The 143,460-nt window shown below is 41.8% G+C and overlaps 5 protein-coding genes and 1 non-coding gene across 7 annotated transcripts; 3 read left to right on the forward strand and 3 right to left on the reverse strand.

Annotated features, from left to right (window-relative positions):
• Nucleotides 1-240: 240 nt before the first annotated feature.
• On the reverse strand, nucleotides 241-19,584 carry MASTL (microtubule associated serine/threonine kinase like). Of its 2 annotated transcripts, XM_054814670.1 has the most exons (13): nucleotides 19,393-19,573; nucleotides 17,180-17,317; nucleotides 15,614-15,753; nucleotides 14,737-14,825; nucleotides 13,326-13,432; nucleotides 12,837-12,966; nucleotides 12,098-12,270; nucleotides 9,659-10,900; nucleotides 7,601-7,739; nucleotides 6,160-6,174; nucleotides 4,481-4,594; nucleotides 4,283-4,384; nucleotides 241-3,639 (listed from the first exon to the last, which is right to left on the reverse strand). In XM_054814670.1, the coding sequence occupies exons 2-13, from the start codon at nucleotides 17,312-17,314 to the stop codon at nucleotides 3,482-3,484; spliced, it is 2,544 nt and encodes an 847-aa protein (XP_054670645.1). In that variant the 5' UTR covers nucleotides 17,315-17,317; nucleotides 19,393-19,573; the 3' UTR covers nucleotides 241-3,481. The 2 variants fall into 2 exon arrangements, with proteins under 2 accessions (XP_054670645.1, XP_054670644.1); XM_054814669.1 differs by lacking the exon at nucleotides 6,160-6,174 and having other exon boundaries at nucleotides 19,393-19,584.
• Nucleotides 19,585-23,030: 3,446 nt separating this feature from the next.
• YME1L1 (YME1 like 1 ATPase) lies at nucleotides 23,031-46,576 on the forward strand. The gene is made up of 19 exons (XM_054815214.1): nucleotides 23,031-23,309; nucleotides 26,070-26,201; nucleotides 28,730-28,892; nucleotides 30,278-30,376; nucleotides 32,716-32,825; nucleotides 33,975-34,125; nucleotides 34,218-34,325; nucleotides 35,135-35,217; nucleotides 36,066-36,156; nucleotides 37,749-37,901; nucleotides 39,247-39,379; nucleotides 39,692-39,754; nucleotides 40,284-40,396; nucleotides 40,767-40,922; nucleotides 41,628-41,779; nucleotides 42,479-42,605; nucleotides 42,705-42,778; nucleotides 43,418-43,504; nucleotides 44,660-46,576. The coding sequence occupies exons 1-19, from the start codon at nucleotides 23,280-23,282 to the stop codon at nucleotides 44,801-44,803; spliced, it is 2,169 nt and encodes a 722-aa protein (XP_054671189.1). The 5' UTR covers nucleotides 23,031-23,279; the 3' UTR covers nucleotides 44,804-46,576.
• Nucleotides 46,577-48,609: 2,033 nt separating this feature from the next.
• On the forward strand, nucleotides 48,610-51,277 carry LOC129202405 (proteasome subunit alpha type-3-like). The gene is made up of 2 exons (XM_054815062.1): nucleotides 48,610-48,973; nucleotides 51,258-51,277. Exons 1-2 carry the CDS (start codon nucleotides 48,643-48,645, stop codon nucleotides 51,275-51,277), a joined length of 351 nt encoding a protein of 116 aa, XP_054671037.1. The 5' UTR covers nucleotides 48,610-48,642.
• Nucleotides 51,278-52,529: 1,252 nt separating this feature from the next.
• On the reverse strand, nucleotides 52,530-59,401 carry LOC129203381 (patched domain-containing protein 3). Its single transcript, XM_054817786.1, has 4 exons — nucleotides 58,252-59,401; nucleotides 57,810-57,931; nucleotides 55,858-56,003; nucleotides 52,530-54,246 (listed from the first exon to the last, which is right to left on the reverse strand). The coding sequence occupies exons 1-4, from the start codon at nucleotides 58,984-58,986 to the stop codon at nucleotides 52,646-52,648; spliced, it is 2,604 nt and encodes an 867-aa protein (XP_054673761.1). The 5' UTR covers nucleotides 58,987-59,401; the 3' UTR covers nucleotides 52,530-52,645.
• Nucleotides 59,402-66,140: 6,739 nt separating this feature from the next.
• Nucleotides 66,141-66,213, reverse strand: TRNAK-CUU (transfer RNA lysine (anticodon CUU)). Its single transcript has one exon. It is a non-coding gene; the product is annotated as a tRNA-Lys (tRNA).
• A 16,769-nt stretch (nucleotides 66,214-82,982) lies between these two features.
• On the forward strand, nucleotides 82,983-94,571 carry LOC129203672 (phthioceranic/hydroxyphthioceranic acid synthase-like). The gene is made up of 6 exons (XM_054818492.1): nucleotides 82,983-83,058; nucleotides 84,363-84,516; nucleotides 86,289-86,449; nucleotides 87,700-87,903; nucleotides 88,007-88,188; nucleotides 88,483-94,571. The coding sequence occupies exons 1-6, from the start codon at nucleotides 82,998-83,000 to the stop codon at nucleotides 94,039-94,041; spliced, it is 6,321 nt and encodes a 2,106-aa protein (XP_054674467.1). The 5' UTR covers nucleotides 82,983-82,997; the 3' UTR covers nucleotides 94,042-94,571.
• Nucleotides 94,572-143,460: the final 48,889 nt, after the last annotated feature.

Here is a 143,460-nt window from a genome sequence, read left to right on the forward strand (position 1 = left end):
TGGTACAGCACTGGAAACATGGAGACCCAGCTCAAAATTGTGCTTTTGAAGCAAGTATCCAGCTACTTTCCTGCAGTGAATCATATTTCATCTGAAAAACATAGGTTCGCTCTACATGAAACCAGATGGAAGACATTCCACCTACTCATAGTGTTCAGCTGAAGGAACGAGAACAGAGCCGGGTGTAAGAGTGTATGTCTATGCGCACGCATGGGGGCAGCTGTTCTCCTGCTCCAGTCCTGCAGCAGCACAGTAAGTGCTCCTGTCTGACTCACTGTAGTTACCAGAGCAGCAGGTTCCCAGCAGGCATCACAGACTATCTAAGGACTCCATGCTCTCCTGCCATTACATGCACAAGTATAGCTTGTAATCAAGGTTGCAGGAGGGTAAAGGGCACACAAACCTGTATTAGAAACTATTGGGAATTTCCCTATGTATAAGCACTGTCTTTGAGGTAGGGGGATACAGTCCACCTCCCAATGCCCCTGCAGCATCACAAGTATGAGACGCTTTAAAGACAATAAAATGCAGAAGCAAGCAATAGCAAGACTGCAGTGTTTTATTTTATCTATTTAGACAAAAGTGTGCAAAGTAAATTTTTTGAGAACATAGAGGAAAAGAATGCATTTTACTTTAAGAGTAACCATAGGTGAAACCTGATCATGCTGAAACTGGAAGCTCAAGACAACACAGCAGCATTTCAGCGTCTTGGCCTCTAAACATTGTGCAGCCTATAGGTGAACCTAACTAACAGCAAGTTATTGGTAGTTAGAGTTGTCCAGGACTGCTGCTTCTGGATGAAAAAGCATGACAGTTGCTGATCTCTACAGTTTTTAGCACACATCTGGCCAGCTAATAGCAGATGAACTGTCTCCAAAGGTAACCTGGAAATTACAGAGTTTATATGTAGGTTATGCACATAAAGAAAGTTTAGGCCTTCAAAAACCACAAGATAACAGCTAGAGCACTTCCCAAGTGGTATTTTACAGCTTCCAAGAACCAGAAACTTGTGCCTGCTTACACAAATAGTTGCAGTTGATTACTAATGAGAAGAAGCTTTAAATCTTTCAGCTACTACATTACAGCTTTTTGTACTTTTCCCTATCATATTTCAAGTCAAGCAGTAAGTAGGGAAAAACACAATGGGATTAAGGGTTGACGAGGAATTCCATGTTGAAAAATAAAGCTAGGATTCACCTTTTTAACCAAAACACACAAAACCCCCCAAAAAACCCCACAACAAACAAAACCATGCCACAGATCCCAACAATCAACACGTTAAACCCTGTTGGCTATGATCAGCATAAATGCAAGATTCTTAAGAGAAGAGGGTACTGCAGGTCTTCAGTGGTAACTGCAGAATTTAACAGTTCTGGGCAGCAGTGTAGTGATAACTGTTTACATTGAACATTCCGATTTGCCAGTTGCCCTGTTTATTGTTCTATAGAATTATTTCAGAGAGTTAGAGGTTATCTTTAAAGTGTTATACCACTGTATTTTTTTTCTGTCTTGAGGGGAATGTGTTCTACTGCAAAAACAGGAACAGGTTGTAAACATTTGTAAAGTACTGAAGACAAAGAGCTGTTGTGGTGTTCAGTTTACATTATTTCCTAACATGTTTTTAGAGTATTTTCCTAGAGTATTTTTAGAGATTCATTCTTCTAAGATTAGTTTTCTTAAACCAGATTACTAGAAATGGAAGAATAAATTGCATAAAATACCAGTGATTACTTAATTTAAGATATTCTTCCTCCAGTTTATCTATTCTAACTATACACAGGAAAAATGCTGAAGAACTCAGTATATTCAGAGAATGTCATCTAAGGATACTGCTTCAGTGATGTATTACATTTGATTGATTGCACCTTTTTCACATAACATCAGTTTCAGAAAACTTCTAAACTGTTGAATTATATTGAAATTAAAGTCCTTCACAAAGGGAGCGAGAGTCACTATGTTCTGCACCTTGCCAAGACTGTTTCACTCTGACAAATCCCAGCTCTAGGTGTGGTAACTCATTCTGAGCCGTTAAGTGTTAGCTCTCTTGATCCTCCTAGGAAACTTCCTTTTTCTCCTCCGTTCCTTTCCAAGGGGAAACCCGAGGGGACAGCAGGAAGCCTAGCAGACACTGTTTGCTCAGAATTCCATCAATAAATCTTCTTTTCCAGGCAGCAGGGCAATGAAGGGACAACTCACTCCCCCTGCAAGAAGGGTCAGTTCATGTCACTTGAAAGTCACTTGGCAAAAATGGCTAGCAAAATGCTCGGCTTCTAGCATTGAGGCCAGTGGCTGGCACCACCACCTAGCACAAGTGATGTTTCAGGTTTGTATTTAGATAAAGTCTTCAGTAAGCTAAGAAATATACCAATACAAGAAAAATATGGAAGATAATTTAAACAGAATAACCTACAAATGAATCTAAGACCTAGCAGATGCACGTTTTGTGTTGCATTTAAAAATTGATTTAACATACTTCCCCCAATTAGGATTTATAATACTGAATATACACTTGTAACTTAAGATCTAGTAAAATCTAAGATCTGGGTGTGAGTTTAGAGAACACACTGTTAATTTGCAATCTGTTATAGTCTTTAATACATAGCAGCTTCAGTATGAATAATACTTCACTTAGCTAACACTCGGGTGATTTTTTGTTTTCTATCATCTGATATGGATGAGTACAAAACACACATATACTCAGCATTTTCTATTTAAAACAAATAATTGCTAAAATGTATGCTGCTCAGTCCATCTTCCTACAGTGTCAGTGGTTACAATGCAACAGTTTAAACAGACTTGCCCCAAGTATCCCTTCCCTACCCCTATTTGTGCAGGAAAGGATAACAATTAGTTGAACTGCTGTCAGCCTCACATGCTGCATCTAGTAGCATTAACTGTGAACAACACTGTCTTTTAACCCTTCTCGGGCTAAGGGAGAAACAGCAGTAAGATGTTGCAATGTTGCGTTAAGATTTCCATTTTCCACCTTGAATAAAACCATCAGTTTTGCACAGTGGATACATATTCAAACTGGTCAGAAAGGACTACTCCCAAACAAGACTGCTGTTACACTGAGCCACCAATAGGTAAATTATAATTAGATACAATTAGCATGCATTTATGTCCTTTCCCTGTTATGTTTAACTGGGAAATAACTTCACACCTCCTAAGTGGAGTTACTCATTGCTATTAAAAAAAGCCCCATTGTTGCCAAGTGTTATTGGCTTCAAGAAATACAACGCTCTGGCCTCTTAGTAAGGTGCAGTACATGAGATAAAAAGTAGCATGAAGGCACTTGATACCAGCTAAGTTTCATACAGTAGTTTTGCTTTAGAATAAAGGATACAATAATAAAAACAAACAGACTGATAACTTAAAATACACTCTAAATTTAGCAAGGAAATTTAGATAAGACCAAACTAGTGTTCTTGGACAACCTGTAAGTGTGCAAAAACATGGAGAAAGTTCACTTATCTTGATGCTATAAGCTAAATCCAGACACAGTCAGGTGCTGAGCGTTATTCCTAGCTTCAAAGTAACAAGTATCAGTTTCATCATCTGGCTGAGGTATGAATGGCATAGTTTGATTCTGCAGATTATCCCAGTCCACACCATGAAAGAGAGGGTGATGTTTCAGTTCTGAAATAGAAGGTCATACAAGCATTATAAGTTTTATTTTGTCCAAGCCCCTTGGTCACTTTACTCCCTGGATGCATAGCTGTCAGTAGATTTGCTCTATTTTGCTGTTTTGGAAATTCACAGAAGTGCAAATTGCAGTTGGGTTTTGATTACCACTAACGTGAGTGGGACTGAATGACTGTCATGCCAGCTGTCTGTCATCCCCTAGCTGGAGAGTGTGCTACACAGCACACACTGCATCAGAGGTGCCCTACAGTCACTTCTCACGATGGGGCACCACAGACATTTTAAACATCACTTCAAAGTCTGTTTCTAATTTTGCTAAAGTTCTGTGCCAAGCAGACACGCAGGAGTTGCTCCCACCCTTCTCCACTCCAAGCCACCTGCCTTTTGCTAGCTCATGGAGCAGTCCTCCTCTGCTACACTCCATAGCAAAACAGCATTAAAGCAAAAGTTCAATAAAAACCAGCCCACCCCACCCCTGAAATTTCCTCATTCAAAAGGGCAAAGTCCCACAAGAAATACAGAAAATACCACAACTTGTTAAGTGTTCTGGCACTATACAATGGAACCTAAATAGGCATTAAAGTTTATTAGTCTAAGGTTCAGAAGGAAAAGAACCCAAGAGAATTTTAATACTAACCCTTCAGTCCAGCTCTCTTAGTACTGTCAATTGTTAGAAGAATATCTATTGCATTTTGGGCATTGTCAGACAGCTTTTCGTCACCCTCAGGCCAGGGAATATCTACAAAGATGCAGATGAGTCATTAACTCAAACCATAAAACAAACATTGGAAATACATACTTTTCCCCCCCTGCCCTGATTACTGAAACAGATTACCTCTTTTCAAAATATTTTGGAAGACTTGTGTTGGTGTTTCATCATTAAAAGGTGGAATTCCAGTTAGAAACTCAAACAGACAAACTCCAAGGGCCCACCAGTCCACAGCAGAACCTGGTAAGAAAAATCCAGGTCATTACACTAACACAAATGATATTTGTAAAGATGTGAAGATTAGCCATGGCAGAAATTGTAGAGTGTTTAAATCCTGCAAAATTTCTTGGAAATGAAGAAAGAGAAAATAAGTTGTACTTAATAATCATGCAGAAGACTACAAATACATTAAAGGACTTTTTAAAGTCAGTCTGCTCCTTAATTCATTATAGATAATACCAGGGTTTACTGATAAAAGGGGGCTCTTAAGAACAATCTAATTATTAACTCCCATCACAGAGAAACCAGGAGCTGACTTCTCCAGGAGATTGTTTTGTGGTAAGAAACTGTTGTCTTTAACAACTGCTCTAGAGCCTGGATGAGTGCTCCGTGTTGTAATCCGTATCTTTTCTCTCGGTTCTTTGAGAAGACTCCAAGGGTTCAAACTATTGAACTTAATTTTCATTTGTCTAAATTTCTGTAAAAATATTGAAGACCACTTGCAGAGATGAGCCAGCACACAAGAAGCTGGAATTACTTTCTATTACACCACAGTTGATTAGGGCAATGCGTAGGTACTAGCTATCTCTCCTTTGCTATTAAATAATTTTGGTTTTCCATGTTCCAGGGTGTGCGTTTTTCTGCCAAACCCATCTTATTAACCTACTTAAAAACAAGCAGGCAGAGCAATCCCAGACACCACTGCATGCATTCTAAGCTTTCTGCATCTTTAAGCCATGCCCACTCCACTGTATAAAGAATAGATGCCACACTTGCTGCAAAAAAAAAAAAATCTTGAAAAGACAGCCCGTGTAATTTTTCAGGGGTTTTTTGGCATATAAAAAAATTAAAACAAACGCTTTGAGCCATTTCAAAAGGACTATTGACAAAGTTTAGAAATGCTGAAAACCGAAGTGTTTGACTAGTAATCTAATACACTTTTAGCAACTTTTAACAGCAGTAAGAGTGCCCCACCAAGCTAAGCATATCAAAGCAGTGATATCACATCCACTGTTGCTAGAGGTACTTGGATGTTCAGATAAAATATTCCCAGCTTCAGTCAAAGTCTAATAAGATCACAACTCTGAACAACATAGTAACACAGGTTTTAACAGCAATTTTTCCCCACCCAAAGTTTAACTAAAGATTAGATTAACTCCTACCATATCCCTCCTAAATTATGTCTGCCAATATTTGAAGCAAGAAACAGAAATACCAGGTCTGGAGCATCTGAGCCTTCTTCACCCATACACAAAGTAAATCAGGCTGATTGCGTAAAGTGAAAGGAAGCGAGGAGAAAAAGTGTCTCTGGTTTCTTTCCTATTACACGATGTCTTTAACAATGCTGACTTGACTCCTGAAGTATGGGCTTACACGAGAGATTTCTGACAGCCTAGTCACACTGATGCTGATGTTTCCTGAATCTTCTGTAGAAGCATCACACATTCTAATGTGGAGTGCATATTGGACATATCTTTCTATATAGAAAGACCCAAACAATTTTCTTGGAAATTGTGATCTAGTTATACTTTGACTGTTCAGTTATGCTGAACACTCCATTTCTGCACAGTATATAGCAAACTCACCAGAGATCAGAGTCCCTGTGTATGAAAAGACAATGAAGCAAGAACATTACAATTATTGCAAAAAACCTAACAAATACAAACATCAAGAATGATTCTCTGAAGACATGGGAATGCAGATTTTTTTTTTAAGGTAGTAACTCAACAATAAAGGAAGACGGCAATGTTAAATCTAAGTTAGAAATAGAGATAAAATATTTTTGTAACCCAATTATAGTTTAGGAATTTACAAGCAAGTCAACACCACCAGAAATATTTAGTGATGGAAAATTGAGTTCCAAAGCCAGAAAACACTGGCTTCACCAAAGGTAATGGGAGATTTGTTGTTTCCTGACATAAAGCCAAGACTCTTTGCAAGTTATCACTGAAGTCCTGAAAACACTCGATAATTGCACAGAAATGACCTCACAACCAAGTTTTACGTTGGAAATGTACTCAACGCTACTTAGACAAACTGTTATCCAGTTTTAATGCCTGCCAAATAATCAGGATTCCTAAATGGAAGTACAAAACAGCTACATATGTTGAGTGATTTTAGTCATTACAGTTAAATTGTTAAATCTCTTCATGCAGTTTTAGTTAATGTCTACTGGCTGCATACAGCAGAATTTTATTGTTCCACAGTTTAGTCATCACTATTCCTCAATGAAGATCTCAATTTTCCTAAGACTATTAGCGCTGCAAAATAAAAGTATATTTTTGCGGTGGAAATAAAATGTAATTATAAATACAATGAATGTATCAAGGATATATTGCATTTAATTTTTGTTAATGGTTCTTGCAAGTTAGCAGGAAAATATTTCAGACATTTTGTTGATCTCAGTGGAGCTCAGGATTTGAGCCAAAGAAATGTATGTACTTCAAAGTTGTGTTATTTTATTACAGTATTTTGAAAAAAACAAAACAAAACTGATGGCTACTACTGTCCACTTATATGGAAGACACTGCCAGAAATCTTAAGTGTTTCATGAGGTCACTTAACTGATTTGAATGCAACTTTGTAAAGTTATCTGGATGCACATAACACTTTGATATCAATAAACATGGAATGCACTCTAAGAATAATTGGAGGCTTAATCCTTTCACACTAAATTTCACTAAGTCCTCCCTGCCCCACCCTAAAGAATCCTTAAGGACACTCAGGATGACCAAGCTGATTGCTAAACCACATTCAAGTCTCAGGCTGCTTAAGCACAGCTTCCAATGCATGAGATTAGCAGCAGGCAGGACTATACTAGACAGTCAAAACTGCCAGTCTTGTGAGAAAAGTAAATGGAAGGAACGGCTGAAGGAAACACAGCCATCCACGTTGGCAAAAGCTAAGCACTAGCTATTTTTAAAGAACTCACTGTTGCATTACTTGAAGGGTTTAGAGTTCCGGAGACATTTAGAAGTGTAAATATGTCAACTTTCAAGCATTTACAAACTCCACGGTTTGTCTTACCATGAGGTTTTGTCAAAAGCAGCTCAGGTGCCAGGTAGTCCGGGGTCCCTAGGATGCGTTCACCTTCTGCTGGGGCAGCTCCTCTTCTTACACTCTTTGGAGTTCTATATGGCGTGCCAGCATCTCCCTGATGAGGGGTCTTAAAAGATGAAACAATATTTCAGATGTCAAACAAAACCAGCTGAGAAACTCCCATCTCCAGGTTTAGTAATGGGTTTAACAGTTGATACTTAAGTTCAAGTCAAGAACATGTCAAAAAAGTGTACATTCCCTGAAAATGTATGTGTGAAGTGTGCTTCTATTTCTTATCTCAACCATCTTGAAGCATAAAAAGTTATTAGATATCTACTCTTTAACAAACTTTTCCTTAAGTTCTTCCTCCAGTGTCAAATCCATGTCTCCAAAAAAAACCCAAACCAACCTATCTTAAACTCCTCTTTCAAAATCAAATCTGAAGATAACCTACTAAATAGAATGTCAAAATAGCCTTCAATTTTAGCACTGAGTTCTTAACATATGCTTGCTTTTCATTGGCCAATATGTCAAATACTTATAAAATAAAAAGGAGAATCCTGAGTTTTCTCACATATTGCATACTGGATGTACTCAAAATATGTGAAATAAGCCTTTATTGTTTAACCTGTATCCTATGGGTTGCATAATGCCTGCAGATGAAGTTCTGCTCAAGTTAGGCTTAGTGACTCTTTACAGCTATACAAACCTTCTGAAAGTAATTTGGGACATTATTTGTAGATGAAATATGCAGGCTTGCAAAGAGATCAATAAATTCCCACAGCCAATAGGCTGACTACAATGAAGTATTTCCTGTTATGACCTGGAGATTCTACTGAATTATCTTGCAGAGTCTCATTCTTTATTTTTCGATATAACCTTAAATCCCATGTATCTGGTATGATTTTGTTTCCAACTTCATCCTCAGTGCAGCAGAGATCAAGTCATTATGACTATGCCATAAAGGCTACAGAACCCACTATTAAAACAGAAAACAGGTAATCAGGTCACAATGATGTGACTTTAAAAAGAATTACAAAAGTATATAAAAAGGTGTTCTCCTGTTCAAATCTCAGATATATAATGCCATCAGCCATTTATTTCTCAGGAGCTGAAGCACATACTACTCTAACTCCATTTCAGCTGAATGCAAGCTAAGTTTCATAGTCAATTAAAATTTTATGCAGATGAAACACAAGCTAGTAATTCAAAGACATCAGGAAAAAAAGGCTTTCCCAAAAATATCACTTTGGATGTCCCCTTTTTGTACACTAAATTATTCAACACACTATCAGTTCTGTCAGAAAGCTTTAAATCCTACAATTAGAACCTAAGTAACTGGATGAAGGTCTTGCAGAGCTATGTCAAAATGAAACAGGAAACACTAATTGAAAAGTATACTTTTACTTTTCCCACATTGGGGCTCTAATATACTTTAGGACAATAAAATTTTTAGTTACTAACAGAAGGATTAAAAAGGTCAAATCGAAAACGTCATAACCTGCAAGGAGCTATTACTGTTTACATCAATCTTTGTAATAGGCTTGTAATGGGTACTTGACAGTACGCATTACACCATCACTTTCACCAGGATAAAAAAAAAAAAAAAAAAAGCAGGCACAATAGCAGTTACTAGCACCTGAACAGCATTTACAGACTGTCTTGGGAAGGACACAGGATTAAAAAAGTCAAAGACTTCCCATTACATCAGGAAACCTGTAATTACTCACAGGAAGTACCACACTGCACTAAAAGTAGGATGAGACAAAATAGCACCAGTTCACCGTAACAGCAAAGAATTTTTCAGAGCAGTGGACAGACAACACATGTTGAGCCAGAGGCAAACCAGTGGCATACAGTTGTTGCTAAGCTCTTACAGAAATTTAATTTTGGCCACACAAGTGTAGTAAGTGAAAGCCCGTCAGCAAAGGTCACTCTGACAGACTACCTCAAACTACTTCAATTTTCCCTAAATTAACAACTGAAATACTTTCAGATCACTAATGTCTAATGCACACACAAAGTTTCTACATATCTCCTACATACCTGATAGACCCTATGTGGTCCTCCTTTCTGTAATGGAGTAATAGCTGTTGGGTAAGAGCCACTACAAGCAGGTGAAAGTTCCATTATATCTAAGGAAGCCATGCTACATGGCTCAGATACATTTGATATATTAATTGGACTATTATAACTTCGAAAAACAACAGCATTTTTTTTAAAGAGATTCAGTGCTTCCGTCATCTTCTCTGAAGGAGAAGATGCTGTGTCAAGGTAAGTTTCTTTCATGTGTTTTTGGTCATCATCCTTTACATGTAACAGCTTGCAGTCCTGGGCAGTATGTGCTTCCTCTCTGTTTTGTGAGACACCTCGGGACTCTGGTGATGTTATTAGCATGCCTTCTGGTTTTGCTTCCTCAAAGGAGAGGTCTTTAACACTTTTGTCCAAATCTAGAAGCTGCTTTTCTAAATGGCTTTCTGTAGCAGACGTTTCAGGAAATAAGTCAGAATCTGCACTGAGGATTCCTAAAGGTTTTTCATCATCAGTGCCTAAAAAACTTGAGTTCATATATTCCTTTTTATCATCCTTTTCATAGTCTGCATCCAGATCATGCATAAGGTTTTTGGCTATAATTGGAGTAAGTGATTTTTCTACTGTTTGCTGGTTACCAATAAAACTCTTAACTTCTTCCTTGCTTTTGCATGTGTCACATAGGGATCCATCATCACAAAGCATTAAGGATTGAATTTCTGTTGTCAAACCTGTCTTTCTGTTTGCTGGAAATTCTGAGATCTGACAGCCACGTTTATATTCTGCATTTGTTTTTTTAACATAGTTAAGTTCCTGACAAGGACTAGTGTCAACTAATTCAAAGCTTCTTTTTACACCTGGCTTTTCAAAAATTTCTTCCTCTTTGATAGGCTTGACAGGTTCATTCTGCCCTGAAGGTGACTTTTGTTGATTGGAAGTTTCTGCTGTTTCATTAGTCCTATCTCTTTTATTTACAAAGACTTCTTCTTCCCAAATCTTATTTTCAGAAAGACATTTTCTGACTATGCCTTTCGCATCAAGTGTGGTCACAGGAGTATCTGTTATATCAGAATGTTCACTTCCCAACTTCTGCCTACTGCCAGAATCATTGCTGTTGATGGGAGAAATGGCAGATTCCAGTTCTTTTTTCTTTAAAATTTTAATACCATTGCTATTCAGCAATTCTACATTTGAAAGGAGATCTGATCCACTGTTACTTGTTTTGCTTGTTGTAGAACATAGTTCATCTTCACTTTGCTGCAAATGAGCACATGAAGTTTTGAGTATCAAGAAAAATAAGGTTATAGCATTATAGAAGCATGTCCTTTAAAATACCGTATTTCTACTTCCATACACAACTGCAAATTGGCAAGCATTATTTATTCTTTATAACCACTAGTAGTGACAAAGGTGACGTAATACATTCAAAAAATTTAAAACTCAATTAGGGATAATTTGATCATTTGACTTTAAGAACATAAAATAAGATTGCTGGAATACAATAGAAAATGCAGTATTTTTAAATTTTAAGGATTTTTAAATTCCTAAGGATGAAGAAATCTAGCAATTAAAGTTGTATTTATGACTTTATGTTAAGAAGTTAAGCTACAGAAGTTCCCTGTTTCAAAGAAACCCCAAACCAAAGAACCCCATCATACAACCCTGTGACATATTATACTTCAGAGATGACAAAAAAATCTGATATTACTACTATTTTGGCAATACAATACTAAAAAACAAGGCCTTGGGAAATGGACAGAAAACAAAGAATTGTAAATTGTTTGAAACATAAGTTTTTGTGCGTGATCTAAAAGGGAATTGTGGCAAGGGACTAAATAGCACAGCAGCATTTTCTTTTAGGTCTATATTTGTACAGAATTTCATTAACAGTTTAAAATAGGAGAAAGTATTTTGTATCAGCTATAATCACTGGTGTTAGGTTAGTTGATACAAAACCCTTCAGTAATAAAAACTGAAAAATTTTAAGGTTTGTAACAGCTTGTAGAAGTTTGAGGTGTATTTTATTTATTATTTTTCCCAAATTCTGCCTTTTACAGAAATTCTTTTTTCTGTATGCTGAGCTAATAAGTTATAGTGATAAGGTCAGCTTCCAAAGAGCCAGTGCTCCCAGCATTGACCACTTTGTGAATAGGGGTAAACCAGTACCATCCAGTAGAGGCCTTCTCTTTCACTCCTTTGCTGCAGGCTAAATAGCATTTGCTTTTCCTCTCATGTTGCACAGAACTACTGTTTGTGTGAAGAAAAATAATACTAGTTTGATCCAAAATTCCTACTCAGCAAGGATTACAAACCCTGTTTCTTCTCCTGTAGGAAGGCTTCTCTATGCTTGAAATAACCGGGGTAAGTAGGTAGAGGAGATGTGCAACAGTGCATATACAAGTTACAAGTACAAACTAATTTTAATTTATAGTGGGAAGATGAAACAGTCCTGACCTCTACATCTTTCTCCCACCTGGGGCTGCTGTAGCATTCTGATTCCATACTGGACAGGTATGTGTGTGACTGACTACTGACACTGGAGGTACCAAACCTTTTTCTTGACTGAAGCAGAGTAGGAGTTAAACTTCTCACTGGCATCACAGGAGTTAACTGAGAAGTATCAAGATCTTGAGAGGAAAAAAAAATAATTCAAACATAGATAAAAAAACATATATTAACCAGCTTCACACTATGTCAAGTTTTCACAAAGGCAGTTATAGAAAGCTATGTGTGACATCATAATTTCTCTTGTCATCTTTCCTGCATAGTCAATTCACTCATTTTTTGAAGTAGGGACTTGCCTAGAATTTAAAAGCAATATGAACATTAGCACCATAATAGCCTTCTTTCTCATTTCAGGTTAGAAATGAGCAGCAAGATAAAACAATTTAAATGAAAGCACACATTGCTATATTAAATCATTTTCAGTGAACGTATGCCAAGAACTGATGCTATTTCTGTAAAATCTTAGCCACTGAATTTAAAATAACCTTTTATGTCATCTTTTTTTTTTTTTTTTCAAATGCACAAGTAGTGTAGGTGAAAACATGTCAGACCTTAAGAACTGGAGGAATAGTAGCAAGACACTGATAGAAGCACACCTTTTATCAAGTGGGCCCAAGCTACTCACCAAATTAAAAGACCACAGCCTTACAGCAAAAGTATTACTCAGAACAAGGCTTGGTATACTCACATGTTTTGAATAATTTAGTTGAAAGAGGGGTATTTTCCTTTTGGACCATAGGTAAGGGAGAAAACACTTCATGCAGACTGTCAGATGATGGACTTGAATTGCACCCTGGCATTTTCATTCCGGCAGTATACTATCAAGCAGGAGGAAGCATGGTTAAAAGTTAATGGAGCCTGAACAAAATATCTAGGATTGAAAGCATAGCTTCATACATTCTTTATTACATTTGCATTGGAGCTTAGCCATGCCCATTTACCAAGTTTTCTGAAGCACAACTGATAGCCAGCAATTTGACCATAGTCCAAGGTAATCACTTCAGAACTTCACGGTACTGGAAACATGTAATAAGTCATTCTACCAGCTGGCAGAAGAGGTGCAAAAAATAGCCTTACCACTTCTATTATTACATTTAGTATTTAGTATTATTTATTATTACAAATAGTAAATAAACTAAAAGAATGAAGTATTTCAAAGACACTGAAAATTACTTACAAAGCCCAGAGAACTGATGAGAGACAACAATTGTCCTGGAGTACGCGAGTAATCTTGTTTTGGCTTTGCCATTGATGGTGTAGTAAGGATATCTATCATATTTATCTCTACAGACAGACAAAAAATATGAAGTAGGTCAGGTTTTCCTTTTGCTATTAAATAAACAAAATTACAGGCACATGCTTAAGTTTTATCAAGAGGGAAAAAAGTTTAGTCACATACTGAACAAATATACAGACGCAGCCACCAAACCCAAGTGAAGACATACCCATACATTCTTAATCAACACAAGCTGTTTCTTTATGTACATCCATCAAATTACAGTTTATAAATACAGAAACTGTAGAAGTTCAATTTCTTTTCTGACATACTATGTTGTAAGTGTTATGCTTTCTAACTTGATACCAGCTTTGGTTTTTAGGAAGCAATTCCAGCCTGTGGGCTAAGATGGTAAATTTGATTCAAAGTCTACCTTCCCTTGCAAAAACATCTCAAAAGAGCTACAGATTTTTCATAGGTGAAAATTTAACCTTCAATGCCATTTTTTTTTTTTTTGCTCATTAGAGATAAGTAGGCTTACAGCTTACATATCATATTCAACTAGACATAATAATCTGTCCCATTAGAACTTATCTGTTAAAGCAGTATGTTACGTATGTTATCAGAAACTCCATAGACAACTCTGATTTTCTACATTCCTTTAATTATACAAAAAGGATGTACCTGCCAGCAGCTGTCTCAAACTAAACTGGTGCTGTGCAGTATTAGTTTGGCTGATATGATGAATGTATTGAAGGTGCAAACTAGTTCAGGAACTGGCTAGTCACCTCAAAAGCTGCAGCCTATAGTCAAATGACTGTCTGGCACAGGCAAATTAGCTGTATCCTCTGCTACTTGAAAACAGTACATTCATATGCTAAAGTGCTCATTTATAATATTCTGTTAGGGGCTCATCACCTCCCCCCTGTTCCTCACATTAATATCTGGAAGGTCCCAGTTCAGGTTGGAAATTAATATATACAAGGACAGAGAAACATGAACTGAAGGACAGAAATAGCCAGAGAAGCACCAAGAAAAAGCCAGAATTATTCATTCACCCTTTGAATTCTCTTAGTGGACTTCAGACAACTTTGAAATTCATGCCCCTCAAGAGAAATGGCTCTAAATCATATTTCATACACCCTTGTCCCAAAGAATAAGTGTTTTAGCTTCTGAAGTGCAATGCATAGAGCAGACTCTTTACTAGAACACACCTTACCAGTTCTTGCCTACTAGGAATCAGGTATTAGTGCAACATTTGGGCTTATTTAATTGAAAGCCTCTACAGGGATGTAAAGCATTAAATAATATGGGAACATGACAAACAAAAAAAACATTCTAATGCAACCAGAGACATACAGACAACTCTTACCTCTGTTCAGAGTAACTCTGGAAAGCCCAAAGTCTGTCAACTTTATATGGCCCTGATTAGAAATGAGCATATTGTCTGGCTTCAGATCCCTGAAGACATGAATATAGTTGACGTCAGCAAAAAGACAACTGAGCAATATTAAGAAAATTAACTGACCAAAACACTCAATAAAAAGCATTGTTTATAGCTGTTTCTCAATAACATATCTTAGCCAGCAGAGGATTCCAATTGGAGGAATACCCCAAAGCAATTAAACTCATCTAGCACTAAATATCATACAAATGTTTCAGGCCTTGTAAAACCACCATGTATGTCACAAGAGCGGCACATTTTGTGTTTCAGCAGGTTTTAACAAGTGTTCTTCATGAGTACTACCATCACAACATTTACCAATATGTAGCTCCTATGCGTGACAAGCAAGCCGCTAGTAAGTTTTCACATGTTCTCTGTAGCACTACTGAATGCAGCAAAGAACTCTCACTACAGGGGGAACATTAATGTAGTCAACATCCCTTTGTCCTACAGTTACATGCTTGCAGTATCCAGAGGGTTCCTGAACTACCAGTCATTTAAATGCCACAGGGAAAGGGGAGCTAGAAGGCAGTATAGTTGCTAACACATCACTGTACTGGGAGAGAGCACGCAAGCAAGGGAAAGCAATGTGTATTTGTCTGCTTAACATATATATACATGGATTTTATTTTAGGTGTTGTTTCATGATGTTGCTGCAGTGTACACATGCAAAGAGAGATTCCAGAAGGTCTAGCAAATGAGGAAGCTGTTACTATGAAATGGGCATTGGTTGTATGTTTGAGTGAAAAAATAAAAACCCAAACTACCAAATACTTAATTGTAAGAAAAAAAAAGTAGGTTTTACCTGTGGATTATCCCATGCCTGTGAAGATAGTCAAGAGCCAATGCTGCTTCAGAAATATACTTAACAGCCATTTCTTCATCAAAATATCCATAAATATGGAGAAGAGATTTGACATCGCCACCAATAAGGTACTCCATCACCTGCCATTCAAGTGTTTTAAATTTAACATTTTAAAAACATCTTTCAAGTTTGCAAGTAAAATATAAAATAGCTTTCACCCCTAGAAAATATAATTTCAAAAGCATTGTTTCCCACATTATACTTTTCACTTGGATAAAACAATTAAAGCTTCAGATGAAAGAAGAAATAAAGCATTTTATTTTAATAGACCATTTACTTATTTTATATTATTTGCCTAGCCTACTTTCTGTAGTCAGCTCTCAAATAACTACTGTAGTTAGCTTTTTTAATTAACTTCTGGAAGATTTCTATATTATAGAAAATAAATTGCAAAGCACTTCTGTGAAACTCAAGGACTGAAGCCAAAGACACTTGCTCAAGACAAATCAAAATATCAGTGATCTCAATGATTTTGTTTGGCAAGTGTTTATACACAATATTAATTTCAGAGCTGAGCCTTGTGAAATAAGTGCAAATTTCTAGAAACACATACAGTGAGAGCTACTGTGCATTTAAGACATGAAAAAGTGTTTCAAAAAATACACACATCCACAAAAATTATGCAAACCCACAGATTACTATGGGTCATGTCATATTCAAGATAGAAGTCAGTGGAGTTTCAGAAACTCGCTCTTCAGTGAAAGAACAAATTTATGAGGTTTTGATCAAGAAATCTCACCAATACTTAGATTCCAATATACAATACTACTCCACATATATGGCTCTAGCATCTCCTTTACAAATCCTTCATCCTGAACTCCTCTACTCCACATAGTAGTTAACAGAGATTCCAGGAAAAGAAGCCTTTGTTTGCACTCAAAATGCATTGTAGAAGTGCATAGCAACCTCTCCTCAGAATTTAATCAAGCTGTTCACTGTGTGTGCTTACAGCAAGCCAGACAAATTACACCAGATCCTTTGTAGACAGTCTTAATCCATGCCTACCTTTATGAGGGGGAAGTATATAAAACCATATTCAAGTCCTACTGTATTCCACATTGCTCCATGTGGACGAGCACTTAGTTTTGCCACTCAGTTATCCTCTTGTCATCTAAGCCAATTACCACAATGAATTTTGAGCACAGGCAACAAGTAAAATGGATTTCCTTTAAGTGAGCCACAGGGTATCTTTCAGTCACTTGGATTCCGCTTGAACAGAATGGTTTCTTGCTTTGTTTTCCCTAAGGTTTCTACACATATTCCTAAAACAGATTAGCTATTAGAAAACATTCTCCTGTGCAAAGAGGAAACACAGGTGGAAAGATCTCAAAAGGTACCAGGGAAAGAGAAGTATTTCACTTGTTCAACCATTCTGAGAAAGAAGAAAGTAAAAATGACTAAGGAACACTTGCTCACTACCATAAAAATATGCTTTCAGACACGAATATAGTTCTGTACTCCATTTTCAATGCTATCATAAAACACCACAGTTATTTATATACTCACTAAATAGATGTTATTAGCTGACTGAAGTGAGTAGTATAAGTGCACAATGAAAGGACTTTTACTGAGAGCCAGTGCATCCCTCTCTGCCTGGACCTGGTGAACCATGTTTTTGTTGATCATGTCTGCCTTTTTCATCACCTGAAAAACAAAACAAAATCAAGTAGATAAACATTATTTTCTTTGCTCAACTCGCAGTTCTTCAGTCAATTCATTTATCTCTATACTCCAAACTTACTCACTTACATGTAAAACAGAGCTATAACTTCATATACAGACAGAATTTTAAATCACAGGTTATTAGAGAACATTTTCATTGCTCTCCTAATTCAGTCCTGAATGGAAATCACACAACCAATATTTACCACAGTTGCACACACTGGAAAATGAGTGTTTAGTCTGTATCTGAAATTAAGCTGCCCTGAGTTAATCCTCTTATCCACAGTACACAACTCAGAACCAGGAAGAAGTGTTCAATGCTTGGATATACACTTGCTGACCAAGTCTTTCCATCTCTTCAGAGGCTGAGATATATGGCCTGGGGATTGAAAATAGAGTACAGCAGTAAGGCATCCCATCTAGGTATCCTCAAATGCAAGACTGCAACTATTCCAGCCTCTAATTCTTAACTTTGCAGAGAAAGCAAGTACATTTCTGATTAATTTAAAATTTATAATCAAGTCACCCAGCAAATATTTGTTTCTTTGGGAAGAGGCCTCAAAGGCATGCAACTCACAATAAAGAAGTAACAAGCTTAACTGTGAATTATGCTCTAATTCCTGTATTGAATGACTCCACTATAAGTTGATGTCCACTCAATAGTAATCTTGAATAGAAGATGCGTAATAGGTAGGTATTTAGGCAAGCATTGCACACGCACTGGAAGTTCACCCACTTTCAACAGCTTTGGTCTGGCATGTATGGTGATATTAAAGCAAGTTTAATTTATCCATTCTCTATGCAACACAACTGTAAAGAGTTGAGTCTACAGCTACCACCACCACTCAATAACAGAATTTGATAACACATAAAAATGCCAAGACATAAAAAGTATAATTTGATACCTTCTATTTAGGTGTTGACCTTAACTGTAAAAAATATTTAGCATATGTTAGATTCAGTAGCTTGAATAATCTGTAAGTCTCATTGCAATAGGGATAAAGGATTTACACAGAAGCTTTTAGGTCACAATACTTTGAATAAAGTTGTGTAAGATACTAAAATAAGGCAACTGAACCACTCTATATGCAGCACCTAAACTGTAGAAAATTAGTTTCCCCAGCTACCATCACTATTATCACAGCTGATACAGAAAAATTTGAAGACTTACACAGAATGCATAGAACTACACACTTAATAAGTGCTGACCTTAAGTGTACTAATTTTTAGCACGTTACATGCTGTAGCTGTGAACAATCCATAAACTTCACTGCAATAAAGAATTTACACAAAAGCTTTCACCTCAAGTGCTTATATTAAAATCATGTAAATAGACATATATAGCTCTGAACAGCAACCTCTATGTCACATGACTGTTTTTACATTTCCTTTTCTTTGTGTACTATGCAGCTGGTTACAATCCTTTTAATTGCAAAGTCAAGCTTGCACAAACCCTTGGTAAAGTTTTTACTACTAACAAGCCCAGGTTTTAATCCTTTGTGTATCAACATAGAAAATGCAACAGTTGTGCGGTTTTTTTTAAATGCGTACTCAGCAAAAGTCCTTTTTGTAATTTGCTCTCTTTATACATCTCAGAGGCAGCCTTTTCATTCACGAACAAATGTGAGAATGCCCTCCTAGTGGCACCACAGCTGAACACATTCAGTTATAACAAGTATTTACAGGCAAGAGGCAAACAGCACCCTGACACTTTTGGTGTAGTTTCTTTGACATTTAAGGTATTTCTAAAAGCATCATATGCCTCCTAACCAAAGCCTCCAGACGAACAGGAACGTGAGGAGAAAGCCAAACGCAGCCATGCTGACAACACACCTCCCAGGCCCCAGGCTTCTGCCAGAAGTGCGGCAGCTCCCCAAAAGCCCGAGAGCCAGAAGGCAGAGGGGCTCACGCCGGGGCAGGCCTCAGCGGGGCGCCTCTTTCCCCTCGGGACGTCCCTTTCCCACACAGGGTTAAAGGAAAGCGGAGGGCGGCAGCAGGCAGCGAGAGGGCCCCGAGGGCCGCAGGGGGGCGGGGAGGCGCCCCTCACAGCCCCTCACCTTCACGGCATAGAGCCTGCCCGCCTTGCGGCCCAGGTACACCTTCCCGAAGGCACCGCGGCTGATGGGCTTCACGATGGTGAACTCCTCGATGGAGGGGGGCCGGGGAACCTCGATGCGCCTCGGGCCGGTAGCGGCGACATCGCCCCTCTCCTCCAGCCGCACCTCGGCCGCCAGCTCCACCGTCCCCATGTCGCGCCTCAGCCCTGGCGCCCCGCGCCGATTCAAAGCAGCGCCCGCCCCGCCCCGTGGTGTCACCGGCCAACGGGCGGAGAAGGGCGGTGCTCTCGCGAGACCCCTCGCGCGCCGACCGTTGCGGCCATACGGAAGCGCCTGTAACGGCGGCGCGTCTTCTCGCGCGGGTGGCCGCCCAGGGCCCTGCCGCTGCGGGCTGCCCCCCACCCCCCGCCTTCGCATCCCGGCAACGCTCGGGCACTTCATGTGCTTTCTACCGAGCGCGCCCGCCGCCGCCGTTAGAGACGCCATCGCTGCCGTTCTGCGCAGGCCTCTACGTGGCGGTGGTTGCCGTGATGCCCGGCCTCCGGTCTCACCCGTGCTGTGCTGCTCTGGGTAGTATCTAGTGCAGGAGTTAAATATTGTCGTAGGCAAGCTGAATAAAGCTGGTTGCAGTGTTACCTGCGAGGTTACCGAGTGTTGCTGTAGTGCAAGTATTTCTAATAGGCTCTTGTCACTATCTCTGGCTAAACCGTATTGCCTCATTACAGCCTTCCCAGCTTCATCAGAAGGATTCCTTAAAAAAGATTGCCTCCTTCTTTTCTTTGTATATTCCAATTAAAACCCACAGTATTCATTCTGCTGTGTGTTGGGTTTGGGGTTTTTTTAGAATATTAATCATGATTGTCAAAGCTGTTGATCTGACTAATAACTACTCTGTTGTCTAGGTTTCTAATTTGGCAGTAGGTTGTTACTTTCTATGAGCAGGTAGACTGTCCTCATTTCTGTGGGATGCTTGAAGGTGTAGGAATTCAATGGACCTCGGTCTGAGACATTAAGGAACTGGAAGGTAGTAATTACTTAGAAAGAAACCACTGATTTTGGTCCCATGTAATAATTTTCTCACATGCTTCACGCACATTTTCTCACACCGGCATACTCACAAGCTCCAAGAGTTGTGTGTCCAAATGGTGTAGCCAGGATGGCTTGTGCGTGAGAACGCTACCTAGCCAGTCCTTACTACTGCTGTTGAGCCCTTACTGTCTCTTGGCGTCCTCTGGATTGGTGGTGACAAACTGCTTTCTGGACAGGTCTTTTATGATCAGGAGTAAGAATAATGTGATCTGTGGCTTCCCTCCGATTCTTGATTACTTCAGCCTCCGTTAATCTTAGGCAGGGTTGCTCCCCGTTTTGTTTCCTTAATTTGGGTATCTCCGTGGCTCCATTCTGCCCTCCTGTTGTGACAGCAGGGATGGGTGGCATTCGCAGCATGCTCTGACCTTGTTGCCATCCTCCTGTTCCCAGAGCACAGGAATTATCTGTGATGGCGCCTTATTGGAGCGCAGGCCTTCTGCTTTCAGTTTACGCAGCAGAGTCATCGGTGTTTACCAGTGTTACTGCTCCCAATTGTGCTCCTGGTCATTCTTTTAACCCCTGCCTTAGTGCCTTTATGTTGCTTTCACATATACATTGCTGTTCATAATTAACTCACACCAATCTTAATTGTTCTGTTGCAGTCCCTATGTCAGCAAAGAGCTATCTCTATAGAGGTCAGTGCAGAACTCTGGGTCTCAATGCAGCCTCATCAAGCCCTTGTTTTACTTTAAGATACATCCATCACATAATATGATACTGCACAGGGAGGCCTTGCTTGTACTTGTGAAGGAGTGCTGCTATCCCACAGATCCCAGCAATAGATGCAATTTAATGTGCAATTGTAGAAAACATAATGTTGTAAATTAGCTTTCTATAGCAGTATTAAACACCACTTATCACTGGCTGTATTTGTCATTTAACTCTGCAGCATTAGTTTAGCTATGTCTTGTCAGCAGCGATTTCAGCAGAGAAGCCCAGCCGAGAGCACGAGGGTTTGCTCCTTTTGGTGGCATCACACGCCGACATCAGGTTATGCCAGCTGTGAAATTCTGCCGCCACCAGCATGTATTCCACTACAGCTTGAGCTCACCTGAGAGAGGACCTATGCATTCCCTCCCTTCCCTCGAGGCAGCACCAGCCATTATACAGCTGTGTGGAAAACTGCTTCATGGGGTGGATCCAGGTAAATGTTCGTCCCCTTTTAGTTTTTTTTTTTAATTATTTTTGCTTTTGGGTGAGCTTTCTGCCAAATCAGCTAGCTGAGCCACGAGACTGTGATCATGAGAGTGGTAGTGGAAAACAGGAGATGTGCGTGAAGGCAGGTGAGGCAGCACTGTGGGTGCGCTGATCCAAATCAGTAAGTTGCTGTGGATGGCAGTTTCAGCAAGGAAAGGAAGAACAGTGGTCAGGAGAAAGAAAATGATAATAAAACCCCAAAATAATTGGAGAGCACATGGAAAAAAATAGCACAAGGCAAAGAAAAAGGATGAGTATCAAAGATGAAATTCTGCATATGTAGATGCCTGTGCCCATAATGTCTTAATTTAGATTACATTTTAACTGAATGTGTATATAACACATATAACAAATAACAGTATTTAGGTTATTGATACGTATTTTAATTTCTACAAGTTTTTTGTCTACATGTAGTATACTCTAACTCCCTGCAAAATACTTTCAGTACTTCAGGAAGGCATCTTGAATAGCGATTGTAAGGGATGTGACATAAATGACACAAATTCTTGCAAATTTGTTCCATGTGCAGTGGTTACGCCAACGTTGATCCTCTTGCCACTACACTGCGGAGCTGGCAGCTGCTCTGCACTTGCAGCGGCAGCTCCCTGGGCACGGCTTGGTCTGCGCACAGTGTGACTGCCCTGTTTCCAACTCAAATACCGCCCCCACACACACACTGGAAGTCTTCGTCTGAGCAGGGTCCTGGTATTCCGGGGTTTAGGGGAAGCCCTCGGCCTCAAAGCACCCTCTGCTTCTGCACGGGTGACAAAAGGAAGACAGGGCCGAGCACGCCCTGCGGCCCCGCTGCCCTCCCCGGCCGGCTCAGCTGACAGAGCGTAGGCCACGCTGGCGGCCTGGCTCACTCCTCACCGCGTGTCACGAATCCGTCCCTTCCTGGTACTTGGGAGACGAGCCGCGCTCTGGCCGCTCCCTGGAGGTGATGACCCTCGGACAGGGGCAGGCCTGGCAAAGCCCCCGCGGGGCCCTGCCTGCTTCTCGCCCTGGGCATCCCCGGGGCCTGGCTACTCCCGCTCCCCTTCTCCTGCTCTTCTGCCAGCCTCGTTGCTTTCTGTGCTGGCGGTCCCCGCCGCCTTGCCCGCCCCGGCCATGTCCCGGCCCCGGCCATGTCCCGGCCTCGGCCCCGTCCCGGCCTCGGCCCCAGCCGCACGGCTCCCCGAGGCAGCGGCCGGCTCCCCCTGCAGACGGGCCTGCTCGGGAGGATGGTTTGTCCCTCACCCCCCTCTTCCTGTAGCTGATGGTCTGATCCCGCACGCGTCGTTGCCGGGACATGGGGGTTACTAAGCGGCCTGGTTGTGAGGCGGTGGCTGCGCGGGGGGAGGGGAGAGAGAGGAGGGAGAGGTGACCCGGAAGCTCTACCATCTCCAGCCGCTTCCGGGATAGCCTCGGGCCTGGTCACTGCCGGCCGTAGGGCGCGGCCATTTTCCCGAGGAGCGGAGCCGTGGGGATCTTCTGCTGGCGGCGGCGGCGGCTACCACAGCGACTGAGCGGCGGAGGCTGACGGGCGGGCACGGCTTCTACGTCTGGGCTGGGAAGCGGAAGAGGCGCCTGTGGTCGCCGCCGCCGCCGTCCCCGCAGGGAGGATGTTTTCCTTCTCTACCGTGCAGCCTCAGGTGAGGGGGCTCGCGGAGCACGCCGGCGGCGGCCCCGGCCCGTTGCGGTGCGCATTTCGCTGCGCTTGGGGATCTTTCTCCACTAGGCTGCGGCCGGGGGCTCATTTCGGGGCCGGGTGGAAGCGCTAGGGAGGCCCGGGTGTTGCGGGCCTCGGGTGGTGGAGCCGAGATCCGGCTGCCACGTTTTTGGGGCGTTGGAGAGCGTCGACCGGGCGTGAGCGAACGAGGTGGTGGGGATGACGACGATGCATCGCGGGGGGCTGCCGGCTCGGCGGCACCGAGTGTCGCGGCGGGGAGAGGAGCGGGTGGGGCTCCAGCGGCCGAGGCTTCTTACCTGGGGGAGAAGTACGTTAATGGGGGAGAGAGGAAGGTACGGTAAAAGCCTGTAAAATCTGAAATGAAGAAGTTATCTGGAGGTGTCGCTTTTTAGTATCTCTTTTTGCAGTAGAAGCAAGGAGGGGTGGTGTTACTATAGCTAAACTGTGCTGTTAATTGTCACGGGTTGCTGTGTAAACCAAAAATAAATGACTTAGAAATCGAAAGAGTTAGTGGAGGAAAAGTCCCTCAAGTATCTGTTACGTAGAACAGTCTGGATGCGATTGCGAAGGCATTTCTTATTAGGGAGTGAGTGTGATGGGACTAGTGGGTTTTACAGACTTTGGACCAGTAGTTTTATTTTTATGTTTTGTGTTAGGGGGGGTTAGTTTGTGACAGTCTTATTCCACAATGGGATTTACTTGTTCTTTCCAGATGTGGATAATGTGTTAATTGCTTTTGTTAGTGGAACTTGAGGTGATATTTTTAGGAATGTGTCAATCCACCTTTTCATAGTGGGAAATGCAAGAGGAAAGCTTGGTTAGTAGTCGGGATGCTGGCTTTGATCTCTGGAGGCTTTATGGCTTTACCACAAACTCCCAGAGTTTAATAATAACTTTGTACAATTAATTCTGAGGCAGTTTTCATGTCTCACAGCATTGCCTTTCTTGATCTGTCTAGTCAACACAGAGATGGAAGTTCTTGTGGAAGGACATTCATAGGCAGAGGCTTAATCAGGTATCGTTCCAACAGCAAGAGTTGCACCCTGACTCTCTTCCCTAGTGATGTGTAATGAGACTGAGGCATGTTGGAATTACTTGTACTGAACATTAACAACAGACATAGTTATGTGCTAGAGGAGGAGCCCTGATATGTGCTGCACCTGGGCTTCTGTACTGATTCATGAGGTGGTGCCACTGAACTAGCCAAGTGCTGCTGAACTGCAGAATTGACTGTCGTATGTGTATGTGCTTTGTATAGGTTAGTTTGATACTTAGGGATGTTGCTAAAGTGGGGGCCTAAGGAAGAAAACATAAAGGAAACTTTTGGGAATAATTTGAAACATCTGTTTTCCCTGCATTATACAAGCTATAAAAGTATTCCTTTATAGATGAAAGTAGGTGTTGTTTGGAAAATAATACAGGAGTCAATAGTGCTTAAGAATGGTGATCTCTGAATTAGTAAGTTGTTGATAAATCCTTGTGATTCAGTGCTAGTCAAAAACAGCCAGTGAGCTTTCTGTTCAAGTTGGTTCAACAGTAACCAGCTTGATAAGATCTGTTGCTTAGATATCTGTCCAGGGATAATCTAGAATTTACAGTGTTATAATATTTCATATTAAAGTCTGCAATTAAGGCCTACCACTAAATAGATAGAGTACCTCATTTACCGTTCTTTTTCTGTTTATGTTGTTTAAAGAACATTACTTCTCTTCTGTGGCTGTGCTGTGAAGTCTTATCAGAATGGTGATCTTGGTGTCTGCCAAGACACAACTAAGATAAGTTCAGGATTATTTTAATTGAACACCTCTTCCACAGAAGAGAAAGTTCCTGAATGAGAGTAACAGGTTTTAAACATTGTGAGAGATGGTGTCAACTTCCAGACTTTTCAATGTAGACATTGTTAGCTATTGGTTTTCCTCTCCTTTTCCTCCCACTATTGATTGTGTTTCCTTATTTGTGTCTTTTATTGCTATGTGGGGAAAAACATCTGTTTGGCATGTAAGTTAATTGTCTGTGATGGTGGCTTGGTGACTACAAGGGAAAAACATTGTTTCACCAAGTTTTGTATTTTATTTGCATGAAATGATTGTTAAATTTGTAATATTTGTCAGAAGACAGTCACAATCCTTATTGTTCTGCCATCTGGTTGTAACAGCACATATCTAACACAGTCAACAAGTGATACATTAAAAAAAAGAAAAAAATTGAAAAAATACTGCAAAGGAAGTATTAAGTGTAGTAGCAATTTTGTTTCCCTGCTGTTTCAGCTGAGAACAATCTGTAAGTTGTCTGTCATCATTTTTTTAGCTAAACATTGTCTTAAGTACGAATTGAGGGCAGTCTTTCCATCTCCTAAGTGCTGATGATCTGTACCTACTTCTGTACTTGCAAATCTAACGATTATTTTCTTTAAGCCATGCTTATGTTTGAAAACTAGGAAATGCAGCCTCTTTTTTTTTTTTAATTCTTCCAAGCTTTGTGAGCTTCTAATCTGTCATGCATACTTACCTTTATTTAAAGAAAAAAGAAAGTTTATCAGCTAACACTGTGGTTTTGAAGGTAAGTTCGTGTGGTTTATTACGAAGTCCTCACTTAAAAGGCAATGTACAAGATACGCAATTATAAGTCAGGATTTGGAATGGAGATATGTTTAAATAGTTTAAACAAACTTAAGTTGTTATCTGTTTGTGGTTTGTTTTTTTTTCTCTCTCTCTCTCTCCAGGCTACTGTTCCTCTGAGTCACCTTATCAATGCCTTTCATTCACCAAAAAGCTCCACTAAGACTGCCAGCACAGCATCCATACAGCCTGCCCAGAGAGACACCTCCCCAGACCATGATCCTCAGAAGAGTGAGGTACAAAAACCCTTTGGAAAAAGTGGTGGTTTGTTTTTAACGGAATTAAACTGATACTATTCAGATTTAAGTGAATTTAATATTTGATTCATTTTATAAAATAATGTAGTGCAACTAAATGAAACAGAATGTTAACATATCGAATGTAACTTTTTGACAGAACTTAAGTAATTCAGTGCTTTGGCAGTAAGGATTCTATGAAAATACAGTATTTCATTAATAAGGAAAAAAGCTAGTATTTGTCTTTGTAGTCATTCACAAATGAGAACGGAATTTATTTTCACTTTCAACTTAATGTTTCTTGCTCTAAAGTAACAATAACTTTTCTGTTAATAAAGCCCTTATTGTCTTTTCACTCTCTGAGTTCTAGCAAAGTTTGCTTCATTATTGCTTGTGAGAAAACAAGCTGTAACTTGAATTATGTTGAGGGGTTTTGAGAGATTAAATAGCATATTTGCATGTTCTTATTTTTCTATTAAAATATCTTTCATTATCACCAGGTATTTTTTCTTCTTCACATTGAAAATCAAAATACAGAAAGTGCAAAGTAGTATCAGATCTTGCCACTTCTTTCAACTTCTTACAAGTCTTATAACTAAGAAAATGTTTGAGAGGAAATACACAGTCTCTCACTAATTGCAGAACTTTGGAAATCAGCATGGATTGTATTAATCCATGGATTGTGATTCCATTGTTGGGGTTTTTTTTGTGATTCTGTATTTGCTTCTGGTGATAAAAATTTATTTCAGTGGGAGACCCGAATTATTTAATGAAACTAAAAGTGTATTTCTTTTATTCAGGTCTATATTTGTCTTTCTACTCAGCAAGAGAATCAGATCTCCTTTAAATACGGAGGGTGTTTTCACATTTAATATTTTCACTGTAATTAATCATATACCTGTTTGCTTCCTCCTAGCATGATAAAAGTATAAAAATGATAATTTAAAAAGTCTTAATTGAATTCTTTTAAAAGTTCTTAAAGCAAGTTGATTAGACTATAATAAACCTAAGCTTAAATAAAGGTTAAGCTCAAATTTAAAATCAGCAAATATTGACATAGTACATGCTATTCTACTATTGAATAAAATCAACCTATTAGAATGGCAAAAAAAAAAAAAATCATTACTTGAGAATGTGAAGCCTTGATGCTACGAAGTTGAATCTGTATTTGGAAGTAGTAACCATTTCTGAAGGGTCACAGAAAATGTTACATTTTTTAAATTATTTGAATCTTCTACTTAGCATTTCAGTAATTTTCCAAGTAATTAAGCTGAAGTAGGAAGGCTAGATCTCCTCCTTTAAACCATGTGTAAAAGTCCAGTAATGTTTAAAAATGTATTTGTACTTATTTTGAATATAAGTAGACCAGAAGCAATCTACCCTAGCCTTTAAAACAGAACACTTTATAGTTTAAAATGGATTTCTTAAGTAAACAGACTTTGACTATGGAGGTATTCTGGATGCATCTAGAAATCTGTTGTAAAAATGCTTGTTTTGACATCTTATTAAAGTATTTTTCATGTATGTCTTTATTAAAATGTAGTTTCACCTTGAAAGTAGATCAACATGAAGTTTACATAAACAATTTAGGAAAACCAAAAATATCCATAATGTTTTAACAATCAACAATTAAGTATCTGTGCAAATACATTTAGAATAGCTTGTCACTTTTACTTCTCAGTTAAGAAAATATTACTGCAGAAGCAATATTGAGAGGCTGATAGATACTTTAAAGAGTCCAAACCAATACATATTTTTAAAACATATTCTCCTATAGAAAGATTTTTTTCCTATCTGTAAAATACTGGATTAAAATTACTTTGATCAAGGTTACTTCTTTAACTCAAGTATATGTGCCTTACCTCCTTGGTTTTTTTCATAGTTTCTTTGCTTTGTAGGAAACCCCAGATCCTAGTACTTACCCTTTTCCCTATGGAAACTTGCCTTTCATTATGTGTCTACCCAGCTCATGGCTTTTTAAGATTTTAACTTTGGGTATAGTTTCTAAATATCCAGTCTTTGTGCTGCTGCTAAATCTGTGCTATCTGCAAAAATGCTAGAAAAAAAAAAAAGAGGTTGGAGGGATTTTGCTGTTTGCTCACTTGGATGAAATATAATGGCCGGATATTGCTGTACATCTTTCCCCCCCTCACACTCTCCATTTGCTCTATCATAAAGAGTACAAAGAGTTGGAAAACCATTCCCCCCGCCCCCAGGCTGCTTCAGTCAGGGAGCAGGAAGGTGTTAAAAAGACTGAATTGGGAAGAAAATATGCTTGTCATAAATGTACTGTGACAATGAATATATCAATGTATGCAAATGGAAAAGTTATTCTGCATTGACAGTAGCAACTATTCTTTCTTTAATCATGTCCTTTAATGTATTTATCTTTATTTAGAAAAACTTTATTTGTCTGAACTCTAAAATATAGATGCTATACCGAGCCAAAAAGTTAACTAAACTATTCTTAATTTTTTTCCCCTAAGGTAATCTTAAGTAAATTTTGAACCTTTATTTCTATTTTGCAGTCTGTACTTAATTTAAGAGATCTGGGACTGTCTGATTTGAAAGCTAACCAGTTCAAAGAATTGGTGAACAGATTGCTTCCTGGCTACTGTGCAGAAAACAAAGTCTCTTCGCAGTGGCATACATCGTACATCTCTGCCGAGTCCTTCTTTGAAAATAAGCATGGTATGTTTCAGAGTGAAGTGCTAATGAGAACTGGTGATAGTTAGATTATAAAGGTGAACACAGTTATTTAATCTCTTGTGCTGTAGATAACGCGTAGTTTAAAAAAATCTTTAATGAAAAGAATATTAATGTATTTTTTATTGTATACAGGTTGTCTCTGGTGCTTTTGAATCTTGGGAATTTTAGAAAATTCAACCCAGAATTTGGAATTATTTCTTCAAATTCAGATTTGAAGTTGGCTGTTATTAAACTTGTCTGAACTCAACTGTAGTACAAGTGCATTGTTTCTTCATGATGAGCCTGAGCTATACATTTTTTCACCGGTTCGTTTCACCAAATAGAAGAAATCAGATTTTTGCTAACTTAAAACTTGTAACAGTAATAAACATCTCCAGTTTACATTAAGTTATTCCGGTTTTGCTTGAAGCAACATTACACAAGGACATGAATTATAAAGGAACTCAGGGTGGCAAACTGTTAATGATCCTTGTAGAGTATTTCATTATTGAAATAAGCCAAGAGTAGTTCCTTACAGTTAAAGATGTTTTGTTGGGATTAGTCTTAAATACAGGAAGCAAGGCCATTGTAGATGCTCAAGAACATGTTAGAAAAAGAAGCATATAGCCACATTCATGATACTGCCTATATACTATTGCAGTTGGGAGAAAGAACATAAGAATAATATCCTAGGGTGCTATTAGAGGAAAGGTATTAAATTGCATTGTGATGTAAGAGAAAAAAAATTAGCCCGGGGTAGTTTCCTGAATGTGAAGAAAGTTGCAAATGCTTCAAAGCTTTGATAGGTTAACATGCAAGCTCACCAGACTGGTTGTTTCATTCACAGTTGAAAAGGCAAGGTTTATTTCTTCTTGTTTCTGTATTGCATGAGGCCTGTATCATTAGGTAGACTTAGTATAGTTTAAAGTGTTTTCATACTTTATACGTAGTCTGGTTTAAAATACCTATGAGCATTCTGTTCTTTAAAGCCTTTGAAACTGAATGATTGGTTGAGTGCTGGTCCTTCAGCTTCATGGAAAATCTTTGGATTCCTGTCCAGTCTAGATAACTTTATTCAGCTCGGTACAGATGTGCAGAGTTTTCCCTCCTAGATACGGTTGCAAATTCAAGATTCTGGGTACCAATTATTTTTGGAAGTTCTAATTAGAAAAAAATCTGGTATATTGCAAAGTGCCTGACATATGTTAATGCAAAGAAGTTAATCATCTATGTTCTGGTAATGGTTAATTTGTTTAATTACAGATGCCTGAAGGACTGTAGTAAAATACAATTAATATTTAAGAAAGAAAAAAGAACTTACATGAGAAGTAATGTTTAGTTGTCATTTAATATAGAGTGTATTTACACTTTGCTGTATGTTTTTACAGGTTTTGTGGATGTTTTCAGTGCTTTACGCTCATCTTGTTTGTACAGACAGCATCCTAATCCCCTCCAAAATTTCTGTTCAGAAGTTCGGTGTTGGCCAGGTATGAAAAATAAACTACGCTGTTTTTAATCTCTGTAATATCTTTTTAGTCTGAGAAAGTATTTTTACTTTTATCTTAGAGGCATCACTCGGGAAACACCGGTAAACTTTCAAGATGAACTTTATATTGAAGTTAATGAATCACAAAATTATTTTTGCACTTCAGTAGAATCACAGAATATCCTGAGTTGGAAGGGACCCATAAGGATCATCAAGTCCAACTCCTGGCTCCACACAGGACCAGCCCAATCAGAGCATATGACTGAGAGCGTTATCCAGATGCTTCTTGAACTCAGTCAAGCTCGGTGCTGTGACCACTTCCCTGGGGAGCCTGTTCCAGTGCCCAACCACCCTCTCAGTGAAGAACCTTTTCCTGATAGCTAACCTAAACTTCCCCTGTCGCAGCTTCATTCCGTTCCCTTGGGTTCTATCACTGGTCACCAGAGGAAAGAGATCAGTGCCTGCCCCTTCGCTCCCCCTCGTGAGGAAATTGTAGGCTGCGATGAGGTCTCCCCTCAGTCTCCTCTTCTCTAGGCTGAACAAACCAAGGGACTTCAGCCTCTTCTCATATGTCTTCCCCTCTAGACCCTTCACCATCTTTGTTGCCCTCCTTTGGACACTCTCCAATAGTTTTATGTCCTTTTTGTACTGTGGCGCCCAAAACTGCACACAGTATTCGAGGTGAGGCCACACCAGCGCAGCGTAGAGTGGGATAATCACTTCCCTAGACCGGCTAGTAATGCCGTGCTTGATGCACACCAGGATACGGTTGGCCTTTCTGGCAGCCTGGGCATACTGGTGACTCATGTTCAACTTGCTGTCGACCAAGACCCCCAAGTCCCATTCAGTAGTATGTTTCCATAATTGTTAGTAAACATGGTGTAACTATAGAATCTTGTTCAAAGATGTCAGTATTTGTGGATTGTATTCTTAAACAATGATAGATGAGCTGACTACTTTTGAATCAATAAATATGTTGAATTCATCCAGATGAACTTTCTAAGGTGTTGGGTGACTGGTTTAAACTATCTCTGGATGTGTGATGGGTAATAAGAAGGCTGCATTAGCAAGAGCGTAACCAGGAGCTCAGGGAATTCAGGTATTGTCCTCTAATCGGTTCTTCTGATGCTATATCTGGATGCTGTGTCTGGTTTTGTGTCCCATGGTTAAGTGAGAGATGCTGACAAAATGGAGATAGGTGAGTGATGGGCCACAAGGAACGGTGCAGATTTTTGACTTTTTAATCTATGGGGGAAGCTGAAGGATCTGAGGTTTTAAAGTTAGCAGAAGAGAAGACGAGGAGTGATGTAATTGCTATTGGATGCATATTAGTTACCCTTCTCTTGTACACCTCAAAGAAGAGGCAACAATTACAAATAAAAGCAAAGGAGATTCCTGTTGGAAAACTTTCACAATGAGAATGGCCAAGTTCTGAAACACTGTCTGGAGAGGTTGTGTTATCTTAATCCTTGGAGATTTTCAAAACTGAGCTGGATGAGGTCCAGAGCTACCTGATCTGATACTGAAGTTAGACCTTTTTTGAGCAGGGATTTGACTAGATCACCTCCAGAAGTTCCTTTTATCTGGTGCTATTCTATGATAACAGAAGGCTTAGTTAAAACTATATAATTGACCAGTATTGGTGATTATTTTAAAACATAGTAGTGAAAGATGATAAATATTCTTTGCTTCTGTGATTTATGTGATAAAATCTCCATCGTAAGGTTTCTTATGTGATAGAAGATGACGTATAGTGCTATAAGCTCACTGTGTTTACATAGTCTCATTTCTTTTGTCAGTTTCTAACTTAACAGCACATCTCAGATCTCTTCAGGGCACCTTATCAGCTGAGCTTTTAGAGAGAGCTTATCTTTGAGCAGTAACCTTCATTCCCATCCTTCTAGACTAGCTTCCAAATTTTCATGTTAGTCAACCTGCCTGGATTTAATTCAGCTATAGGTCTCTTCTGTTCCCTGAGATAGTGGTAGGGTTGGCCAATTATCTATAATACACAACGTGAACTCTTGATTATTTTAACAAAAAAATTATCCACTTACATTACTAAAACTTATTGGTTTATTTATCCAGTTTATTACTATTAGATCCAGAAGTGTCTTCCATGCAGTTTTCTGGGTTTTTTTACTTTTTTCTGTCAGGCATCTTAAACAGATTGCTGTTTGCAATTCTCTTCGCTTTCTACTGTGGATATGTTGGGAAGATTATATTCAGTGTATTCACGATAGTCTTTTTCATATAATGGTTTCTGAAATTTCTTAGGCTGGTTTTTTAATAGTGGTAGTAACAGTTTTTAACTTTTTTCTTTATTATTACTACTTTAAGTTTACATACAATCACGGAACTTTAAGACTTTGAGATCAAGAGCAAGACGTCTGCAGTCAACCTCTGAACAATTCACAGAAACAAAAAGTTCACTTTCTTCACTTTTGAAGGTAAATATGAGTAACCTTATGAAGTTGTTTGGAACTTATTCAGACCATCTTTTTTTCTTAAATGAACCTTCACAATTTATCAAGGGTGTTTTGTTTCATTAGTGTGAAAAATATTCTTAATTCTAAAACATGAGCTAATGACAACATACTGGTTTTCTTACTAATACACAGTTTTGCTTCCTATATCATCAATATAAAGAGTATTTTAATTTTTTAGGATAGTAGTTTCAGAGCATGAAAATGATTTTGGACTCTAGAAATGAAATTCTTCATATTCTGTTTTTGTGGCTTTGTTAAAATAGCTTGGAGTCAAATGAAGTATTCATTTAAACAGAAATACAGCTAGTTTAACGTACAAGATGATACATTGTTTTCAAGCAGTTCAGCATGTGATTGATGTTTTAAGAATACTTGTGGATAGTATATTTTTAAGATACAAAAATTTTAAACTTGGTATTTTTATGAGTTACAAACTCACTTAAATACTTCTAATTCAGCAAATAACTATCCAGGCTTGGAGTAGCAAAGCACTTAACAAAACCAAGTGAACATAGGCACTCTTTGCTTCTAATTGGTTGTACAGAAGTCAGGCTAATTAAAGCATTTGATCTTATTGTGTGTGTAAATTAGCTTTGAACTTTCCCCTTCTAGGCATATGTGGTTTATTTCATCTGTGGACTAGGTATACCGTGGATAAAGATAAACCAGAGCTAGCTCCATGCAGTGCTGCTCTTAAATTTGGTGGGACATGTTAGATGTATTTGATCAAGCTCTATCAAAACTATACTTACAAAGATATTTTGCATTTGGAAATTATTTCAGATTGATTCCATGAAGCAAAAACCTTAAGCTAATAACTCCCACTGAATCCAGTGTACAAAGCTAGCTGTGTACAAATCTGCCTTAGGCTGCGTTTTCTCTTTGGAACTGGGGTCCAGGAGGGCTCTGAACCTGACCTCTTCAGCACAGATCAGGGTGCTCCATTGTGATTCCACACTCAAGCTACTGCCCTGTGTCATCTAACACGTAGCACCTGAATTATATGTGCTTTTATTTTACTTTTTTCTCCTCACCCATGCTAGCCAGATAGTAAGTTAACTATGTATCAAAACTTAGTGTATACTAACACTGCTTTGGAAATTGTTTTAGGGCTTTATCCTGAGAAAGCGAAGAATTGATGTTGAAAACTTAGAGACGCTAATGAAAACAAAAAACATCCCAGAGGCACACCAGGATGCTTTTAAAACTGGTTTTGCAGAAGGCTTTTTGAAAGCACAGGTATTCCTCCAAAAAACACTTGGTAAGTTGTTTTAGTTCATGTATCTTGTCTTTGCATTCAGAAAGTAGTTTATTTCAGCCCATACTAAAACTTTTTTTTGTTTTCTTTTACAGATTCCTTAAGAAGATCACGTTTGCTTTCTTTTTTTCTCTTCGTTCTTTGTTTTTATCTTGCTATATATTCATCATTTTTACCTGGGAAAGGTTCCTTTTCTGATGCTGGTTAGTTAAGTTTTTTCCACACTGTTTCACTTTGTTTTTTCCAGCAGGCTTAGCACAAATTAAATGTGTTTTGACATTATGATTGTTTTAGGATAACGTTTCAATGTACTAATGAAAGAGAAGAGTTACATACTGCTTTTGGCTACAGGCTTTCGGACAATAGTTTGACAAAATGTTTATGGAGACAAAGAAGTTGTCTGTTAGTATAATTATTTTAATTCTTTTGATGAAACAATTACATGGAACCAAGCAGAGTAGTAGTCAGATTGTTCACCAGTTATGTGTTTGTCTTTGAATTTACATGAAGTGTTATCTAGACCAGCAGTAGGTAAAATGGTTTGATTTTTATTTGTAATCACAGCTTAGTTTATAGCAACTAGGTACTTGCATGGCCAAATTGTCATCTTCAGAAATCCACTGGAAATAGTGGAATGATGAAAGGCTGAGCTAATGTAAATGGAGAATTTTAACTTCATGCTAAGTTGTCACCTGGCTCTCAAGAAGGTTAGGGTATGTGCAGAAACACTGAGGGAGAACTTCCGGCTTTGTGTACATGTTTTTGGATGCAGGGCCTTCTGTCCTACAAATGACTAAGAAGCACTTACATCACTGAATTAATTGCAAATATTGTAAAGATTATTTTTTACATCTTATTCTTGCTGGACACTTGTAAATGGAAACATGCCCTTTTAAAAGGGCAGGTGTAAAGTTAGTGGCACAATAGTGTGCATTCAAGTGCAAAGTTTAGTCTTGGATTGAAATGACTTAATTTGTAAATTTGTTGTTCATCATCTGCTGTTTGCTGTTAGTACGCTTTCGAACATCGAGTATCTTTGATGCAGCAGTTGATCCAATCCAGCTGAAAAATGTCACCTTTGAACATGTGAAAGGGGTAAGTTCAAAAGTAAAGTGTATGTGCGTTCTTGCTTAACTAATCATTGTGAGCCTGAAAAATGTCTTACTCTGTTCGAGATTTCTTTGTATGAACTGAAGCCTTATGTATATATTGACCACTCAAAGACCAAGGAGGGTTTTAACTACTCTTATTCTATTTTATCTTTGTGGCATTTCATACCTTATAAAAGGTGTACTCTTGACTTGTTGAATCACGTTTTAAAGGCTAGAATAGCAAAAGGCAGGCAATAAGTATCCATGCTAATCTATTTTTTGCAAAAGTTGACCAATACAGGAAGACAGTAATGCCATTTGATCATTACTGTCTTGGTACCATCTCTTTCAGATATCTGATATTAGGATAGGAGATACGGAGATTCCCAGGAAGAAGTGGGCATGTTCCTGCTGATGGGATAGCTTTATTTTTTCTTTTCAGCTGTTCTTTGGCTATCAGTGGCAAAATGAGGATCTCCCCTTCTCCTTCCTCTTAGATAAATAGATAGAATTAATCCTTTTTAACTAATTAGACTACTATCTTTAGAATTTTTTATTCTCTACTTATCTTGTTGGTCAGATCTGGTCTTGAACTGTTCGGTTATTCCTTCAGTATTATTAACTTTAGTGTTTACTGATTCCTATGAACAGTTCTAAGAAATAGGTTGAATTAAACTCATGGACACTTGGTATCCACACAAATTCTGTAGTACACTTTTATCTCCTCTTTCTGTTGTTTATTTTTGATCAGTACACAATTATAGACTTAGTCTGTAATACAAAACTCACAAGAAAAGATGCAGTATTTCATAAATGCTTAGTTACATTTTGTGTCATGAATTTAACATGTAGGTTGAAGAAGCTAAACAGGAATTGCAAGAAGTTGTGGAATTCCTGAAAAACCCACATAAATTTACTGTACTAGGAGGTAAACTTCCAAAAGGTAAGAATCATCGCTCAGCAGAAGTGAAAATCATATGTAGCCGTGGCTGTCTTTGTAGCTTTGTTCTAGTCTGAATGACTAATTTACAGTCTAGCTTCTGAATGTTTTTTCCTTTAATTAGGGAATCAAAAAAGTATATAACTAAAATGGGCCTAAATACTACTGTTTTATTTAGTTTGTATCAGGGAAAAATAGTGAAATAATGATAAACATGGGTAGGGGATTTTCTTGTTTGTTTAAAATATTTCAGGAACAAATGGCTCTTCAGAGAGAGCTGCGAAAGCTGTTTTATTAAAGGATACCCTTAAATGAGGTTTTAAATTGATCATTACTGCCTACACCTCCCAGAAAACTTGAGATCTCTGAGATAGTCAGATAGAAGAAGCAAAGATGTCTGGGTACATCTTACATTCAGCAGAAGTTCAGTGATAACATTAGGGGTAATAAGCTATGACAGTGCAAAGCAGTGGACTGTAGATTCCAGGCAAAAAGCCTTTCAAAAATCAAACCTGTGTTTATGATTGTTAGCAGCTTTATTTACGGAGTTAAGAATCGATATTTCTTTTGAAGTCCCAGGTAAACCATTTAGAGATGATGCACTGAACTACAAAATTCTTTTACTTTATCACTGAACATAACATAATATTAAAAAAAATATTTACTGATAAAGTTATGTATACTTGGTGTTTGAGTAGAACTTTTATGTAGCCCAGAGGTTTTTAGGTCTGGCTTCCCCCCCCCTTTAATTGTCTCTCTAAGCATATCTTTTTTTTTAAAGTTAATAGCTTCCTGTCACCAAATTTTTTAATTGTGTTGTACCTTTTCTCACCTGAGAAAGACATGTAACATAAGTTTAGTCTTGAAAACTTACCCAAGGTAATGCAAAACAGAACCTGTATTTTGCAAATGAATATGTTGGGGTTAGACAAAACTTACTGTGCCTTCTTTAGTTATTAAACTAATGTACAGTAGTTTTTTTATCTTGAAAGGCAGAGGGTTTTTATGTAACTGAACTTCTTTTAAAAGAAGGCCTTTATTTCATCCGTAGGGCTTTCAGCACCTTTAGTGCTTGCTAGCTGTTTTCAACAGTTTAGAAACAAATGTTTTCATTTAAAAGGATGATTAAGCTTGATCATAGTAGAAGGCCAAGCGAATCTGAAATAGGTCAACATGGTTAAGTCTGTTTCCTGTTAGTGCTCTACACTGTTTGAAGTCAATTACTTGGAATGATTTAATTTTTAAAAAAAGTTCCACTTTCAGAGACAGCTAGGAAACTGTCAGTTTGAAGATGACACTGTCAGGGATTCAGCTGCTAAACTCAACAGTAATTTTGTAGAATACTTCAGGCTTATGCTTCTGTTTGATAGACTCAAAAGTCTTTGTTTAAATATGGATCAAAGTGTATCTAGAGCTGTTCTAGGAAGCTTCTTCAGACTGCAAATAATGAGCAGTATCTGAAATGGGCTGTTAACAACTTTTTGAAGCCAAATGTAAATTATTTCTTCTAATGATGGAAGAAACAGTACCTGTATAATAAGACTGTGTGGGTTTGGTGGTTTTGTTGTTGTTTGGTTTCTTGCTTGTCTTTTTAGGTATCCTGTTAGTTGGACCGCCTGGTACGGGTAAAACTCTTCTTGCACGGGCTGTAGCTGGTGAAGCTGATGTTCCGTTTTATTACGCATCTGGATCAGAGTTTGATGAGATGTTTGTTGGTGTAGGAGCTAGTCGCATCCGAAGCCTATTCAGTAAGTTAAGTTTGTGGTTTTGAAATCTTTTCATGTGCGAGATTAAGTATTCAGTGTTGTTTACAAGGCTTGATTAGGTACAGTTCTGGTTACTGCAAAGTAGTACTGTATGAGGCTAATAAATAAAACTTTAATTTTGTAGCTAAGTCTCAGAATTCTGTGAGCATCAATTAACTGTAGAATCTTGGTAGCTGTCAGGCGATATTATAGCAAAAATCATAACTGATGTTACAACACTCCCAGAGAGAATAGAAATAATTTAATTAGAAATGTAATGTCCTATAAACTAAATGGATTATTTTTAAATTGTAATTTACTTCTGTCATACATAAAGTATTGTAAATTTGAACTAAATTGTAAAATTAAAATAAAACATAGTGTTAACCTTCTCAATTACCTCCCTCATATTTTTATATTTTTCTAAATCTGCATTAGAGCTTTATGGCATCACAGTGTAGCACTAAGTTGAGATTTTCTTTCTTTCACCCATCAACAGGCCCAGAGTAAAGGGCCTTTTAAAATTATGTTTAGATTGATAACTTTCACAGAAAAGGCTTTCTATTTTCAGTATGCAAAAAAAATATTATCAGGAGGAGGGGGGAAGTCCAACTTCTCTCTTAAATGGAAGATTGATAGCATCAGGCATATATGATGTAGGAAGTAGTTTGCATTTGTAGAAGAAATGTGACTTGCTTCACATGGAAGGGATGCAAAATGTAACCTTGTTACATATTGTACCTTAAAATGTGCATTTCTTTCTGTTGACCACAGAAGTTTAGGTGACTGACTTGTACGTTAATATCAATGTTATAGCTATGTCTAGCTGGGTGAGAAGACTTGCATGCTGGTATGCATGTACCAGTTGATGGTCTTAATGTTTATTATTGCATTTTTATTTTGTGGTTTTAATACCTGTCAACTTGAGGGTGAGGTCTTCACTGTTAAAAATAAGCAGGCTCTATTAAAATAAATTAGTGTTTAGACTCATCACGTTTCATATTGTTTTTAATAGGTTGATGTTCTCCACCCCAAGCCTATGAAATAAACTGTTGTAGGGAGTTGATACAAAATACAATAATTTTCTTAGTCTGTTTTACTAGTAATTTCTTGTAGCATGATAAGAATAAGCTGATGTGGAGATGAAGAACCTTGCTTCTCTTTGTATCACTTCATTTCAAAAACATATTCCTTTTTTTTTAGGCTAAAATCAAGACAGTTCTGGCAATGTCTCATAGAACACTTTATAATCCAAGAGTAATAGAAACAGTAGAATCCTAAATTACATGATATGCTGTCTGTTCCTTTGTGTGGTTGAAGTGTCCTTCTGCTATTTTTCTTTTGTCAGGGGAAGCAAAAGCAAATGCACCATGTGTTATATTTATTGATGAGTTGGACTCTGTTGGTGGGAAGAGAATTGAATCTCCAATGCATCCCTATTCAAGACAGACCATTAATCAACTTCTTGCTGAAATGGATGGGTAAATATATGGATTCTGAGGGCACAGAAGGTGCTTGACTGACTGGTATTTTGAATATTTGGGTGAATTTGTCTTCCTTTGACAGCTTTGATGTTTTTTGTAATTTTTTCATAATGCTTTTAAGGATATAAAATTAAGATGTTTTTATGACCACTTAAACGTGGTCATTCTTGGATCACATGTTGTGGTTTGATAGCGTGTTTTTGACTGGCCAGTTGAGGTCATCTGAAATAAGAAATAGAAGTAGTTATTGACAAAAAAAAGGTGTAAATTCTGTCTTTAAAAAAAAATCTTATGCTTTTTTCCATACAGCTTTAAACCCAATGAAGGTGTTGTTATTATTGGTGCAACAAACTTCCCTGAAGCATTAGATAAGTGAGTATAATGTGTTGATCACTTTTACAGAGTGTGTATTAAGAAACAAACAAAAAAATGCCCTGCAACAACAATGAAGTTGCTTATTATAATCTTTGAGTATTTACAGTGTTATAGCTGGGGTTTTTCCCCTCTTACAGATGTGTCTTGACCAGTTTTGGCATTTAAAAGGTTGTTGAGTTAAATATGGAGAAATAAGTAACATGCTTCTAAGCATCTAAAATTTCTGGAAGTTTTTCTACTTAAATTGATCGGCTGTATTCTTTCTTCACAAGGCAAAATTTTCAAATGCAACCCCCCCCCCCTTTTAAATGGTAATAAACACTTTTCATCCATCTTTTTACAGATGGATAAGAAAAATGTATTCTTTGCATCTGTGCACCAGACGTAGTCTATATCAAAAGACATAGATGCATAAAGACATCTGTCTCTTAGAAATATCAGATGGATTTTTGTTCGTTATATACATTAGTAACAGTTTACTGGAGCAGTTTTTTAAGTCAATGTATTAAATTGTCTTTTCCCTTAGTGCTTTAATACGTCCTGGTCGCTTTGATATGCAAGTTACTGTTCCCAAGCCTGATGTAAGAGGTCGTACAGAAATTCTGAAGTGGTACCTTAATAAAATAAAGTATGATCCATGTAAGTAAATACTTTACTGTAATATCTTTTTGTGTAACAGTTTTTATGCTGGATCAGTCCACTCATGTGTTAATCCTTTATTTCATCAGCAATTGTGGTTTTACTCTGTGTCTCAGTAAAGAACACAAAAATTGTCTAATACGTAGCGTTACGATAGCTTTATGAGGTGGTGTTTCTTTCTAGTCCCCAATAGTCTTAAGAGTTAGGTTTCATTTCTTTTAAAGCCGAAAATTTTTTTTTTAATGCATTATTTTTAATAGAACATGATTCTAGGTTATAATTCGGTCATTTCTTGGTATTTATTTGTGATACAAACTTTTTCAGGAGCAATGTGGACCCTAATGACAAGTTTGTTTGGTTTTCCCCACAGCTGTTGATCCGGAAATAATTGCACGAGGCACGGTAGGGTTTTCTGGAGCAGAGCTTGAGAATCTTGTAAATCAAGCTGCCTTAAAGGCAGCTGTTGATGGAAAAGACATGGTAACCATGAAAGAACTAGAATTCTCCAAGGACAAAATTCTAATGGGTAGGATTTTATACGAAAGACATACATATATGTTACAGTACACAGGGGTTTTCTTGTCTGATTAAGACTTCTACAGAGAAAGAGGGAAGTTTTTGTGCTGTTGGTTTTTGGTTTGCTGTTGTTTGGTGGTGGCTGGTTTTTTGTTTGGTTGGGTTTTTTAAACAAATAAGTCTTCTGTTAGTTAATTCTGAATAGAACCTTTTGCCACCAGAGAGTAGTATGTAAAATCTAGTATGGAATACATTCTGTAAGACTACTTTTTATCAAAACTGCAGCATGTTGTACTTCAGCCTAGAGGAAGAGACAGGCTTGATTTCTTGCCCTATCCGTACTTACTCCTAAAGGAAAGGAGAGAATAAATGACCAGAAACCTAGAACTTCTGTTTGACTAACTTGTCATGTGATAACACAGAACTAAAACATCTGAGACATATACACTAACAATCTGGTCTGTTCATACTTAAGAAATGGAGATTTCTCCAATAATCAGACTGCATTTTAAAATGTTGCATTAAAAGCAACGTGTTTGTAGAGTATATTGAGGTCGATTTTAGACACCAAAATCCTACTCGTATATGTTTTGCACTTAATGAGCATTAGCTAATTTTGCTTGCATGCTGTTACTTTGTGCTCTGTTTGTGTATATGTAATGTGTGGATTGTGGTGGCCAGCTGTACAAAAAAGTTTAATGTTCCTCTGTTTAAGGACCTGAACGTAGAAGTGTAGAAATTGATGAGAAAAACAAAACCATCACTGCTTACCATGAATCTGGACATGCTATCATTGCGTATTATACTAAGGATGCAATGCCGATCAACAAGGCTACAATCATGACACGAGGAACAACGCTTGGACATGTGAGTATTTCTAGAATTTTATGGTGGTTTAGTGTTGAAGAAATTGTCAACAATTGTTGTAATTATGTTAATTCATATTGTAGTATGTTAAAATACTCAGTTATGAGCAATCTCTTGGGAAATTCACTGGTCATCTTTTGTGTGTGATAGAAAGCTTTCTTCCTTCATTTTGAAATAAAATAGCATATGCTGGTATAATAGTTCACATACACATGGGAAGAAATGTAAGTATGTTTGAGTCTGCTGCACTTAAAATAGCACCCAACAGTGAAACTTTGAAGAATGTCTGAAGGACTGGAAAGTAGAAGCATTGCTCAGCTGTACTTTTAACACAAACATCCTTTATCAAGTTTTTCTTTGCCCAATGTGACTGAATCCTCCAGGCAAGTTGATTTGTGCTCGCTACAAGTGTAGGGAATAAGGAGAAATGGATGGAATAGATTGTTCTGTTTCTTCTGGTGGTAGGTTTAAGTTGCTTTATTTTATGTGGTGCTCATGGTCTAAGGAGGCTATTTCAGCTGGTAAACTAAGCACCTCCAAGCAAACCTGATGAGTGTGTAGAGTAGGAGGAGGCCCAGAGCATTCAAACTGTTGCATAAAAGCGTTTATATCCACTTTGGATATAAACCAGAATATTTTTCAGATTATTTCAGTATTTCTTTGTTTATTGTTACCTGACCACAGTTCTGTATCTTACAGGTATCTTTGCTCCCAGAAAATGACAGATGGAGTGAAACTAGATCCCAGTTGCTTGCACAGATGGATGTCTGTATGGGAGGAAGAGTAGCAGAAGAGCTCATATTTGGAAGTGATCACATCACAACAGGTCAGCTGATCAGTAGTTAAAAGAATTTTTGACGAAAGCTTGTGCACGGGCATTTTTAACTTGGTTTCAATAACTAATTTAAATCTGTTTGCTGTCTAGGTGCTTCCAGTGATTTTGACAATGCTACTAAAATTGCAAAACTGATGGTGACTAGATTTGGAATGAGCGAGAAGGTAGTATCATCAATCCTTAAATATTTATATGGCACAAAGAAACATTCTGTAACTAAACATCTATTGGCTGTCAGTGATCACAGAGACTAGTTCTGGCACAAAAGAAAGTAAGCCTTATGACTGGCCCTGCTAGAGAGAACTCAACTAGAAAACCCTGTATATTTGACAGTTTAAAAATTTAACTTGGAAGATCTTCACCTCAAAATTGCCTGGAAAGTTACTAATGTCTGCAGAAAATGTTTGGGTTTATTATAAACACTTTGAAATTGAGGATAATCTTGAGATCTTGGGACAGGGATGACAACATTGAGTTTTCTAGACTTCTAAAGAAACTTCTTTAGTCATCTCTATTACCCATCAAGTGTTAGTAGTCTAGGGATTTTGTTTTCTTTTTTAAATAAGAAAACACTTAATCAGGATCTGTACTGTGACCTGTTGAAATAGAAGTCTGCAGTGACTACATGGTTGATGAATAGGCTTCATGTTTTGTTTCTCTTGCAAGCACTTCAGCAAGCTTTTGATTAATGACTTTATTTGTTTGCATGTAGAAGCAATAGATGAGGAAGCTCTTATAGTGTTTTATGTCTATTACTGCAACAGTAGCAGGATAAAGATTTTTTTTTTTTGGTTGTCGTTTAGCTTGGTGTTATGACCTATACCGATACAGGGAAAGTTAGCCCTGAAACTCAGTCTGCAATTGAACAGGAAGTAAGAACACTTCTGCGGGTAAGATTCTTCCCCCCTCCACTCTGATACTTTTTTTTAAAAAAAAAAAGCATCTACCAAACTGAGTAATCAAGTAAATTATGTATACTGGTGAAAATACACAGGTGGATGAAAGTATTCCCAAGTATTTAATGTAGCTGCAACTTCAAATCTCTGCATATCAAAATTCTGTTGGTGATTTGTCATGCATAAGTAGTGAGAAACAAGTTGGTGGTGTTGGGTTCTTTAGTATACTCTTTACCGCTTCTTCTTACCTTTGGTCAGGATTTATATTTTGCCTATTCAATTCATAGCAAAAACAAAGTATGGCTATAAATTGTTTCAGAACAGCTGTGGATAATTTGTGGTACTCCCACATTTCATAACTTGCTGCTAAATCATTTTGTATAGAATCACAGTAATGGCCGTGTGAGGTCAGAGAGTTGCCTTTGCCGTGCCATGTTCCTCACAGCGATCAGTAGCAGATGCTTAAGGAAATTTGTAACACTCAATAATTACAGATCTTCCAGATCACTGTTCTGGTAATCTGAATTAGTTTGGTACAGGCAGGAGAACTGTATATATCATAACATTTATATGATTAACACTTTTGCTGCAGCTGTTTTAGTTCTTACATGGCCAAGTCAGTTCAATCTGTAGAAGTAAAAGTTGCAGCTGGTGATGCTGGCAGTGTGTGTCTACTTGCAGCAACTGGTAACTTGGGTAGCTTTCAGCTTTCTAAAGTACATAATACTTAAAGTTTTTTAAGCTTTTAAAAACTTTAGTCTTTGAGGAACATTTCTTGAATGCTGTAGCACTGCTCATAATGTAAAATCAAATATATCTAAGCAGCAAATTTTCAAATCCAGTAAGTCTTTTCTAAGTCATATGTAAAAATACTAAGGTTTGTCTCAGGATTTTATTTTTAGTCCTACTTCTGCAAAATACAAAGGTGGCATAAAGCGTGGTTTTTGTGGTGTTGTTTTTTTAATTATTAATTATGCCAGCTAGATTTTAAGTCTTCATGAGACAGGTGATGTGCTAGCTATAAAATGTAAGGCACAACTGTAAATGTTTGTTTCAAGCTGTATCTACCTGGAAGCAATTTTTAAAGCGGAATCTTGCTGGTTTTGTTCTAAAGTCTTTAAATCTCCTTCCACCTTTTTTTAATATTAGGACTCCTATGAGCGAGCAAAAAACATCCTGAAGACTCATGCAAAAGAACACAAGAATTTAGCAGAAGCTTTATTGAAATATGAGACTTTGGATGCCAAAGAAATTCAAATTGTTCTAGAGGGAAAAAAACTAGAAGTAAGATGATAACTTCTGGGATACAGTAACTGGTAATTTGAAGAATGTACATCTAGCAATGCAGTAGTCTTAATGCAGCATAGCCCTTTTTCCCTTCCTGATGTGCGTATGGCATTAGTGACAGTTGAATATTATTCTGTCTCTTGTGAGCTTCTGTTACTCATCTATTTGTTGTGTCTCATCAGAATAAGACAGACAAAATAAAGCAAGTTCCTCATCATCTGCTCCCTGTACTTTTCCCACAAGAAGTTATTCAGAAGGATAAATCTCAGGGTTGAATTCAGCATTTTGGTTCAGTCAAATGTGTTGCAGCTGAGAAGAAAACCATGTAGCTATACTGGTGTGTTTTGGCATAGCTTCCTGCATCATGCTGCTACGTGTGCCTTTGAAGTGACACCCCACAATATGTGCTATGGAATGTTTTATGGATTGACAGACTGATTTGTAAAACAACAGTACCTAGTCTAACTAGTGCTCATACTCTGAGGCTAGAGATGGCTTTTAAATAAGACTTCTGACTTAGAAATGTAACAAAACATCTCTAAGAATGAAGTGGCTACACAGTGCATCTCTATTAAAGGGAATTGTGGGAGCTCCATGTTAGACAAAAACATTAGTGATTGTGTTTTCAGTGCTCTTGGGGTTAAATACACACATGTATGGCTGGGATAGAAGTTTTACTGCAAAACCAACAGGCTAAACACATCTAAGCCTCTTTGGACCATGTTTTGGGCAGAACCGTAGCAGGGATAAGAGAAATACCTGTGACCTCTGATGTGCTGCTGACAAGATTGTTAGAATTTTTATTACTGCAATAGATGGATAACAGTGCTTTGACACTGCTTTTACACTGCAGGAGATTCTACACAACTAGTTTCTACAAATACTATGTATGGGCGTTTGATAATCCAACAGATAATCTCTTCAAAGAGGGCAGTATTGCTCACTAAAGAGTAGTTCAGACATGTTTGAAGCAGGTGTTGTTTCAAATAACATTCCCAGTTCTGTTCTACAATAGAAGTAGGGAAGTAAAACCTTTTTCTTTCAACCCTTACATAAACCTCTGGAAATTCTAAGATAGTAAGAAAAGTTTTTGAAAACAAAAGCAGTTTCCAGTCAAGTAGAAGTGATTGCTAGCAATTGTACGCCAGTATTCTGATCTCATGGAACTGGCTTTTAGAAATAACACATCTTGATCATAATCTTTCTGCACAATTAATTGTAGACTCTTGGGACTATAAACTTCTGTTGCAGAGAGGGCCTTAAGGTCACCATACTTGGACATTAAAATAGTTGGGCTGGTGCCAATAAATGTGAATGGAAGTTGGTAGCTAAGCTTAAAACTAGAAGTAACATAGTATTTTAGAATTTTCTGAGTGTAATGCTTGATTATAACCTAGTTTTTTAGTAAGAGCACATGCAAATTTTTTTTCCTTTCAAAACCAGGACAACTTTCTATTTGCCTATTTTTGTCAGCTTACTATAGTGACATCCCAGTGCAGTGTGGGAGAACTTCCAAATGTTATAAAACAGTATACCAAATGTCTAGGCTGACTAGTTACAGTTGTACATGTATTTTAGGAATATGCCAACAGAAACAGAAATATACTGCATATTTGGCATCTGTTTTTGGAGTAATAAAGGTTAATTTTAATTATGCATATTGGTTTTCTTTTTATTCACTGTAAATTGCTACAAAATGTAATACCAAGTTCCCTACTATGTAAATTGAGGTGTATAAAACATTTAAATTTGTAAATAAATTTAAGAATTATGGCAAAATTGCATTCTTTCTAACTAGATTTCTAGGGAATGTTCTCCCTAGAAATTCAGACCTTTTTTCAATTGCTGCTTCAGTAGTGGGACTTGAATGGGAACTTTTCCAGCTAGATAATGTGAATCTGTGTTTAGAAACAAAAGCAAAAAACCTTTTCACTTCCGAAGTCAGTTCAATATAGATTTTTACTGTCTGGTTTGGGGGTATGTCTCTGAGGTCTGACTTATTTTTTTTTTTTTTCTCATTTAAAAGCTTCTTGCTATATGCAAAGAAGTGAGCACAGTGTGTCCTGGTTCTGGCAAGGATAGAGTTAATTTCACAAAGAGCCAGGACAGGTGAGCCAAGCTGGCCGGGGGCTATTCCGTACCGTGTGACATCATGCTCACCATAAAAGGGGGCCGGTCGGGCAGGGGCGGGTTCGGTGTGGCTCCGGGACAGGCTGAGCGTCGGTCGTCGGATCGGTAAATTGTTCTTTGTTATCACCCATTGTGAATATCTGTTACCAGTGCTGTTGTTGATTGTTTCCCTCTCCCTTGCTGTCGCAGTAACCTGCCCTTATCCCAACCCTCGAGGCTTTGCCGTTGTTTTTCCGTTCTCCTCCCCAGCCCGCCGGGGGAGGGGTGAGTGAGTGGTGCATGGCACCCAGCTACCGGCTGGGGCTAAACCACGTCAGTCCTTTTTGGCGCCCAACGTGGGGCTCGAAGGGTTGTGATAACGACAAGTTTGACCCAAGTGTGTTAAAACAAAGTTGTTATAAGCATCTATAATGTTATTGAAACAGTTGCTGGTCATAATGATGTTCTTTTTGATCACATGGCTCTGGTTTGTAAACCCGTGTTTACTCTATGTAATCCCTGCGGCGCTGTTTATCATCTCTGGGAGAGGGGCTTATGTTCTCTTGTTGTTGTATTGTGTGATAATGACTTATGATAAGATATCATCGACGGTCATGAGTCTGAGCTGGTACTTGTATGTAGCATTTCTGTCAGGCCCGTACCTCGGTCAGTATCTTTCAGAACTGATTATAATAATTACACCCAATCTATGGGAAAGACAGGGGGGGATACCTTCTCTCACTCTTTCACCTCCCCTTTTCCCTTTTGGTTGGTTACAACAATTTTTGAGAATTTTGAATACCCTTGGAACGTTCAGGCCAGTATATTCCTATTGCTATGTCTCCTGCATGCTTTCCAACTTCTGTTCAGGGTTAGCAAAAATTGTTTCAAGAATACCACCCAAGGACCTTCCCCAAGGCCGAATGGTCAGGGCTGGCATGGCATGTGGGAGACTATGGGCGGGTATCTAGAGACCTTCTCACCCCCAATGGTTTGGAGCTTCACTCCTGAACAACTGCAAGACCCTGATAAAATGGTAGAATATTTGAAAGGAAAATGCTGTGGGGATTCTAAGGAGACACAACTTACTGCACTGTGCTGGGCCCTGGCCACAATCTATCAAACACTGCTTGATAGGAGACAGCACCACCCAGAGGGAGAGAGCAGACCCACAGGCCCCGCAGCCGCAGCTGCCCAGGCCCCTGCAACAGGCCCCGCAGCTGCCCAGGCCCCTGCAACAGGCCCCGCAGCTACCCAAACCCCTGCAACAGGCCCCACAGCTACCCAAACCCCTGCAACAAGCACCGCAGCTACCCAAACCCCTGCAACAGGCACCGCAGCTACCCAAACCCCCGCAACAGGCACTGTAGCTGAGCCAAAAGATCAACCCATACCAGTATCAGTCGCCCCTATACACAAAAAGAAATACACAAGGAAATCGGTTTGCTTAGTGAAAGATGATGATGAATCGGGACCATCACGAGAACAAGAAGAGCCAGAACCAGAAGTGATCACCCGATCCCTGTCCCTGAGTGAGCTGCGAGATATGCGGAAAGATTTCAGCCACCTTCCAGGGGAGCACATAATTACCTGGCTGCTCCGCTGCTGGGATAACGGGGCCAGTAGCCTGGAACTGGAGGGCCAATGGGAGTGCGTGTTGTTGGGCGGTCGGGAGCGTGAGCGAGGCTGGGGCGGGAGGGGGGCTCTGTCCGGCTGTGGCTGAGCGTGCCGCCGCCATGAGCTCCATCGGCACCGGCTACGATCTGTTGGCTTCCACGTTTTCTCCAGATGGCAGAGTATTTCAAGTTGAATATGCCATGAAAGCTGTGGAGAATAGTAGTACAGCAATTGGGATAAGATGCAAAGATGGTGTTGTCTTTGGAGTAGAAAAACTAGTTCTGTCCAAGCTTTATGAAGAGGCACCCACAGTGGACGAAGTGGCTGGCCGACTCCGGCAATATGAAGAGAGCCTTTCTTCCTCCCTCGTCTCGGCTGTGGAGAAACTGTCCCAGGACGTCCGGCAACTCAAAGAGGATATATCTTACTCCCCACCTGTACAGACCCGTATTGCAGCTGTTAGGAGTAAGCGTTTTCCTGCTCCAGAGAGGGGATATAGAGCATACACACCACAAGATATCCTGTGGTTTTATCTGCGTGACCACGGAGAAGACATGAGGAAATGGGATGGGAAGCCTACCTCAACCCTGCGGGCACGAGTACATGAGCTACAAGGCAAGACAGCTGTAAAAAGGGACTCTTCCAGAAAGAATGCCACTCCAGTTTCCACCGGGCAGCCCCCCAGACCAAGTGAAAGGCCCGATCGTACTTATGATCCTCTTGAAGGGACTTCTAAGTCCTTTTTGCAAGAGGTGAATAGTGACTATGATGAGCAAGATTAGAGGGGCCCTGCCTCCAGCCAGGTGGAGGAAAGGGACAATAGGGTTTATTGGACTGTGTGGATCCGATGGCCTGGCACATCGGACCCACAAGAGTACAAAGCCCTAGTGGACACTGGTGCACAGTGTACCTTACTGCCATCAAACTATGAAGGGGTGGAACCGATATCTATTTCTGGTGTGACGGGGGGATCCCAACAGTTGACTCTGTTGGAGGCTGAAGTAAGTCTAACTGGGAATGAGTGGCAAAAGCACCCCATTGTGACTGGGCCAGAGGCTCCGTGCATCCTGGGCATAGATTACCTCCGGAAAGGGTATTTCAAAGATCCAAAAGGCTACTGGTGGGCTTTTGGAATAGCTGCTGCAACATGGACATATCCACAGCCACAGATGCTTTGAGGTGTACCTTCTCCAGCAGGGACTTACCCTTGGGCCACAATCCCTTCAGAGGTATACCTGCTGTGGCACAGACATAACCACGGCCACAAATGTTCTGAGATGTACCTGCTCTCGCATGGGCTTATCCATGGCCACAGACACTTTGGGTTGTCCTGCTTCCGCGTGGACTCATCTACAGGTCACAGTCCCTTCAACTTGAGTTCATGTAGAGTTCCAGCCTGTCCAGTACAGCAGCACAGAAACAGCAGCGATGCCCTGGCCATCTGCCAGCCCAGGCACATCGCCATTGCTGTTATCAAAATGTTCCTAGGCACAGCACAGTAAGATGATAAGCCATACAGCAGTACAGTGAGCAGCAAAAGCAAAAAGCTGCCACTAACGAGCACTAGCCTCTAATATACAGTACGGCAAGGCAGCTGCATGGCAAGCACAGGAGTCTGCCAATTACTAGCTAATCAGCAGTAACAGCTATAAAGTCAATCTGACACATTCCAATCAAATCTGTTGTTAAACTGTTCAAGACCCGTGTTGGGTGCCAGAAAGGGCTGTTGTGGTTTAGCCCCAGCTGGCAACTAAGCATCACACAGCCACTCACTCACTCCCCCCATGGCAGGATGGGGGAGAGAATCAGAAGAATAGAAGTGAAACTGGTGGGTTGAGATAAAGACAGTTTAATAGATAGAGCAAAAGCCATGCGCAAGTAGAGCAAAACCAGGAATTCATTCACCACTTCCCATCGGCAGGCAGCTGTTCAGCCATCTCCAGGAAAGCAGGGCTCCATCATGTGTAGTGGTTACTTGGGAAGACAAATGCCATCACTCCGAATGCGTGTCCCCCCCCTTCCTTCTTCTTCCCCCAGCCCCCTATATGCTGAGCATGACATCATATGGTATGGAATATCCCTTTGGTCAGTTTGGGTCACCTGTCCTGTCTGTGTCCCCTCCCAGCTCCTTGTACACCCCCAGCCTACTCACTGGTGGGGTGATAGGAGAAGCAGAAAAGGCCTTGGCTCTGTCTAAGCACTGCTCAGCAGTAATGAAAACATCCCTGTGTCATTCAAGACTTTGCAGCACAAATCCAAAACACAGCCCCATACCAGCTACTATGAAGAAAATTAACTCTATCCCAGCCAAAACCAGCACAAAGACCTAGGGACAGAAGTAGGTATGGAAAGACACACCAGCTGAAGTGCACTTCTGTTTTATGCACATTAATTACTCCTTCAAAAAACAGATTCATCCTTGATTTCATTTTGCTTTTACAAAGGGATCTATGACGTATCTTAATGATGATGGTTGTTGTTATTCTTCATCTCTCTAAAGGTTTTGTTTCATCCATCACTGTTGTATCTAAGCCACTAACATAAAGTAGTATTCATATATTCATAGCAAAGTCTCAGGTAACTCTATGTGGTCTGTGGTACTTTTTTTTCCCCCCAATTTGAGAGGATGTGCACAGAATCAATTAATTTCCTTTTTTGTGGTAACTTGGTTAATAATGGCTTTTGGACAGAAAGTTGCCAGTGTTCTTTGATAAATGCTTCTGTTGCATTCCAGATTCAGCCAATATTGAGTAAATGGTCATACAATTTCTTGTTGGCTGTCAGTGATTTATCTTGAACTTTGTTATGTAGCTTTCACAGTGACTCTAAATGGAAATCAATTTAATGCCTGTAGACTATGATTCACTGCTCTGAAAATTAGTATCAGTACTTTCAGTTTGTCCTGGCTTTGTCACACTTGCTGCATCTCTCAGCAGAAACAATCCACAGCAGCAGATTTGGACTGAAAGGTTTAATAACTCCGAGACCAATTTTTCCAAAGCTACAAACATCAGTTACTGTCATTCATTTGATTTCCAACAGGTAGCTCATTGGTGACAAATTATGAATTGACTTTTCATCCTGTGTTTTGTTCTTACAGCTTAAAAGACCACCTCATGTATTCATTCTCTTATTCAGTGAAAGCTCCTCTGCTCTATCAATGCGTCACAGGACGGGTTGTCACTGATGAACGCAATAGAATTTACAGGTTTATAGTTTTAGGACTGACCAGTTTAAACCTGAGTTGCTTTTTCACTTTGTCCTCAATCAGGGCATGATTGTCTCTAGTAAATCCCTGCCCTGCCATGCCATGGCACAGCGTCTTCCACGGTGGTTACTCAGGAGGTCCACACAAATTCAATCACCTATGGCACATCCCTTTGCAAACTGCAGCCACCAGAAGCTACACCCACTCTTCTTAAAGCTACATGAAGTTCAATCTTGGCAAGAAAACAGGACACCAAGAAAAGAAGGATTTGAATAGAAAATGTGAGTCAGTTTGTTTTCCCTAAGGGTTTCTCAAACTGAATTAGGAGCCAAATCAGACTTCCTCCCTTGAAGGCTTACAAATAATTGCAGTCCCAGGCAGTTCTGACCTCTTGTAATCTTGCTGTAAAACCTCCAGGTTGGAGCCTCTTGGGGGAAAATTGTCTTCAGGCTCAGCACTGGGCTGAGTTACAGCAACAAGGCAAACAGGCAGGAAATGCAAACCAGTGAGAGTTAGTCTTCCCTCCTGTGTACATTGCCTGACAAACCTGTAACGTAGTCAGTCTTTATAATAATTTTAATACATTTAGTAAACAAGTCACAAAAAATATTTAACATTACAGCCAACATTATACTTTTAACATTTAACATATAACATTTATATTATATTTAATATTTAACATTTTTATTTATAACCAAGTACACACAAAAACAAGGAAATGCAAATCCATTCTGCATATTTTCATTTCTTCTGTTATTTTTCTTGCCTGGCTTTTCTGAAGCCTTTGCTTCTCTGTTGTTTTTATTTTTCTGTCCTTCATTTTCTTCACTTCTTATATTCCTTGAAAGTCACTGCATTTTAATCTACATGTCATAAATATATAATAAATGCATAATGTATTACATTTCACTTAGTCATGGACAATCTTTATAATTTCTAAACCTAAGCTCTAGTCTTTTAGATTTAGTATTGTGGGGTGATCTGCCAAAGTTTCCAAAAAAGGTTAAAAACACCGGAATAAAAACAAGACCGTGAAGAGCCCCAAACAAAATAACAAGGAACATGATCTTGAAAAACGTCCTAAAGATGTAGGTTTTTGCTGCAGCCAGGACAACTACTCCCAGTATAGTAGAAACTGCACCTTGTAATACGGGATAACCTAGCAGGGACAGAGCTTCGATTGACCTTTTATTGGCGGACGACTCTCCACTCGTAACAAAGGCATAGGAAATATGAGCCGAAAAATCTACTGAAAACCCTATACAAATGACCAGGTTGATCATGGATATGGAATCTAGATTGACGTTCCAAAATGACATGAAGCCAGCGACACCAACTATAACAGAAGCTATAGCAAAAGTCACCCACAAGCAACACAACGGGTTGGGAATAAGCAAAAGGGAGACAATGAGCATTGCCCCGGCAGCAACAACAATGTTCTGAATGGTGTTCTGCACTATCACCAGGTACTGATCGTAGTAGATGAACGCCGGGTGGTACACCATTAATGGAATACCGCACTGCTTGGCTGTCTCCCTTAACTGATTGAGAAGATTCTTCTCATCAACGGCTGAGGTCACGTTCACCATCTGGATGAAGAAACGTGAAGCTTCTATTTTATCCTGAGTCTTGTTAATGTCCCACTCAAAACTGGGAACAATTTGGAACAGTGTAGGTAAGTTACTAATGAAAAGGGTCTTATTGTTTATTTTTATCAAACCATGTTCAGCAAGTTTTGTGTATACCCTCAGCCATGACTCTGAGAGGTTCTTATCTACATAGGAAATGCCCTCTAAATTCTGTGTGCAGTGCTCAATGCCAAGACGAACAGTCTCATTCCAGTAATCTACACTTTCAGTAATGACAACCATGACCCTGGGTCCATATGCCGAGAAGTATTTGTCGTCGTCATCATAGTATGGAATAACGTAAGAGTCATCATTCGCCAGATTTCGAAGATCGATGCCTTCCTTGATCTGAGTACATCCATAGATACTGCCACCCAAATATGTTCCGTACAGCAACACCACAAGTAGCTTGATCCATTTATTTGTGAAGAAAGGGCCATAATACTTTTTAAAGAAGATGCTCATTGGATGTTCACTTTCTAGCTGAGATGACTCCCTAGAACAGGTGCCTATACAGCAAGCATTGTACAAGCAGGACTTCTCAGCCTGATCTTTATCTACTCCCACAGGCATACAAGTTAGCCAGTGTCGGTTTCCTTGCTCCCTTTTATGATTTAATACAATAATTGCCCCAAAGAAGGTCATGGTATATATATAGCAGAAGACAAAAGCAGTGCCTGTATAGAGGCAGAATGATCTCACGGATGGAAAAGCAGTCCAGGTGCCAATGAAGAAGGCCAAAACATCTGTGAGAGTGGTGATGGTCACAGAAAGTGCTGCTTCGGCATAAGTCTCGGCCAGCAGAGATTTAACATTGGATTTCTCCTTTTTTCTTGTACTTTGTTCCCAGGAAGCGATCATGATGAACATGTCATCAACACCAACTCCTGCAAGAGGAGAAAAAGTTAACACTGCATTGCAAATGGCAGCTTTCATTAACACCCAACAAAAGTACAAAATTAATCACATATAAGTCTGCATAAAATTTTGACAGGCTATTAGCATTGCTTTAGGGCTGATGCAAGATAAACAGATACAGGAAAACAGGTCCTTTGTGTGTTGCTGAATTTATTACATTTCAGAAACTCCTGGTGACCTGATGGGTTGTTGATCCCTCACCCTACTCTGCTGAAGGACAGAGCACACCTAGCCCATCTCTGACAAGTGCGTTGTATCTGCTGTCCAGGTGTCCAGTGATGCAGATTACATAGATTTAAATACATCGCTTATTCTGATGTTCAACTCTCCTTATCACTGGAAGCGTTCCCCACTATCTCTGGAATCTCTTCTCCATCACTGCAGCAAGTTAGACCAATAATTTCTTGATCTGCCTTCAGCAGACAGGGAAAACAGTTGCTATCACGTGGGAGAACAGTGATCCCAGTTCTCCAGTGGTTTGCCTTTTTATGCTCTTTGCTCTCCGCTTATCTTCTCTCCGGTTTACCTTTAAGCATTTATTCATGATTTATTATTAATTTATCTTCACATTTATGCTGATGTTCCTGCATGTACTACCCACCAGAGTCCTGGGAAACTCTGCCAGGAAGACTGGGTCCTGGGCTGGAGTTTTTGCTAAGACAAAAGAGTAAGTTTGAAAAGGAAAGAGCCAATGTGCTTCTCTCAGCTCTGCTAACTCTTGAGAATTTACTCACAGACCTTTCAGTATTTTGCCAACGTTACTCTATCAAGGGCTCTTCTAGTCCCTAAAAATTAATCACACAAAAAGGGGAAGCAAGCATAGACAATATAGCTAAGCTTAAAAGAATAGATGAAATCACTTTCTGTAGCCTGAACAGGCAATTGCCAGTAGACACACGAAGCTGAATTAAGCTGCAAGTCAAAAGGCAGTACTGGATGGCAGCAAGCCAGGCTGCTTCCGGAAAGCAGGCAGGCTTCAAAGCAATTCATCTAATGTATTGAAAATTTGTTTGCTTTAATGAAAGGAAGACAAAAGTCTGCATGTTATTTAGAAACATCTGAAGAGGCTGGCTGAAGCCCTTCTCCAGGAATACAAAAGTGTCTTTGTGAAATTTAGAGCCTCTGCAGTTGATGAGCAAACAAATGCAAATACAAAATGCATTTGAATTATGCAGGAAACAAAGAAATGATGGGTGCCCTAAGGAGCATTTGCATTAGACAGCTAGTATGACACAGAGCCTCTATCAATCCAGGAGTTCCATGTTCTTTCCTCAGCATGAGACCGAGACCAAGACCAAGAAAATATCACATAAATTTATCATATAGGAGACCAGATAAGGATTCTAAAAACAGTAACTTATTTGCAGCAACATTAATTCATGGTTTTTGGAAACTTCAGCGCTGGCTGTCAAGTAGTCTGTGCAATTGTGATGCAATAATACTAACTTCCTACATGAAACTCGCTGCAGAATGGAACTGCGTACGATGCGATGCTCACATCATGAAAGACTGACACCATCAGGTTGTTTTAATTCTGCTTTAGTCTTTGTATCTGAATCCGACTCGCTTTTTCTACTTACCTAGAATAAGAAATGGTGCATTTGCTACAGTGACCACAAACGGCACTCCACAGAAGAGCATCAATCCAAAGCTGCTTAATACAGCTAAACCGGCAGAAACCACTCCACAGCACGCGAGCCAGACATTATTTCTTATACAGCTCAGCCTGCAAGTATTTTAAGGAACATCTTAGTTACATGTCAAATATGTCACCGAGGTGTTTGGCATGACCAGTGCACAGATACCAACGCCCGTCTGTGAAAAGGACTCTTGAGGAAAGCTGCTATTTGTAGGAGAGCTCCCAGGTGTGAGCATTGGACAAGATTAATTTATATAGGAGGTGCCAAACACATTATTACTGCTGGCCAGTTATATACATAAGAGTAAAGACATGTACTGATCTTTGCATCAATAATAACAGAGCTGGCAAAATGAACATATGTAAGGGTGGTTTAGGATGACCCCCAAAATGATGACTTTTTAGAAGCTCTTTCCTTTTACACAGGTTCTTGGTGTAGCATATCAGTGTAGTAAGGAAGCATCTCCCAGGCAGTTAGTGCCGTGTAGAGCAGCTTTCTCAGCAGACATATCGGCTACCAGCCATTTGCCAAGACGTCCCCGAGGGCTGGCTCAAGGATTCCCTGTGAAATGCTCCCAGTGGGAGACTTCGTATGTGATGCTATTGACAGCACCACACTGAGGGGGCAGAGAGTTGCCTCTTGCCTGATAAGTAATATTTTCCAGGCTGTAGACCATTTCTGAACTTTAAGAGAACCTCTTGCATGCAGAAGCATGTGCTAGTGGAACCACCCTTGCTCTCTGCACTCACAAATGACTGGACATGAGACAGCGGATATCCACAAACAGTATAGCCCAATGGGCATGATGCTTGATGCAAGCGCTAAACCAATAAGCCCACCCTCTGAGTAGAACTTTTATTTCTCAAGTGCAGCACACAAAAACTGCCATACAGCTGTCAAATGTACAATGGTTCACCTTCCACCAGCACAAAGAAAGGGCGGGCTAAGTTCTTTGTGGACAGCAGGCAATGCTCAGACTCTGCTAGCAAGCAGGATGCCTAAAGCCATACCAGACTTGCAGTAACCCGTCAAGCTACTGCTCATTCATCTGTACCTTAATTGAGCAGGTGGCAGAAAAAAAGTGGAAGCAGATCTTAACATGGTATTCTTTCTCCTCCCTCCTGCTTCCTTCCCTTTTTAAACTGATCTTTACAAAGAATTAGTACCTTGTGGGCAGGATGAGGCTAGAAGCTAAAAAATGAAGCAAGAAAGTAGTAGAATAACCTTAGTGATAGTACCACTGCTTCCTTCTCTCCCCCCAAATGATGACTTTTCTGTTTGACTTCTATGCATCTTTTTGGTGAACGTTACCAGTGGGTATACCAAGTTGAGCTGGTAAGTTGTATTCAACGGAAGTGCTTGTGCAGAATTCTGCCACTACCAGGCTGGCTAGATCTCACTTCTGCACCCCTTCCACATATGGTAAAGTAGAACCCTTTCATAATTAGAAGTGTTTACTTTGGCATAGCGTTTTTCAGTGCCAAAGCTACAGCACCTCAGACCTCTTAAAAAGATAAAGAGTAGGAGGTCATTTCAGTTATTCAAATAGTTCCAAAGCCATCAGCTACAAAAGATTCTTATGAGGCAGGGACTACAGAAATGTCTGATGGCTTCAAAGAACAGACAAATGGATACTAGCATTCAAGCCGTGCATGTCTGAACTGAACACTTGTTCAGGTATTCATCTGATACTTTTCATGAATACCATTTAAGCAGTCAGGAAATACACACAAGTAGGAGAGAGTCTGCAAAGAAATATACGTTGCCTATTATTACATGAAGTCTGCAGCTTCAAGAATGACTTCACTTTACAAGAGCAGAAACCAATTTAGGCAAGGTAAAGAAGGATGAAGGTCACTCGTCATCGATCCATAGCTTAGAAGACATTTTACCTTAGGCAAGAGACGATGGAAAAGGTTATTGTCAAGAAATATGTTACAGAGAAGAGTGGGATCACACTCTTGGTATTTCCTTCAAACTCCTGCTGTCTGGACAGCGAGGTAAAGTAAGTCACCTGCCATTAAAACAACAAGGAAAGAAAAGATGAAGCACTTCTAATCTTTTTTCTTGGTCTTTACAGACATGCACAACCAACGCCAAACATCATGTTGGCACTAAAGCATTTCTGTGCCCCTCACAAGCCCCTGAAGTGCTGCTTGCACCGAGCACAGGCCAAGGACGGTGCCTTGCATGAGCAGCGCAGAGGGACGACAGTGGAAGCATTGCTCGGAGCGTTGCAGCCAAGCCAACACGCCGGCCCCCGTCTGTGTCCTCCACCATTTCCCTTCTGGCGATGGGGCAGCCCCCGCACGGCTGTACCCATCGCTGCGTTACCTGTATGGAGGTGAAGCCCAACGCCGCCAGCTCCGACGGGATGTCCTGCAGGAACCTTTTCAGCCACCGCTGGCTCTCCGCCGCCGCGGGGCCGTCCTCCCGCAGGTAGTACACCAGCTTCAGGGCCCGCGCCGACAGCACCCGCCCGCCAGCATCCGTCTGCACGCCGCCCAGCGCGGCCCCCAGGAAGATGCTGTCGTTGACGGGGAAGACGAGGTTCTCCAGGGCGGCCGCCGCCGAGTCGTTCAGCAGCGGCAGCAGCGGGTTGGCGCTGGCGCAGACGCCGCCGCTGCGGGCGCAGACCTGCTCGTAGCCGCGGGCGCGCACCGCCGCGTCCAGCCGCAGCACCTCATGCCGCGCCGCCCGGGCCAGGACCGAGCTGCCTTCCGCCGCCACGGCGATGAGGCCGGCGTAGGCGCCCTCGGTGGGCAGCCGCGGGGAGGAGAAGCGCTCCGAGTGGTTGGTGGGGAAGTGCCGCCGCACGAAGTCGCGCTCGGTCTTGGCGGGACCCCACGTCGGCGTGAACTGCCCCTCGATGTCGTTCGCCTGCCGCTGCGGCAGGAAGAGGAAGCCGGCGCCTAGCCCGCCCGACAGCAGCAGCGGCACCAGCACGAAGGGCCAGGGGCAGGCGGCCACGCCGCTCCCCAGCCCTTCGAAGAGCCGTCTCAGTGGCCGCTCCACGCAGTCGGTGTTACGGCAGGAGCAGCCCTCCGCGGGGCGCCGCGGCTCCGCCATGGGCGAAGCGGGGGCACGGGCTGCCGGCTGCAGCTCCCCCGCCACGGATCTGTTGCTGCGCGGCCTGTTGCTGCGCCGGGGTAGAGCCGCTTTTTGCCCGCCGGTGCCGTGGAGGGAATGAGCGTTCCTCAGCGGCGCGGCCAGAGCCGTCCCGGCGGAGCAGGCGGACTCGCCCTCCCCCGCTGTGACTCACCGGGGCTTCCGCCGCCTCCCCGGGACAGGCAGGCGGGGGCAGGCGGAGACACGAGGCTGCCCCCGCCGCGCCGCGCCCCGGGCTCGGGTCTCCGACGAGCGGGCGCGTGCTTCCGCCGCGCCCCCGCCCCCGTCTCCCCTGCCGGCTTCGGCCCCGAGGGGGCCCTGTCCCGCCGCGGCCTCGGTGCCGTTACAGCGCCCGTCGTGCTGAGCGCTGCCTGGAGCTCGGTTCTGCCGCGGGGCAGGTTGCCGGCTGCTGGCCAGGCTCTGTCGTGCACGGCCCTGCTCCTCTGGACTTCATCGTCTTTACTGTTTTCCCGGAATCTGCTGCAGTCATTACTTCATCACTAACGGTTATTACTCTGCCTGGAGGCAACACATACAACGTGGTGCTGTACAACTTGCTCTGTGTGTGTGTACATCTTGCTCTCTCGATAAACAGGTTTACAAAACAGGAGAGTAAGACCTGAAGAAGTAAAAGACTTTGAAACAAGGTTCAGTGATTGTAATGGGCAAGCCGCAGAAATGTCAGTGTTGTGGTACGCCAGAGCTTTGTGCATTAACAACAATAGAAAGCATCTTTCCAAGTGTCATGGTTGTGCACCAGCCAGCAGCTGAGCACCACGCAACCCTTCGCTCACTCCTTCTCCCCCCCACCTCCAAGGGAGAATGGGAAAAAAACCCCCAAACTTGTGGGATGAGATAAAGACAGTTTAATAGGATAACAAAGGAAGATAACAACAACAACAACAACAACATAATAATAATAGTGATGCACAAATACACTTGTGTGAGCAGTGAAGTGAATCTGCCTCGCAGCTAACCTCCCCAGTTATATATATAGGGAGCATGACGTTAGTGGTATGGAATATCCCTGTGGCCAGCCTGGGTCAGCTGTCCTGGCTGTGCTCTCCCAGCTTCTTGTGCACCTGGCAGGGCATGAGAAGCTGAAAAGTCCTTGACTTAATGTAGACACAACAACTACCTAGCAACAACTATAACATCAGTGTGTTATCAATATTACTCTCATACTAAATCCAAACCACAACACTATACCAGCTACTAGGAAGAAAAATTTCTGTCATCTCAGCCAAAACCAGCAAACCGAGTCCAAAAAATACCCTGCAGCCTGGTGTTCTTGGCACTAGTAAGTGACAGTGATTTGAGTGGCCTCTGGCTGAGGAGAACATTAAGCTCAGATGTGACATTTCCGGAGAGGTGTCTAGCCAATTAGCAAACAGGCACTTCTCCTTCTTGCCCTTCTTTGAAAGAAGCAACTCTCTCCTCTCCTGCCAGTACTTGCAAAGAAAACTTGTAGGTATTTCTTCTCTCTCATCCTAAGGAGACAGACTTGCCACCTGCAGGCATAAAACAGCCAGCCAGGCTCCAAGCACATCTCCCACTGTGCCCAGCATTTAGCGCAGGTTGGATCCTGGTGATTCCCTTTTCCCTGCGCAGGTGTTCTGAGGAAGATGTGTCAGTTCTGTGGGAGAAAGGCACTTAGACACTATTTCCTGCAGCTCATAATTTGTTGAAATCAAAGTTTTTTAATGAATCTGACTCCAAACTGATAGCGTTGGCATCATTCTGTTCTCAGTTTCCTTGAATGGATTTATATCATGTTAGAATAAGAGCTCTTCACATAGGAGGAATCTGTCCTCAGAAGAAGAGGGGTAAGCTATTTGATGTCATGTGAGCTACTTGATGAACTCCTATCAAAGAGTTACGCAGCTGGAAAAGATAGCCTCTCCTACGTGGAGATAACTCCAGAGAAAAACAGACCTGTGTTTGGGAATACACTAGAGAGAGACCTCTATCCCCATAGCCAGACACCAAGAAGAATTCTAGGATCACCTGGCAGTGGACCAGGCTGTGGATGACCCACTGACATTGGATCAGACATGAAGAGACAGTGTTCAGCTAAATGCTTTCACTGTAAAAAACAGCCATAAAGGGTTAGTGGCTTTTTTAAGCTCAACAAGGCAGAAAATAAAAATTGACCACTTGTGATAGCCAGTTTCTTTCTGGCTCCTCAGGAGCTGGAGACGAGCTCTGGTAATGATCAGGAGGTAGGAAATGGCCTGGTGGCAGGAGCTACCCCATCAGGTACCCAGCACATTGGGCACAGGTAGGTGCCTTTCGGTTAACTCTTTCTGAGGTCTGGGGTCTGACTGATGGTGTGGGAAGATGGCTCCACTAACGCTCAATTCAGTGGTCTTCAAGCAGGAGGTACATGCCAGTCTTACCTCCAAGAATCTGGATTTTTGTCCTTGTTCCCTGGCCTATTCATGCATTTTATATTAACTTCTAACAGGATAAAATCTGAAATACTCCTTGAGACAGGGCTACAGGACTTCCAGCAAGTCAAGCTTTCCTATATTTTTGGCTGAATGCACAACCTCTCTCCTGATGGTTACGTTGTGTTTGCAGGAAGTTTCAAAATGAGGTTCCAGTGAATTAGTGTTTGGAAATTTGCCACATAGGTAAATATTCACAATAGCACATTTCTTTGTGTTTCCCTGTTAAGGAAGTTTCTTCATCCTAGGTTTCCCACAGCAGAGTTTCAGGCTTTAAATCCCATGAGAGAATTTATTTGGATGGTACAGGAGTTGCAACAGCTTGAGCTGGGTGCCTCCGCAGAGGGACCCTGAACAAAGAAAATCCTGGGCAATTATACTCTTACAATCTAAGTTCCCCTCCCCTCACATGGCAGTTCAGACCAACAGTAATATTAGGGTCTGGGGTCTTCAAGTTCTTCATTGGGTCTTTCCTTCATCTCTAGGCGGGCCGCTTCTTATCTCTAAGGTTGCTGCCTCTGTTGATGAATGTAGCTTCCTTATCTTTGAGCTTAAACTGGCTCTGGAGCCTTCTTTTACTTAACTAGGAAAGGGTTCAGCAAAAGTTCAGTATATCTAGGTGAAAGTACATTGCTTGTGGCCTATGGTTTTGGCAAATTTAGCCACTTAGGCTAAGTTAGTTATGCCAACACTTATGCTAAGCTTGACAACTAGTATTTCCTAACATCCCAATGCTAACCTGTGCCTAACACAGGTACATCGTCTGCTTCAGGCCCATATAAACCAGCCAAGAACAGCTGCAAGAAACCAGCTGACAAACAACAAACAAGCAGGGCCCGTTCAGGTGGCTGAGTTGCCTTCCTGTTGCACAGCACCCATGGTCAGACCATTTCCCAAGAGGGCTGGAGACCTGGGTTCAACCGCACCCTCAAACTGAGGTGCCAGAACCTTCAAGCAATTTTGTAGAATCACAAAATAATTTGGGTTGGAAAGGCCCTCTGGCACCTGTCTCATCCACACCCCCCCTCAGAGAAAGGCTGGCATGGGTGTTAGGCCAGGTTGCTCAAGGCTTTGTCCAGATGAGTTTGGAGTACCTCCAAGGATGGGGACTCCAGAGCCTCTGGGCAACCTGTTCCAGTGTTTGACTGCCTCCATTGTGATTTTTTCCCCCCTCAGAATTGGAAGGTTTTGGTAGCGGGGCTGCAGGGGTGGCCTCTGAGGAGAGGCCAGGGGCTGCCCTGAGCCAGTCGTAGCTGGGTCCAGCTGGCTCCAACAGACCCACTGCAGGGCACAGCTGAGCTCACCCTGAAGGGGAGTCTGTGGCACCTCTGTGAAATCGTCTTAAAGTAAGGGGGTGTCCTGGTTTCAGCTGAGAGGGTTCATTTTCTTCACAGTAGCTAGTATGGGGCTATGTTTTGGATTTGTGCTGGAAACAGAGTTGATAATATAGAGATGTTTTTGTTATGTGGACCTGTTGTTGTTGAGCAGCGCTTACACAGAGCCAAGGCCTTTTCTGCTTCTTGCACTGCCTTGCCAGTGGGACAGCTGGGGGTGCACAAGGAGTTGGGAGGGGACATAGACAGGACAGGTGACCCAAACTGACCAAAGGGGGTATTCCATACCATGTGACATCATGCTCAGCATAAAAGGGGGGCTAGCTGGGGAGGGGCGGCAGCAGCTCCAGGACGCGTGGCTCGGGGACAGTCCGGTTTCGGGACAGGTGTGAGTGTGCGGTCTGAGTTGTACAGTCCTTGGGTGAGAAACTGCATTGTGTATCACCAGTTTCATATACTCTGTTAAGTACTGTTTTGTTTTGTTTTGTCTTCCCCTCTCCCTTTGCTATCCCAGTAAACTGTCCTTATACCAACCACCAGGTCTTGCCTTTTCCTTCCCATTCTCCTCCCCATCCCCACTGGGGGGGGAGAGAAAGGAGTGGCGGGGGGAGTGAGTGAGTGGCTGCGTGGTGCTCAGCTGCCGACTGGGGCTAAACTATGACAGGGTGAGCACCAAACAAAAGGAGAAACAAGGCCAGAGCAACAGGAGAAGGAGAAGAAAAGATCAGGCTGGAGCAGGAGGAGGAAGGAGGGAAGACCATGCCTGGGCAGGAGCTGGAGCCACAGGGCTGCTTGAGCAGGAGCTGAGAGGTGCAACCCAAAAGGGGCTGCTGCCAGTGAAGGAACCACCATGCACATGCTGGCCCCAGTCTCCTGCACTGCCTGCCACCTCACCAAAGGGGCTGAGCGTAGCGTGTGGTGAGGGGACTGAAGAGCCAAAAGGGTTGGGGGGGGGGGGAAGAGGTGTCTGAAGGGAAGCAGGAGTGTTTTTCCGAAGGGTTGGTTAGTTGTTTTCAGTCTGCTTTTATACCAGAATGTGTAATTAAAAGATTGTTAATTGGCAAATAAATTACATTCATGGAAATTCCCTGAATGAGTAAACAGTTTTTGCCCGTGACAATATCTTACTGGAATTTCATTTGATACAACTTGTGATACTTGGTCCTTGTCCTTTTCCAGCACATCTCTGAGAAGTCTGGCTCTGTCTTCTCTGCACCTTCCCATCACATAGCTGAAGACAGCAAGAAGATCCTCCCCACTCCTGGTCTTCTCCAGACTGAATCTAGCTCTCTTGGCCTGGTACATAGTGCGTTCCAGGACCCAACCATCATGGTGGCCCTTCACTGGTCTCACTCCAGTAAGTTGATATTTCTCTTATACTGGGGAGCCCAACCTTGGGCACAGTACTGCCAATGAGGTCTCATGCGCTGAATGGAGGAAGAGAATCACTTCCCGTGAAGTGCTGGCTACGCATTTGCTCATTCAGCCCACCGCGTGGTCAGCCATTGCCACCACAAGGTTATGTTATTGACGCATGTTCATACGCTGCTGACTCATGCATAGTTGGGTGGGGAGTATAGACTTAAAATAAAATTAATGTGTAAATTCTTTTGAAATAAGGTGGAGATGTCAACAAACTCAGCTCCATGAGTATTTGTTTCCAAGCATGCATTAATAAAAATCCCTATCTGCTCTGTGTTTCATAGGCAGAAAATATATCTGTGGTTTCTGTCCTTTCAAGAAATCAAGTGCAACACAACCAAGTATCAGAAAACAATGAGGTTTTTAATTTAAAAATGTAGAGCTTTTTACTTACACCAGGGATGAATGTTTGTAGTTTGAAATTCTCAGTCAGAGCAGAGATGGCTTATTTCTGCCCCTCTTTTTGGAACGCCAGGACAGAGGGGCATTTCTGTATCCAGCCTGCCCATGGAAAGTGCTTTGCCAGTTATGTGAGACACACTGGACCCTGGAATAAAAAAAGTGACATCAAGAAGTCTTTTATTCCATTTCTTCCACCATAATGCAGCATCAGTTATGCCTGTGCCATTTCTGAAGGAAATCTGACTAACCTGTTCTTTACAGTGCCCACAATAGTACCCAACAATGATGGGGAAGTTGTTTCCTTTTCCTTTCCTTTCCTTTCCTTTCCTTTCCTTTCCTTTCCTTTCCTTTCCTTTCCTTTCCTTTCCTTTCCTTTCCTTTCCTTTCCTTTCCTTTCCTTTCCCTCCATCTGGATGAGGCAGGCATGCTGTATTGGGTTTGCACGGCAAGGTTTTGGTAGCAGGGGGGGTTACGAGGGTGGCTTCTGCGAAAAGCTGCTAGAAGCTTCTCCTAGGTCAGATAGAGCCGATGCCAGCCAGCTCCAAGATGGACTGGCCACTGGCCAAGGCCAAGCCAATCAGCAACAGTGGTAGGGCCTCTGGGGTAACATAGTTAAGAAGGAGAAAAAAACAACCTAGTGGGAGCAATTGCAGCCAGAGAGAGGAGTTAGAAGATGTGAGAAACTTTGCAGACACCAAAGTCAGTGCAGAAGGAGGAGGAAGAGGTGCTCCAGGCACCGGAGCAGAGATTCCCCTGCAGCCCATGGAGAAGACCATGGTGAGGCAGGCTGTCCCCCCGCAACCCATGGAGGAAGGATGATGGGGAATAGAGATTCCTCCTGCAGTTCGTGAAGGACCCCACGCCGGAGCAGGTGGAGGCACCCAAAGGAGGCTGTGACCCCATGGGAAGCCTGTGCTGGAGCAAGCTCCTGGCAGGACCTGTGGCCCCATGGAGAGAGGAGCCCAGGCTGGAGCAGGTTTGCTGGCAGGACTTGTGACTCCATGGGGGACCCATGCTGGAGCAGTCTGGTCCTGAAGGTCTGCACCCCATGGAAGGGACCCACACTGGAGTAGTTCATGAAGAACTGCAGCCCACGAGAAGGACTCACATTGGAGAAGTTGGTGGACTGTCTCCTGTGAGAGGGACCCCACGGTGGAGCAGGTGAAGGATGTGAGCAGGAGCAGCAGCAATGTGTGATGAACTGACCGCAACCCCCATTCCCCAGGGGGAGTGGGCAGAAATCGGGAGTGAAGTTAAGCTTGGGAAGAAGGGTGGGGGGAGATGTTTTAAGATTTGATTTTATTTCTCATTGCTCAATTCTGTTTTACTTGATAATAAATTAGATGAATTTTTCTCTAAGTTTAGTCTGTTTTGCCTGTGACAGTGATCTCTCTCTGTCCTTATCTTGACCCACAAGCCTTTCGTTATACTTTTTCTCCCCTGTCTAGTTAAGGAGGGGCAGTGATAAAGCAACTCTGGAGGGTCAACCCACCACAGTCCTTTTCGGCACCCAACATGGGGCTCGAACCCATCATCCTGGGATTAAGAGTCCCATGCTCTACCAACTGAGTTAGCTGAGCTCCAGTGTGTGTCAATACAAGTGCCCTTTGGGCTGCCTAGCTACTGCCTCAGTTTGCATGCATGCCTGGGTGAGACAAGAGGACTGCTGCCTGTACTAGGCAGTCTGTGGCCCTGAGGTTACATGACTGCAGATGACGTGGGAAATGCAGCACTTCAAACGCCTGTATCCATAACAAACAGTCTAACTGTCAAGCTGTGGGCTATCACCTGGGAGATGTGTGCCCTCTGTGCCCTCACCAGCCAGCGTGCAAGAAAGAATTGCGTTTCAGGAGAATGCCCACAAAGGAACGATGGGGGTGGCCTGGTGATGAGGGCAAGCAGATGGGAGGTGAATTCCTGAGTGGCTCCTGGGCGGCTTATCTATTTCGATTCCAAAGAAAACCCAGAATTTATTCTGGCACCAAGAATTGGAACTAACAGATGTTTATTCATGTTGAGGGGCTGCTCTTCCTCGCTTTGGGGGCGCACAGTGACTCTGTGCGATTGCCGTCCGCTGAGCGCTAGCAGGATGAGTGGCTGCTGTGCCTCTGCTTGATGATGAGACTGGTGTTTCCTGTGAATATGGTAACCTTAGGCATTACGTAGGTGGGGACAACATCAACAAACGTGTTGTGCAAAAAGTTGTCGCTACCTTACATCATGTCTGAGCTGTCAATATGTGTTAGGCATGTTCTGGGACCATCTTGGTGTGAGGCTCTTCAGGAATTTCTACGGTTATTTGAGTTCTCTTTTTTCTTTTTAGGAAGAATGAAGTTGCATAGGTATTTTTACTGTCGGGCTGATATGCTGTTTCTATTGTACATCATAGGGATAGATAGAATTTCAGCTTATTAGGATACAGGAAAGGCAAGGTGAGCTGCCAGATTTTATTACTTTAGCTCTGGGGATATTTCTTTTCAAGCTGACATAAAGAAAACTTCCTATCTATCTCCATTGTGATTTCAGAATCATGAGGTTTCCCATGAGGGGTGCTCTAAATTATACTTTTAAAACCCTGGACTGCTATGAGTATGATGTAACGTGAAGCTGCTGAAGCACCTAATCAACATTTATACTTGTACTTCCTTATAAAAGGTCCATAAAATTTCACTTTCCTTAATGCATATAAATGATTTCACAACTTCCATGACAACTGTAAAAAGTTTGCATATCTAATCAGTGTCTTGTTAATGAGGAGTATGTTATCTTTGCAGGCTGCTTTTTTATTGTGTACATGTTTATAAGCTTCCTCGTAAAATGGTCAGTGAGGTCTTGAAGATCTTCAGGAATTGTAAATGCACATTATTTATGGAGAAAAACTGCAGAGTGAAAGTACAGTGCCTCTCTCTTACTCTTTCTTTGATCAGCCAATGTCTGTTTGGGATTTGTTCATAGTTTTTTTAGTTTTTTGAAACAGTAACTTGTTATTTTGAATATTTATGTATCAGAGAATACTGATCTGAGCACAAACTAAACTTTGATTCAGCAGAGCTCAGATACACAACAAAGATATCAAAGGGGCCAACATGTGCATTTATTCTGTTATCCATGTAAGGGATGACCTTTCATACCTCTCCACATTTCATCTACGGGAAGGTAGTTTTATACATCCCTGAGATGGAAAGTTTCTGCCAACCACACAACCAATGTAATCATTGCCCTTCTGCGCCAGTGGTTCTGTGCCAACAGGACATTAGAGAAGGTATCTCCTTCTCAGATCAATCCAGGTTCTCCTGGCATTTATCTTTATTTATTATGGATGTGTGTATCTGAGTAATATCTTCTTCCGTTGCTGATGCAAACATGGAATTGTATGAAGTCCGCTTGTGTGGATCTATCTGTGCCTATATAGTTTTATTGACATGTGGTTTTAAACCACATTCAGAGGGACCTGGACAAGCTCAAGAAGTGAGCCCATGTGACTTCATGAGGTTCAACAAGGCCAAGTGCAAGGTCCTGCATCTGCGTTGGGGCAACCCCCAGTATCAATACAGACTGGGGGATGTGCGCTTGCAGCCCAGAAAGACAACTGTATCCTATGCTGCATAAAAAGAAGTGTGGCCAGCAGGTCGAAGAGGGTGATTCTGCCCCTCTACTCCTCCCTGGTGAGACCCCACCTGGAGTACTGCACCCAGCTCTGGAGTCCTCAGTACAGGAAAGACATGGACCTGTTGGAGTGGGTCCAGAGGAGGGCCACAAAAATGATCAGAGGGATGGAACACCTCCCCTGTGAGGAAAGGCTGAGAGAGTTGGGGTTGTTCAGCCTGGAGAAGAGAAGGCTCCAGGGAGACCTTATTGCGGCCTTTCAACACTTAAAGGACGCTTATAAGAAAGATAGGGACAGACTTTTTAATAGGGCCTGTTGCGATAGGACAAGGCAAAATGTTTCTAAACTAACAGAGGGTAGATTCAGACTAGATATAAGGAAGAAATTTTCTACAATGAGGGTAGTGAAACACTGGAACAGGTGGCCCAGAGAGGTGGTAGATGCCCCATCCCTGGAAACATTCAAGGTCAGGTTGGATGGGGCTCTTGAGCAACCTGATCTAGTTGAAGATGTCCCTGCTTGTTGCAGGGGGGGTTGGACTAGATGACCTTTAAAGGTCCCTTCCAACCCAAACCATTCGATAATTCTACGATTCTATTTCAAATCCCTTTGAAGTCTTATGCATTATTGAGAATGGGCTGAGTTAAAAAGTCAGTAAACAAAAGACCAACAAACCAACCCATTCTTCCTCTTTGGGGAGAACTGTATATTGATGTGGAACAGAACCTCAGCAGGCAGGCAGACCAAAGGAGCGATTAGTTTTGGGACAGCAGTACATTATTTTTCCTCTCCCAAAGTCTCCTTGAACATCTGTAACTACCTGTCCTTTTTAGCTTTGTGATTGCCCTCTCAAAGAGTTCTTGTCACGCAAGACATGCAAGATAACATAACCCTGTTGGAGAGTGCCCTGCTGAGGGATAAGCAAGGTAATCCTTCCTTCCTTAGGGGAAAATTGAGTCAAGTATGCATCATCATCTTTATGGTTTCATTTGGAGCAACATCATGATATCTGTCTCTGAATGGGATCCTCTCTGTGATTTTGAAGGTTCTTTTTGGTTCCTCTCTCATTTGGTTGGGTTTTTTTTGGTCATTCAGGAAAATACGTGGGAGCTGAAGATTAGATTATGATTCTTTTTAGACTAATTTTCTAAGAGAAAAGTTGTCAAGAAATGCCATTTTACTTGACACTTTGAATCTTTTCTACAGCTTTCAGAAGAAATCATAAGTTGTTTGAACATTGCTCAATATCTCAGTATAAGGGAAAATAATCAACTAACTTTTCAGGAATCTGTTTTATTTGATGTGACTTCAGTATACAGTCTGTAATTATGGTCATGGGCAATAGTAAGTTTGTGACATTTTGCACTTTAAAACTAGCTGTATCAACACTGACTGTTATGAATGCTTTGGAAGGGTATGCCCCATAGAATTTTAAACCAAAGTATGTTATAACTTTATTTTACCCTCAAAGAGAAACTTTTTTTTTTTTTTTATGTAGGGCAGACCCAGGTCTTGAAGGCAGCATAATGTGATTTCTTTGTGTTTTATGAATGCAGCAGAGAGAGTCCTTGTCCTCAGTCCAGCCTCTGTCACATCCATAACACGCCTTGGCTCAGAAAAAGCCCCACCACAGACGTGGAGAGAAAATTGCCAGCGATTTTTTGACACTATGGGAAGCCATAGGCTCTTTTCTTTTATATGATATAAACTGTATAGAAAAACACTGGTATCAGCTGAGGTCTGAGCCATAAGAGGATTCATGTTGACAGGCAATGCCAAAAGTTGAACTTGCAGAACTGCTGCATCTTTTGCCTGAGACTCCTTGACCACCCACTTGAGGGTGACTGCTGAGCTACACGTACAAACAGGGAGGAACCTAGGTCTTCCCCTTTACTATTTATCTCGAGACTGCATGCAGACTTTTGCTTACCCATCTTTCTTCCATTCAAAAGTCCTTATGCTCTATGGCAGACCTCTGTGCTGTGTTGGTGCTTGTCACTGTCAGGCTGTATTGTGGGTCTGACCAGTCATAAAGAAAAATGTCTGTCTAGGTTTGCCATGGCAGCAGGAATTGAGGTCTGCAATTTCAGGTTGTGGTGGGCACAGCTGGGCCATTTCCATTCTATTGCTCACTCTGGAAATGTAGCACAGAGAGCTATTTCTTTATTTTGATCCACTCCTGAAAAGTGTTGAGTTTTACTATTGTCAGACCATCATAGCATTGGTAGTCCATTCCTCTGCCACAGGGTAGGATGAACTGTGCCTACACCATTTCTGAAGAAATCAGAAGTTACTACTACTAGCCTTTTCTTACAAACTAAAGTGAGGGAGGTGGGCACTTCCCTTTTGCTATCTCTCCTGAGTGAATGTCGTAGTTTAACCCTGGCTGGCAACTAAGTACCACACAGCTGCTCACTCACTGCCCCCCGTGGTGAGATGGCGGGGAGAATCAGAAGGGTAAAAGTGAGAAAGAAGCTCGTGGGTTGAGGTAAAAGCAGTTTAATACTTAAGAAGACATTAAAAATGTAAGGAAAAAAAAAACAACAAAGGGAGAGGAAAATAAAACCCAAGAAAAACAAGCAATACAAATGAAAACAATTGCTTGTCAACAAATGACCAATGCCCAGACAGTCCCTGAGCAGTGGCCCTCCCACCAATTTCCCCCCCATAGTTTTATTGCTGAGCATGACATCATATGGTATAGGATATCCCTTTGGTCAGCTGAGGTCAGCTGTTCCAGCTGTGTTGCTTCCCAACTTTTTGTGCACCCCCCGCCTAGTCACTGGCAGGGCAGTGTGAGGATCAGAAAACACCTTTATGCTGTGTAAGCACCCTCAGCAGTAACTAAAACATCCCTGTGTTATCAGCCTATTTTCAGCAAAAATCCAAAACATAGCCCCTTACAAACTACTATGAAGAAATTTAACTTTATCCCAGCCAAAATCAGTACAGTGAACTGGAAATTTTTTGAGGAATTGCTCCTTAACTTTACCTGATCAGAACCCTCTATCAATTTGCATACAGCTTTTCTGTGTAGGGGGCAGAAAACCATAATCGTGTCTTGCACTTTGGGCCCCAGCACAGCAGAAATTTCCAGATATTCCCCGTACTGTCTGAATTCTGTTGGTAGACCCCCACTGACTCTACTGGGAGATGGGAAGGGTAAATCAAAACCTTTGGAACCTGTGTCATTTTGACCTTACTTGCTGAAGAGAGCTGTGGATTTATAAGGAATACTATAGCCAGAAACAGGGATAAACTGTCATTTGGTGGGTAGGCCCACTTTAAGATTTGAGTGGTGGGCACTCACCTTGCTGACAGATTTACAGCCTTTAGCAGTGAATCCAGAAGCTAAAAGTAGGTGGCTATAGTCCCCCAGTGGAATGAAGAGACAGGAGCCTCAGAAGGCTGAACAATAACAAATGCAGAGATTAAGGACTGGGAAGAAGTCCTACATACCAGTAAACAAGAGGAAATGACAACTCTGGGTGGCACTGATCATCCCATGTTTTGCAGGCTGCAGATGGGTACTTCTGTGTACGTGGAGTTAAAAGAAGTGACCAGTAACAAGGTGAAGAGTTGCCAGCTTCTGCAACAGCATATTGTTGGTTACAGCCCCTATTCAGGAAGGGTAGATCATGGGTATGAGTCCCTTGAACTTGGGTGGTTGCATAAGGAGAGGACGCCAAGTAGTCAAGCACAAAGGAGCTTGGCTCTGCAGCCTAGAGGCTAGGCTCAGTTCATTTGGGAGGTGAAATGATTCATTCTGGTCCCCAGCCAATACTAAGGGTTTTATCTGAAACAGTTACTGACTCAAATAGCAAAATAATTCAGGGTAGAAGGTACAAAACCTTCCTAGTGATTCTCTGGTGCCTACAGGAGCATTGTAGGACAGATGACTTGGAACCTCATTGTGATAAACAATTTATTAGCTCCGGCTAATGGCTGAATATGCGTGTCACCATCTCCGGTGAACAAAGCTAAATGAATGTCATCAGTGCTGTGTTTTGAAATGACCCACTCATGTTGGTTGAGATAGGTGTGCTCTGGGCCTGCTAAACCAAACTGAGTTCATAGGAGCATCTAGTGTGTCTGTCTAGAACCTCACAGGCTTGCTGTGTTGCTTACTTTTTCAGACCACAGCCCTTTGGGTGTGAACAGGATGGCAACAACAGGAGCTCAGGGATCTTTTAAGTTGAAAAGAAAGGAATCTTGTTAGTTCATCTCCAGGATTAGATGACTGCTGGGTGAGCAAGTTTGTTGGTTTGTTTGTTTGTTTGTTTAATTAAATTTGTCTTTTAAGTGCCCAACATTCACTGAAATCTTGAGGTAGCTCTTGAAATGTTTATTTGGATCCAGTCTGTGTTGTCTTCCTGTTGACAATGGTAGGTGAACACAGGCTTTGTAAGATGTTTTTAATCAGAAAACAAAAATAATCTTTGTTGGAGTTTCAGGATGGAGTATAGAAAATAAAAGGGTCATTGCATGCAGGTATCTACATCATGGAATGCCTTTTTTAGGTAAGTCAAATTTGTTCTACTCCCATTAGTAATGCGTTTTGGAGCCTCACTTCAACTTCCCTGTTTTCACAGAACTCTACTGACTAACTTTAGGTGTACCTGCTTGAGCAGAGGAGTTGAAGCAGATGATCTCCACAGGTCCCTTCCAAACTGAACCATACTGTGATTCTATGAAAAAGAGCATTTCCCACATCTCTTGTTGACGTGCCACTTAGTCATGCTTGCAGGGAAGCAAGAAATGAGGGAGGAAAGCCCACAGGTGAGCAGAAGTCATCAATAGTCTTTCTCCTGGGCTGTTGTTCACCTGTTTGTTCCTTGTGTTGGAGATAGTGTTGTTAAGAATTATAAATAAATGCTGGAAGTGTACCCTGAACTGCAGAAGTCTGAGGTGGATCTTAGGGAGCCTATAACACATAATACATCTTAGAATTCTTTTATTAGTGAGAAGCTCTGTCTCTTAGTCTGCCCGCTTCTTAGTCCCAGAGATATATCTACAGTGGAGTGTTTATCTACATGTTTAGTTATATGCTTACTGACTGCTTTTTTTAACTATAAATATGAATGTGTGTACTTGGTGTATCTGAGATCCTGCAAGTGGATTATTTAATTCCTTTGACTATAGTTATCTCTCTGTTGACTAACAGCCATTTGTACTTCATGAGCTGGTCTATGTTTGAGGTATGTGTGCATGTCTTGTGTGTGAATATATGTGAAGTTTCTTAAAATAGTGAAATATGATTGATATTGCTGTCTACAAGACTGGCAAAGCAACCTGCACATTTGGCCAGTTAGAAACTCCCTTTGGTAACACATATGTATATTTAAACAGAGTTATATGATTGTCTCACCACTTGCGTAAGATCCTTATGAATTCCCAGAAGATGCAATTTCTGTGAAAGGTTGTTTGCTGTCTGTAATCCTCTAACAGCCTGCCAATCTGCAAAGGCTGATACACGCACTTGAGCTGTTTACAGGTCTATAGGAACCAGGAAGAAAACCAGCTTTTCTTAAAGAAACAGTTTTGAGTTGATTGAGCTGTTGGTTGAGGCCTCAGGCTACGGTTTGTTAACTGTCAAGGTGGGAGCCTCTCTTGTACTTACGTTATTACTGTTTTGGTTACAGGCTAGATTTAAATTTGCACAATTTATTTTTGCATTAAAAATCTCAATTGTCCAATAATTTAATGCTGGGGAAAAGTATAAATTATCTGCTCTTGAATATTAAGGAAAGTCAGCGAGGCACACTGCTGCGGCAATGGTAAGTTCTGTGGCTGAGCGCTAGACTGAGGTGTACAGGGGAGTCCCCGGGGCCTGGGGGAACCCGAGGAAGAGCAGAGAGCCCTGCTGGGAGCCGACAGCTCTTGTGAGAGAGGCTGTCGCGGCTTGGGCATTTGTGCAGCAGTTTGCACAAGAAGGGTGGTGCACCCTGCTTGTAGACCCACAGCCCAGGGAAGTGCTCTAGGTCTCTGCCATAATGGTGGGCACTGTCCTCAGAGTTAAAACCATTGTTTCTACAGAGAAAGCCCCTGAGATGTCCGATGCTTCCACCCAGATGGAATTGGTAAGGAAGGAGACTTTAGTACAGAGGGTAGGTTGCGAGTGCCCAAACCCTTCTGGAGAAAAGGTAAGTACCTGCAAAAGATGTGCACAGGTTGATGATCTGTTACGTCAGGTGGCTGAGTTGCAGGAAACATTTAAAAGGCTGTGCAGTATTAGAGAGGCCAAGACAGAGATAGATAAGTGTTTTCAGAACCATGCTCCTGTGGCAGATATCACAGAGAATGACGAACCTTGGACCCTGGTGACCCACAAAATCAGGACTCTACTTCAGTCCCAACCTCCAGCATTGCATTAAGAGATGCAGTTAGAAAAGCAAAAGCTCAGCTCAATAAAAGCAAAAGCCCAGCTCAAATTGAAATTGGCCAGAAATGTCAAAAACTGCAAGAAAATGTTCTTCAGGTATGTAAACAACTAGCAGAAACACAAGGAAAATACTGGCCTGCTGTTAAACAGGAGAGGTGTATTAGTCACCAACAATGCTGAAAAGGCAGAGGTTCTCAACACTTTCTTCACCTCTGTCTTTACCAGTGCTGCTGGCCCCCAAGCCTTGGGAACAAAGATCCAGATTGAAGCAAACACAGTCAGTGAAGGAAGAGTTGTATGTGAACTATTACAGGAGCCTGACCCCTACAAATTGATGGGCCCTGACAATATCCACCTGAGGCTGTTAAGAGAGTTGGCTGACATTGTTGTGAGACTAGTCTCCATAATCTTTGAGAAGTCATGGAGATCGGGGGATGTCCCAGAAGACTGGAAGGCCAATGCCACCCCATCTACAAGAAAGACTTAAAGGAAGAACCAGGTAATTATAGGCCCATCAGTCTTACTTCAGTCCCTAGGAATGTTATGGAACAAATCCTCCTGGGGGCTATCACAAGTCAAATGAAGCATGTGATTTGGAAAAGCCAGCACAGATTCACCCGGGGCAAATCATGCTTGACAAACCTGATTGCCTTCTATGACAAAGTAACCTGCTCAGTTGATGTGGGGCAAGAACTGGACATTGTCTACCTGGATTTCTCCAAGCCTTTCCATACAGTTTCCCACAGCCTCCTCCTAGAGAAACTGATGTGGTATGGTCTAGACAAGTGGTCTGTGCGGTGGGTGGGAACTGGCTGACAGGCTGCACTCAGAAGGTAGTGGTAAATAGCTCCTTTTCAAACTGGCAATCTGTCACAAGTGGGGTCCCCCAGGCATCGATATTTGGCCCAATGCTGTTTAATATCTTCCAAAGTGATCTGGATGATGGGATTAAGTGTACCCTGATGAAGTTTGCTGATGATACCAAACTTAGTGGGGAAGTGCACACTTTGGAAGGGAGAGCCATCCTGAAGGAAGACCTGGATAGGCTGGAAGAGTGGGCTAACAAGAACCTTATGAAGTTCAACAAGGACAAGTGCAAGGTTTTGCACCTGGCAAAACATAATCCAAGAGTGCATCACAGGCTGGGATATACCCAGCTGGGGAGCAACTCTGTGGAAAGGGACCTGGTGGACAACAAGCTCAATATGAGTGAAGAGTGTGCAGCTGTGGCAAAGCAAGCCAACAGGATGCTGGGCTGCATCAACCAGAACATCACCATCAGAGATAAAGAAGTCACTATCCCACTGGAATATGGTGTTCAGTTTTGGTCCCTGCTATACAAAAAAGATGTGGACAGGCTGGAGAGGGTCCAGAGAAGGGCCACAGAGATGATCAAAGGACTGGGAAGCTTGCAATATAAGGAAAGGCTAAGAGAACTGGGTTTATTCAGCCTTGAGAAAAGAAAGCTTAGAGGAGACCTTATCACCATGTTCCAGTATTGAAAGGCTGGCTACAAAGAAGATGGAGACTCCCTTTTTACAAGGAGTCACAGGGAAAAGCCGAGGGGTAATGGGTGCAAGTTACTCCTGGGGACATTCCGATTGGACATGAGAGGAAAATTTTTCACAATGAGAACAATCAGCCATTGGAATAATCTCCCCAGGGAAGCGGTGGATTGGACACTTTTCAGCTAGACAGGGTGCTGTGCCATCTTGTCTAGACCATGCTTTTGCCAAGAAAGGTTGGACCAGATGATCCTTGAGGTCCCTTCCAACCTGGTATTCTATGATTCTATGAAAATGCTTACTCGTATGTACTGTAAAGGCTACACATGACTTTTCCCAATGGTTCAAGGCTAGTTTTCTTTTTTTAAGTATATCTATTCATGCACAGTTCTGCTCTATTTTAAAACAAAACAAAACAAAACAAACAGCTTAAACATCTCAATTTAAGCCTTGATATCAGATACTATTACTTAATAGCAGAATTGCCAGAGAAACATTTTGAAATAGCTAAATGCAACGTCATGAATCAGGAACAGAGAAAGTTGGAGATTTTGACAGGATGTAGTATTTCTTTCTAAGCTGTGATTCTGAATAGGAAACTGGTAGTCTTGTTACACAACCAGCTTATTTTAGATTTCACATTAAATGCATGGTAAAAGAATTAATGGAATCCCTGCATATATGAAAAAGAGTATTGAGGAAAAATATTCTTCTACTGCATTCAGCAGTGAAAGTGGATTTATCTAATTTTAACCATCTAAATTGATCTGATTTTCCCACTGCAGGCTTTTTGTCTGTTGTCTTTGAAGAAGAAAGCTAGATGGCTAGCATAGACTATGTGCCTAACATTTAGGTAGCTGAGCTTAAATGAGATCATAGAGCCATAGAATCATAGAATGGTTTGGGTTGGAAGGGACCTTAGAGATCATCTAGTTCCAACTCCCCTGCCATGGGCAGGGACACCCTCCACTAGACCACATTACCCAAAGCCTCATCCAACCTGGCCTTGAACACTTCCAGGGACGGGGCATCTACAGCTTCTCTGGGCAACCTGTTCCAGTGCCTCACCACCCTCACAGTGAAGAATTTTTTCCTAATATCTAATCTAAATCGACCCTCCTTCAGCTTAAGGCCATTACCCCTTGTCCTGTCACTACATGCCTTTGTAAACAGTCCGTCTCCAGCTTTCCTGTAGGCCCCTTTCGGTACTGCAAGGCTGCTCTAAGGTCTCCCCGGAGCCTTCTCTTCTCCAGGCTGAACAATCCCAACTCTTTCAGCATGTCTTCATAGGAGGGGTGCTCCAGCCCTCTGATCATCATCGTGGCCCTCCTCTGGACTCACTCCAACAGCTCCATGTTCTTATTATGTTGGGGGCCCCAGAGCTGGTCGCAGTACTCCAGGTGGGGTCTCACAAGAGCGTAGTAGAGAGGGAGAATCACCTCCCTTGATCTGCTGGTCATGCTTCTTTTGATGCAGCCCAGGATATGGTTGGCTTTCTGGGCTGCAAGCGCACATTGCTGGATCATGTTGAGCTTTTCATCCACCAACACTCCCAAGTCCTTCTCCTCAGGGCTGCTCTCAATCCATTGATGAATTGAATCCAAGATGAACCCTACTCATGAGCCAGCAATGTGCCCTTACAGCAAAGAAGACCAATGGTATCCTGGGCCACATTAGACAAATCATTGCCAGCAGGTCAAGGGAGGTGATCCTTCCCCTCTACTCAGTACTGGTGAGGCCCTACCTGGAGTTCTGGGTCCAGTTCTGGGCTTCCCAGTACAAGAGAGACATGGACATACTGGAGAGAGTCCAGCAAAGAGCCATGAAGATGATTAAGGACTGGAGCATCTCTTACATCTCTTAAAAAGGGGGAAGCTGATAGAGCTGGCACTGTTCATCCTGGAGAAGAGAAGGCTTGGGAGGGACTTATCAATGTATATAATAGCTGAAGGAAGGTTCTGGAGTCTCCCTCCTCAGATATATTAAAAAGCCATCCAGATATGGTCCTGGGAAAGAAGCTCTAGGCATCCCTGCCTGAGCAAGGGGGATGGACCAGAGGATCTCCAGAGGTCCCTTCCAACCTCAGCCATTCTGTGATTCCTTTTGACAGTCTTGACATAGTGTCTCCAGTTTCGGCATCCTTAGTTCAGGGCAGATGCTGATCCTGCTCTTTCAAGACTTGAGGAACATCAGATCTGTAAGACAAAAGGTAAGCTTTTTCCTGCTCAGTTTGTAGTGCTTCATTTTCACATTCCCTATGATTATCACTATTAATAGCAATATCATTTTCATATGGTTGGGGAAAGGACTGTTACTGTGACCTCGAGCAACAGAGTTAATTTGATGCACAAAACCGGTGTTAATTTAGGAGTCATTTTTGTTCTAGTGTGACTTCTATCTGTTGATCATCAGGAAAATAGTTGCTTTTGTCCATGTTCAAACTATCAGCAATGGCACTGGACTACCCACAGAAAAGGGGCAGGGCCTGGAGACTTTACTGTTTCAGGCTCTCAGCAAGTTCATGCAGACTCCTTTGCATCATTTACTGTCATATAGAAGGCTTGTTTTTGCAATCATAGGTGAGATTACTATTAAAGTGGGAAAAAAAATAAAATCCAAGACAAATAATTTAGAGTCCAGAAACTGCTCTTCCTCTTCCTTCTGTTCCTGCTGACCAGCCCCATAGTGCGGAGCAATGGAAACTAATAAAAAAAAATAGGGATTGCATGCACATTACTCTTTGTGGTGAGGCCCTTTTTCTCCCTATGGATTAGTATAGCTCTTGGCATAGCAGAGCCCTGCTGTGCTTGGTGTCATTATCAGTGTTATAACAATAACTACAGTGATAATAATACTGTACCAGAAAACTTCATAGATGTGGAATGAAAAAAGTAAATACAGCTCCCTAATTCAATGACACATAAATATCCATTAATTATCATTATGTACAAAGCCAATTTTTGAGATTTGACTTATTAAAAAGTGATTTGCCCAAGAGCCAGTGCCTTTTCTTACTAGATTTTCGCAATAATGCGGAATGAGATATTTGTGTCACCACCTCCTAGGTGGTCAGAGCACTGCTTGAAGTCAGTGAAGAAACAGCTTCTAGTGATGTGCATAGTAATCCTTCTTGTGTTCTGATGGAAGCAGGGAACCCACAAGTATTTTTGTCCTAATATTTACTTGAAACTAAAAGCCTTTCAAAAGGTGTTCTTTTTTTGCTTTTTCTCTGAAATAAATCCAGTCCCACAGGAACTTCACTCATGCATGTTTTCTCACTAGAAGACAGGAAAAACTTCATTGAAATAATGAAGACTAGGCAAATGAATACTTATTTTCCTATATCTGAGTCTCGGCAGGATGTAGTTGTTGGTTTGAAAATGTGGGGAAATACACACATTTTATTTGTCCTTTTGGAATTATCAGATGTAGATTTGTTTAGAACAAACCAAAGGTTTGGTTCAGAAGTGGGCACTGTAATGACGTGGGAGACAAAGCAAATGTAGTGCCTCCCATATGGCAGGTCTCTTTTGTTTCCATTTCCAACTTTTAACTTTTAAATTTAAATAAAATGTATAATACACTTGATGACAAACCAACTTCTTATAATTAGGTTATAAATAGGTTGCCTACGTCAATAATAGTAGATGCAATCCATTATTGCTACATCTGCTTCCATACTGTTCATATTTCTGTTACTGGCATTGCTCATAAGGATTGAGCAATCATTGCTTTAGTTTATGAATATACTCCAACTGTGATGAGATTAGTGCAGGTCACTCAGGCAACACACTGATAACTGTAAACCAATCTTTTGTTTTGAACCAATGACATTAACAGCACTTTCTTAGTTAGTACTGCACTAGTGTTTGTATTGTTCATATTGTGTTTGGGTCACTGGTGTTCAGATTGGTTTAACTTGCATTGAAATTAATGGCCACAGTTGTGCAGGATTCATTTCGGTATGCTTTCCAATACCTAACTAATACCTTGAATTACGGCTTAGCATTCATTGCTTTCAGATGGTAATTTTCAAAATGTAATGGAGGTTCTCCAGTGCATTCCTAGTTCACATGACGAACCCACATTCTGCTCTGCCAGGGGATGTTAATGGTACCAGCACTAAGAGTGTTCTTTAGACATGTGAAAAATACAGGCATTGTCAAGTCAGCTTCAGAATAGCCATCTTATGCATCAGCCTAGTACCAACATCAGGCAAGTGGGTTAATTTAGGTAAAGAAATCATTAAATAACTCCCAATAACCTCAGAATTCAGAAAAGTGAGCAACTGAGATTTACAGCTATGAAATGGAGAGCAGAATTTGAGCTTTTCAGAGCAGGTTACGAAGTTATTCAGTGGCAGAATAAACTGCTGCTTCTTGGCACAGTGGTTTTTTGCTGTCTTTTTGGAAAGAGTTGGGTCTCACGACCAGGGAGAATGTTAACCATAAATGAACTCTCCTGGCTCATCCAACACTGTGTTTTCATTACAAAGTCAGAAGAGGAGGAAGATGAGTTTGGGTGGTTGGGGTGAAATCAGATGAGGGAGAGTTAAAAAGGCATCAGCAGAGACTACTGGACTTGATCACTTCAGAGGTTACTCCTGGATATTCTACTGTTTGTTTTGCTTTTAAGATGATGGCAGTTTTTAGAAGGAAAACTCAATATTGCTTTTAATGTTCTAGTGGAGTCAAAAATATTTTGGGACTATTTGTCTTTTGACAAGGCTTTTTTATGCTTACATATTTAAACGCTCCTGTTCAGTAAAATAATGCAGCTGTGGAATCAAACATGAAACTCAGGTTTTAAGTTTATAGAGAGTTTGTCTTTAGTTTTCTCAAATGGTGCCTCCAACAAATAGATGGGGCTTTAGACACTAGTTCAGATTTGTTGATATTAAGAACAAACCAAATTGAGTTGTTAAAGACAGAGTCTTTTAAATCATATTCTTAAGATCATAAAATTTTTATGGGCTATTTCATGGCAAGGATATCTCCAAGTTATTGTTTTGCTAACTGTCAGAAGTTAGATAAGACAGAGATTTTACTCTCGTCATGCTGTAAAACCTGATTTCATAAAGAATTTACTACTTCAGGGAAGTAGTTTTGAACTTTAGTCGGCGCCACTGACTAATCTCATGACTCATTTGCTTTTTTTTCCTTTGAAAGGCGTTAACATTTTCACCACATTTTAGCATGCATATTTAAAAAAGAAACCTCACAGAATCATATATAAATAACTTCCAAAGACTCAGCCTATTAGTACACCCTACTGGGAGGATATAAGGTAAGAGTTACATAGCTCACTGGATAACTCTATAGATGCCAAAGATATATTTTATGTTATAATTGGAAGATCCTTATTTTTCTACTATATGCTATGTAAGTGCTAACTCAGGAACAATGCTTAAAAGTACCTTTGTGATAAGAGTATCTATGTTGGACTTTGCAGCTTTAGGTTAGCAATAAAAGTAAAATATGAAATAGAAAAAACATAGAAATCATAGACAATTCTGATAGAACTAAAAGAAGACATTTTTTATAGCATTTTAGAATTTGTATTTTTGGTAGAATAGAATTTACTTCTAGAAAGCCAGATTCTGGTCTCCTTATTTTTGCAAGGTGGCCTTTTAACTTTGTCTTAGTTAGTGGAACTATGAAGTAAATTTTTAAATGTGTGAATCTGAGCAGTTGTTATTAATTTCACATTTCAAAGCAAACCTCCAAGAAGTCATAACTGTGAATGATGTGTGGGGCTGTAAAACAGCCTCATCTCTGCTTCACTGCCGTCAGTCAATAACTGAAAAGGGCTTTTGGGGACCTACTGTGGTATCACTGAGATAAGAATCTATCACCACTGCCAAGAATCCCCCAAAATCCCTTCCAACATGAATCTTGTCCTCTTTGTGGGTTGAAACAAGCCCAGGAGGACTGAAGGGTTCTGAGGTGGGCACCCTAGTGAGTGCTAATTAATTGAACCGATTTTTATCTCACAAGTTCCTTTCCCAGAATTAAGGAAAAAAAATCAGCTTTGCATTCTATACTGAGGTATTTAATTTGATCCCAAACACTTTTTTTCTTTGCCATCTAATTTGTTGAAAAAAATTCATGAAAGCAAAAAGCTTTCCCTGTGAAGCTGCAAGTGAGGTGAAAGGCCAGTTATTCGTATGGCTGTAGTGGGGCTGCCTGGAGGCTGCTCATGGTCAGGAAGACAGAGATCTTGTGGCTGTTGGTGGCTTTGAGCATGGTCTATGGGGGTTAACCTCTGACTACAGAGGAAGCTGATTTAGGCAAAAGCTAGGCAGCCTTGGGGTCCAGCAAAGCAGAGCTCTGAACAAGATTTTTCTTTCCAGGCTCTTTTCCAGAGTGTGGAAGACCCACCTTTTGCTCCTTCAGCTACTTGATCGTCTGTTGCCTGTTTAGGTGGTCCGATTTTAACTGGTAATTTGCAGAGTCTGTTTGGGAGATCTGCTTTGTGAATAGGATAGAGATGATAGAGATGAAAGTGTGCCTTGGTCAATGCACAGTTCACTTCTGAACGCAAGAAGTGAAGCAGGACTGATCTAGGGAAAGGCTCAAGAGCAGATCAGCCGATGGCAGTAGCACAGGTTAAACCGTAGCAAGGAAGTGTCTGTGAATGAGGGAATTAGTCAGGGATTTTCCTCTAAAAGTAGAGACAACAAGAAAGATAGCACGCAGCTATTTGCATCTGTAGGGAATGTCATTTCTCATGGCAACGAAAAATAGATCATTCAAGATTAACGAACCTTTGCTGTGCAAGGTTCACCTTTTAACCTAATATTTATTTAATGATACGTGCATAATTGTTTGAGCTGGCTGACTCTTACACCTGTTTTAAGCAGCCCAGGCGATGGAGATCGAGATTGGAGATGAAATTGCTATTGTGGGAATAGGATGCAACTTTCCTGGAGGTAAGTTTTGTGTAAAAGCAAAGCAGGCTGCTGAGTGAACATTGAAAAGCATGGTCACTCATTCATGTCGAGGTGGAGGAAAACAACATGTTCCTCCCTTACTTCTGTAGAATTTGTTGCTTTGCTTGTTTTCTTTCTTGCCTCACCATATTTCAGTTCCAGGCTTCATTTTGACCAAGATTCAACAGGTGTATGTGGTACAGGGATAACTATATGGCCCATAGCTAACTGAACAAACATGAATGCATGCATTAAATCCTAATTTGGCGTAAGATGTGCCAGTAAAAGGAAATGTTGTTCTTAATTATCTCGCCATGCAGTAAGTGAGCATGTGCTCTGATCCTGCACTGTGCATGCTCAGAACTACATTCTGAACTTGCCTCAAAAGAGCCGTTGAGTGGTGGGAGCTGTTCAACTACCCCATGTCTGGCCAGTGGCTGAGGCTGTGTCTATGACGGTGGACTAACTGTGGGAGGGCTTAGATGGGAATGCTGTCCTGCAATCACTAGTCACAGCTAGCACAGTCCTCAGCCCAGCTCTGGCCCACATTCTCCTGGTCAGTGCTTGGGCATGCCACAGGTCAGCACCTGCAAGGGACTGTTTCTAGAGTGCCTGTGGGTGCGCGGCCACTGCGTATGTTGGGGGAGAAACGTGGGCCACTGTGTGGATGCCATGTTAGTTGGTTTCAGGGCTAAGAAGAAGGCCTAGACATATCCTCAGGGCCTGGAGCTGGAGCTCTGGATCTCAACCAGTAAGGACAGGGTCCCTCACAGTCCAGTAGTGAGGTGTTGGGCTCTGTCACCATTGAATATACACATACTTCTATGTTTGATTTAGATGCGCTTCTAGTGTTAGGGACAAAGGATAATGCCTCTGGCACTTTCCTGGTATTTGTAAGCTCAGTCTGTCTTCAAAGAGCTAACGTCCAGAGATGACCTTTTGCTGCCAGTGGAGCTGCCTGGGCAGTGGTGCTGTACAGATACAGAAAGACCTCATTGTACCTGTGTGGGCATTGAGGACATGATGCATGTATATAGTAGATGCAGTGAGATGGTTGGGAAATGGGGATAGCAGTAGGTTAAGGATTTTGTGGGGTTCCTTTTCTTTTAGGCAAGCAGTGAAGGGATCAGTCATGCCTTTCCATTTTCCTCTCATCAAAGAAAGATCATTTCTTCCTCTGGTGATTGTACTTGAACAGCCTAGATTTATACGTGGGAGTTCCTTGTAACTGAGTGTGCATTTCTGAGTCTGCACAGGGAGGGGGAGCACATAATTTAATCTACTTTAAAACCTTTGTACAACAGGTGATGGAATTGACAATTTCTGGAAAGTCCTGGAGGAAGGCAAAAACTGCACAGTAGAAATCCCCCCCGAGAGATTTAATGCCAAAGAGTGGTATGATCCGGATGATAACAAGCCAGGAAAAATATGTACAACACGAGCTGCTCTTCTTAATGAGTGAGTCTGTTACTATGTGGTGCCACCGATTTTTTTTCTGTACTTAGACTAACATGTCCAGCCTTTCAGAGGGTGTAAGCCAAAGGGAGAGCTTATAAGTGGGATCTAGGAACTGGCTTTCTTTTATCTCACGTGATGAACATGCAGTTGTCAAACACTAGGCATTCCTGGTGTGTAACATTGATGAGCAAATTTAGTTACAGGCTGTGTTAAGCACGTACGTACATGGCTGGGAACACACAGGACCTTTTTTTATATAGTCGAACATGTATGTACGTACCCACTACATGCTGAGATGTCACCTGGCATGTGATGGAAGTGCCTGCATTTCGGGTATACAGAAGTACACATGCATTATGCATGAGGGGGGATATACTGGATTTGATGTGGGCTCCAGCCTGCCAAATAATTCGTACTGTCTGTAGTACTATGGACCGTGGAGGAAGGTGACAGAGTGTGGACTCTGAGCCATAAGAACTGCCTGGTAAGTCTCCTCCAGTTTCAGCCTGAAGGTTAGCCAGCTTTTCTGGACCTCAGGACCTAATCCCTGTGCTTGGCAGGATAAGTAGCTCTAATTCACATTTAGGGGTGACAATTTAGAGATAAAGTAAGAAGGTCTGGTTTTGCTAGATAGTCAAGAAGGGGATTGTATGCTTAATTTATGCTAATTTAATAGTTCTTGTAAACCAGAACTATTCATAATTTCATAGTAATCTTGCTTTTCTCTAGGCTCATACTGTCACGTCCTAAAAAAAGGAAACTTTTTCTTTACTCTGAGTAATACCTCCATAATACTGAGGGATTAAGTATGTACAAGTATGAGCTAAAGGCACTAGTGTAAAGAGAAAATCTGGAGGAATAAACTACAGTGTGCATCCCTTCACTTGTGCCCTCATGTCAAATTATCCCAGAGATGTGGGTACAGCTGTATGGGGGCTATGACTAATATGAAGAATAGCAAATTACAGTAAGATCAACATACATATCTTTTATTTTAAATCCACATTCACCGTAAATCCTCAGGCTGTAGACCTTTATTCAAATGAGAAGTTCACAAGCACAGAAGCAATCTTATTGCCTCCTGAGAATAATTCTTAGCAGGTTTGAGTCGTAGGACCCAGAATTACTTCAGTGATTAGTGCCATGCTAGATCTTGAATTCACCACTAAAATCAAGAAATGACAGAAGACCATGCAAATCTGATCTTGTGATACAAGATTAAGCCTGGGCTTGGTTGTTTGTACGTGTGGACCTACTTTGAAGATTTCTTAAAGATAAACAGAGACACATACACATATAAGATATTTTGAATTTGTTATTAGAGAAGTATGGGCATTTCTTGGAAGCATCTGAGCTGATCCTCTACTTATTGGTTTTAAATTGTAAAGCATCTCTATGTATTACTTTACAATAATTCAGAAGACAATATTTGTTTAAAACTTGTTGGTTAAGACCACATTACAGCAGAGGGAGTCTCATTCTGCAAATTGTCCTGTTGCTACTAGTGGGATAATCAAGTGAATAATAATTTCTAGGGGTGGGCTCATAACTCTGAAATGCAGAATCATTAATAAAAATACATATTTTGTGGTGGGACATAAACCTTCCTTGGCCTATAACAATTTTCTTCTGAATTTCATAAATGGGAACTGTGGCCTGAGCACCACTTACTGCTTTGCTTTTCATGAAATTGCAAAAAATGTGTACTTTGAGTCTAGAAATAAATGCATATTGTATATCTATTGTACCATTTTCTGGTCTGTGTATTTTAGATTTAATTCATTTGACAACCACCTGTTTGGGATTAATGATCTGGAAGCTGAACGCATGGATCCACAACAGAAGTTACTGATAGAATGCACCTACAAAGCCCTGGAGGATGCAGGAGTCCCTGTAGAAGCTGTCAGTGGCACCAAAACAGGTGTTTTTGTTGGTAAGATGAAAATTTCATGGTGAAAAATGTCCCTTTGAACCCCACAAAGATTGGAGCACTCCTTCATAAGCTTTACATACATATCTAGCGCTGGAGAACTAAAGGCTACTGTGCTATGACACTACTGGTTATTTTTGCTAAGGATTACTAGGCTACTCCAGAAGTTCATTATATAATTCACGTATCTGTTTTAGGTGCTCCTCTTAGTGTGTCAGGCACTGAAGTTGAAGCAGGAAACAGCTTCATATGTACATGGCTTCATATGTACATGTACCCAATCCTTCCCAGGGATGATACTCTCAAGCCAGGCCTACACTTCTTTCCAGTATACTTTTCCAGTAAAACACTTCTTAAGGTGTTGTGGGGGCTAAGATCCTTTTAAAGCAGCAGAAATCCTCATGCAGATATTAGTATGCTACCAAGGGGCACTTGTCCAGCTGCTTATTTGGTTGAGGAGCTAGAGTAACAGCACATGTTTGCTGGCGTAATCTGTGTCTCTTTTAAGAGGAGTTTTCTGGGGTAGTTAGGCTGGTGTAACTACAGGGGCAAACTCTTTAGATTAACTTTGAGTCTGAAACATGCTCTTCTTCCACAGAGGAGACTATTCCTTGCTCTCTGAGTAGATGTACTGCATTTTCCACACATGCCTGTGGAGCTGAGGATCCACTGTATTTCAAGCATATGTCTTCTCAGAAGGAGGACACAACTCCTCTCCAGAGGCCCTGTTCTTCTTTTCTATTTCTCTCTTACTTACTGGATGACAGTGAGCAAACCAAAGATAAATAAAAAGCATTGGATGTAGCTTATGCTGTGACTTGGTACATATGAGGAACTGGCACTAATGTGTTGTACATTTATATCCCAGCTCTCCTCATCGCAACTTCTTAATCTATATTCCCATAGCGAAACCAAAACAGCCACTCCACCATTTTCAAACTGACATACAGGGGCCTAAGCAGGCTGCACAGAGCTTAACTGCATCATATGATGAGCTAAGCCATCAGGAAAGGCCTGTCATTTACTATGCAGGTAGAAATTTCAAGTCTTAGGTCTGTTTGTGTAAGCTGGGTCCAGGGGAATTGCTGGGAGTTTTGTCACTGACTTGCATTGAAGCAAAGTTTCACCATAGGAGCATTGATGCCATGTAGTTTACTATTAAAACAGAAAACCAAAACGCACTCTCAGGTTTAGAGCTGTACATCCCTTTTGTTTGCTTGGGTTAATGTGACATGTGTTTGATATTTTTACAGGTCTTATGAATCGAGACTATGAAATCGTAACGAGCAGAGCAGTGAATGACATAAATCATTATGATGGTACAGGAACAGCAATGAGCATTGCTGCAAACAGGGTCTCATTCACATTTAACCTGACTGGACCATCACTGACTATTGACACTGCATGTTCATCTTTTCTTTTTGCTCTGCACTACGCCTTGCGAGCAATTAAATCAGGTAAGGGGACTGAAGAGATGCTGGACAACAAAATTAGGATTGCTACTGTTTCTGTCTATCATCCTGGACATCTCAACATGAGTATGTTTCTGTTTTACTCCAGGGGACTGTGAGGCAGCAATCTGTGGCGGAGTGAACTGCATAATAGATCCCCGCACCTTTGTATCTCTCAGTAAAGCAAAAATGATCTCTCCAGAGGGAATAAGCAAACCCTTCTCCAAAAAGGCAGACGGCTATGGAAGGGGAGAAGGCTGTGGTGTTGTTTTCCTCAAACCACTGAAAAAGGTAAGACTGCTTGTGAAGGAGCCTAAAATAAGACTGGTTGCTTACCTGAATTTTGTGCCTTCTGCTCTAATAACTACTTTTCCAGAAAATATTTTCCAATTCAAGCTTAAGATTAATGAAGCACTTATTAAGCATTAAGCATTTATGCACTTTCCCTACCATGGGAAAGGGATCACACATTTAAAAGTTAGTATTGTACTCTGTCTGTTCTTGGTTTTGTTGGGTTTTTTTGTTTTCTCCTATACAGAGAAAGGATGAGATTATTAAAGACAATTTTACCTCTTTATGACACAGGCAAAGGAAGACTACAGCAAAATCTGGGGTGTTATAAACATCAGTGCAGTAAATCAGAATGGTAGGTCCATAACTCCAATCACAAGACCGTCTCAAGTAGAGCAAGAGAAGTTACTGCGCAGCATTTATGAAACTCATGTTGATCCCTCAGTTGTGCAGTACATTGAAGCACACGGTACAGGAACTGCTGCTGGAGACCCTACTGAAGCTGAAAGCCTAGGTAGTGTCATTTGTAAAAACAGGTCTTCACAAGTTTCCATTCTGAAAATGGGTTCAGTGAAAGGGAATATTGGCCACACTGAATCAGCTGCTGGAGCAGCAGGGTTAATCAAAGTGCTTCTGATGATGCATCATGGAAAGATTGTTCCGTCCTTGCACTACTCAAAGGAGACGAGCAGCATTGATACAGAGAAATTACACCTTGCAATTCCCACAGCTGTAGAGCCCTGGGAAGAATCCAGTGAGTATGGAAGAGTAGCTGGCATCAACTGCTTTGGATTTGGAGGAACCAATGCTCACGTTGTAGTCAGGCAGGTTAAGCAGCTAGAGCCCCTTCCTGCCTTTAAGAGGCCCCTTGAATTAGTTCTGCTGTCCGCAGCATCAAGTAAGTCCCTTCAGGTGACAATGGCCGATACAGCTGACCAGCTGAACACAAGAAACTCCATAACTCTCCCAAGCCTGGCCTATACATCTGCCTGCAGACGAAGCCATGCCAACTACAGGTACCGAAAAGCATTTGTCACAAATTCTCTCCAGCACTTGCAGCAAGAGGTTATGTTGGCAGCAAGCACTGAACTTGCCATGTCAAAGGTGGAACCACGCCTGGTGTTTGTGTTCTGTGGCAATGGTGTAATGGTGAAGGAGTTCAGTCTGACATTGCTGAGCTCAGAGCCAGTGTTCAGAGACAAGTGTAAGGAAATAGAAGCACTTTTTCGGAAACACGCTCCCATCAGCCTCCTGCCAGCAAGAGGTCATAGCCCAAAGGACTTGTTGAATCCAGAGCTTTCCCAGCCCTTGCTTTTTACCCTGCAGGTTGCCTTAGCTTCCCTTCTGAAATACTGGGGTATTAAGCCAGATGCTGTTGTTGGCCACTCAGTAGGGGAAGTTGCTGCTGCGCATTTTGCTGGGTACCTTTCCCTGGCAGATGCAGTCAAAGTGATTTATCACCGGAGCAGGCTGCAGGCAAAGACTGCCAGTGGCAGGATGTTGGTGGTTGGAAACATTCCTGTTGAAGAGATTGCTGAACGTCTGCATCACTACTTGGGAAAGGTGTGCATTGCAGCTTTCAACAGCCCAGTTTCCTGCACCTTGTCTGGGAATTCAGACTCTGTGGATGCTGTCCGGAGAGATTTAGCTCAAGCCTTCAGCCACAGAAACATCTTTCTTCATGTGTTAAATGTCCCAGCTGCGTACCACAGCCCCAGCATGGATGTGATACTTGGGGAGTTGGAAAAGAACATACAGCCTTTAGAAAAACGGAAGGGGGAAACTGAAGTGATTTCGACCCTGACTGGGGTGGCTGCTTCTGAAAAGGACTTTGCTCAGGGCAAATTCTGGGCCCGGCATACTCGCGAGCCTGTTGCTTTCACTCAAGCCATCAAAACTGCAGCTAGAGACAGGGAAAATGTGATGTTTGTGGAAATAAGTCCTCACCGAGCATTGCAGCGAAGCATAAAGGAAACTCTAGGAAAAGGCACAAAGGTGTTCTCTTCTTTGCAAACCGATGCAGAGTATCAGACACTCTTCACCCTGGTAGGAAATCTGTTTGAACTGGGATATAATCCCAACTGGCAGCACTTTTATAATGGGTATCAAAGTGTTCCAGTGGCCATTCCACGGTATCAGTTTGATCGCAAAAAACTCATGGCCCGTCTGGATATCCATCAACAAGCAAACCGAAGAGGTGTCAGCTCCAGTCATCCTTTGATTTATGGCATAAACAGTGAAAACATGGAGTTTGGCTGCCTGCTGTCTCATGACACAACATCGTACTTATATGAGCACAAGAACAATGGTGTGGCTTTAGTCCCTGGTGCTTTTTATGTGGAACTTGGTCTGGCCTCTGTGATGAGCAGCTCAAGACCTAAAGTGCCTCTGAGTGCTTGCCAGATGAGTATCAGTTTTTCTGCGCCATGTGTTCTCACACAGAGCTCCCAAGTCTTGAGTATCAAGCTGAGTCCACAAAAAGCAGTGACAGCTTTTGAGATACTCTCTTCCTCCAATGCAGTTTATGCTGCAGGCCAAGTTACAAAGAGGCCTGAAGCTGTGGTGGAAGAAAGTACCATTTCCTTCCAAGACATCTATCAAAGATGCAGGTCAGTGGTTAGCAGAGAGGAGGTTTATGAAGCACTCTCTCAGGTTGGCTTTCAGTATGGCTCCATATTCCGGCAGCTCAGTGATGTGCATTATTGCCAGGAACTAAAGGAAGCTATAACAAGCATAAAGGTGAACAAGGAGACCGTCGGAGAGATGTACAACTACTGTATCCATCCAGTGCTGCTCGATTGTTTTCTGCAGATGACGGCTGTCATGACCTCAAAGACATTCCAGTCCAGAGCAGGCTTTCCTTCTGGGATAGGCAGCCTGGTAGTGCTCCGACCACTGGAGGAAGAAATGATGATGTATATGAGAACAAGCAAATCCATTGGGAACTGCCTAGAGGTCTGTGGATGCTTTATGGACAAACGTGGTTCCGTTTTGGCTGAACTCAAGCGCGTTGCCATCACTTTCATGAAGGAAGCATCTTCCAGAGACAATGAGTTCATGTTTGAAAACAAGTGGAAAGAAGTCTCTCCTTCACAGATGATTGGACCTCCAGGGGCTATGCCCAGAGTCCTAGTGTTTGCGGACAAATTTGGGATAGCTGAGCAGCTCAAAAAATATTTGCATCCTGATTCAAGACATGTTACGTATGAAGACTGGGAAGCCCTTTTGGAAGGCCACACACAGAATAAAATGAGAGCAGAGGTTGAGGATTATGATGAAGTTCTGTTCCTGTGGGGAATTCAAAAGTTGAATGAAGATTTCCCAAGCAAAGTGGTAGACCAATTGGCAAAGTGTTGTGAAGCCTATCGTCAAGTTATTGTGGCATTAAGAGAGAAAACGTCTCGCTGTTCAGTCAGAGTTATCACCTACAGAACCACAGAAAGAAGTGTAGACCACATTAACTGTGGGTTTGCATTGTATGGCATGACCAGAACTTGTGTCGTTGAAGTTCCAGAAATCACGTTTCAGATGATTGACCTCAGCTCTTCCAGTTCCCTGGACATCTCAGTGCTAGCAGATGTTCTTGTCAAATACAAAGGTGTGGACTATCCAGAAATTTGCATCAGCCAAGGAAGAATTTACATGGCTGAAATCAGACGCTCACCTTTTGTAGATGCAGATTACAGCCAACCCATAAGATCTCTCCAGAAGTCAGAAACATTCACTTTGTTCACTTCTGATCCGTACACAGCAAAAGATTTGTCTGCTGAATTATCCACCAGCACTGCCACTCAGCTTGAAAAACAGAGCGTTGAAATTCGGGTGGATAAAATATGTCTCCACTCAGAAGATTATTTTCCCATTACTGTTTCTAGTCGTAACTTTGGTAATACACTGTATTGGAATTCACAAGCAGTAGACAAACACAGACTTTTAGCTCTTGATTTCAGTGGCACAGTAACAGCAACAGGTGTCGATGTGAAGAAAGTTAAAGTGGGAGATCATGTGGCTTCATGTTATCCAGCTGCTGCGTCATCCAGAGTTCAGATTCCAGGAACAGTTTGTTTGAATGTAAAGAAATTCCCATGCTTTCAGAATGTCCCTTGTGTGTCATACTTTATCATTGCATGGGAAATCTTCAATCAGAGGTTACCCAAGGGGAAACATGGCAGAACACTGGGTATTATTTCTACAGAGCCATCATCAGTTTTGTGCCATGTTCTTTCTGCAGCAGCAGAAGAGATGGGTTGGAGAACAGTACTCGCGAGGCCCACTCCTGATAAGTTCCAGTATATAAACTTATGCAATGCCCTTGTTGTTCTTCCTCCAGTAAACAGACTGTCTCAGGAGGATCTGGCCCACATGTACTTTCTTAAAGATGTGGTGATAGTGTGTGGCAATCGACAGTCTGAATGTATCCAGAATGTCAGTGGAATTGATCATGAAAATATCAGCTTTCATACCCTTACACTTAGCAGCATTTTCCAGAAAGCATCTCTAAAGGAATTGCAAAAGACTGTGCATGCATGGATCAGTTCCATGGATATGAAACAGTTTAGACATCTATCAGGTTCTGTTTTTCAGCAGACGGAGAACTTTGCAAGAATGAACTCTGTGATGTCCTATTTTACCAGCAAATCTGTCCCACTTGCTGTACTGAGAAGACAGAAGGACATCACCATGCTTTCAGATATACCGTTGTATGAATCCCAGAAGAAGTTGTTTAAGCAGAATGCAGTTTACGTAGTAGTTGGGGGGCTCACTGGACTTGGCTTTGAAACAGTGAAATTCATAGCTAAGAATGGAGGCGGGTGTATTGCAATACTCTCCAGGAGAATTCCAAGCAATGAGAAGCAAGAAGAGATGAAGGCTTTGCAGCAGCAGTATGAAGAGAGCAAAGTAGTGTTTGTGCAGTGTGATGTTACTTCGACCAGTGATGTTGAGAAAGCTTTCCAGTCCATTGCGAACATCTTTGCAGGGAGTCCAATCAAAGGTGTGTTCCAAAGTGCTGTTGTTTTACACGATGGCCGTCTTGAAGTTCTGAACTTGGCTGACTTTCAGAAAGTGCTGAGCCCAAAGGTAGCAGGGACCCTAAATCTTCATTGGGCTACCACAGGCCAGGAGCTTGACTACTTTGTGTGCTACTCCTCTGTTACTTCCTTTCTGGGAAATTCCACTCAGGCAAACTATGCAGCTGCAAACTCTTTCTTGGATGTCTTCTGCCTCTACAGGAGGAACCGTGGGCTTTCAGGCCAATCCATTAACTGGGGTGCTTTGAACCTTGGTGTACTGTTCAATCAAAACCATATTCAGAACATTCTGGAATCCAAGGGCATAGACATTCTGCAAGTGCATGAAATTCATGAGTATCTCAGGAAGAGCTTACTTATGAATAACCCGCAGCAAGCTGTCGCCAAATTAAATTTTCAAGCTTTATTGCATCATGTTTTTTCTCGGATTATTTCACTCAAAAGTCGCTTCATTTCACTTATGTCAGAAGAATTCAGGAACAAGCTTGAAACCTCTGAGGAAACTCAAGTCCAGGGTACTGCCTCAATCAAATCTGAAGACTACATCACTTCACTGGTGAGTGACCTCACTGGATTGAGCCCAGATGAATTAACCATGAATACCCCACTTTCATCATTGGGCATAGACTCTATGTTAGCGATGACAATTCAGAACCGTGTCTTTCAAGAGAGAAAGGTGGACATACCTCTTCTGAAACTGCTTGAGCCTCACACAACTCTGTCAAGTTTAGTAGTAGTTTTAGAAGAAACAAGCAATGCTAATGGAATAGTTGAGACAAAAAATGCTGCGGTTGAAAGTGCAGAAAATGGGAGCTGGCTATAGGAGTCTTCTCACTCAGGAACTGTCTAACTTTGAAGATACCTGCACCCTTTGTAGTATCTCAGAATACGTCATTGCAGACAGAGAAGAACATCTGGTGATGCTGAATGGTCTCTTCTGCATCGACCCAGAAAAACCCACACCAGGTTCTTCTGCCATTGCACTAGCTGTATTAATTTCAGTCAATTGTTTGACTTGTTACTTTCAGTATATTTACCTTCATTTTTTCAATATTTTAAACTGGAAATAGGTAGATTAATACATATACATTTTCATTTGGCAAATTTGTACGTTCAATGCACATTGCATTTTTCAAACCATATTAAAGTCTTGATGAAAATGATGTGTTTGTACTTCTAAATGATGAATGTACATGTAAAGCAGCACAGGATTATCACCATTTTTGTCATTATATTCTTAATGTATTATTCTTTTTGGAATATTATCAAATGTGTATAAATACAGGCATCTTTTTGAAAGACTTCTAGACGTTGTGAATTTCAAAGGTTTCTTCTCAAAAAATTGCACTTAATTTTTCCTTATATCTGCAAAAACATTAAAAATTTGCCAGTTGCAAAGCATAGAGTAAAGCAACGGTTTTTCTTCATGAATTAACTATCTTTTTTGAAAGCCCAAATAAACAAGAATAGTAAAAAAGATTAAAAAGCAAAACCTAAAGTGTATCTTTGTCTTATTTTAATTTTTTGTTGCTCACCCGCTCTCCAAGTTTAAATTTTCCTATTCCTAGCACCCACCCTTATTTTAGTCCAGTGAGAAAATACAAACTTTTCCCCAAAGACACTGCAGGAAACTTTGTTTATAGTCTCTTAATATGGGAATAGGGTCCTTGTGTTTTTTCTCCCTTTTATACCTACTTATCATTCATCCCGAGATGTCCGTTGCAGCTCTGGTTGTATTCTCCAGTTCATGGAGTATCCATGGACTGTGAGGTCACCCTGAAACCATCTCTTCTCCAGGCTGAACAAGTTCAGTTCCCTCAGCCTCTCCTCATAGGTCTGGTGCTCCAGCTCCCAAGCATCTTGATGGCCTTCTGCTGAACTTACTCAGGCTTATCTATATCTTTCTTATACTTGCAGGCTCAGAACTGGACCAGGGGTTCAGGTGTGGTGTAATGAGTAAAGTGTGGTGTACTGGTGGTGTACATTACACCACCAGTGTGATGTTATGAGTAAAAGTGAAGAATCATTTCCCTTGATTTCTGGGCTATGCTCCTGTCGATATGGCCCAGTTGGCTATTAGCCTTCATTACTGCCAGTGTGGTCAATGGTCTTGTGCTTAGTCCACTGCTCATTGGGACCCCCTGGTCATAGAATCATAGAATGGTTTGAGTTGGAAGGGACGTCAAAGATCACCTAGTTCCAACCCCCCTGCCATGGGCAGGGACGTCCTCTGCTAGACCAGGTTGCCCAAAGCCTCATCCAACCTGGCTTTAAACACTTCCAGGGATGGGGCATCCACAACCTCTCTGGGCAACCTGCTCCAGTACCTCACCACCCTCACAGTGAAGATTTTTTTCCTTATATCTGATCTAAGTCTACCTTCCTTTAGCTTAAACCCATTATTCCTCGTCCTGCACTCCCCAATAAACAGCTCCTCTCCATCTTTCCTGTAGGCCCACTTTAGGTACTGGTAAGCCGCAATTAGATCTCCTCGGAGCCTTCTTTTCTCCAGGCTGAACAATCCCAACTCTCTCAGTCTGTCCTCATAGGAGAGGTGCTCCAGCCCTCTGATCATCTTCGTGGCCCTCCTCTGGACTCGCTCCAACAGCTCCATGTCTCTCCTGTACTGGGGACCCCAGAGCTGGACACAGTACTCCAGGTGGGGTCTCACCAGGGAGGAGTAGACGGGCAGAATCCCTCCCCTCGACCTGCTGGTCACACCTCTTTTGATGCAGCCCAGGACACAGTTGGCTTTCTGGGCTGCAAGCGCTCACTGCTGGCTCATGTTGAGCTTTTCATCAATCAATACCCCCAAGTCCTTCTCCTCAGGGCTGCTTTCAATCCATTCCCCACCCAGCCTATAGTCGTGCCTGGGATTGCGCCGACCCACATGCAGGACCTTGCACTTGGCCTTCTTGAACTTCATGCGGTTTGCATGGGCCCACCTCTCCAGCCTGTCAAGGTCCCTCTGGATGGCATCCCTTCCCTCCAGCATGTTGACCACACCATACAGCTTGGTGTCGTCGGCAAACTTGCTGAGGGTGCACTTGATCCTGCTGTCCGTGTCGCTGACGAAGATGTTAAACAGTGCTGGTCCCAGTACCGACCCCTGGTCCTCTTCATCCAGCTGTTCCCCAGCCAGTCAGTCCCCAGCCCATAACGTTGTGGGGCTTAGTCTGTCTTATGTGCAGAACTGGTGCAGGGGGCTATTCCATCCCAGGTGTAAGGCCTCGCATCCGCCATGGTTGAAATTAATGAAAATTCTGTCAAGCTATTTGTCCCTCCGAATAGCTGCCCTGCCCTTCAGTGTGCCAAATGCTCTCACCTAACTTGACATCTTCCATTAATTTGTGGGAGGTGGACTCTGTCCTGCCAGTTAGGCTGCCAATAAAAAGCCTGCGGGATGCTGCTAGTAACTTGCTGCCAGATGGACTTTGCACTGCTGATATCACCCTTTGGGCCTGGCAGTCCAGTGAATACTCCACTCACCTTATAGTCCTCTTTTTCAATCTATCTCACATCAGTTTGGCTACTAGGATGTATTGGGAGACTGTGTTGAAAGCCTTGCTGAAATCAAGGTAAATAACATCTCTCCTCGTCCACAGAGCCAGTATTTTCATTCTTCAAGGTAATCAGGCTCGTCAGGCACCATTTGCCTATGGAAAATCCATGTTGGTTGTTCACAATCACTTCTTCCTTCATGTTCCTTACAGCCTGAATCATTTGAGTTTATGGCTCGGTATGGGCATACATCCCCATGACCTTGCCCAAACATTTTGGAAGGAAGCATGGTAATGAAATGAGGAGCAAGTAACTCTGTATGTACACATACACATACACATATGTGGAAAGGGACAGGGAAGATTTTAAATCCAGAGTGGTTCTGGTGCAGCAGAACCTGACCAATAACCAGGCAACTCACAAAGCAGAGAAACACGCACATTTATTGTACTTGCTGCCTGTGGTCTTCCCTCTGCAAAACCACAAGAACCTTGCAGCACTGATGGCAAGGTCAAGGCAGTAACGTAACAGGGCTGCTTCACACAGAGAAGTAGATTAGACCTATATTTGTAACTAACTGTGACACAGAGGCTGGAAGATACTTCAGGACATCAGTATCTGGTCAGTTGATGGCTTGATGGGACACACCTTGGAAAGTGTGATGCCAAGGCCAGTTACTGTTAACTCAAACACAACCATTCGTCACAAGAATTGTGCTGATGAACATGATGTGTGAACCAGGAAAGTAACCAGTGTGAACTGCAGTTGCTATAAATACCCATGTGGGTGTAACGCTGTAACAGAAGGAAGCAGAAGCTTCCATTGCTTCAGATGACTGTTTCTGCACCATGTGCCCAACTTGCCAGAGGCAGCAATACCACAAACATTGCACTGTGTCATCCTGATGATCTGAAATAATGTTTGAGTAATTAACAAATTAATGCATCCCACCTGCAAAACAGCGAACTTTTTAACTGATTGTTATGCAGCACTGGTGAGGCCATACCTGGAGTGCTGTGTCCAGTTCTGGGCTCCTCAGTACAAGAGAGATATACTGGAGAGAGTCCAGTGAAGGACCGTGAAGATGACTAAGGGAATAGAGCATCTCTTCTATGAGGAAAGGATGAGACAGCTGTCACTGTTCAGCCTGGAGAAGGGAAGGCTTACAGGGAATCTTACTGATGTATATAAACACCTGAAGGGAGGATGCAAAGACGACAGAGCCAGGCTCTTTTCAGTGGTGCCCACTGACAGGACCAGAGGCAATGGGCACAGACTGAAACACAGGAGTTCCCTCTGAACATCAGGAAACACTCTTTCACTGTCAGGGTGACCTAGCATTGGCACAGGCTGCCCAGAGAGGTTGTGGAGTCTCCCTCCTTGGAGATACTCAAAAGCCTTTTGGACATGGTCCTGGGCAATGGGTTCTAGATTGTCCTGGCTTGAGCAGGGAGGTTGGTCCAGATGACTTCCAGAGACCACTTCCAACCTCCACCATTCTGTGATTCTGTGAAAAAAGAAGCCTCCAAATCTGCAATCAGTTGTGTATTCCAAGACTCTCAGACCATAAAAAAAATCTCTTCTGGAAAAGACAGAGAGAGGAGAGAGAACTATCAACATGCCGCCTCTCCTGCCATGAGTGGATGTATTATCTATCACCTGTGTGAGGTATCACACTGCTTAAGCTTCTGTGTTTGCTGTGTCTCTATACATGGATAGACCTATGATACATACATTTATACTTTTATCGACTTTTTATTATAAGACACTTTTCAATCTCATAATACAGCAGCTGTTAAAGCAAGCACTGCAGGGCCACGTGTCATGGTGAAATCACAGATTACACAGATTAAGGCTCTGCTATGAAGTCTTAATAAGTATTTTCTCAGCCACCAACAGATCAGGCCTGACTACAAGCACTGCCCATAAAGAATTTCCAGAGAACCAACCTGTACCAAACAACAGCAAAACCACTGCAGCAAGTCCATAAAAATGTGGCAAGTGCTCTGGAGAGGAGGACATCAAAGTCCTGAGCTTATTCAGTCATCTTAGTCTGCAAAGAAAAAGGTAGAATCAAACATTTCATATGGACTTTAGGAAGCTCAACATGCTCTTCTTGCTGCTGAAGAGACACACAGTCACTGAGGAGATAGTGTAGTAGAGCTTCATTGCTGCTTCAAGACAATTTGAACTCAAAAGTGGCCTCACAGACACTGGAGCTAACTCACAGAGAGCTGCTACACATGTATTAACTGAGCCAGGCTTATATTCATGCTAAAGCCATCTATGTGAGTTCCTGGCAAAGTGACAGATGTGGAAGATGTGAGGAGGCTCAACACCCCAGGGCAACCTGTCAGTATCAAAGTTCAAAGCAAGGGCAGCTATGGTTTCTTATTTAGTCAGGAGGAGGGACTGCAGAGGGAGAATCCCCCTTGATCTCTTCAAACAAAGGCCGTTTTGTGAAGCAGCCTGTTCCCAAGCTGGCCTATGGTTTGGGAAAAGAAGCAGTTCAAGCTGAGCTCCACAAACCCCCTGCTCCATCCTTAAACTCATCAGCCAGAGGCTCACCTCAAGCAAGCAGATGTATTCCACAATGCAAAAACCCAGGCGGTGAGCTGTGATGTCTGTTGATGGCTTGCCCACATCTGCCTGGTGCCTGGTTGGGGCTTGCCAGATCAGTCAATGCTGATGCGGCAGCAGGGGAGAAACAGCAGCAGCCCTGGGCTGTTGCTTGGCCATGGGACACCTCATGGGTGTGGGATGGGGTGTCCCAGGGAAAACACAACGGCAGATGTCCATGCAAGAGGCCTATTGTGAATGGAGCCACCGATGGTTAGGTCCACAGGGTAGGCAGGTGGTGGGGATGAGTCCCAGCAGGTTTTAGGGCCCCATGAGCGGCTGACACTGGACATGGGAAAAGGATCAGTGGGAGATGGGTTTTCCCACCTGATGGATTTTGGGAAGGCAGGGCCTTGGCTGGCACACAGAAATGCCTCCTGTGTAGAGAGCAGCTGAAGGCCGATGACTGCACTACATAGAGAGGCACGTTATTGCATAGCTTAAAAAGATATATCCAAGCCAGTTAATTATTAGTTTCCAGACTTTTCAATATTTTTATTTAGATTTTTTTAAAGACAAGTTTTTATATTTGAAGGCCATTAGGTGTATTTCTCTAAACATGCTTTTATTTGCCTGGTAAGCTTCTAGTATTGTGATAGTTGTAGTCTGCCCAGATATTGTCTTTGATAATCTAAGAATTAAGCCATAACCACGTGAAGCACATTGAAAATTTTCATATAATTTTTATATAGATGATCTTACTATTGCTTTAAGGTGTTGAACACATTGTTGTTTGAGGATGTTCTACATTTGAAAGAGCAATCTGTTGTCACGCCAAGACAAACTTGTCCGCCCTATGTTTTGTAAGCCACTATTGCATTACGCTGATGGAAGCAGAAAAGGAGATGATTTTGTGAAACTAGAGGAGAAATGGGGAAAAGAGAAGGAAGGAAGCCAGAGCTTGACAGGGTCACGCACAGCAGGACGACTCCAGAGCTTGCATCCCCAGCTCCTGAGGCTGGTGTGTACGTTGATGAATGCAGGCAGCCAAGTTGTGCTGTTAAGTAGATGTGAGAATCTCTCATGCATCTCCATGTTGTGCAGTTGTAACTGAACCTATTGACTTTAGTCTTGATAAATACAGGTCTGATTCTGTGAGGTCGAAGCACCAAGTTTGGCTGGCTGAAGCCAGTGCTGCTCTTTGGCTTTCTCTTTGCCAAAGAAATCACTGTTCTGTAAGCACTGTGAAAGCTGGGTTTTCATAATTTACTGATGGCGCTTGCATTCCGAGGTATTGCTGAAGAAGTTCATATCTTCTATGTGTTTTGGTTTTCACTGCTTCTGTGGATCTGCCATAAATATCCCAGAGGCCAGAATATTTGAATAAAAACAAGACCATTGCCAGCCCCCAAAAAGTATAGTGAGAAACCTGATCTTGAAAAATGCTCTGGCAAAGCAAGTTTCAGCTGCAGCCAGGGCGATTAGAATTGCCTGTCCCGACAGAGTAATGCAGGGTAACACAGCAATGGCAGAGCACTGACTACTCTTTCATTTGTGTCTGACAAATACGTAGGACATATAACCAGAAAACCAGCCTGGAAAATCCACGCAGATGACACATTACTTCAGAGATATGTCCAAAGTCCTGAAAGCAGCCATCAGCTGGAGGAGAAGGAAAAGTTACCCAAAAGCAAAGAATGGGCTGCAAAAACAGGAACAATGAGCGTTGCTGTAGGAGCAGTGACAAAGTCCTGAGCACTGCTCTGTACTATCAAACATCAAACTGGAACATGTAAACAGGACCTTGCAGTTCTTCTTTGTACCTCTGAATTAATTTAAAAGGGTTTTTTTTTTCCTTCATCAGTGCTGTCAAATGTGATTGTTTGAAGAAAGCTGTAGTTGTCATTTCCTCCTGAAAAATGATGTTCTGCTCAAAATCTGAATTGTAATTAGATAAATTACTTGTGAAAAAAATCTGTATCTGTGTTTAACAGAAGGCTTTTAGTGACTATTGTTTGGTCTTTGCAATTAATCTCAGATAGAGTTAACTACATGGGGTGTACTTTAAAAATTTTGTGCTCTCAGTCTCCAAGCTCTCAATCCTGTTATCAGAGGAAGGACCCCATTAGCAGGATGCATATCCAGTAATAAGATAATCATGAATCTGGCACAGTACTTGGAAAACCATTAATTTTTCCAGTCAGAGCCTGAAGTGATATAACATTTAGCGAAACTGTTAAAACATCTGTCTCCCCTTCTCTGAGTACAACCATAAATGCAATTAGTCAAATATGTTCTAAACAGCAGCAACATAAATACAGAATTAATGGCAAAAAGACCTAATGTTTCTTTGGAAAATGTGCTCATGGATGCACTTTTTGCTTTCTGCCCCAGGCAATTAATCAAAACATCCCCCTGTTGCATAAAAGGAGCTTTCAGGTCGAACTAACAACTTCATTTTCCTGCAAGTAAACTGATGTCTGTTTCTTGTTTTGCCTGGATCATGTAACGCCTGATAACGTGCATGGTGGCCCACGGCTGCGGTCTGCACCTCTATCAGGGGCCACAGCCAGGCTGTGGCAGGACCACGACACAGCGGTGGCCGCAGCTCTGGCAGGGGCTGGGCGATAGAGCCTACAAGTAGTTGCCCAGGACCATGGCTGGCTGTGGCCATGGCCTCCCCGCAGTGCCCCTGGCAGCCTCTCTCCTCATGGTCCCAGCTGAGCTACCTTGGCCCCGAGCCCAGGCAGCCAAACCCCAGCATCTTGTGAAGCCAACCCATGTTTTCTTCTTCAGCTAACATCCCAGAGAGGTAGGTATTCGGTTGATAGTGGCAATGATGCTGATAATGGCTTCCCTCATTCATACCTTGTTACTGCACAAACCATTGATTATCACTGTAAAATAAAAATGCTGTATCCTAAATGGATCTATGTAAATGTTTTAATCAATGTAGTGAACAGATTAAAATGCATCTTACTTCATAGGCTGTTCCTATGATGCTGGTGGAATGTAGTCCTGACTCTGCAACTTAGTGTTTGCACCTGTGACCTCAGAAACAGCTATAAGAAATGGTGGCATTAATAACAAAACAAGACATGCATTTTGCAGGATTCTTGGAGAGCTACAGCAAAGTTCTTCAGATATCTGGGGATGTTGGGATGATTAAGGGAATGAAGCACCTCACATAAGAGGAAAGGCTGAGGGATCTGGGGGTGTTCAGCCTGGAGAAGAGAAGGCTCAGGGGATCTTATTAATGTACATAAATACCTGAATGGAGGGTGCAAAGAGGACAGAGCCAGGCTCTTTTCAGTGGTGCCCAGCAACGGGACCAGAGGCAATGGGCACAGACTGAAACACAGGAGGTTCCCTCTGAGCATCAGGAAACACATTTTATTGTGAGGGTGATCAAGCACTGGCACAGGTTGCCCAGAGAGGTTGTGCAGTCTCCGTCCTTGGAGATATACAAAAGCCTTTTGGACATGGTCCTGGGCAATGGGTCCTGGCTTGAGCAGGGAGGTTGGTCCAGATGACCTCTGGAGATCCCTTCCAACCTCAATTGTGCTGTGATTCTGTGAAATCCATTGGTAGGTGGATTTGATCATGTCCATTACCTCAAATCTTGGGGAATATTTGACACCACCACATTAAATACAGCCTTGTGAAAAAGAGTGATCAATTCAGAAGCCTGTGACTGATTTCCCTCTTCCCCCTTATGTCCCTTTTGACCACCCTTCATTCTCTAAGGCAAGACCTACCCCGCACTTTTAAAAGAAGTGTCCAGAGAGACAAATTTAATAATACTTATGTAGCAGTAAGCCAATTCTGGAAATTCCAGCATACTTTTAAAAGTATTTTAGTTAAAAATCAGAGCATTCTATTTAGTTTCAAATCTGACTATAAGACGTCATTTTCATACTTCCTAGGAAGTATTTTCTATTGCAAACTTAAAAGCAAATCCTATGCATCAGTCAAATACAGAATACAATTTCCATGCATGCAGTCATTACCTGTGACTTTATATACCACCTGAAATTCATCAAGAGATGACAGTCATACCTACTGCTTCAAACACAGACCCTCTTCAGGTAGTTTCTTCAGCTCAGACCAAATCATTCTAGATTAGTCTAGGGTGAGATTTGTATTAAATCCGTAGCAGAGATGAGAATAGCTGACAGACCTAATAGAGCAGACAGACCGCTCTTTTCAGCTGGAATGTTAGTTTTGACAATTTTGACAAAAGCATGTGACTCTGGAAGAAAGAAGCTGACCTGTTCTTGTATCATTTTCGAGGATGGATTTAGCAGAGAGTAACATCCTCAATGCGAAGTTAATCACTCCCCTGCGCCCCCCCCCCCCCCGAAAAAAGAAAGAAGAAAAAAAAAGAAAAAAAGAAAACCTATCCAAGAAAAAAAGTGAAATAAATTTGAATGAGGCCTGATGACTCCCCTCTAAAATACCTTCTTTCCCTGCTGGCAGCAGGAAGAATCCAGGGCACTTAGCTCACATAGAGCTCTCTCGCAGACAGTCAAAATGATTTTGTTGAATATTCACAGAAGTTCAACCAACATAGGCATGAATGGAAAATCTTAGCTTTCTGGCCTGTATTTGGCAGAAGTCTGTGCAACTGGACAGGCGGCTGAGTGTGAGAAATGCCGGACAAAATTCATTGCGGTGTTACTCATGTTGGGTCTACGTGTATCAGCCCTCAGCGGAAGAGTAGCTTGTCCACGCTTGTGGCATGAATGACAACTGATGAAACCACTTGAGCCACTGTACTGGTTTAAAAAGACACCCTTACATTTCTCATAAAGGAAGATTTCATCCAGGTGTTGGGTTTCTTTTCAATTCTCAGAACATGAATAAGAGGCTCCTGTGTGGATCTGTAATGTCTTGTCATCAGTGCAATTTATTACCAAACCATTAGGAAATCCAAAGAATGCAACGCTTCATATTGACATAATGTACCTTTACTTCCATATGTACCGAGGAGAAAATAGCTGCTCATTCTGCTTTTTAAGTAATGAAGCCAATAGGTGGTAGAACCGACAATTTATGGAAGCAGACAAAACTCATATGGTGGAAATACTATTGGAAAGATTTAATATCAAAATGTTATGATCCAGGTAATAACCACACAGGGAAAAAATGTGCACAATTTGAGCTTTCTTCCTGATGAGTAAGTCTGTTACTGTGATCTAAAACCTTTTAGCATGGAGACTCTAGTCTTGTTCCTGTGAAGTAAATAACATTGTGCTTTAAAGATTAAAGGTGAGTGTTTGTGTGCACATGTACACGTATTAGGCTATGTACCATACATAATGTGAAAGCTTTTCTGCTGAAAAAACTTGTTACCAATAATTTCAGTGAATAACAACTGGAGTTACCTTAAATGTTATTTAGAGAAAATATGTTTACAGTTTGCTGCCTGAAGCTGCATTACAGCAAACAAGCCCTATGTTAAACTGAGTAGACCTGCTGAAGCTAACAGATTTTTACTCAGAGCTAACAGTGTTAGTAAAAACTTCCAGTGAGGGCTCCTAAGGTTTAAAAACACAGGAGCTGTCCTGTGATTAGCAACAAGGTATTTTTTGCAGCACAGAATAGTGACTAAAATAGCCCAGGTCTTCAAACACAAGGTTATGTTTTTCAGAAAGGGATTTCTGCCTTAATGATGAGCTCCTCATTAGTTGGTGTTTAGACTAGAAATGAGCATGCAGCAATTCCCAGGGCGCTTTCTGGTGGGAAGAAGATACTGTAGAAGTCACACATATAGCAGCAAGACATATAGAATTTGTGACATGAGGACCAGATCCAAGGGGTTTTTTTTGTCATAAAGTCAATAGTCTCAGGGCAAGAGACAGTTTTTTTACAACTTCAGACATGTATCCCCTCAGAGACATAGAAGTAACTAAAATCTATGGAAACACTACTGTTGGAACAGCTTTGATAATTCTCATTGACCTTTCTGAATTACTATTATGGCTATAATTTACAGATTGTATGTTATAAATACTAGTGTGGTAAATCAGAACAGATGGTCCACACTCTGGTTGCAAACGCAGTTCAGTTTCAAACAAGAAAACTCCTTCTGTTCTATTTGTCAAGTTGACCATTCATAAGTTGAGCACTCTTCACAAGTGCTTACTCTGAAGGTTAAAAATCAGATGAGGTTAATTAAATTTGCTTCTAAGGATGTGCATGTTACATCAGTGAAGAGATTGTTCAATATTTGTGTTCCTTAAATATCTGTGTGGCAGAGTTACAAAGAAGTGAAACCTCCTATTTACAGCATCTCTATGCAAATAAGAAGAAGCTGGCAAGTTTGGGGCAGTATGGGATTGAGCAAGGCTAAGTTCAGGAGAAACAAGGCCTTAAATGTCTTGTGCAAATACAGGCTGCTCCTCCCTGTAGAGAAGTGCTGGAATTATTTCTCCTTTCTGCACTTGAAATTAATACCTCAAACTGACAATAGAAAACACAGCTGAGCAGTTGAATGCAAGAAATTGTTCTCTCTGAACTTGCCAAGTTACTTGCCTGTAGAAATGCCAAGTTTGCTAGTGCTTTTGAGAAATAATTGGGTTTAGCACTCAGCAGAAGAAATGTCCGGCTTCACCTTTTAAATGTCCCAGCTGTGTTCCACAGCTTGAATCCAGTACTAAGAACCATGGAAGAGAAAATACTGAGTTTAAACGAACAGAAGTGGCTTCAACACTGCCTAGGATGGCTGCTTCTGCAGAACAGGTACCAGAGCAGTGCATGAAAAACTTGAGGTTGTGTTATTTTTAGGCAAGTAGTAGCACACAAATAGGAGAAAACTGGAAAGTTTGTAGAAACATGTCCTCAAAGAGAGGTTAAGTGATATGTAATAGACACTTGACCAAAAAGGAGGATTACTCCTCCTTGCGCACTAACACTGAATATCACAAGTCTGTTTGACCTGGGATGTAATCCTGACTGGCACCCCGTCTGTGTACCCTTTGCTCTTTACCTGAACCATTTATCAGAGTGTCCCAGTGGCCGTTCTACGGTACCCATTTGATCACAAAAACCTCATGGCCTGTCTGGACATTGCTGCTGCTGAGAAGTACTAACTCTTGAACTGTCAAAGGCTTTTTCATCGCTACTTCTGGACTTCAACAGCAGAGGCTGCAGCAGCAAAAATACAAAAGTTAAATAAAAATTTGGCATTTTGCTCAACTTAAATTCCATTACTACATTTGTCAAATAAAGAGAAAGAACAGGTGCAGGACATTCGAGCATTAAAATAGAATTTGTTGAACAGTTAGGGTTGCTTTTATAGAACAGAGTGGAAACCTGAAAATAGTGACTACTGCCAGTAATTGTAGCATCATCTATGTCTGTCTCCTGAACATTTTATTTTCCCTGCAAGTGCAGCTAGACTTGATGGACATGACAATATGAACAAGTGCTGCCAAGAAGCAAACTAGGATGTGTTAGGCCAAGGGTTAGCTTGGTGTGCAGGGGTCTGCAATGGTGAAACTCCAAGGGCACAGCTCTGATGGATGTCACGTGGGGCTGTGCTCATACTGTAAAGGCATCAAGCTTCCCCATTCCTTTCAGTGAGGAGCTTACAGTCCCAGAGCCATTTCTCAGCCACAGTGCTTCCCACGTGTGAGCGCTTCCTGCAGGCCGACAAACCCCTGCTGTGCAGCTATGCAGGGTGGATCACAGTAGGAAGTCCTCTGCCCATCCTGCCCTGTCTCCAGGGGTGGACGCAGTGTCTTGTTTCTGCTGACCTCATGAGGTCCATGCAGTACTGCAGTGGCATGCTCTCTCAAAGTCTTTGAAGCCTCAAAGTCTTCGTCCCTGTCCCATGAGTGCCCCCAAGCCCACCTTGTTCCCTGACTGTCCTCAGGTGTTCCTTTCTTCTCTTGAAGCTGAACAATGGGCTGCAGGAGGCAAAGACAAACTCCTCAGATAAAACGTATTTAGTCATGCAGGTTCATTCTTAACTCAGTACTTGGTCACAAGTAATTAAAAAAGCCTTTGACACCATTTTCCACAGCATTCTCCTGGAGAAACTGGCTGCCCATGGCTTGGATGGACATACTCTTCGCTGGGTAAAACCCTGACTGGACAGCCGGGCCCAAAGAGTTGTGGTGAATGGAGTTAAATCCAGCTGGTGGCCGGTCACAAGTGGTGTTCCTCATGGCTCAGTGTTGCGGCCAGTTCTGTTTAGTATCTTCATCAATGACGTGGACAAGGGGATCGAGTGCACCCTCAGTGAGTTTGCAGATGACACCAAGTTGTGTGGGAGTGTTGACCTGCTGGAGGGCAGGAAGGCTCTACAGAGGGATCTGGACAGGCTGGATTGATGGGCCGAGGCAACTGTATGAGGTTCAACAAGGCTCAGTGCTTCGTCCTGCACTTGGGTCACAGCAACCCCAGGCAATGCTACAGGCTTGGGGAAGGGTGGCTGGAAAGCTGCCTGGTGGAAAAGGACCTGGGGTGTTGGTTGACAGCCAGCTGAATGTGAGCCAGCAGTGAACCCAGGTGGCCACGAAGGCCAACAGCATCAGAAACAGTGTGGCCAGCAGGACTAGGGAAGTGATCATCCCCCTGTACTTGGCACTGGTGAGGCCACACCTCGAGTAGTGTGTTCAGTTTTGGGCCGCTCACTAGAGGAAAGACATTGAGGTGCCGGAGCCTGTCCAAAGAAGGGCAACAAAGCTGGTGAAGGGTCTGGAGCACAACTCTTATGAGGAGTGGCTGAGGGAACTGGGGTTGTTTAGTCTGGAGAAAAGGAGGCTGAAGGGAGACCTTATCGCTCTCTACAACTACCTGAAAGGAGGTTGTAGCCAGGTGGGTGTTGGTCTCTTCTCCCAAGTAACAAGCAATAGGACAAGAGGAAATGGCCTCAAGTTGTGCCAGGGGAGGTTTAGTTTGGATATTAGGAAAAATTTCTTGACCAAAAGGGTTGTCAAGCATTGGAACAGGCTGCCCAGGGAAGTGGTTGAGTGACCATCTCTGGAGGCATTTCAAAGATGTGTAGATGCGGTGCTTAGGGACATGGTTTGGTGGTGGACTCGATGATCTTCAGGGTCTTTTCCAACCTAAATGAAACTATGATTCTAAGTCCAAGGCTTTCAGGGTTTCTACGGGTCAGCCTGAGAAGGGCATTTGTGCGTGGTGGGCTACTCTAGCCCAGGACATGACCAGAGCCAGCAGCTCTTCCCATGCTTCTTGCTTTACATGTTCCTTTTCTCCCTATGGTGGTGAACAGCATCTCTGTAGTCCTCCTGGGTAGCCTCACCTTGCTTGTAAAGTCCATAGACTTTCTTTTTCTACCAAGTTCCAGAAGGAGCTCCCTGTTCAGCCAACCAGCCTTCTGCCCTGCTTGCTTGACTTCCAACACATTGGAGTTGCCCGCTCCTGCGCTCTTAAAAGATGGCTCTTAAAAAGTGACCAGCATTTATGGACCTGAATACCCTAGAAAGCAGATTCCCAGGGGACCTTACTAACTAATTCCTTAAGAAGCCTAAAGTCTGCTCTTCCAAAACCCAGGGTAGTAGCACTGCTGACAGTTTTTCTCATATCCCCAAAGATTTTAAACTCAACCATTTCACGATCACCGTGGCCAAGACAGCCACCAATCATCACAATGTAGGACGGTACCTTTCCTAGTCAGCTCCCATTGTATCTATATCAAAAACGTTATCTTCAACATGATTCAGGAATTTCCTGGGCCTGTTGCATGGACGTGAAGCTGGATCTCACCCACGAGTAAGCTTTGCCTGGGCCTGATCGGTTCATTTTGTTACCGAAAAACCGGAAAAGAACTCCTTAACACTAATGTAGTATTAAAGAGCAGGCATTCTTTATTACGGCGCCGGATGCACGGGGGATAGCTCCGCCTATCGTGCATACCCTAAACCAAAAGTTCATCCTTTATATACCTTAAAGACATGAATATTCATACATTTTCCAAGAAGCCTCTGCCTCTCTGCCTATCTACTACATTTACATAATGCTGCCGTTGCAAAACTACACTACGCATGTGCGGGGGTCTTGGGTGGTTGTCGGTGGTCGTTTGGGGAATTAGCCCCCCACTCCTTTTTCCCTTTTATGGTCTTGAGGACAATTTCTTCTCCTTGGATGTTTCCCAACTTTGTTGTCCGGCCAAGCTGTTCTTCCTTATCAACCCCGTTTGGGCAATCCTGCCAGGATGTTTCTATTCTCAAGGTTAGGATATCTTCTCCGTACACATTAATCACTCATAGGCCTTGTTAAATTCAAAGGTAATCATTGTTTGGTAAAAATATTTCTCAATAATTTGACTAGGAATATAGCTATCTGTGTCTGAACAAGGTTTCCAGAGTCCCTTCATGTCAAAGGAGAGATAAGAATTTCTAGGGCAACTATCCACAAATAAAGTCAGAGTACAGAAACCGTCAGAGGGCTTGAAACTAAAAGTCATGTTTCTCTCCACTGAATAGAAAAGGAGCATAATGTGATCCGCTCAACCATGCACGTCTTCCCTTCCACCTGTGAGGATTCCCTCATTCCTCTGCGAGGTCCCATAGGTTTCTGCTGTTCTCCTGGACATCAGCTTCCCTGTGTTGCTGGAACAGGCAGCAGTGAAGGTGTTATGGCCCATCTGACTGGCATGGCAGCGCTGGGGCTGGTGAACTACTTTCTGCTGAGCTGTCCTCCATAAAACTGCACAGGAACCTCAAGGAAAATTACTCTGGCAGCCCTGGAATTCACATATTCCCTGTGACACCACAAGATTTTAATTCCTGCATGGTTCTGGACTGCCTTGCAAGGAAAGGCAAACTCTTAAAACTGCTTGGCATCTGAAGCCTTAATATGCTGATTATCTGTCTAAAATGTATTTGGCTAACTTTACTTTGAAAAGGACAAACCCCACGGAATGAAATGTTCAAAATGCAATAAAAGAGTAGGTCTTTGAGAGAGAGGGGAGAGAGGCAGATGAATAGACCAGTTTGTATTGTGTGCCATGTTAAACAAAGCTCAAGCCACCTCCTACTTCCAGCCCACTTGCCTGGAAAGATCTGTGGGCGGATGTCCCAGCTGCCTGGCCAGGAGTCCCCATCTTCCTTCTGTGCTATCTTTCACTCTTGTTTTTTGTTCCCATGACCCCTTCCCTTCCCTTCCCTTCCCTTTCGGTGATGCGAGACTGCAAGGGCCGAGCTTTGGCTGTAGCTGGGACATCCCGCTCGGTGCGATGGCAGTGCCGAGAGGCTGCTTGGCCGCATCACCGCCCCGGCACCCCGCACTGCTCTCCGGCCTGAGGGCCCGCCCCTGCCCCGGGGACCGCCCGGCTCCCCCAGCGCCGGCAGTGCCCCCGCGCGGCCAGCAGAGGGCGGCCGCTCGCAGGCAGCGCGCGGGGCCGGGGCCGGGCGGCAGCGGGTGCAGCCGCTGGCAGAGCCTCAGCCTGCGCTGAGCTGCGGCGGGGGGCCGGGCACACCGGACCGTGCCCGCCTCGTGTTCCCTCTCGGCTTTCCGCTGCGGTCAGACTCGTTTGCGGTTCTTCCTCACGCTAGCACCGGGCTGAGACCCCGTGAGCTGGGCGTAAGGACGATAAGACGCTGGCTCTAGGAAACTGTTCCTGAAAACATTTTAGCTGTCAGTCGCTTGCTTGCTTTCCTCTCTTTTTTTTCTTCCTTCCCCCGCCCCAGGTTCATCTGCTGGTTTTAATTCACAGTCTGCTGTTTATTTGCCACTGAAGCCTTGGCAGCACTGTATCTGATGGCTCAAGTTTGAGGTAACTGTCATGAGCAGACAAGCCAGATGAAAAGTAAATACTGAAAAAGCTGGCTAGAATCAGAAACGTCAAAACCAGGGAAGCGAAAACAAGATGGGAGGCTGACAGGGTCTAACAAGAAAAGCAACTATAAAACCTCTAAGTAAAAGCACAGTTAGCTCTGGACAGTGCGTGGGAAGGTAGGAGAGATTTGTTCCAGGATTTTTTTGTTCTGTTTACCATATTTAAGAAAATCAAAGAAAAGATCCTAGGACATAATCCAAAGCAGGACGTATTGTCCTGAAACCTTCCTTGGCAGATGCTTGTTTAGCATGATCCTTGACAAATTCCAGCAATGGCAATTTCACAGCACCCTTAAGTAACCTGCTTCAGCACTTAATTACACTTAGTGTAAAGAAAGCTTTTCCTAATGCGTTGGACTGCTTGATACTTCCCTCTTTGCTGTAACTCTGTTTTCATGAAATAGTTTTGTTCTTTATTTATGTGGCTCTTCTGAAGATTCGAAGCTCTATATTTGGTTTCTTAAAGCATTGAGGCAACTTGTTTTGTTTCATATTTATAACTTGCCGATGACTCAGTTCCAAAATCCACTTTTATTTCCCAAAATTATTTCACTAATGTACATTCATTATGAAACTATTTGGGTTGCATATTTTTAAAGCAGCTCATTGATATGAATATACCTCTATGAACCAGAGGCAGCTGTCTATGAACCACATTGATAAAATTAATACGGTAAAAATTAGCCTTTAAGAATTGACCTTGGCTGTTACACAATCCACAGTTGCTTACATTTTCCTCTAGTGATTTTCCTGATATTAGTTATAAATTCAAGGCTGGGTAAATGGTTTGGCAAAACATTCAAAGCTTCTCGACTTGGCAGACTGGTGAGCACCAAAACCAGATGTTCATCCTGACGTTTCAAAGAAGTAGCAAATACACTTATTGCACAATGAGCAAAAGCAACAGAAATAAAATTTTTTTCACTGTACTGTGGATACAAAAAAATAAAGAATGAGGTGGGAGAGGACATGTCTTCTTTTCCCCAACAGCAAAGCAAAATTTTTAGAATTTAGGTTTTTTTCTAAAAAGCAGAGCAACAACACTCCCTTTGGCATTACATGAAAAAAAAGAGAGAATGCTGGTTCTGTTCCCTGCAGTTGGCTCATAAAAGCAAAACAGAAGATATGCATGGAAAACTTCTAACTATCCTACTTTCTGATGGATATGGAAATACCTGGAAATTGCTTATGATGAGGATGGAAGTCCTAGTTTCAGATAGGAAGGGGAGTGCATCATGACCTTAGATGTACAATAAGTGGCTTTATTGCTTCTGCTTTAAAGGAAAGGACCTAAACCACTGCCAACTTAAACAGCAATCAGAGGACTTTCAACATCAGTTCAAACAAGGAATGAATATGCCACTGTCTCCTACTACTACTATCGCTGCTGCTGCTTGCAGGTCGGGCACAGAGAGGAAACATCCATTTTGCCTCATCCTCCAGGCTTTGCAATGGCTTTGTAAGCAACGCTTGTAACCACTCACTACTTAAAATTTTCAGCACATAAGCCCCTGGGCTGTGTGTTCTTCTGCTTCTTGTTATTGTCAGTACTAATCCTGCCATCATGTAAGGGACTGCATCACAGCTAAGGGCTCCTCTGTATCAAGCACTATGCCAATACTGCTTTCCAAACACTGTGCTAAATCTTTGAGTAATGTTTTCAGTCATGCCAAAGTGACTTGGGCCCTTACGCCAGAATTAACTTAGAGATGTACGTTTGTACTGACAAAAGCATTTATGCCTTGCTTCATTCAGCCTCACTCAGTGTCTGTCTGTACTTGTACATGCCAAAGGGCAAGAGGCAAGGAGACATCCATGCAAAACTTTCAGTTCATCCTTCTTTTACTGCTGCCGAGTTGCCTTGCATGCATGATGGTAGTCAAGCTGCAAGAGTAATGTTAGAAATATGCACACCTCTCTCTCTCACACACAGAAACATTTAATTCTTTGTGAGATTTACAGTGAGAGGAGCAAATGTTTTGGGACAATGACTTCTGGCTTTCCTCTCTTAATTTCTGGTGCCTAAGTCATTTATTTACAGAGTAAATCTCCCAAAGCTGACAGATTCTGATTGCACTAAGCTGATGAAATATATGCACTTTCCTGCCAACTAAGGAGATATTTCTCAGATAATCCAGCTGACTGGCAGGACAGTGCCTCTCAGGAAATGTTTCCCAAAGGCATCCCGGCTGACTGGTGACAGGAGCTCCAGGCGTTGGCTGAGACAGGGCAGACTGGCTCCATGGCTGCCACGCCATGAGTCGATGGCCCTCCAGAGTGGGTGCCTGTGGCAGCCCCAGGGCCAATGTGGAGAGGTTCAGCTGGGTGGATGGAGAGGGATGCTGAGACCAGCCCATCTCCATGGTCCCAGCAGCCGGAGAAAGGCCTCAGCTCCATTGTCTTCAGATGTCTTCTCCCAGGCCATGCCATGGTGCCTGAAGTCCCTGCAACGTGGTCCTCCACTAGGAAAGGAAGGTGCATGGGGATTTTTAGCAAAGATGCAAGAATTGGGCTTCTGACACTGTCTTGAGCTATTTTCTATGAGTAACTGAATCTGTTTTCCTTCACAGCTGAACATACTTCAGACTAGGTTTATGTGCGAACACTCACTTAGGAGTAAGAATTTCCTATCTTGACTTAATTAAAGTTACTTAAAAAAAATAAATCTCCTTAAATTAAGTCAAGCCTCTTAATTTTGTCCTCACGTAGCTTTGTACCAGAATTGCTGGAAGCATGAATTCGACCAGATGTAGTTAATTCAGTTCCAGCGTGTGTGCTGAGGAAACACTCCTGTGAACTGATCATCTGAGGATTTTGCAATATATTTCTTGTCAGCAGTCGCAACGAAGCACTTCAAGGCCTAAGCCGCAGCAGCACGGTTGGATGACAGAATCCATAAACAGCTCGCCGTGGCCTGTGATTAAAATAGAAAATGGCTTATTTAACTTCAGGCACAAATCCCATCACAGAACTTGGCCCAAATCCATGAGTGCTTCCTGAGGTCAGGAAGAATTCACACTTTGAGCAGAGGTCATGGCAATGCCTGGCTTCTTGCCATAGCAGTTCATCAGAAAACAATTATAAAAGTCAAATTGGTGATGCTTACAAAGTGCCTGTAAGGGCACATCAAGTAAGGTATTGTGCTTGCTTCTGTACCCAGAGAGCTGTCATTTCTCAGCCCATTGACTGCTCATTCTTCTACACAGAAACAAAGACAATCCAACTTTTAGTCAAAAAAGTAGTGTCCCATACATATGCCTTCCTAAAGAAAGCAAAAATCCTGGACAAATGCAGCAACTAATATTTACTAATCTACCAGGAGGAGGTTTTCCTCTGCTGGGCTCCAGAGGAAGGAGAGCGAAGGCTGAGGGGCCAGCTTCCTCAGGCCAGAATTTAAAAATCACCATACTTATCACATATGTCTACATATGCATTTACACTAGCAGATATTCCCATGTTTGCTCCTGGAACACCACGTGAACAGATATGTGATTTGTACCTACAAATTTGGCTCTTATAAATTGCCATTATGAGCGCACACAGAAATGCAAGCCATTTTGAGATGTCTGCTCATGAGGGTATCTGGTAGAAAAGAAGCAAGCAGATAAGCTGAATATTCATCTCTGATGAGGGAATCACTCTCAAGTCTATGTACTGATAAGAGTAATTAGCAGTAACATACAATGAAGGCACAGGGAAGGCAGGAAAATGGAAAGGTGGCCCTTCACTTTAACCCCCATGAAAATATAAATAATTTATCGTCATGATTAATATGGAGATTTCTTTGGCTGATGTCTTCAACTGCAGAGTTATAATACTTACAGAAAAACACATGCCATCTTATAAAAGTTCTATAATTTAGCAAAGCACCAGGATCTGGAAGCAGAGAACTGGCCATTCCCATTTCATCTCCTTGTATCATTCTCCCTTCTTTGCTGTTTGTCAATTTTTTAATTAAACTCAAACCACCTGACCTGCTTGAGGCTAAAGTCACCTTGGCAGTTACAGTGAAGAAAACCTCTCAAAACCAAACAGAAATGTCCCTGTTCCAAGAGGAATGAATAGGAGGGTGAATGGTGCTAGCGCTGCCTGCGGTGGGTGCTTCCCTGCTCATCCAGGCTGGCTCTGCAAGCCACCTCCTTCCCTTCATCCCACAGATCCACTGCTCCTTACCCTGGCTTCACCTCCCCCATGGCAAAGTCTTTGTCGTCTCCCCTCTCCTTCAAAAAAGTCCAAAGTTATTCCAAAGTCAGGGAAGCAATGCCAGTTTGCAAGGAGAGAGGAGGCAAGAGGGGATGGTTTCAGAGAAACAACAGAAAGAAGGGAAAATTCCCAGAATTTGGGAAGAGTGTAGTTTGGGCTTGAGGAAGAGGGGAAAAATCAAGTAGGTAACGGCCCTAAATGCTTGTTGGAAGGACATACAGTAAGAATGCTTTTCTTGGAGGGATAAAGCTTTCCTATAATTAGAGCTGTCCACTGCTGCACATTCACACTGCGTATGGATGAGCAGCCCCCGGGTGAAGAGTGTCCTGTTGGGGGTTCAACGCGGGAACGGGCAGGCTACAGGGCTGCGTCGATACAGCCCATAAACACTGAGGAAATGGGCCCCATGCAAAGGCTCAATTTTGTGAGTCAGTTGCTTTTTTCAGCCTTCTTTTCTGAAAAGTTTCCAAATTCCATCAGTGTCTGAGGCGATTTGTTACATCCTAAGTCTGACACCAGACCCCTAAATCTCTTTAGAACATTTTGCTCTTTCCTTGAGCGCTTGTGGGGGCCGCTGCCACAAGTTTATTTGTAAAACCATGTTTCTGCTGTCTGCAGAAACAACCAACAGCTTCTGCAACAAGACTAAAACACTTTGCCAAGTCCCTATGCGATGAATTTCTCTCTTCTGTCCGTAACACTTACTTGATGACATTAATTTTTTATATATTAAAAAAAAAAGCCAATCTTGACCTCTAAAGACCTGTACAGAAGCTGCAACAAAACTCAATACAAAGTATCCTCTGATATAATGATTATGGTCTATCTTAAAGTGACTAAACGTTAAGAAATTATCAATAGCAAATTTTCTGAGCTTCCTTTTAGTTGTTTGAGGAAAAGTTATCCCAGTCCTCTTACAGAAGAAACTGGTTGTCTGTTGTTTGGCAGCACTTGCTTAGAGAAAAGTCCTAGTTGAAAATCATGTATTTCTGTTCATTTTAAAACCTGTCTTTGTGGAAGATGACATTAGATGTTAGTTTCTTCTCAGATTAGCTGCATGCCCTTTTGCTGTTGTAACCAATCTTCCTCAGCTCCTTGTCTCATAATTTCTTGGCCCTCCCTTATGATTCATGCCTCCTCTCAAACTCAAAAGGATTTTGCTTTCTCACCTTTCCCTACCATCCTCCAGTTAGCCAAATTGTACAGTAACCTCTTGGGATTGAACTAGCTGCCAAATTGACAAGCTAGAAGGCCTCAGGTGCTTTTTCATTGTAATATTGGAATTTTCAGGGAGTTGAAAAGGAGTTCTCAGTCTCACCCAAAGGCCTGAAATTGGACAGATAGGAACCTCCCCTCTGCTTCAGATGTCTCCAACACCTTGCCTTCCCAATTCACCCATTAAAGGTGCCATTACCTCACACTTGCACAGCCCAGTAACAGTGGCACCTCAAACCTTGCCATTATCACATCATTGAGCTGAAAATCATAGAATCGTAGAATCATTGAATGGTTTGGGTTGGAAGGGACCTCAAAGATCATCGAGTTCCACCCCTCCTGCCTTGGGCAGGGACACTCTCCACTAGACCACATTGCCCAAAGCCCCATCCAACCTGGCCTTAAACACTTCCAGGGAGGGGGCATCCACAGCTTCTCTGGGCAACCTGTTCCAGCACCTCACCACTCTAACAGTAAAGAATTTCTTTCTAACATCTAATCTAAATCAACCCTCCTTCAGCTTAAACCCATTACCCCTTGTCCTGTCACTACACTCCCTGATAAACAGTCCCTCACCATCTCTCCTGTAGGCCCCTTCAGGTACTGGAAAGCCGCAATTAGATCTCCCTGGAGCCTTCTTTTCTCCAGGCTGAACAATCCCAACTCTCTCAGCCTGTCCTCATAGGAGAGGTGCTCCAGCCCTCTGATCATTGTCATGACCCTCTTCTGGACTCTCTCCAACAGCTCCATGTCTCTCCTGTACTGGGGCCCCCAGAGCTGGACGCAGTACTCCAGGTGGGGTCTCACCAGGGAGGAGTAGACGGGCAGGATCACCTCCCTCGACCTGCTGGTCACACCTCTTTTGATGCAGCCCAGGACACGGTTGGCTTTCTGGGCTGCAAGCGCTCACTGCTGGCTCATGTTGAGCTTTTCATCAATCAATACCCCCAAGTCCTTCTCCTCAGGGCTGCTTTCAATCCATTCCTTGCCCAGCCTATAGTCGTGCTTGGGACTGCGCTGACCCACATGCAGGACCTTGCACTTGGCCTTGTTGAACTTCATGCGGTTCGCATGGGCCCACCTCTCCAGCCTATCAAGGTCCCTCTGGATGGCATCCCTTCCCTCCAGCGTGTCGACCCCACCACACAGCTTGGTGTTGTCAGCAAACTTGCTGAGGGTGCACTTGATCCTGCTGTCCATGTCGCTGACAAAGATGTTGAACAGTGCCGGTCCCAGTACCGACCCCTGAGGAACACCACTCGTCACTGTTCTCCACTTGGATATTGAGCCGTTGATCACAACTCTTTGAGTGCGACCATCCAGCCAATTCTTTATCCACCGAGTGGTCCATCCATCGAATCCATGTCTCTCCAATTTAGAGACAAGGATGTCAAATGCCTTGCACAAGTCCAGGTAGATGACGTCAGCTGCCCTTCCCTTATCCACCGATACTGTAACCCCACCGTAGAAGGCCACCAAGTTTGTCAGGCACGATTTGCCCCTAGTGAAGCCGTGTTGGCTGTCACCAATCACCTCCTTGTTTTCCATGTGCCTGAGCATAGTCTCCAAGAGGGTCTGTTCCATAATCTTGCCAGGCATGGAGGTGACACTGACCGGCCTGTAGTTCCCTGGGTCTTCCTTTTTACCCTTCTTAAAAATGGGGGTTATGTTCCCCCTCTTCCAGTTGGTGGGAACTTTGCCGGACTGCCAGGGCTTCTCAAATATGATGGCGAGTGGCCTGGCCACTTCATCCACCAGTTCCCTCAGGACCTGTGGATGCATCTCATCAGGTCCCATGGACTTGAGCACCTTCAGGTTCCTTAGATATTCTCAAACCTGATCTTCTTCTACAGTGGGCAGTTCTTCATTCTCCCAGTCCCTGCCTTCTGTGACCTGGGCACTGTGGCTCAAGCATTTGCCAGTGAAGACTGAGGCAAAGAAGTCATTGAGTACCTCAGCCTTCTGCATATCCTGGGTAACCAGGTCACCCATTTCAGTCCGGAGGGGACCCACATTTTCCCTCATCCTCCTTTTATCACTGCATACAAGCTTTTCTTGTTGTCCTTGACATCCCTGGCCAGACTAATTTCTATCAGGGCTTTGGCTTTCCTAACCTGATCCCTGGCTGCTCGGACAGTTTCTCTGTATTCTTCCCAGGCTACCTGCCCTTGCTTCCACCCTCTGTAGGCTTCCTTTTTTTGTTTGACTTTGCCCAGAAATCAGAAGGCAGAAGGCAGAAATCAGAAGGCAGAAGAAAGAAGAAATGTACATGAAAGCAAAATGATTTGTCTAACTATATTTCCCTTCATTTCCTGGGTTGAGATGTCAGGAGGAAGCTCTGCTTTTCCTGTACACTGCTACCTTCTCTCCCCATGGCTGCTTTCTCTTGCTCCCTTTAAACATCTGGTCAACTCTGCAAGGCCATCACATGCTTTCTGAGTGGCCACTGATGAGATTAGCTGCAGGATCACTTGGGAGGAGATGGTAGAAATGGTGTGGAATGGGGTGGAGCAGGATCTGTTGTCTCTGTTTCTGGCACTGGAAAAGAAGGAGTGGCAACAGGGAGGTGTCCTTAATGGGAGATTTCAGAAACATATATATTGTTCATATTTAATTCTGAAAATGGAAGTCAGTTGGAGGACATGGAAGGAAAGAGCATGAGGTGGATAATGTTTTAAATCTTTGTATTTCCTTAAAGCACTTAAAATATGTTTTCATTACGGATATAGTAGACCTTTCCAAATCTGATATTCATTTTTGAACTTGCAAGTTATGTGCCTCAATATGCATATGACATAGGTAATAATGACCATTAGTTTTGAACTTCAGGTAGCCATTTTTCATGCTTTTATCACAACTATCAAGCCATTTCTTTTGTGGTTTTGGTTTTTTGTTTGTTTGGTTTTTTCCTTAAGGGCCTGAGTTTCTTGAATTGTAAAGAATATGCGAGAATTTAAATTTTTATAATATAACAATTTTCTAGTACTTATTACTGAAAGCTCAAAAGTCGAAAGAAAGACATGAATATCAAAACGAAAAATTTCAATAACGATTTTTAATATTATTGCTGGTGATGCTAGAACAATAAATGGGAAACCAGGTTTCAAATCGGGCCTTTAAATGCCCATCTATTCCAAAAAGTCTGTGGGTGGTCCAGTGTTATCCTGTATATGGTGCCCTTTAACGAATGAAATTAGTTCCTTCCAAAGACGGAAGGCTATTTCTAATAACTATCACCTGAAACCGCGCCTGGCTGCCAAGAGAATCAATCCCCACGCTTCTCTCCAGCAAGCATCTTCTGGAGCTGACCTGCAATCTCAAAAAGATACAGGAGGTGGCACCAACCTCCCAGCAGTGACCCCGGGAGGCACATTGGGAGAGTCATTTGCTTCTTCCGAATTTACACGTCCAGTTCCTCCAAAATACGGCTTAGCCGAGAGGTGCTGGGGGCGACGGGGGAGCACAGAGGAGGGTGGTCACTATGCTGGATGCAGACGAAGCTGAGGAAAATACTCAGCGCTTTTTTTCCCCCTGCCTGTCAGGGGACCTGCAGCACTGAAAGCTGCAGTGGCCGTGTCAAGGGCTGTATCCCAGGCACCTGCCATATTGAGGGTGGTTTTGGGAAAGGGCTGGACTCTGGGGAGCTCCTTGCTGGGACTGGTTAGAAGGTCAGCAGTTTTTTTGCTTGCCAAGGGTGGTATAAAACCTTGTGCAGATCCCGTTGTGAAGCTCTTGCTCAGGCAGTGTTGGTTAAAGCACATATTTATAGTGACTTTTTAAAGCGTACTATAATTTAATAGTTAATAGCCTCATTAGTGATGACATGAGTGAATGGATGATAGCACACAAATATTAGCAAGAATATTATAGTAACTGTGGAAGAATCATGAGGGCCCTGAGTTCCTATAGCATAAAGTTTTATTTTGAGGGAAGGAGTATTTTTTTTTTCTTCTTTACAGAAAGTGCAGAATTCAAAATGGAAAATCTAAGATTAAATCTAAAGCTGCTAGCTTACAAGTGAGAGGTGAAAAAGTGACAGTCTTCATAGTAATACTATTCCACATGGCAACCAGCAGTATTTTCCATTTCTGTTTTTCTTTTCAAATGTTTCTTTCTGGTGCTGCTGAACTTCTTGCCCTCTTGAATGCTTTGCTTTCTGATACAAGCAGCACTGCAAGCTCATCCTTCTTGAAAGGGGCTATTTATTCAGTGAAGTTTTTGTCAGACCACTTATGTAACTTCAAAACCAATTCCCAGTGCCTTCCTTTTGCTGCCTCTTTGTGAGAAGCATCTGGATTCTTGGACTGAACAGATATTATATAAATACAATACACCGTGCTGCTGTATCAACATCAATTGCTGCAGTTGGATCACCAATGCCATACAGCTGCAGAAAGGAAATGGTCTTGACAAATAGGATACGTAGGATTTTTCCAGTACAGTATTTAGAAAGAGCTGCCACGTGAAATCCCCGTTAGGCAGCAGCACTACAAAGATAAAGGCGAGCTACGTAAAGTGCCACAGCAGCAAATGTGAATCTCTCACTTTCTTACTGAATTCTTGCTTGCTGCAATCATCATCGTGCCTAAGTGAAGAACAGCAGAATGTATTGGATTATCAGGCATAGGAAAGCTGATGACTGATAGAGAAAAGCAACTTTACTCCAAGGCACAGATGGGAAGCACATACTGTCCTGAATTTGTCTGCTTTTCCTTTAGAGAATGAGAAGTATTTAGCATTATACGTCCCCTGGGTATCAGTGTTGAACCATGAATGTTAGCTGCATATAACATTTCAAAGCAATCGTACTGTTAGCACAATTACAAACACACTTGATTAAACCATCCTACACTATGAAAAGAAGTTACAAACAATAGATTCAGGGCCAGTTTTTCTCCTTGGCACAGACCTGTTCAGAAAGCTTCAAGTAGGTCAATTTACGGGCATAATCTAGGAGAAAGCTTAAGTGGTGACACAAACTGTGTTGTTGAGTGAGTAAATTATACTCCATTGCTAAATTATTTTTGCTTTTTGCTGTTCATTTTCCTAGTATTAAGCAGCGGGGTTTGTTATTGGTACAACCTATCAGGGAGACTTTGCAATACAGAAGTGCTGACGCTACTCAAACATGCAGTCATATGCTCAGATCATTCCATGCTCTTTCCACTAAGGATGGTAGCATCCATCAAATAAGCCATACATGGCCCATTGCTAGTAAAAATACTCTTTTTTCCATTAATGGATCCTGACAGGAGGGAAGAGGAGAATCAGCCCACAATCTACTGTCTTGAGGTTGCCATTGACAAAACATTTTACCTAAATATTTTCAGGCATTTGATGAGGATCCAGTATCAGATGGATTGGAAAAGGAATAGAAATGACAGGAAGATTGTGAAGATTTTTGGGAGAGACCTGAAAAACGAAAATGTCTTTTCCAGATCTTTCCAACATTCCTCAAGTTGGCCAAAAAAGGGAAGGCATTTTGCATCTAAAAACTATTTTAGTAGAGAATCCAGAAAGTGCTACTGGGGGAAAAAACTTACCTTTGAAAACATCTTGGCTATCAAAGGAAAGAATTAGACTGTCACTTGGACTATTAAATTATTTGAAATATGAAGGATACTATTGAAAGGGGTATTGGAGATGATGGATTATACCTATTTGCTACACAGTGGCAAAATAGATGCATAGTAGTATGGTTTCTAGTGTGCCTCTTTTATTTCTAGTGATTTATTGGCAGAAGGCCTGTAAAAATAATGAAAAATCAAACAAAGCAACCAGTTAGTTAAAAAATTATAGGATTAATACTCTTAATCTGTTTGAAAGCCGTATTTTTAGTTGAAATAATATTAGACGCTTTTTAAATAGGGTATTGTATGCTTTGTCTGAGGTCAGAGCAGGTACATGGTGTTTGCATAACTCACAGGGTACAAAGCTCTCTCTGCTATTTCTGGATGCTCAGAACACCATTGAACCAAGACTGTGTATTTATAATGCACATTTTCTTCTTGAAGCTTATGTATATCTCTGAGTATAATTCCTACAAATTACTTGAATGCCTCCGTGCAGTTTAAAGTCATGTGTCAAAGTCAAGTCTTTTTAAAGAAGTGATTTGCAGAAAATGAAAATACACTAAGCCTTTTTATCTTAAATCTTGCCCTCTCAGCAGAAGAAAAAGGATCTGAGTGGAAGAATACAAACCTGCTCTTATGAAAACCAGTGGAAAATGTATAAGAGGAAAAAAATACATCAACTGCTAATATTGGCAATCTAAATCTTTTGGACGCTCTAATACTGAGAATTAAGAGAATGTGTGTTCTGCTGATGAGGTATCTCCACTGATGGAGAAGGAACAACCTGAAAAAGTATGAAAATTTAGGGGGTACAGTTTAAATATAATCTACCAGAAAAAACAAGTTTTGCAAAGCCCCATTTCAAAAGTCTGCTTTTACAATGAAGGATGCAAAATTACTCATCAAGTGCTTAATCACAATCTTCTATAGTTTCTTGGCTGCTTGCTAATATGAGTATTACCATCCAGACTGATTTAGTTGGCTCAGCTCTTCCTTTGATGGCTTAGATGATTTACTATCCATCCTTCTGAGAACACAGGCTCCAGGAATACATGTTCCAGTCTCTAGGACATGCCTGCTCTGTGCCTGCTCTGAAGAAGGCTTTTTTTTTCTTTTTCTTTGGCTTTCTTATCCTTTGGATCAAACTGCTGACAAAATCACATGCATAAGTTGTGAGATAGATGTTGCACATGCCATTTGGTCCAGTTAAAATACTACAAGCATACTAACGCTTGCTGAGGACTGAATATCCTCTTGCACCAAGGAAATTGGGAGTAATGAGACTGAGTAAATTTATCTACTTTTACAACAGATAGTAGGTCTGTCACAACTGAGCTAGGGACAGCATGAATTTACCATATTTTGTGAGGAATAAGTGCAATATATGTAAGATCAGATGCAACCCCATTGTCTTCTTGGTCTCTTTAGCCATCCTTTGGTAAGTATGTTTAAGATTTTGGAGTTCAAGAGACTTGAACTCAGTCTATCAGGTTAAAGTGGAAGCAGTCCCTACTCTGTGTCTGCCGTTCCCTGCCTGGAGAACCTCTTGCTTTGCTCCAGACCACCCTGCCAACACCTGCGCAGTGCGAACCATCAGGCAGCTTGGGCTGAGATGACCGTACACCAGGGTACCAGGGAGGGGACTCCACCGTATCCCGGGGAGGGAGTTCTGCACTTCTCCCACTCCTGCCTTGGGGTGCAGTGCCTTTGGTATCAGCTCTCTTCTTCCCCTCAGTTGTGCAGGAACGGTGAGGAACAGAGGGAACAGGCAGCTTTCTTTAATTGAAGCATTGTTTTGTATTAACAACAGCAGCACAATAACACCCAAGAGCGAAGGGTTTTAAGTAGCAGAGGTTTATATTGTGTATGTGTGTACCTGCCATCCTGATCTCAAGCAGAATCCAGTTTCCTAGAGACTGTGGGCTGTTCCCCTGCTCCAAACCGCCCCACTCTTCTGGCTCTGTGTGCCTGCCTTGCTTTTAACAGTCTCTCACCTGCTCATGGCATATGTCCTTTTAATTTGCTATGTTCAACAATTTCCTGTGTTCATCAATTTGTTCCTTCTGCTGTACTCACAAGAAACCCTATTACAGTGAGCTCAGCAGTGGTTTAAGGGTAAAACATCTAAGTGAATACCCTTTCTGTCAATGGTGTTAGATTTGCAGTCTTCAGCCACTGTCATATGTCCTGCTTATTTTTCCAGTGTACTCTTAAACTAAATAAATAGATTTATACAAAAATACACCAGTAACAAGCACACAGTCATACCCTATTCAGAAAATAAGAGAGCAGCTGTGATATAAGAAGACTTGGTAATGCTAACCACGAAATTGCTGGATCAGTCTCATTCTTTAACTTGAAAAATGAAACAACAAGAAGACAACTCCTTTGGGCTGAATCTGGTGTTTTTCATAGTTAAGACTTTTCTGTTAAATAGGAGTTTTGACCTAGGAGTCCAATCCCAGATCTTTTTATTTTATTAGAGAGTAATTGAATGTTGAAATAGAAGCAAACAGGTAAAACAACTGGAAGCTCTCTTGGATCAGTAAGTGTAATGTATTTTCTACTCCAGACTCTGCTTTCATGACTAATAGGCTTATAGAAATAAGCCTTTATTCTGTACAATTTGAGTACATCCGCTGTTTTGCCTGCTTTCCTCTTTTTCATGTATGAGGGAGGCTCAGAATCATACCATTAGAAAACCTAACCTGTTTTACATGTGTAACATAGGAGCACCAAAGGTTACAACAGTTGTTCCATTTGTACACACTAATGTTTGTGAAACATGGCCATAACATTTTAGTTGATCACTGTAACACATTTTGCATGCACATTGTTAGATATCAGCAAGGGAATATACTTCCTTTGTAAGCATGGGACCTTGCATGCAGTCTCTAAGTAACCCTTTCAATAGGCGGAATTAATCCAAGTTACTACATGACAGGAAAATCTCTAGAGAACAAGCTTAGGAAATGGCACAGGTGATTTGATAGATTGGGCTCTACCACCAGAGCAGACCGAATGGGCATCCCAGGCCTATACTGAGAAGCCCTGTTCTGAGGAAGGCACTCACCACATTTATTTTTCGATAAGACATAAAACTGAGACCCTTGCTGCTCGTGGTCATCAGAGAGCTTAAACTACTTTCGTAGTGTCAACACCAATACTGTGGCCAAAAGCTATGCGTGTCTTTACCTTCCACCTACCCAAATCCCCAGCTGTTTTGGTGGTATATGATACCCTTCTCTAATTCCGACTCTAAGCTTGTGTTCAAAATCGTTCATTGTTAAGCCGCTACTGCACTCCCTCTTGGGGTGGGAGTCCCAACTCTTGGGGCTACTGTATACCATTTAATATTTCATCCTTCGACATCCTCTGAAGGAAGGAGACATAGAAGGCCAGAAGGGGTATGTGAATCTATGTGTATTTTAAAGCTTGCTCTGTGACTCCAGAGCTGAAGTGCTCTCATGGCTGGCAGCAGTTCACACCTCGAGCAGAACTTTGCAGGAGACTCACAGTTGTGATACAAGCGAATTTTCTGAAACTTTGACATTTTCCCTCCCCTTCCCTCAGAGGATATAATAGGTCAGTTCTAGGCATGAGTGTGAATTTTCTGGTTTGGTATTTTTCCACAGGAATACAGGACTAATAAAAGAAGGTGGTTCCTAAGTCACAGAATCCAGTCTCGTGGTATCACTGGCAACCACATCACACTTCCTGACTATAAATTGATCTTCAAAATAATTTTTGTTTCTTCTTTGTACCTCTACAGCAAAGCCTCTCCTAACTTGAGACTGGCTTTCCAATCCTTGTGGAGTTTATTCTTCCAAAGTCACCGTCACCACTATGGGAAAGAAAAGGGAGTGGGACAGGAAGCTGGTGGCCAGTTGTTTTCTCTTACTGGATGTGAGAGGGCTGAAAGCAACATGCTAGTTCAGTGGCCTTCAGCCAATTGCTGCCAGCTTGCTTGGCCTTTTTAAAATTATGGTAACTTTTTGGATTTTTCAAGAAGAGAAGATTGGATCCTTTTGGATATTTTCCCATTGAGTGCACTGAGTTCTGTGTATTTCAACTGGATCTTACTGAACTTTTGGACACTGTGTCCTCCAGCAGAAGACAATCCCACAGGAAGCTCTTCCAATCGCCCCACAATTACTGAAGTTTTAGCTAGCAGGTAACTAACATTCAGGGGAAAACTTTAACTCTGCAAGTAGATAGGGCTGCTATTTATTCCTCATTCTCTTTTTAGTCTCCAATTCTTTTGCTCTTTCCAGTTATTTCTTTATTTCTAATGGAAATAAGCATGGAGTAGCTTTCTTTGCAAGACATCTTAGCAGCAATTACTTGGTTGGAAACTCAGATGGATACTTAGGAACCTTGCTTAAGTGGAATCCATGATGGAAGACAGCCAGGAAAATCTATTGGCGGCTCAGAGCGTACTGAGTAGTGTTAGAAGATTTAAGTCTCTCCAGAGATGCTTAAATCTCAACTAGATTCAGCAACTGCAGCATCTGCTGCAGCTCTTGTTTAAAAAGAAAATAAAAATTACAGTAAATTTTTAAAAATAAAATAAATGTAAGATACTAATAAAGCACGCTAAAGTGCAATATCAATACTCATATGAAAGGTAGAACTGGCAGCATGGAATCTAGAAAGGGAGCAAGACATGTAACTGAAACCATACCAGAAACAAATTTCACCAAAGCCAGTCATGAGGCAAAGATTTTCAAATAGCAGGTCCTTGTACAGGTGCATGAAGTATTGGCAACAGAACAAGAAAAGTTCAGCTGTGACTCAATTTCACTGGGAGAGAAAGTTATTGATATAATGAACACAATGAAAACAATTATGTTTCAGGACTGTCATCCACGTTTTTGTGCATCTGGAGCATATTTTTCTTGGAGCACAACTAGAGATAAATCCTCATTTGAATCCCAAAGAAGTCAACAGAAGTCTTTAAATTGACTTCAGTGGGTTTTTCACCAAGCCTTTGACTGGCACATCATGTAAGCACAAGTCTTAAAAGAAAATCAGATTAATTCTTTTGGCTGGCACTGTTGCAGACACCTTTCTTAGCATTTTGGATGGGGAAGCAGCAAAATTTTTATGAAAATATTTTGATTTCTTGCAACGCAGGTGAGGCAAATGCATTGTTAGTGACAAAACCAACAATACCAGGGCTGTATAAACAGCAAGAAACAATAGAGCCCTGGAGGGGTGTGACTCCACCAGAGCTAACCCATGCATTTAATTTAAACCTGGGTCATTTACTAAGCTGGAGCCAGAGTGCTCAATGCCAGGCATTAATAAACCCTCAATGCCCAGTCATCAGGAGGCTGCCACAGTGACTTAAAATACCAGTTTCAGGAGCTCAGAGGTTTCATGGTATTATCTGCTGTAGTTTTACCTCATTCAGCAGTGCTTAAGTTTCTTTCGGGCTTTCCATGAGTAGGCACTGACCCAGTATTTGGCCTTTAATGAAGAACAGAAGCATTAAATGCTCTAAAGTTTTCCAATAAAGAAGCGAGCCATTACTGAAATTCACTCATTTTATCCTAATAACATTGCATTTCCTGCCAATAGCTTAAAATATGTCATTTCTCCCTGAAAAGAAAAAGGTCTTAACTCTAAAATAAGACTCTGGAAATGATATCATATAAACATGTGCTGACATTAATTACTGTAATATTTATCTATAAAACAGATGGTAGTGCTTTCAAAAATGTGTGAGCAATGATCAGAATGAATTCATTAGGCATTTATACTGCTGTCATGTACTCGCATAGGTGTTGCCTTGGACCCTGCTATATGCTAAGGGACTCTTTCTTTTTAAGTGAGGTTTTACCAAACAGATGGAAAACATTATTAACTACTGTTTTCCTTTCTTGTCAAAGATGTTTTGTCTAATCATCGCTATAATTACACATCCACATTGTAGTAAATCATGCTGTATAAACATTTAGAACAGAGTGGATTATTAGGGTGAAATGCAAAGTATTCCAGACATTAAAACAAAACAAATATGGACTGGACTCTGCTGAATAATAACAATTTTCAACATCAAGGACAGACAAAACATAATTTAATAGCTTTGGCTTTTCATTCTTCCATTTATGTCCCATTATTCTATGTACAGTGTATCCTGGGTGCTTTCAAATGCCTCCCTCCCCTTTCTTTGTGTGAATATTTTAGTAAGGAGACGTTTTCCTTTCTACAGCAGTTCCCTTCAACATCTTGCTACCATTTTCTTCTTCCCATTTAAAATATGACCACAAAAGCATTCAGGAATAAAGCGGACAACAATGACATCTAATGGGGCCCTTTGTTTCCTAAGATAGCCACAAAATTTCCATTCTAGTTGAAGCAAGTGTGTTTGATCAGGGTAACCAACTATTCTGAGACCAGATCTGCAGTACTCAGCTTTTTCACCTGCAGCTCCACATCTGTCGGGTTCAGAATCACAAAATATTGGCATGAACAATGGCATTTCTGTCAGGCTGGTCACTCCACTCAAAGGCTGCCGCAGCCCCGCTTGAGGTCACAACCTTCAGCTTGGGAATTGCTGGCACGGGCGGTGGTTCAGTGGAGTTCACACCATGTGGCTGTGCTTGGCCCTGTTTGGCCAAGCAGTGAGTGCAGTGGGGATACATTTGATTTAACATCTGTGGTGTAGAAGCCTATAGTTGTACTGGTCATCCTTTAAAGTCAGTGGAAAGAAACAGGAGCTTTTATGGCAGTGGATTAATTGATTGTACTGACAGGGTGAATTCTGCTCTGCTGCCCAGATCTTTCTACTTCAAGGCTCTCCGAACTTCTAGGATTTAAAAGGTCCTACTTGAAACTAATATCCTCCTATTATCCCAACGGCTTGTGAATATTGTCTTACAATGTCAGAATGTGAGCTATTCTCCTTCCGTAGACATCATGAAAGGCATCTGTTCAATTGTTACAGACCAAATTCAGATTCCATCAGAGACTGGAAGAACATTTATTGCATCTTACATATGGTTCACACTTGGAAAACAACAAATACCTTAACGCTATACAATTTCAGGACAATTCTCACATTGTCTTTTCTAAGAATCACGCTGCATCAACATTTTCCCCTTCTAACTTAAAGGTTATTGCACCAGCTGTTTCTTGCAAAATCAAAAATTTATGATAGCTATAGGAGCTATGGCCAGACACTAAAATACAAAAAAGTTTCATTTGGTTTAGACCTTTTCTGCATACTTTTGCATCCAAAATGGAATTGTGCAGTGTCCTGCTATTCCTGAAAACATGATGGCCAACTGCAGAACTAGCAGAATATCAGTGATACTAATAAAGTTGGTTTATAGGGGAGCTGAAATACTGAAAAAACCCCAAACAAACCCCACAAGGAGAGATATAAGTAGCTTCTATGAAAAGTAGACTAACTATATTCAACAGGAGAAAAAATCTGTACAGAATTGATTCACCAAGCAATAACAGCTTAATCCCTTGGTCTTCTGTGGTTCAATATCAAGATCTACTTAAAGGATAAAAATGACAGTCTATTTAAAAAAAAAAGCCCAGGAAAGGCAGATTTACCTTTCATGGTATTTCCAAAGAAATTAGTGTAATTTTCCTCCTTGTATCAATCCTGCTTTTATTCCTATTAAAAAAAACCCCAAACCAACAAAAAAAAACCCCAAGGCAGTACAAAGCAATGATTTAATGGTGCAGATTAATATATTTCTATCGTTAAACATTTACATAGTATGTTGGAAGTTGATCATGGCTTAGATTTTATCAGCGATGTTCTCTTTCTTGTAATTCCATACGTTGCCTGAGGAAAACCAAGGGTACTGAGCTGGCTGTTTCTACAAGCTGATTACAAAGTCTGCAACAAATTGTGAGAGTTAGGGCTTGATCAGTGTCTGCTACAATAATAAAAACTCACGCAAATTGTTACTACATCAAAAAAGGTTGATCATCAGTAAATCTGTTATACTGTTCCACAGATGCATTTTTTACAACTTCTACAGGGCTTACCTCAAAAGCCTACCTTCTCAGCTCTCCTACGTGGGTGGCAGAGGGTTTACTCAGCTTAGTTTTGCTGTGTTGAAGTGACCTCGCAGTACTACGGTGCCATTAGCTGGCAAGGCAGTAGGTGTTTAATGTTGTTCTTTCAAAGCATGTTGAGGCCCCTGCAACTTTTCTGGCTCAAGAGATGCATTTCCAGCTGCTGCTTCGCCCTGCTGGTATTGCACAAGGACTGTCCCATGAAGTCACCCTTTGTGCCCAATACTGCACTGAGGTGAGGCTGACCAGATGACAGCTCCCTACTTACATGCTGGTGCATGGTGAGGATCAGTCTGTCTGCAGTGGTGTGCTCTTAGGGTCGTATTAGAGCACACTCTAACCTTTCAGCAAACACTGTTAAGGACTGCTGTAACACTTATCTCTACTGACAGCAATGCAGAGGTCGGGCACATTGTGCCTTCTGGAAAAAGTGGATATTCAGGATCTCTTTGTGAAGAACCACTGAGGTCACGAAAGGAAAATCTAAGGAATGTCACACCTGGCACACAAATCTATGCCACATGAAGAATATCTCATGAAGGCGCTCTCATGCTATGAGAAAGCCAAGGACAAAACCAGACCTCTGGCTGCTTTGAAGCTGATGGTATTGGAACTGGCTGCACAATTCGGGGAGTCATCCTCATGCCACATTTTAAAGCTGACATCAGAGAGCTATCAAAGCTATCAAGGGCACTGGGACTGACTGATAACAGCAGGACCTCACTCTATACCAGAACAACACTCATACAAAGTCTACTGTAGAAGGAAAAGAAATCAGCACTGAGCCCTCACCTGGCCCCCCTGATAGGGAAGCCTCCTCTGTAAGTACTGTTCTTGTATCACATAGTGGAGCAGATGGTCCGTAGACCCTTCTGGAGCACACAGCTATTAACACTTCTCCTCTTACTGTGGTAAAAGGGTTTCTATGATGCTGCTGGACTTTTCTACTTATAAGCTCCTAAGAGGTAAGATGATGATATATGATGGTAAATATTATAATATATGACTGGTGTTTAGGGCTAAAACTCTTTTTTTGGGGTGCTAGTTGGATGTTATCACTTTGGGCAGATTTGGGCCACTAAATAGTCTTTTCAATGCTGAGAGTGTGTAAGGGACGCATCACTCTAAAAACAGTGTTGTAGAAATGCTGTCTGGCTTTTGCTTTCCACAGACCTTTCCTCATTTCTTCCTGTCAGCTGTCAGCCATAACAAACTCTTATCACCAAAATGTATCTGGGGAGGTGGATCAGGAGGGATTGTGGGTGAAGGAGCTGTTTAAGACACTGCTGCTCTAAGAAAGCAAAAGTTCTCAGTCATCCAGCCATGTGTGTCTCTCTCTCAGTTTGCCTTGGATGCCACAAAATGGCACTCTTCAGTGCACCAACTTCGATATTACCTTATACTGAAAATATATTGAGGATTGTGATAATAAGACATAATTTCAGTTTGTTTGTTTAACAGTTGGAGTAGTGTCCAATGCTACAAAAGGGCTTATGCCTTAGCATTGGACTTTTTGAGTTACCAGAAGGATGGCAGGAAGGAAAACCTGGGGTGAAAATCGGTGCACGCACCTCAAGTCGGTTAGCTCCTTACTGCAGGAAGAAGAACCTGGCAAAGTTTCAGCTGGTAACCAGATTTATCTGAGCAGTGGGGGGGCCCACCCAGTGGGTGCTGCAGAGGTGAGCTCTGTACCCACTGCTGCTGAGCTCCACAGCCTCACTGTCATCAGGGACTTCTGCAGGCAGCAACACTGCTGCTACCGGGTCAGCAGCAGAGCCCTGTGTTACTAGCTGAGGACCTCAAAAGCAGGATTGCAGACAAGGCAAGTGACCTAAAAATTATTCCTATACTAGTGTCTAGTCAATGCGCTCTTTCCTAGTATTATCGTTACTATTTTCCTACTGTTACCACCATTGATGAGGTATGGGCTAGTACCACTGAAAAAACCACTACAAACTCAAAACTGGTAGGTTTGCTCTATTGCAAAGCTTTTGGCAGACTGTCAAATATATCGCTAGAAACTGCCAGCTCCAATAGTGTTTCCTCCATGCTAGCCAGTAAGAGATCAATAGCAGTGCTAATCATGAAAGTAAGGAGAGATCATAAGAGAGCAGTAAAACAAGGGAAATTGTGAGTTTCACCTGTCACTCCTGTTGATTCTGGATGGTTTCCGCTAGTAATTTCATAATGCATCATGAATTTCCATAAGGCAGAGGGCCCAGCACATGCATAAAGAACTTTTGGAATTTTTGCCCATAGGGTTGAATGCTTAATATAGAGAAAAAATTTGATCTATGGAAATAGAGGCTGAGATTGCGGTAGGGGACAATTAGCCATCTGGACTCAGGAATTACAGGTTGTCTGGTAAGCCTCAGTGCAGTGCAGATAACTGTAACCTCCACACAGGAGCAGACCAGCACTGTGGTGCCCCAGTAGCCTCTTTAGCTTCAGTAAAATGGCTCTAGGCTTCTGCCAGCATGAAACCAGGCACAGCTCCTGGCAGCTGAGTTCAGAGGTTATCTATATTTACACTATGAGTATGCTGAGTCTGCAGGAGTCTAGCTTGATTTGCAGACAAAAGGGACAGAAGATGGGCTAAATTATGCAGTATTAGACTCAAATAGCTGCATTTCAATATTTGTACCAGTGTGTCATGATGCACAACAGAGCCATAGATTTTTCCCAGATGCCAGCCAGTCGGAGCACTGCAGGGACACGACACAATCTGGGACAAGAAAGGACTGCTATTCCCCCTCAGCAGCCTCCTCCAACCTTCTGTGCTCAGCATGAAGTTGAGAGCAAAAGGTGAAAGACGCTTCAATGTTTCTCTGCTGGGAGGACACTTGTCAGGAGACGGGGCTCATGCCAGGGCTGAGGAGGAAGCAAACAGGAAAGAAGCTTCCAGACAGCAATTATAAAACAATCCCAAAGAGCAGACTTTAGACAGACCAGTTTAGATCATTGGAAACAATTTATGAACCTATCATGTTCTGTTTTTCACTAGACTGAACGCTGAGTACACAGACAGTACATGGTCAGGTTTCTTCACCAACACATGTATACGTACCACTTGCTGTGATGGAGGGTGATGTGCCAAGCAGCCGGATTTCAGATGTGCAAAGGTCTAGGGCAGAGAAAAAAAAATGTAAGGATGATACTGTTTATACAGTGAAAGGTTTACTGAGCTAGGACTAGGCACTCAGACTTTTAAAACATAGGGTAGAAAAAACCACATTATAATACTTTTGAAGAAAGGAAGTAGCATAGACTTTACAGAATTAGGAGGAAAAGCTCATATACTTTTACTCCAATATTTTGTATTTTGTCTGTAATGAAACTAGAAGAAATACGGAAAGATGTGCATCCATTCCTTGATTGCTTACTTAGAAGAAGAATTATAGAATTTATATAAAGACCATGGCTCATCTCAGACAATGTACTTTTCTGTCATTCATTCAGACACACACAATTATAATATATCCAGGCTGATCAAAGATGTATCCTGTGGCATGATCAATATGCATGTTGAACCAGCTTTAGAAGGAAAGTGCAAAGTCCAAAAGCTGTAGAAACAATAAATAAAACATTACAGTACCAGAAGATGACAATTTTTATTTTACTTGTTATTCATTCCTCAATTTATTCCTCAGGAGTTCAAAAAGTTCAAGCAATTTCTATACTTTTAATACTTTTGGGGTTCTGCTGTAGCAGAAAATAGTCTGTGATCCTTTACAGAGGCTTATTAGTTCAACATTTCTGAATTCTGGGTGCTCGCTAAACCTCCAATATTTAAATAGTCAATGTGAAATTCTTCTTCTGACATGTATTAGTAAAACAATAGTTAATGATCTAGTAGGGAAGAATCTGTTCATAGCAAGTCGTCAGATTTTGTCAGTCTTTGAACAATTTTTATAAAAACTTATCTTTCTTTCCTTAAACAAACCTGTTTTCACTTGGATTGTATCAGTCTCCATATCACCACTCAAGAAAAATTAAACTAGACAACAAGCTTGGAGTTGTATATACCCCTGAAGTAATTTAAAAACAATGGAAGATTATATCACCTGTGGATATACGGTCTGCTTGTTATGAACTCCCAGGACACCGCAATGAGCCCACTAGTGTATGCGATGTCTAGAGAAGATGTCATCCACTGCCCAAAGCTGCTGGTTCCTGTTTCACATACACAAGGGTATTATTAGGCAATATAATTTTGATGATGTAATGTTTGCAATTTTGTATCCTGTTTCCATAGTTTTGGTGGGTGGAATTCCTAGGCTGAAATTACCTTTGTGTGGTTGAATTAATCTTTCCCATTAAAAGAGGTTGTTTTTATCACTTGTCTGCAGAACCTAAAATAGCGGTACTCCAAGCAGATGGCTATCCTCTTTGTCACAAGACAGAGACTCTGACTTACAGATTCTATTTATGTATCAAGATAGATCTTGGTGGTAACTATTTGCTCATATACATTTTTGCACAAATTTTCCCAGAAATAAAGCTAAACTAAAAATCAAAGAAAACTGGTAGCAATAAAAAGTCCTTTTTTCTGCTTTATTTACAAAATTAAGATGGAGAAATGCAAGCTACTCTTAATAGTAGACTGCTGTGGAAATAAAGGTATTTTGCTATAGACATAAAGCTTACCAATTTCCTGTTGTCTGCATAACCTGAAATTGTCTAAATTCATACTGAGTGAGGACTGCAGGAATGGCTGAAGCAGACTTAAGACTGTGCTGCTACCAACAGCACTGGGTATGTGCTCCGGCCACTTCACCTGCACCGGCTCTGCCCACGGAGTGCAGCCACGGGGGATGAGACCAAGTTGCTGATCTAACAGAAACCTTCTTTCTGCGAGGTTTGTTTTCCATCAGGAATTGGAGCTTTCCCACTGCACATGATCAGGCGGCAGTGGGAGCATGTAGCTGTGAGTGGGAATAAAGTCCCTGCTTTTGGCAACAGTATGGTCTCAGAGATGCTTCTGCAGCCTGTGGAGTGCTCCTTGTGTGCCTGTGCTGCGGAGGATATAGTAAGACTGGGCAGCTAATAAAGACAACCCTTAGCTTTAGTCAAAACAGGATTGTAGGAGCTGCACGAACTCCTTTCTTCATGTTGTAGCACTTGAATCATGTAACTCATTTGTTGTATTGGCAAGTATATTTCTCTCCTGAAAAAGCACTCTTGAGGAATAATGGATTAGGAAGGAGGCCTTCATTCTGAGAGGTGAGAGAATAATAACATGACATGCTTCTTAAAATATAGATGGTTCTAACCTCAACTTTTGCCCTGGACCTATTCGATCTCTTGTACAAGTTAATAATTAAACCATGCTTTAGTTTTTGCTTAAGAGTCTGTAACCTAAAGCCTGTAGTTCCCTGTAACATCTAGGCAGAGCTTACCTGTTCCTTTTGTGATACATATGAATATCCGAATTACACAACAGGATGAAGCTCGTTTTGTTTATACTAGTTGAATTGATAGGGTATTTTTACTAATAGCCACACATCTTAATTTAGGATATTTTTATGTGAGGAAAAAACCCTCTAATTTTGTTTTTTGAAAGGGTAAATCCTGGAACCTGTACTCAGCCTGATCACTCATCCCAGTGGAAGGGCCTTTCCATGGGAGCTGTTGGGAAAAAATAAACCTCTTCTACGTTGCTAGTACAGTCTCAGTGCTACACTAGCTTGTGCAGCTAATCTATTGCAACTCCATGGAGTTAGGGAGGGAATGGCTGGTAGATCTGGGCTGCCCTGTTCTCCCTAGTAGTAATACCATCTGGCAGAGCATGCCCCTGCACTGTCTGCTCCCAAAGCATGGAGACCATGTGCAATCTCCTCTTGCTGTTCCCCCAGCAGAGCGGGGCCATGCCTTCAGCTTGTATTGAGGAAGAGGTAGGATCTGATTGAGTTTGACTAGCATATGGTCTTAGCAGACAATGCAACTTTAGAATAAAAGGAAGCTATCAAGAAGTAGCCAGTATTAATTATGTCTGTAATATGGGAAGTGCCTTTCACATGTGGGCTAGTAGCCATTTGCCAATGTGCCCTGCAAGCAGAAAGCTTATGGTGTCTAAAGGTCAAAAGGAAGTTTTCTAGTATCAACTTTCTTTGCTTTTGTAGTGCTTGTAAAACACAATCCAGCATACGGAGCTAAAGTTTCACACTATTTTGGCCCCACAGTATGGCTCTATAGCAATGTCTAGCTCCTTCATGATGCTTTCCATCACTAGAAGTGTTCTGTAAAGGAGCTTATTTTCTTGTTCCAAATTTACAGATGAAGAAAGGAAGGTAATAATAACATAAATACATCATGTCATTTTTATAGGTCATCCAGCTAACTGCCTCAAAATTGAACCCTGGCCACCAAATCCCCATGGTGTGCTCTAGCCACTACGTAACAGGCTAACATTGTGTCTACTCAGCCAGAGCGGTACAGCTATTGTTTGTATGGGAAGTTGTATCTCATGAAACATCCTGTAGCCATGCTCAGGGAGAGATTTTTTTTATTTTAAACAGAAAGGGTAAAATAATAAGAAGCTCTAAGCAATTTTAAGAGCTGCTGACTTGCACATGTATTTAAGAAAATGTACTATTATAGAGCCTGTGCTTGCTTATTTGGCTAGAAATTAGGCTAGATTTCAAGGCAGGGGCAGTTTCTGATCTGTTCAGACCTTTCTATCTGGTTGAAAAGCCTCCTCTGGTTTCCTGAGTAGCCTCCTCTGTATTACCTCCCCTCCACAAAGTGTTGCCCATGGTCACCCTTGTATCCTGATCTCAGGCCACAGCTCTCCCTGTTTCGAAGATCCCTCCAGCTAGGTGAGCTCTGCCAAGACTTCCGTGAGAGCAGCTCTACCCTAATTCTTTCCTACATTCATGTTTCTTTGTACTAAGGAGCTGATATTTTCTAATTAATTACATCATCCTTCCTAGAGAAATACAGGGAAACACTGGAGTATCTCAAATAGCTCAAGATCCTGTTGGTTATCATTAATAAATTAGTCTCCAGCTATTTGTGAAAACAAAGAAAAACTATGGGCCATTTCTGCCTATACAAGTCCATGAACACATCCTGAATAGCAAAACATTATGTAAAAATACTTCCCTATGTATAGAATCACGCACTCTCCATTCAACACAGCACACTGAGTTAGATTAAATGAACAAAAACTTACTGAAAATATATGCTTGTAATTGCTTGTTCAGTGAGTCTTAAAACACTAAGCAACATAAGGTGATGCACTAAGAAACCACAGTTGAGACCAAATTTAAAAAAAAAAGAAGAAAGAAAGAGGAGACAAAACTAACAGAAGACTAAAAAACCCAGGAATTACGTGCAAGGAATCACTGCAGAGTGTGAAGGAAACAGGGTGCATGATAGATGAGAAGAAACCATTATGACTTAAGTCTGCTTATACAGAAATCACTGTGAGTTTTGGTCCTTCCCCAGGAGCAGGACCAAACCCTGTATAAGTGGGTAGTGAATGAAAACAAGTCTGGTACTGGACTACTAACAGTTTACATCCTCTCATGCTCAGTGTGTGCATTCAGATATTATGACATATACAGATTCAAAATAACAAAAGCTCACGATTAAATAGTTCTATAAAGAGTTGCTGGGCTCCTGGAAGACAATTTAACATCAAGGGTTCTTCTCCTCTATGGAAAAAGTCTAATTATTTCTTAATTATTAGAATTTCTCTAATTTCACAAACTACAGCTGCATGTAAATGTATTGAAACAGACTGTAAACCTCAGAAATGATCTGCAAGTAAAAAACTTTATATGAGCTTGGTTGTGCTGATATTTCAGTCAAGAAGAGATTAATTTCACTGATCTTAACAGGAGCTGAAAAAAAGCCAAAATGTGAAGTGATCGTAACTCATTATATTCAATAATAAAGATGAAAAAGCACAACTGTATTGTCTACTAATAACTGAATAACACTATGGACCTCAAATTCATGGCAAAAACAACAGCCAAACTCAAAAGCCCACAGAAGCCCCGAACCCCTGACTGCCCATGGAAATGCCAAATAACACGTTTGCTGACATACAATAACAATAGGTATTCATGCATTGTCAAATATTAGTCAAGACAGAGACATAGGTATTGCGCCTTGAAAATATATTTTGTTTGAGGAAGGTGCACAGATTCTTAAAAGGTCACAGAAAACAGGAAACGATTCATATCGCAGGACTTCAAAATCTCCTGCCACTTGCAGGAGTGAACATACTGTGCCTCATCAGCTCAAATTGTAATGGAGATGATTTAAACCTGTATTATCTTGTTAAAACAACTGTGAATGCAAAGGATACATAAGATCAAAGGATCAAATATATTAGAAATCTGCAAAAGTGCTTCCAAAGCTCAGTGTGCTTCTAGGACCTGAGGCGGAAAGCTCAAGTGACAAATGGAAACCAAAGGCTTTAAAGTCCTTAGCAAATGCTAAGTATCAATTCGTAATTGAAACACTTGTGGGAAAAACTACTTTGACACAATGGATGGTGGATGATGGAACAAAAGATCTTACAGATTGAATACAAGACCTTGGGGACTCTAGTAGTATGTCCAAAGACTAAATGATAGATCTAAAAACTGTAACTTCATTCAGGTTACCGGATGCACTATAAACACAGAGTTGAGCAGACGAAACCAGAGAATCAAGGGGAAGTATTACAGTGATGCAGGAAACCCAGTGGAAAAGTAATCTTTTCAAACCCATGGGAAACAAAAAAACTATGTGTAACTATATATATTGTATAACAGAGGAGGATTAGGTGAAAGACAAGGAATAATCCTCTCATGCCAGGAAAATTCAGTCATCTAATTCAAACTCCTGATCCAGAAGAAAATATTTTGGTTTGTTTGCAAGTGTTTTGGCTTACATTTTGTCATGAGGAGATGACAGCAGATTATATTTAACATTGCCATCCAGGACATAAAGTCTGATCACTATTTGGAGACAGATATCACCAAGAAAAATCTCCTATAGGGAAAATTCTTGCCTGTATAAGTAGGGCTAGTTTTCTCTTTCAACAATTTCAGAAGCTCTGTGATTTTACAGAAATGAATACAGTTGGACCTCGTTCTAATGAAGGTCTCCAGGCATTTGTGCAGTGGAAATATAGAAATAATAGGAAATCAGTACCTCAGCTTGGTATTAAGGAGGCTTGCTCATTTGCTGGCACTGTTTTGTATCAAATGAGAAGTAAGGAAAAAGATTATGAACATGAGCTGTAGATTCCCATTGCAATTTTTGCAACAGTATAAGGGTACTATTAGCATCATTACATTTTGACTGTGTCCATCTATGTTTTGGCTTCAGTTTCAAATGGTGATTGTATTTTGCCTTGCCTTCTCTTCTAAATTGGTCTTCAAGGTTGATGTGTTACACAGTTTCTGGCTTCTACCTCAAAGAGCTGTGCTTCAGTGGTTCTTAAGAACCTCCTATAAAGTTTACAGATAACACTCAGGAGAAAGGGGTTATACAAATATATTATAAAACCATTGCAATTTTTTATGATAGACTTGATAGCAAGAAATACTGACCACCCACACCTCTTCTTAAAAGGGAGTTGCAACAGATTATCAGCATGCCTCAATAGAACTTTTCATAATAATAGCATATCCTAAATCCAAGAGAAATGTGATGAAAGTGCAAAGGAGTTACTCAACCACACTACTGCAAATCCTTCTAAAACCCTGATGTTCTGCAATTTTTATAAGGGAAGATCTAATGATGCACAGTGTTTGTTATTACGCTGCCATGGCCACCTAGTGAGGAACGTGCTTAACAGAAAGTTACACTAACCTTGGCATAAGCCCTCTGTTGGACACAGAAACAAAGGTCCTTTGCCAAGTATGTCGGTGGATAAAATAAGCTGTGCTCTTGAAGGAGAGGAGGACATCACATTCTTTGCACTGTATTTCTTTTTAATGCCCATGCATTCACAGTGATGCCCAAACTCTGAAGGGACTCCATCTGCTGGGGGTATTGTCAGAGACGGATGGCCCATCCGGTGCCAAATGCCCATTTCCACTGCCTCCCTTTGCCATGTTGATGCGACCATAAAGACACTGCTACATTCCCTCATAGGATTTTATGTTCCTATCTTATCAGCTGGCTTGTGTGTTGGGGCAACCTTTGAGCCACATGGTTCTTATGACTATTAGTATTAAGGCTTTTCCTGATTGGAAACTGATTACTTAACATGCAAACCACAACCGTGTAGGATTGGGAGTGTGCAATGGACTGCCTGACCAAGGCAGTCACAGGGACAATGACGTGACGAGCCTCTCAGCCATGGTGAGTCTCTCAGAGAGGCTGACTGGACAGGAAGCTCAAATAATAATGAAAACTTCAGTTATCTCCAAGGTAGGTGAGATAAAATATCATGTCTAAACACGGTGCTAGGAATGAAGGTTTGGATTTCAAAACTAACTTCTCCACTAAACAGGTAGCTCAGCACAAGAGGAAGAAGAGCTATTGATATTGTCCTGGATGACAGGAATAGTCAAAATGTAACTATGAAAAAGCCTTACTGCAACAATTGTACTCAACAACCTTGCAGAAATGACAAAAGAAGGAAAATCCAGCACCTAAAAAAAGAAAAAGATGGACAGCACTTAAAAGAAGACAAGAATAGAGTGTAGGCAAAATGCAGACTATTTAAAGACACCATATTTGAAGCTTGGTGTAACTGTGAACCACCTGTCAGTAGCAGCTTTTGAAAGATTCAAAAGGCCAACATGGGTAAACAGCAAGATACAGCAGATTTTAAAATTAATTTTATGGCAATGAAGGCCAACAGATTCCTGGGTCGTATTAGGACAAGCATTGCCAGCAGGTCGCAGGAGGTGATCCTTCTCTGCTCAGGCCACAGTGGAGTGTTGGGTCCAGTTCATCAGAATGATACCGACTTAATGAAGCCAGTCCAGTGAAGGGCCATGAATATGATGAAGGGACTGGAGCTTCTTTCATATGAGGAGAAATTAGGAGGCCTGGGACTGTGTAGCCTGGAGAAAAGAAGGCTCATGGGGATCTTATCAATGTGTATAAATATCTGATGGGAGGAAATGGAGAAGAAGGAATCAGGCTCTTCTGCGTGGTGCCCCGTGACAGGACAAGAGACAATGGGCACAAACTAAAACATAAAATTCCATTTGAACATAAGGAAACACTTTTTTATACTGTGAGGGTGGTCAAACACTGAAATACATTGCCCAGAGAGGCTATGGAGTCTCCATCATTGGAGATACTCAAAATCTGCCTGGACATGGTCCTGGGCAACCTGCACTAGCTGATGCTGGTTGAACAGGGGAGTTAGACTAGATGATCTCCAAAGGTCCCTTCCAACATCATTGATTCTGTGCTTCTTCAGAAAGTCTCATTTCCACTGCCTCCATTTGCCACATTCATGCTACAATAATGGCTTCTGTAAAGTTAATTAATTCTGCACAAACACATCAGAGTTCTTTGAGAAGCCAATGTCACATTCAGTTGATGCATTCTACTTTGCATTCAATAGGTGTCCAACAAGAGCCTTCATCAAAGACCACAAAGACACTAAGCTGCCACGGAAAGAGAGATCTTCATATGGACAAGTAATTGGTTAAGAGATAGAAAGCAAAGGACAGGAGTTACGGCGGGGGGGGGGGGGCGGGCAGGGATTCACAAGTGGCATCTGAGCAGGAAGATGTGTGCTGAGGCCTGTGATGTACCATGTACCCTTCTGAATGAGGAGGATAATAGAAAGTGACATAGTTTGATTCTGCTGCTGCAGTATCATTCAGGAGAGTGAAGATGAGGTCTGAAGAAGAGTTGCAAGGATCTTCTACTACTGAGACACCGGGAGACAAAATGTCAAGACAAAATTAAGCATATGTAAGTGGAAGTAATTCGTCCTGGGAGAAACTGTCACATGAAGAGAAACTGAGAGACCTGGGATTGTTTAGCCTGGAGAAGAGAAAGCTCAGGGTGGATCTTATCAATGTGTATCAAATCCTGATGGGAGTGAGTAAAGAAGATGGAGCCAATCTCTTCTCAGCAGTGCCCAATGACAGGACATGTGGCAATGGGCACAAATTAAAATGCAAGAAATTCTGTCCTTCCATTCTGCGATTCTGTTTAAAAAAATATCCTAAAAGTACATTTGTAATGAAGAGCTCTGACCTGGCTGTTAACCACTCCACAATGAATGAGAAGGTAGGATTTCAAACAGACAAATACTGTTTAAAATGTAGGAGTAAAAAGAATAAATAAGCAAAGGAAGGAAGTAGAAGAAATTATAATACATAGGTCTATGAAAACATGAGCTCAGGGCTAACTAGTGACCACTAAAACAAACAGACTGTTAGAAAATAATAGAAAACACTCATCAAATCAGAAAATATCCCATTCTCAGCCCTAGGGGCGTGCATTTTTTGTGTACTTCATACAGTTTTAGTCTTCTCATCTGATACAGCAGAAAAGCAACTGTACAGCAAAGTGAAAATAGGATAATTAAAATTGGAATGGCTTCTATATGAGGGACAATTAAATAGATCACGATTCCTTTGGCTGAAAAAATTAAAACTATAGGAGGATACGATGGAGATATACAAAATCATGTGCGGCACAGAGTAAGCAAATAGACAGTTGCTCACAGCTGTGCCTAATCTGAGAAGGGAAATCAAATGAACGCAGCAGGCGGAGAGTATGAAACAAAAATAAGGATGTATATGTTGTCAACCTGTGAAACTCTTTGCCGCAGGAGGCTCTGTATGTTATTTTGGGTTCAAAATACATGGATGAGAAATTCTCTTCTATGAAGAGAAATACAGCTATTATATATGAAGACACCATTGCGACGGGCTCAAAAAGCCCTGGGCCACAAACTGCTGAAATCTGCAGCAGCATTCTGGGCATGTATCACTACATGCTTGTCCTGTTTTCATGCTGCTGCCTAGGCGAAGCTACTCACTGGTGACAGATGGACTTCCCTCTGACCTGATAAAACTGGTTGCCATAGTAGGAATTGATTTGCCCCCATCTGAATTTACACTTCTGTGTGCATTTCTTCCAATGACTGTTACAGATTTAATACAGATTGTTGTTTGGCTTACTTGGCAGTCCCTGCCTTGATATTGTGTCTCCGTCCTTTGCCCACCAGATCCTCTGATTTATCACAATTGCTTCACACATTGCTGTGCAAAGGGCGAGACACCAATGACAGTGGTTACTTAATCCACTCTGTCCCATTCTAACTGCTAATCCTGCAGGCACATGCAACCGAAGGCTAGATGAGGTATGTTATCCCTTCAGAGAGGATTATGGATAAGATGGTAGCA

The sequence above is a fragment of the Grus americana genome, chromosome 2, assembly GCF_028858705.1.
Source record: "Grus americana isolate bGruAme1 chromosome 2, bGruAme1.mat, whole genome shotgun sequence".
NCBI classification, from domain to species: domain Eukaryota; kingdom Metazoa; phylum Chordata; class Aves; order Gruiformes; family Gruidae; genus Grus; species Grus americana.

What these genes read in the sequence shown, in the direction of transcription:
- LOC129202405 (XM_054815062.1), top strand. Translation starts at nt 48,643, where the DNA reads ATGAGCTCCATCGGCACCGGCTACGATCTGTTGGCTTCCACGTTTTCT. An exon ending in CCCACCTGTACAGACCCGTA is followed by an intron (nt 48,974 to 51,257) that starts TTGCAGCTGTTA and finishes GTTGCATTCCAG; the next exon opens with ATTCAGCCAATATTGAGTAA.
- MASTL (XM_054814669.1), bottom strand. Translation starts at nt 19,584, where the DNA reads ATGGGGACGGTGGAGCTGGCGGCCGAGGTGCGGCTGGAGGAGAGGGGC. An exon ending in CCAAAATATTTTGAAAAGAG is followed by an intron (nt 4,385 to 4,480) that starts GTAATCTGTTTC and finishes GCATCTTTGTAG; the next exon opens with ATATTCCCTGGCCTGAGGGT. An exon ending in TAAGAGAGCTGGACTGAAGG is followed by an intron (nt 3,640 to 4,282) that starts GTTAGTATTAAA and finishes CTTCTATTTCAG; the next exon opens with AACTGAAACATCACCCTCTC.
- LOC129203672 (XM_054818492.1), top strand. Translation starts at nt 82,998, where the DNA reads ATGGAGATCGAGATTGGAGATGAAATTGCTATTGTGGGAATAGGATGC. An exon ending in CGAGCTGCTCTTCTTAATGA is followed by an intron (nt 84,517 to 86,288) that starts GTGAGTCTGTTA and finishes TGTGTATTTTAG; the next exon opens with ATTTAATTCATTTGACAACC. An exon ending in CTTGCGAGCAATTAAATCAG is followed by an intron (nt 87,904 to 88,006) that starts GTAAGGGGACTG and finishes GTTTTACTCCAG; the next exon opens with GGGACTGTGAGGCAGCAATC.
- YME1L1 (XM_054815214.1), top strand. Translation starts at nt 23,280, where the DNA reads ATGTTTTCCTTCTCTACCGTGCAGCCTCAG. An exon ending in CTTCTTTGAAAATAAGCATG is followed by an intron (nt 28,893 to 30,277) that starts GTATGTTTCAGA and finishes ATGTTTTTACAG; the next exon opens with GTTTTGTGGATGTTTTCAGT. An exon ending in TCGCATCCGAAGCCTATTCA is followed by an intron (nt 37,902 to 39,246) that starts GTAAGTTAAGTT and finishes TTCTTTTGTCAG; the next exon opens with GGGAAGCAAAAGCAAATGCA.
- LOC129203381 (XM_054817786.1), bottom strand. Translation starts at nt 58,986, where the DNA reads ATGGCGGAGCCGCGGCGCCCCGCGGAGGGCTGCTCCTGCCGTAACACC. An exon ending in TGGGCTTCACCTCCATACAG is followed by an intron (nt 57,932 to 58,251) that starts GTAACGCAGCGA and finishes TTTTAATGGCAG; the next exon opens with GTGACTTACTTTACCTCGCT. An exon ending in TGCACCATTTCTTATTCTAG is followed by an intron (nt 54,247 to 55,857) that starts GTAAGTAGAAAA and finishes CTCCTCTTGCAG; the next exon opens with GAGTTGGTGTTGATGACATG.